The 121,156-nt window shown below is 43.0% G+C and overlaps 1 protein-coding gene across 2 annotated transcripts; it reads right to left on the minus strand.

Moving 5' to 3' along the window:
* Positions 1-6,738: 6,738 nt before the first annotated feature.
* On the minus strand, positions 6,739-72,949 carry CNKSR3 (CNKSR family member 3). Of its 2 annotated transcripts, none has more exons than XM_033144032.1 (13): positions 72,834-72,949; positions 39,426-39,589; positions 31,246-31,448; positions 29,062-29,149; positions 27,129-27,170; positions 24,999-25,118; positions 23,044-23,103; positions 17,649-17,717; positions 15,963-16,109; positions 13,822-13,946; positions 12,293-12,501; positions 11,102-11,191; positions 6,739-8,905 (listed from the first exon to the last, which is right to left on the minus strand). In XM_033144032.1, the coding sequence occupies exons 1-13, from the start codon at positions 72,883-72,885 to the stop codon at positions 8,607-8,609; spliced, it is 1,668 nt and encodes a 555-aa protein (XP_032999923.1). In that variant the 5' UTR covers positions 72,886-72,949; the 3' UTR covers positions 6,739-8,606. The 2 variants fall into 2 exon arrangements, with proteins under 2 accessions (XP_032999923.1, XP_032999924.1); XM_033144033.1 differs by lacking the exon at positions 72,834-72,949 and adding an exon at positions 69,605-69,624.
* Between the last annotated feature and the right edge of the window lie 48,207 nt (positions 72,950-121,156).

Consider the following 121,156-nt stretch of genomic DNA (forward strand, 5'->3'; position numbering starts at 1 on the left):
TATCACATCCAGAAACCTCTGAATTGCAGTTAATGGAAAAGTACATACAATCCTGCTCACAGGAGCTAAAAGCAGCTTTTCCTATGATGGTTTGTCAATTTAGATCTCATACCATTTATATCACTTACCCATGCAAAATGGAGTTCCTTTCCTCAAAAAAAAAAAAAAAAACAGAATGAGCAGGTTGCATCCTTAAACCCAAGAAGTCGGGGGTCGGGGAGAACTTAGATTGAGTTATATGTGTGGACTTGTGCTATACCCCAAGACAAGGGGAACCTTGATAAAAGGCTGTTCCCTCTTCCAGAAGCCCACATCTGACTTGGAGTCAAACCAGGTACTGGATGATGCAATATGACTTTCTTTCAGGCCTGCTGCTCCACAGGCCAGCTTCCACCACATCCCAGGTTACCCCCCACAAAATGTAGTCTTTCTGTAGATCTCCTCCTGTTGTGGCTTCTGTATGTTGGCTTTAACAGTCTTAATTCCAGGACTCCAGTGCTTCTTGGAAGATGACTAAACCTATAATACTGCTATTCCCTCCTTGGCCTCACTCAGTAGGGCTTCAGGGAGAACCTGAAAATGACCTCTGGCAGGGGAGTAAGGGCCAAGCCACCGTTCTTAGAGGCCTGACTAATCTCTGGATTTCCACTGCCCCTCCTCCTGCTCCTTCTCCCAGGTATTTTATAACCCTTCAAGTTTATCCACCTTTCATTCTGGCTGCAGGTCTGCGGCTGTGCTCCTTCTCGCCAACAGCCAGATGAATGAGAGGGCCCTGCCCTGCTCCTTCTAGCATAGGTGGAGCCTCCAGGCAGTGTCCAGGTACAGTCTTCTCAGGAGCCATTGCTTGGTTGGTGCTCGGTGGTGAGAACTGGGACCTATTTATAGCATAAAGACCACCCCTGCTGGTTTTTCAGAGAGGTTTTGTCTCATTTAAACACCTTCATTTCACAAGTTGGCTTTCAGGGAAGGAAAAACACACGCGTATTGGAAGAAAGTATTTGGTTTCCCTCTCGTCGAGTAAAGCTTTCCATTTCTGCCATCTGTTTCCTGATTTGGAAGAACTTTGGCTTCTTTTTTCCTACCTGAACCTGAACAGAATGCTGCTTTCAAATCATGGTTATGAAAGAGGAAACAGAATACTAATTCGTTTCCTAGATTCTGAGGAATACACTTGCATAAATTGCTGTTGGTGGCTAGGGTTGACACGGAAACCCATCCTTCCAAAACAAAATTCTTTTCTAGATCCATGGACATTTCATGCATCTTTTACCTGACAAGACAGAAGTACTGTTCTTGGGGGACAGGAGGAGGGCAGGTGTGGAGGATTCCCTGGTCCTGAATGGGGTAACTGTGCCCCTGAAGGACCAGGTGCGCAGCCTGGGAGTCATTTTGGACTCACAGCTGTCCATGGAAGCGCAGGTTAATTCTGTATCCAGGGCAGCTGTCTACCAGCTCCACCTGGTACGCAGGCTGAGACCCTACCTGCCCGCGGACTGTCTCACCAAAGTGGTGCATGCTCTGGTTATCTCCCGCTTGGACTACTGCAATGCGCTCTATGTGGGGCTGCCTTTGAAGGTGACCCGGAAACTGCAATTAATCCAAAATGCGGCAGCTAGACTGGTGACTGGGAGTGGCCGCCGAGACCACATAACACCGGTCCTGAGAGATCTGCATTGGCTCCCAGTACGTTTCCGAGCACAATTCAAAGTGTTGGTGCTGACCTTTAAAGCCCTAAACGGCCTCGGTCCTGTATACCTGAAGGAGCGTCTCCACCCCCATCATTCAGCCCGGACACTGAGATCCAGCGCCGAGGGCCTTCTGTCTGTTCCCTCACTGCGAGAAGCAAAACTACAGGGAACCAGGCAGAGGGCCTTCTCGGTAGTGGCGCCCGCCCTGTGGAACGCCCTCCCATCACAGGTCAGGGAAATAAACAACTACCTGACATTCAGAAAAAACCTGAAGGCAGCCCTTTTTAGGGAAGTTTTTAATGTTTGATATTGTTGTATTTGGTTTCTGTTGGAAGCCGCCCAGAGTGGCTGGGGAAATCCAGCCAGATGGGCGGGGTACAAATAATAAATATTATTATTATTATTATTATTACTTTACAAGGTGCAAGGATTAACAAAGTTCCTGGTTCCTTTTAGACGAGAGAGAGCCCACTATTGCCAGTATCCCCATTTACTTTTCTAGCTAATCAGAACAGCCTTATCTATAAGGCACATTCTGCAACTTGAAGGCTGCAATTATACGCACACTTACCGGTAACTTCCATAAGAATCCCAGTGAACTCAATGAAATATACTTTCAATGTATGTATATAATTGAGCTGAGCCCAACATAATACAGTATGTCTTCTTGCCAGGTTAGCTTCATGCCTTTGAGCAGCATGGACTCAGTGAAAGCAGGTTAGAGAAAAATGCTCTTTTACTTATTCCTTTTCAGATGAGTCTTGATCCACAAGAGACTTCCAGCAAAATACGCAATACTACATGTGATATACTCATGAGAAGATAAGACTCCCTAGAAAAGACCCTGATGTTGGGAAAGATGGAGGGCACAAGGAGAAGGGGACGACAGAGGATGAGATGGTTGGACAGTGTTCTCAAAGATACTAACCTGAGTTTGGCCAAACTGTGAGAGGCAGTGAAGGATAGGTGTGCCTGGCGTGCTCTGGTCCATGGGGTCACAAAGAGTCGGACACGACTGAACGACTGAACAACAACAACAACATGTGATATGCCAAAAAGATGAGGTTTGTTTTTTTAAAGGGTGGTGAAAGAACTTTCTCTTTAAGCAGAGGGAAAACGGAGCCTAAGGCAAATTCAAGACACTCATTTGAGATCATTTACTCCTCAAAAGGTTTGGCATAAAAACAAATCTTCCTAGGAACATAAATGAGATATGATTGTGCAATGAAGCTAATTATCTCTTAATATCTTTATTTTGGAAAGAGCTTTTCCACTAGAACTAACTCACCCAGTTTCCAATTTAAGCTTTGGGGAGTTTGTGGGGGGAGGGGGATACAGTGGTACCTCGGGTTACAGACGCTTCAGGTTACATACTCTGCTAACCCAGAAATAACGCTTCAGGTTAGGAACTTTGCTTCAGGGTAAGAACAGAAATCGTGCTCTGGCGGCGCAGCAGCAGCAGGAGGTCACATTAGCTAAAGTGGTGCTTCAGGTTAAGAACAGTTTCAGGTTAAGAACAGACCTCCGGAACTAATTAAGTACTTAACCAGAGGTACCACTGTATTTTGCTTTGGGAACTGTAAGAGTTGCTTGCTGCCAATTTGAGCTTTGTGGGGCATTTCAGTGCAAGTTTCCAGATTCGGTTTCTGTTAAACCAAATCCTCTTTTTTGTAGCTTTTCACGTGGTGCACTGAATGCCAAGTTTCCTTGTATTTATGTGTTAACCACCGAGGATGTAGGGCTGTGTTACAGATGTCCTCTATACCCAGGCTATGTGCATTCTGTCCTAAGAGCCAAAGAATTTAAAAAGTGATGTAAGTTATGTATTTTTTTTAACAGTAAAGGGTAACCAACATTTGGGGGGCAAATTTTGAGTGCCATACGCACCACGTTGCTTCTTTCCAGGTCCTCAGGACTACACTTCCCACCACATCCCCAACAGACAAAGAGAAAATGGTCCAAAAGTGGGCAGGGGGCACAGAGGCATTGGGCAGCCCCCTGGGAATTCCATAGTTATTTGTATTCTTTAATCAAATCAATGGAATGGGCAATAACACTGAAACTGCCCCTCCGGCCACTGGAAAGCAGCACTTATTCTGGTTTCTGAGATTTCAGTAGCCATGGACAACACTTCAAAAAATATTTTTGAAGGCATAAAAGGTAGAAACTGGGGGTTGTCAGTAAGTTAAAATTCTGCCCCTGGTCCCTCATTTAATCTACCAAAGTTCTGGATTTTAGGAGCTATATACTGGTGAATTAGAACAAGTCCCTTTAATTTATCCCTGTCTCCCTAAAAGGGTGATGAGACTGAGGGGAATAGTTTCAGAATCCTGCTTTCAGAGCCCCGGGCATTAGGGAGTCGCGAGATATGAAACTTTGAACTTTGCACCACACTTACCCAACCTGGTTCCCTCCATACGTTGTTGGTGGGATGATGGGAATTGTAGAGCAACACCTGGAGGTCACCTTGGCTACCCCCTGCCCTACACAGAAATTGTGCTACCAATGAGGTGTGGCATCACCACTTTTAATAATACTTCAAAATGCAAACAGCCCTCACCTAAATCCTTTTTTGTTGCCTTCAGTGATTTCTAGGAGTGGGACTTACGGAAACGCACACTTTTAGCTATACTCCACTACAGCTTCCATGCAGATTGATTTTGGTATGAATAGCTGGGTATGTGGAATAGCATGGGGGAGTGTGGATACTGGACACAACAATGTTTCTAAGCTTAAAAATTGTTAAGATATTTTTGTTCTGCTTGTCATTTGGCTGATAGTTTCATGCTGGTTTTCATGTTTTAATTGCTGCTCTTTTTACCTACTAGTAGTCATTTTAAACGCCTTGTTTGATGTATTTTACTGCCTTTTGCTAGCCACCTTAGAAGAATTTTACCCTAAAAGGACAGAATACAAATGTTATTTATTTTTTAAAGTGTTTTTGTTAATACAGAATTAGTTAACTTTCTGTGCAAGCAGGCTTCATGGTAGGAAACTTTTATTTTATATACTGATATACAAGGGAATTACTCTGAAGTCAATGGGAAATTGGGATGAAGTAGGGGCAGCTACTCCCGCTTCACATATGAGCATGCAATTCGTTACAAACAGTGGGTGAGAGGGTGTTAAATTTCTGCGGGTATGGGGTAGAATCATAGAGCTGGAAGGGAACACAAGGATCATCTAGTCCAACCCCCTGCAATGCAGAAATCTTCTGCCCAACGTGGAGCCTCGAACCCACGACCCCGAGATGAAGAGTCTCAACCCACTTGGTAGTAAAGCTGTGTGCTCCCTTCCTGCAGTGCAAGTGCCACTTCCAATATAGTTGGTGGGTATGTGCAAATTAAAGCCACCATGTGTACAGTGTATATCTGTCAATTGACTGGATCCCTACCAGCCACTCAACATCCCACTGCTGGTCAGATGAGAAACTACTATTTTATCGTTTTTCACGCAAAAAGTGTCCCGAAGCAACTTAAAGGATTGATGAAATGGAAACAAACCTGAAAGGCTCTAAAACCTCACATAGATAAATTCACCCACATGATTAGTCCCCAATCATTAATGTGGTTGCTGTATTCACGCACACTTCCATGGAGAGCTGACATCCTGCAGAAAGTTTCCACAATATGTGGGAGACAGTGAACAACACACACACACACACACAAATATATACACACACACCTACAGGGCCATGACTGTTAAGGCTAGCATATATGTGCACACACACACACACACACACACACACACAGGCAAGACTAAGCTGTGCTAGAACATACACCCAATTTGTAAACATGAGAAAATGCACTACAGTTTAGTGCTGTAATAAACTGCTTTATCGGGTCACTTTTCAGGTAGATACATTCCCTGCAAATGTTAACATGGTACCATACAACTTCTGCCCTTTGCTGGTTAGGAGAAATTATTTGACTGTGGGATTTGCCTCTGTAGAATGAGGCAAAAATTTCTCTTATTCTGTGTTTTCGTAAGTAGAGGAAGCAACAGTGAAATTTGTCAGAGGAGATACAACCATACCTTGTGTTGCGAACGCTCCGTGTTGAGTACGTTCGGGTTGCGTACTCCGCAAACCCGGAAGTGAAACACGGAGCGCAGACGCTTCTGCGCATGCCCATGCAGTCCGTGGATGTGCAGAAGTGTTCTGCGCAATTCGCGCATGCGCAGAAGTGCGATCTCGTGAGATCTTGTGTTTTCGCGCATGCACAGAGTGCTGCCCAGGTTGAGCACTGTTCAGGGTGAGAACGGCACCCCGGAATGAATTAAGTGCGCAACCACTGTACTAAGGTGTATTCATTCCAATTACAGATGTCAAAGCATCCTGCATTAGTGTTTTTGGTAAGGGTTATGCTGCGGGGGGGGGGGGGGTTATCTTCATGCCTCCTGCCTTCCTTAGCTGTTTTTCAAGGTCTCGTTAAAGGCCCTTGGAAACAGATCACAGAGAAGCAAAAGTACACCAGGAATCTAAATAAACCAATTAGAAGTTTGGCTCATCAATGACACCAAAGCAGCGACTTCTGTTTTGAGCATGTACTATCTCTATTGCCAGATCAAGGGAAAGAAGTTGTCACGGGTGGTGTCAAGGAGTCCTGCCTAATGCTTTTGAGAGCTCTTCTTCTAAAAACATTGCAAAACCAGGATCAGAGCCTGTCGTGGCACTTTAGATGGATTGCATATTAGGAGTGGCAAATATTACACATATCACGTGTTATTCTAACCTTGCAATCTAAGGGAGACAGCCTGAAAAATACGAGTTTACCTAATGTAAATCAGTGTATTGCTGGAAAGATTTAAACCTGGGACTTCTTGGTTCACAACTCAGTGTCACAGCCACCTTCTCTCATGTGAAACAGTTTCAAACAATTCATGTGGTGTTTCCATCTTGGATGACAAAAGAATTAAAGACAGGCATGAACATATTCATTCTTTCCTGAGAACAGAGGTTACTTCCTGAACTGGATGAGAAATTTCAGGCTCAATTAACTAGGTGCTTCAAAAGCAAGTTTGTTGAGAGAGAGAGAGACCGACCATTTTCTTAGTTACATCTTCCTTTATCATTATCTGAGGGAGATATTTAGCTTATATTTGAACTTCATACAATACACCTCACTTTATACTTTATACTTGCCTGGATCTTCAAAGAAAAAGTGAACTGCAATTTCAATTACATTTGGGTTTGTTTGTTTTACTCCCTCTTTTTAATTGAAACCACAGAGTTTTGAATACTATGAGAAAACATCACCAAGATGCAGAATGGCTGCACTAGCTTTGGTGAAGTTTGCTAGGCTGGTACCAATGGCCACTTTAGCTTGAAAGGTAACTCAAGTTATGTCACTGTTTTAGCTTGTTTGTGAAAAACAGGATCAAATTTAGTTATAACCATATGCATGCTTTTAATGGTAAAAATTTGTGCAAATCCATTCAACCTAGTATGGTTGAGACAGTTTCCTAGACAGTTAATTTAACATCTGTCTCCCCATGCTTGTTATAAACTGCTCAAGAAAGCTTGCCGAGATCACATTTATCATGTTAGACAGCAGTGTAAAATGTGATGAATTCCTTTCATCAGTGTAGATGGTGCTGTTTTCAGACCATTCAAATAACTAATTTAATGGGGAAAGAAACTTTTTTTTTTGCCTTGGCTAATTAGTAGCCAGTGATGTCAGAGAGAAATGTAAAAGCTGCATAAAAGGTTAAGTTTTTTTTAAGAAAAAGAAAAGAAAGAAAGCATAAGTTAAATACTTTTAAATTATTTTAAACAAGATGTTCTTTGTGGGTCTCTAACAAAAACAAACAAACCCCTCTTTCCTACATTTGCTTTGAAAACGAATTATTTGCATCCAAACACTTCTTGCAAGTTCTCCCTTCCACAGACCACCCCAACAATCACCCGATGCTACTAATTTAATGATGGCAAACAGTTCCTTCCCCAATGCTTTGAAAGAGCAAACTGCCTTACAAAAAATGTAACTCATCACAAGTCAGCCTTTAAAGCCCAAATAATATAAAAACCAGTTCAACCTTGAACCACAGTTGATGTTCCAGAAGCTTGCAGGGATTGCTTTCAGAAGAATACTTTGGTTAACAGCTATTCAGTCTTAATCATAAAAAAGCAATAAGATATATTCATTTTTACCATTGTCACTTGAGATGCATTTCCTTGGCATGTTGTAGCAATCCATGTCCTAATTGGATGAGTATTGCAGCAATTCAGGGAAGAATAGTTTAACTGTACTAAGATTTTAATAACTGGAGGATCAACCAAAATAGCCTCACGTTTGTAACTAATCAGAACAAAGGAAGAAACTGCATTTTATTCCTGACAACAGTTGAGTCGTCTCCAGTCACTTGCAGTGCAACCACGTTGCTTAAAAGGGACGAGGGAGGGGAAAACCTCCCCTTTTCTTCCTTCTTGGTCAGGATTGCAGCGTAGGAATCCATTTTTTGCTGAGTGCTACATAGTCTGCAGATCCAGTAGGTTGCACAGCATCAGAGTCTTGTAGCAAATGAAGTGCCACCAGGCCTCATTACAATGCAGAGATTGCTTCTGCGTGGGTCATGCGGATTTCAGGTCAGCAGTGACCTCTGATTCACTCGAGCCTGATCGGTTTTTCTCCAGAGGACTGAATCTCCCCCTCCACCCTTGGGCAGGTAGAAAAATGCTACATCTTGCGATCTTTCTCCTCCTGCTCCCCCTTAAACAGACGCCCTCTCTCCAACTCCAGTGAATCTCGAGACAGAAACATTGGGGAAAGGGCAAGCTTATCCAGGGGGACAAAATAAAATAGAATGCAAAAAACTGCTCAGTAACTCTGTGGGTACTGCAAAACCATTTGAAGGTGGAGGGGAAGAAAAGGCACTTAATATCAAATACCCTAGAAAGTCATAACGCAGCCAGTTAACTCAGTGAGTCAATAACTTGAGTCTCGTAATCCAGCTGACCAGCAGGGAGCGCTCTGTGGAGGAGGATTTCGTGGAGGAGGTCACCGGGGGCTTCTTGGCTCCATCCTCCTGGAAAGGGATCGTCGCACTGTTGTGAAGATCCACATTAACAAAACACCTGCTCCCCCTGATGTAGTCTGCTCCCCTCACTAGCTGCCTTTCCGCCACAGGCCTGGAAAACGGGTGCTGAAGCGGGGAACTTTCTTCAATGATGGGCGGGATTCTCTCATTGCTGAAGTACCGGCAGAGGGCATTTTCACCTGCAACGAACGAAGAAAATACACACTTATCAAACCTTGCAGAGCCAGCATAAGGAGATGCAGAAGAGAGAGTTTCAACACCTCCAGCCAGTCTGAAGTTTTGGTGAACTGCCCCACACAGATTCTCCCCCCCCCACCATCACCTCTCTCTAAGATTACTCAAACTTGCGTTCTGCTCTTCACCTCCATTTTACTTACTGAGGATTTGCGTTTTGCTTTAGGGCTAAATTATAAAGGTACATGCAAGTACTTGCATTAAAATCCTGGTGGAAACAAGAGCTTTGGGAAGAGGCAGTTTGGAGCAGAGAAGTGGGCAGAGTTGGGTGTTTAATCCTTCACCCACAACTTCTCCCCTGGAACTCCCCCAGCAGCTGTTTAGGCAAGAATTGTAGGGAGAAAAGTTGCGTGCCTTTCAGCCTTTTTAGAGAAACGGTAAGAGGGAATGTGACAGAGGTATAGAAAATTATACATGGCATGGAGAAGGTGAACAGAGAGCCGTCCCGTCCCATCCCATCTCCCTCTCTCATATGACTAGAACTCAGGGACGTCACATGAATCTGAATGTTGGAAGATTCAGAACAGACAAACGAAAGTGCTCCTTCACACAGCAAGTAATATCAAAGACTACCAACTCAGATGGCTTTCAAAGACGATTAGAGAAATTCAGGGAGGGTAAGGCTATCAATGGTTCCTAGCCGTAATAGCTATGTTCCGCCTTTAAATGCTGGGGATCACAAGGGGAGAGTGTGTAGCTGCCCTTAGGTCCTGCTTGCTGACTTCCCACAAGCATCTGGTTGGCTACTGCGAGATGCTGGACTAGACGGGCCCTTGGCTCAATACGGTATAGCTCATAGGTAGGTGGGTGTTTCCTCATACAACTTTCCAAAGTCCCATTCTCCTCACTCAAAATCACCACTATCCCTAAGATTTGCAGCCATTTTGCTTTCAGTGCACCATATTGTATGTAACATGGATTGTCTCTCACCTGCTTCAAAGCCCTAGAACACTGCTAAAATTATTTTTTTGTGTAAGCTGACTCTAGTGCTTTAGGGTACAGCGTTAAGGGGCAGGAGGAATAACCTCCCTCTCCATGAAATAAATCCCTGTATGTTGCGCTCCTCAACAATGTAGTGGTTTTCTCCCTACGCTAGTGTAGCTTAGTTTATGGTGACTGGCACTTACAGAAAGCGAAGCAGATTTGGCTCTCAGTATAAAGTAAATGAAGATGGACCTCTGTGCAGTAGAGAACAAACACGGTTTCACACTGGCTATATAACACTTACCTTTGTCTCAGATGTTGCAATACAAGGCAAACAAAAGCAGTAATGACTTTTGAAAGTCCCTCACCTGTCTGCGAAGGTGTGCATTGAGCAACATATATGAGTGGCTAATCACTACATCCATGATTTGTAGCAATACGGAAGTCGTTCAGAGGCTCTGTGTGTGTCACCTATTCTTACAACGCGCATGTGCGTTTTTGTCAAGTCAGATATTAGCTCATGTCTTTTAAGGACAGATAAGGAGGATTGTGGCGCAGAAGCATATAGGCTGAATTGCACTGCAAGGCAAGCTTATGCTGCAGGCAACCATCTCTTTCTATTCATTCCATGGGCACAAGCAAACCAGGTCCCAGCTCGCATTGTCTTAGATAGAGATCACCTGGCCAATTTTACAATGTGTAGGAATGGAGCAGAAGAAAACAGGAGAGAAAACCAGTACTCTGGTACTGTGCTTTAAAGTCAGATAATGAATCCTTGGCCCAGAAAAATTTGCCAGTGCCAGCCTAAGGTTTAGAGGAGTTTTCCATAATATACCTAGGAGCAACCAACCTACTTCAGAGCCTAACAAAGAGGTGTCACCCTACTGTCAAGGGATACAATGGAATTAAAAGCCTCTGAAGACTTATACTAGACCATCCTAATAGAAAATTGACCCAACTGAGATTTGTTAAAAACAGCAACATCTAACCTGTGGACCCAGGTGGGCCACCTCTTTACAGGAATAAAAAGGACCAAAGTTTTGTATTTCAACAACTAGGATCCCCACTTCTGATTTTACTCATGGCAAACACACAAGAGGATGTTCAGAATTTAGCAAGGTTTAACTGCACAGTGGACCCTTCGCTACAAGCCAGGGTAGTGAATGTACGGACAAGTGCATTTAAGAAAGCGGCTGTCCTAGAGCACAATTCTTTACCTTTTCTCCCCATTGCTCGGGGCCTAGAGAAAGGTTCTACACCTCCCAGCCAGTTTCCATCTGCAGGCATAGACAATGGGCGAGGTTTTCCTAAAGGCAACACAGAAGGGGTTTCAAGAAAACAGTGCTGAGTTAACTTCATATTAGCTGATCTCAATGACAAACACAATGCAAAGAGTTTACACAATCTATTCAAAATAGGAAGAAGCTAACTGAGGTGCAATACTAGCAAGTAACAGGATGTCTAATAAGTTTGGACTTGTAGCAGCTGCTCTGGCCTGTAGGGATGTGGGACCAGTTAAGATGGCCTGCCTCCAGAAACTAATGGAAGGTTTCCAACAGACAGAGCCAGCAATTCTGCTAGGGCTCTCAGCTCTGTGTGGAATGATGATATGAAAAGGGCCATCAACACAATCGCTTCTGGGGTTCCTCTTTGGAATGCAACTTGGTTTACTAAGGAACTGCAGGTGACAAAACAAATCCAGAGATGGCTAGAGCGCAAGTGGTGTAAAATTTGTTCTGAAGCCGACTTGGAAACTTGCTAGGGCACATAAACACACCTATCAAGTAGCAATGGAGGCAGCTAAGAAGCTTTTCCATGTGGTCCAGAGGCTTGTCAACCCAAACGTGGGGGTTGGATCTCTGGAGCCAACTATGAATGATTTGCCCAACACTTTGAGGATGAAGTCACTCAACTCCATAGCAATTTGGATGCCACAGCTGCGGTAGAGTGATGTGTCTTGTGGGATCATTTTTCAATTGATGTGGCCTGGTGATGGGACAGGATACGTGTGGCTATCTTGATCTCTGCCCATCCTGGCTGGTGCCTGTCATCCTAAAAGAAGTGGCAGTGTGTCCACTCCTTAACAAGCAGGTCCTTCCCTGCTATCTGCTCCCAGTGGCTGGTACTTAGCGACAGATTTGGGGACCTAATTTTCAAGCCTTTGCTTTACATTTGAGGTTTTGTCACATACACACTCCAACACCCTATACCAAGCATAAGCAAACTTGGCCCTCCAGATGTTTTAAGACTAAAACTCCCATCATCCCTAGCTAACAGGACCAGTGGTCAGGGATGATGGGAGTTGTAGTCCCAAAACATCTGGGGGGCCAAGTTTGCCTATGTCTGCCCTATACACTCTGATGCACACAGCTTTTCTCCTCAGCTGATCCATGTAACAATTTACTCACCATAGGACTGTGTTTTTTCCCTCATCTTTGCAGGAAAAATATTTGCTTCCATGGAATAGCCAGGCAATGGATCGGAATCGGTAAGTGTAAACCTTCTCCTCCTGCATTCCTGATCCAGGAAGGAATTGGGAGATTCCGCACCTTTGGAACCAGGTAGCGGTTGTTTAGGTTTGCTGCCTCCTGCATAAACAAAACTCCCCTTCTCATCCCTGCAAAGATATAGGAACTTGATTAGCAATGAAAATATAAGGCACTGTGATTCTGCACTCATGGAGGGTCCTTACTACTGTTGAGAAGAAGTGGGACTTTATAGCTGTTCAAGATTTGGCCAAAAAAAAGTAAAAGGAGTGAAGACATAATCAAGGGTGCATGAGCTGGGTCCTACAATTCTGCACAAGTGCAGAAAAAGCATAAACTGTACTACTAGACCAGGGGTCCCCAAACTAAGGCCCGGGGGCCAAATGCAGCCCAATCGCCTTCTAAAGGCAGCCCGCGGACAGACTGGGAATCAGCGTGTTTTTACATGAATAGAATGTGTGCTTTTATTTAAAATGCATCTCTGGGTTATTTGTGGGGCATAGGAATTCATGTTTTTTTTTTCAAAATATAGTCCGGCCCCCCACAAGGTCTGAGGGACAGTGGACCAGACCCCTGCTGAAAAAGTTTGCTGACCCCTGTACTAGGACAATGATTCTGCTAAGAATGTTGATTCTTCCCTGAAAGCAAGCTCCTAAACAGGACGCTTGAAGATATGTGGGCCATCAATAGACGCCAGAGAGGTGGTTAAACAAGGTTTCTGTGATCTGGAGTGAGTCCTAAGCACTCTGCAATTCAGATTGCAGGATTAACAGCACCTGAATACATCATGCAAAATAGTCAGAATTTTCAGATAATAGATTACTTCCACTTGTGGGGCTGACCTTAAGGCTGGTCCAGAAGCTGCAGCTGGTGCAGAATGCTGTGGCTAGCATGCAGTGAGGAGCGACCTGCTGCTAGTGTGCAATGCTGCTGTTAAGGGATCTGTACTGACAGCCAGCCCTGGTGCATAAAGCCCTAAGCAACCTAGAACCTGTTTGCCTAACAGACTGCCTTCTGCCATCCTGCTTGAATCCTTATGTTATCCAGCATGGCCCTAAGACACCCTAGAAATTTGTTTCATGTGTACCCGGGGCAGAGTTTTTAGGGCGACAGCATTCACACTTCAACATACACTCCCCATGGTAATTAGGTTGGCACCAACCATTTGTTCTTTTAGGTCATTTTCTTAAGACTTTTTATTCAATAGGGCATTTTCATAGTAGCATTGCTGAATATTGTTCTTGTTCGTTTTATATATGGATTCAATATATTTTATGGGTGTGAATTTTGCATTTGGTTTCTCTCTCTATCTCTCTCTCTCTCTCCTTTTTCTTACACCCTGCCATGATATTTTAGAATGGTGAGCAGTTTATAAATATTCTACATCAATAAACAATAAATCTAAAATAAAGGCATTAGGTAGGTTAAGCATTAGGTAGGTATTGGCATACCGAGGGGCATATGGAATAGATGGCGGTGGAGGTATGTAAAGGTCCAGAATGGCTGGTTTCTCTTTCTTCAGAGAAGCATCCATGGTGCTTTCAGGTGACTGGGTAGTAGTTGCAGGTGGGCTGGTCTGCAGTGAGAAAAACAACAGGTAGTTGCTTAAGTAAATTAGACATACACTGTGCAACTGGCCCTTTCCATCTACAATATTATAACATTCCTCCTCTCACCTGAGCCATTGGAAACAGACACATTACTTCTTGTTTTATGTTTACTGATTGTGCTTCGTTTTCCTTAGCTGCCTAGGGTTGTTAAAAATAAGGCTACATGTAACAATTTACGGTAAACGTGGCTGTGTAACTCCAGGCACCCTTGGAAGAAACCAATAACCTGTATCCAAACCAAAAATCTGCAGTTTGTTGTTTTGTTTACTGCATTTCCAAATTAATAATAGTAAGCTGCTATACCCTGGAACCGTAGAAATGACTTGCTGAAGAAAACGAGCCCCTTGAGGCTTTTGTGAGATATTAAATATATGTTAATAACTTCTCTTAATTTTCCTTCCATGTTTTCTTAATGATCTTCCACATACGTTCCAAGGCAATGCACAAAATCTAATAAAAACAGTTACAGAATAAGCACAAAACACAACAGGAGATGAGTTGAAAAACAATGCACAGCGGACACCTATGGCAGAGACCTGTTCATCAGCACGGAAAGCTAAGAAACAGCTACACAAGCACCTGTTTAGCACGTTCTTGCAGAGCAACAGCTTCAATAGTGCACAGACAAAAGTGGTGGGAACTGTAACTGCACCTATAAGCAATTCATTTATTAGCTTCCTGAAAGTGTCAAACTACTCCCTTAACATTACTTGCTCAGCCTCAAAATCATCATCCTCTTAAAGCTATTAATCCTCATTTCTTTTCCACACCCTTTCTTTCTCTCTCACACACAGATGCCACAACATCCCAATTCTGCTGATGTTGGCAACTGGCAAATGCAAACACCACCATGAAAACAAAAGGGGGGAAATCACACAACTCAGCTAGGCTACAAAAGAACACTGGATAAAACTGCTCTTTTAGAAAACATAATCTCCCATCATTAGTTTTCCAGCCCATCGGGAATTTACTGTTTACTTCTAGAATTCATCAGTCCAAAAGATTATAAGCAACTCAGCCCCAAATGGCCTCACTATAAGTTATCTGTCCTGGTAAACAGGATCCTTCAGGGATTAAAGAAAAACCATCCCTCTCCCCCTCTCTTCAAGCCCCGGCTGCCTTGTTTCTTTTGGTATATTAGAAAGCTAAGGTAATTTAATGGAAAAATGAGATTTCACAGATTCTTTTGTTATCAACTACCCTTTCTATCCTGGCTGCAAAACTAGTTAAATTAGTCAATGCAAAATTATGAAAATACATTACCATTGAGCTTCAGTGCTTTCACAAGGGCTATTTGTATATGCGCATTACAACAGAACTCTAGTGCAAGAATTGGCTTACTGTCATTTTCCAAGCTCAAATAGATAGGTGGTATGACCTAATAAAGGCCAAAGTTGGTTGGGCCCAAGAGACTATACCCATTTCACATCCCACTAAAATCTCTAAGATTTGAACATTCTATCCGGCTGTTCCTTACCAAAGCCTGAGCATCTTCAAGAATAAGCACAAAATTTGATTTAAATCATGCAGAAAATGCATGGCACAATACAGTCCTTCTTGGAGAAAACCACTTCAGACTGAAAGGGGAGGGAAGAAATCACTGGGAAGCATGACAGAGGGCAAGACAAGACTAAAACCTTGTTCCCCAACATGCTTATTTACCCTCTTTTAAACAGAAGACAATTAAAATGTGTAGCCCCATATTTGCAGTCTGAACAGGTACAGTCCAAGGAGGACTGTACCATGTACTTGTTTTGCATGCTCAATCAATTCAGACATTTGGGGTGCCTTTCTTATGGCTAGGAACAGGACAATACCAGTTCCTAAGTTTTAAGTGACTAAAATAATGATTATTTTTTTTAACATTCTGCTCCCCACCCTTAATCTTCAAGAAAGGAAAGAATATTCATCAATAAATGAGCAAACAAAATAGAATTAGTGTAAAGGAGCGGGGGAAAGAGCTCTGTATAACTGTATGTTACCTGAACAAGTGGTGGTTTCCACCTTAGGTTTTTGAGTGGCGCAGGAGTAAAATTAAAAGAGCCTGTATGGCGTTTCTTCACTAATAGAGTAACACCAGAAGGATTCTCACGGAGCTTCCTCACAAGGTTCTTCAGCTGCCATCCCACCTTCAAAACAAATCAGACAAACCAACACTTGTGTTTACTGCCCGACATCAGAGGCATGTAGATCAAATTATCTTCTATAATGCTGGTGTGGAAATCACTGTTCACTGCAGAATTATGAGCTCTAGGTTTGGCCATCATCCAGAAGCTTTTAAAGACTTCTCCGTTAGTGTGGGCTTTTGGAGGCTAGGGTAAAGGTGCTATAAAAATGCAGAGTTTCAGTGAACGCTGTCTTCTAGCCTGTAGCCTTTGAGATGAGAGAGATACATATAAATATGTAGGGTGTTTTTTGTTTTGTTTTTTGCCAATTGGGTATAAAAATGGGGTGGGGGTTGGCTAGGCACTAACACCATCGCCCCTGGAGCTACATTAGATATTGTTAACTGACCTATTGGTAAGCTTTTTTGCTCACTTACATCTTTTCACATATTACAAATTAATCGTTAATTGTTCACTTGTTAGTGATGTGACACTATGGTGGATTTTTAAAATAAATTATTACAATTTAAACAGTTTATTTTCTGTGAGCTGTTTTGGGCATAAATGCATCTATGGAATATGGGGCACATGTAAACAAGCTGCCAATTACTATGATAGTGAGTTGGCTCATTTAAGCAGGGAAGAGTTATTCCGGCCCCCAAATCAAAGCCCTAGCACTTAATTTTGGGATGAGGAGGGTAGACAGCACATGGCCCCCAAATCAGTAGCAGTGACTGCTGAGCAGTGGAAACCTTCAACTGGCAGCAAAGGAACAGTCTGCCATCTTCCCTACCTCACCCATTCTAGCCCCCCTCAAAGGCACAACTTTGTGCAAATGCCTAGAAAGGGTACTCACAGGAAATGGCTGTCATCAGCTCAACCAACCCAGGATAAACCTGACTAAACAAAGAAACAGTTCTAGATGCTGGTATTGCTTGACTGTTCAGCCCAAAATTTTCCAGAAGAGTCGTAACAGCAGACTCTTCTGAATCTACCTGCTTCCATGAAGGACGTTGCAAGCTTTGTGTGGAAGAAAGTATACAACAAGAAGGATGGAGTCTTCCTTACTTCTGTTTCTTGACCTGACTTCCACCCACTTTAAGTTGGTCCTACCTTCAGAAATCTATAGTTATGTTCCAGGCCCACACTTAGTAAACTTCTCATTTGGTGAGCCCTATAAAACATCTAATCATTCTTAAATAGCCTCAGTACTTGATGTTTTCAAACTGAATTGCATTTCTCAGGGGGGGGGGTTATTTAAAAAAACAAGCTTAAGGGAATAAACTGATGGAAAGCTCATTCTTTCCTTAATCAAAATGTTTTATGACCAACCTTTTATAAAAAGTTCTAGCTGAATTTGTAACATGAACTTGCTATTCTAGCGATTACTGCCTTAATGGGAAAAGCACCATTCCAGCATTACAACCCCACCCCCCACTCAAGAATTTAATTGAAAAGGTCAGTCACTGGTAAATGAAGATAAAATCTGTCTTGTGAGCTTGCTCACACTCTGAAAATTGCTTGGCTAAAAATAAAGGGAAACAAGAAATGCCCTTTACTCACCACAGTCTGGCTATTCACCTGGATCACTTCATCGCCTGCATGAATTTTCTGAGACCTATCAGCAGGAGACTGCAGAGGACAAAAAGAGGAGCGCCGAGATTTTCATTGCTTTGCCACTTGAAAACTTCTAAACAGCTGCTTAGTTGGTTTTTTTTAAAAAAAAATTAAAAACTTCAGGATGACCTTGACAGAAAAGCTATGCAGATAGACATGCCTGTGAGATTTCTATGCAAATTACAGCTGCCATCTCCATCACTAGACATCACAACTATCAATTAAATAACTAGCAAAAGGCTGGTTGATATGGCAGGTGAAGTGTGAGAGCAGGAAGGCCTTGCCTGAGAACATGGAACCCAGGTGGTGGTAGGTTCACATCATTAAGTGTGTGGCACTGAGGACCGGATCACTCAGCATTTTCAGATGGAGGGCAGGTTTTGCTATCAGCTCAACAATGCACCATAATGCCGCTCTTTGCCATTCGCTCCTATAGGGACAACTAGCCATTTCCTTATATTGGAGATCATCACTGGGAGCAGCCAGTGGTGACCACGCCACTAACTGAGAATAGCACCTGCTTCTATCTACATAGCCCCACCTTTATATTTGCATAGCCACGCCTTAGGTTCTATTTCAAGGGCTCCTCTATATAGTGCAAGTGAACGTTTGGGATTGGCGTATTGTTTCAATACGGAACAAAAGGAGCAGCAAGTGCCCTAAACTGTTGAAAACCACCCCATGATCTTAATCAATAAACCCTTAATCAGATTTTAGATGTTGAGCAAACAAAACAAAAGTTTGCATAAGGTCTCAAACTCTGCTGTGATTTTCTGCTGCCAAAAGCAAAAGCTCCTTTTGGCTAACCTGGCTTGTCCTGATGCAAGAGGTCAAGCAGAGCTTCAGCAGGAACAGGTTTTGTACCATCGAAAGGACGAGTAATGCAAAACTTAATCCTTGTCACACAGGTGTTAAAGGGACAGGAGTCGCAGGAAAGGAACTTCTTTGGCTATACCGTACTATCCGTGACTGTTTGTACAACTAGGCCTGCGCTGTCCATTCCAGTGGTGACTGGGGACCATTGGGACTGGCAGGGCAGAGTTCTGTAAGCCAGCTGAGTTCTACAAGCAGCAACACTGAGACCCAAGGAGGAGAAAGCTTGCAGGCAGTGCCGCCCCACAGACTGGTTGTAAGTAAGAAGGCAGGCAGACTGAGGTTGGTGAGGCAGCATCTCATTCACCATAACAGACCAGCCTCCACTGGTCCACTCTTACTGGCAGGAGCTGTCCAGGATTGCAAGTAAAGGTCATCCCCATCCTTTAGCTAAAGATACCAGGGATTGAACCTGGGGCTCTCTGTGTTTCCACTGAACAACAGCGCCTCCATGAAGTCTCTTTACACCAGGAACTGGCAAATATGCTCTGACTGCCAGAAAGGGAGGGGGGGGATAAAGACAAAACCAACCCACCCACCCCAAACTGGGAATAAACCTCTAGGAGTGCTACAAGCTTCCAACCCAACAAGCAAGACATAGAACACGTAGTAGAAAGCCTTTTCATTCACACAAACACACAGTAAGCCAGCTTCAGACACTCTGAAATCTGTAATTTTTTATGTACAGTGGTACCTCGGTTTAAGAACAATTCAGTTTACAAACTCCGCAAAACTGGAAATAGTGTCCCAGTTTGAAAACTTTACCTCGGTCTAAGAACAGAATCTGAACGGTGGAAGGGCACCGGCGGCAGGAGGCATCATTAGGGAAAGTGCACCTCGGTTTAAGAACGGTTTTGGTTTAAGAACAGACTTCCGGAACGGATTAAGTTTGTAAACTGAGGTACCACTGTACTGCTTAAGAACATACATTATTAAGCAGAATGTTTAATAAATAAAATATCCTGTTTGGGGTTGTTGTTTTTAAAGTAGTTACTGGCTGATGCAATCACATCACTTGTGTGTCTAAGGGAAATTCTAAGCTATATGAGTCACATGTTCACAGTCAGCAGTTGATGGTGCTACAATCAAGTGACAACATGCACAGATTTTACCAGAGTCAGAGAACCTCAGGCCTCCCAGATGTTGCTGGACTCCAAATCCCATCAACCCACATCCAAAGGTCAGGGATGATGGGAAGTTGTAGTCCAGCATTCACAAATTCCCCATCTCTATTTTAAACTGTTCTCACAGGTCCAACGGAGTCTTAGTATTACCCTGCATCACTTTCTCTAAATGCAAACTCGGGTGGCAAATGCCAACAGCTATTTGGCCAAAATGGGGCTACTGTGAAACAAGGAAGAGATATGAGCATGTTCAGGAGAACCCTGAGGTTTGCAAGGGACAGAAGAGAAGCCCAAGGGTGACCGAGCAGCCATGGAATACAGAGCTTTACTTGGAAAAGAAAATGGACTATCCTCAAGGGAGGCATGGCTGGCTGGCTCCCTAAGCAGAAGCATTCCTAACTGCAACATGTCGTCATGGGTCCCATTTGTCAACTCAGATTTTAAGGGAGACAGCTTACATATTTCTGTTGTGAGTCCTTGGATACAAATTCAAGCAATGGGAATGAGCCCCGGTCTGGGTTGCAAAAGAGTCACAAACCGAAATTCTTTTGACAGAATGAGAGAGAGAGAAGAACTGTTGCAAAAAAGGGGTGTTTTCATTACTTGTTGAGGCACAGCTAGGTAGCTACATGACACAGCCATGCTGAAAACCTATAAATCAGAGGAAGAGATTTAAGGCACAGCATGGACCAGGCAGGGACAGGGAGATTATCGCTTCCCCTACCTGAAACTGCTTAATCCAAGCACTTTTCTCCCAGCAGGGGTTACCTCCAAAACACAGGGCCAACCCAGGGGGAGGGGAGACAGAGAAGAGAAAAGTGGATGAAGCCATTTCAGAATGGGAAGTATGAAGGAAGGGAACAGCTTCCATATCTCACTTTAGAGCAGGCATCCCCAAACTGTGGCCCTCCAGATGTTTTGGCCTACAACTCCCATGATCCCTAGCTAACAGGACAAGTGGTCGGGGATGATGGGAATTGTAGTCCAAAACATCCGGAGGGCCGAAGTTTGGGGGTGCCTGCTTTAGAGCTACGTGCGCACACAACTTTCTATATAACAGTGACCCAGCTATATCGCATGATCTACCGCTGCCGTATACTTAGGCCCTGACAAAGCAAAAACACTAAGTGAGCCTTTCCCAACCTCGCTCTCTCCAGTTGTTTGCTGGACTCCAACTCCCATCAGCCCCATCACCATCACCTATGGCTGGGGATGCTGGGAGTTGCAGTCCAACATCTGGAAAGAACAAGGTTGGGGAAGGCTGAACTAAACCAACTGGAGGTTATAGCAGAAAACCCGCCGAAACTTTAAAAACCATTAAGAACAATAGATTCTAAGACCAACAGTTTTAGTTATTTCTGCTGCTATACTACTGAACACCATGTTTCTTTTGTTTTAAAACATGTCTCGAGCACACATGAAGCATTTTAGTTTGCATGTTCTGTACTGCTTACTCATCTAATAAAAAGCTTGCAAATTTAACTAGATTTCTCTTAATCGCAGGAAACATGCTGCAGGGTCAATTATGTGTACTGAAAGATAGAGGTGTTAAAAAAACAACTTTTATCACAAATATCCTAACTAAGCCTGTTGTCTGCCTTGTTAACTATCAGCAAGCAGTAGTTTTGGCACCTAAATATTACTCTGTTCTGTCCAGGACACAGCACTCTCCTGCAGCTGTTGCTATAAATGTCTCCAATGCCATTATGACCACTTCACATCCAGTGAAACTCCTGACATCCCACTCACAGAGAAAGGAAAAGGTACTAAGCTGATGCGTGACTCATACAACTGAAACAAATGTCTCATTTCCTCTGTTCCCTTATCAAGGGAAATGGAGGACAGGACAATCCCCTTGGGCTACCTGAGATGAGAACTGAAAACCTCATTAGGAAAGACTCCATCACCTTTCACCATCTGATCTGACGCATTTGGGGGAGGGGAGGGGGCAAAAACTACAGCAGCAGCACCTTCATGAAAGAAAGCTATTGGGAAAGTGAGGCAAGATGCCTGGGAAGACAGGGAACCTCCAGTGGACAACTCCCTTTTTCCTTGGAACGGAAACACCTATTTGGCAAAGAATCCAACAGACGATCTCTCAGAGTACGCAATCATAGACATCCAAAAATGTGCACTGCACATACCAAGGAATATCTGTCAGGATTACGAAAATCCGTTTGCAAAAGCTCTCAAAGAAACAAACAAGGCAGCCCTATAGGCTTGCATCATGAGAGTTTGCAAGATGACTGGAAAGCTCTGTTTGGGTCAGATCATTCCCACCAAAAGCAGGAAATCACAAGCCGTTAAAAACAACTGGGAAATCCTGTCACCTGACTGGAATCGGACACGTCTCACTCCTCTTGAACAACTCGAGAGCTTTAATATCTACCATCTCAGGCTCTACTTTATCTACACTATTGGATGGACAGTGAATGAGAAGCAGCAGCAACTGCAATGCCTAGTCTCCATGTCTGAAAGGAATCATTCTACTAATTGTAAATCACCGACTCCTGCAGTCCCCAAAGAAAGGAAGCTAGGATTTTTCAAGCAAGCTCTAAGAGAGATAAAGGAGATCCAAAGTTTTATGACTGCTAACCTGCTATCTTTCTTTCTGGGAAGGAGGGGATAAGTAACAATTTGCATGCTTATAAAATCCTGATATATATGTGCCAAGCAATCCAGGAACTTTATTCTAACTGTATCTCAGAAGTCATCAGATAATCCTTATTTTCATTCCCAACTCTGCCAAGCACTGCCTTTCAGTTCAGAAGAAATGTCATCCTCATTGTTGCTGCAATTATTTTCCACACCCCAATCAACACATTCAACCAGTCTTTCCCTTTTGACCCTTCAGAGGCTTTGCAATTAAAAAATATCTGTTTCTGTTATCTTGAAAATGTGTTTGTCCCAGGAAGCAAATGGAATCTTACATTCTACTACTAGTCTAAACATCCTGCTGCTGCTTTTATAAAGGACAGAGCACATTATGGAAGTACATATTTGCTCAGCCAGCATTTACTAGACCAAACACTATAAGCACTTTACTCAACAATAGTTCTGGTAATTCCAGTATTTCAAACCCCAGCGGCATTTTTAAACACTCTTTTCCATTTGCATACTGCAAACTGAACTAAGGGGTTGATATTAGACAAGCAGACACCATCAGACAAGCGCACACTTAATTACCACAGTCAATGATAAGTTAATGATAATGTTGCAAAACCCAAATAAATAAAAATATGACTTCAGAATCTGCTTTAATCAAGTTGGCTTCTTGGATCTCATCTTCATCTAAGATAGCTTTAATTAATTCTGTTTGGAGGAAAACGTTAAAAAATACTCACGTTTTCTGTTGTTCCAGTAACAACATGTAATCCATCGTAAGTAGATTTTATATACATTCCCTAAGATGGATAGTTAAAAAGATAAATTTAGCACAACAGTAATTATAGCACATCCACAATTATATTGAGGCTCTATAGAGACAACTATTTATGAAGAGCAACTTTCCCCATAATCCCACTCTGGCACCAGCCACAATGAAACACTGTTTAACTGTGTAAACCTGGTTACCAACTTTTTGGACTCACAGACACATTGAAGAAAATTGTCAGTGGCACCCAACACATACCGCAACCAAGCAGACACCACAAACTATTTACTGATATCAATAGAATGCTGCTTTCAGGTCTAATTTCAGCAAGGGGACATGCCAGGAGGCGGGGTGCTGTGGACACCAAGAAGTCCTCTGCGGGCACCATAACCGGCAACCCCTGGTATAAAAGGAGTGAGAGAATATCTCACTGCAGAGAGGGAAAAGTTCATCAATTCATACCCTCTTTTCTAATGGGAATTGCTTATTTTGAGTCTCATTCAACTCAATATAGAATAGCAAATTGACAAGCAGGATCTGATCTAGACAATTTTACTCCTAGGGTGACCTGGATAAAGAAAAAATATTGGATTTCAAGGCTGAGCCAAGGATTCCTTTTGGGTTTCCCCTTCAGCCCTTTAAAGAATTGCATGTGAAGGTAAAGAATTGTAGAGTTGGCAGGAACCATGATGACTGATAAGAATGCATCCTTTGGTGTAGTTAAAATAAAATATTTCCCCATCATCACACGCACACAGCTCCAAGTCATTGGGGAGGTGTAATATCCAATAGGTGTTCATGAGAGCAAAACCAAATATACACATTTGTTGCGGGAGCTATTTGCAGCTTTTCCCGTGAGCTACACAAAGTGCTACAAAACTGGCAAGAACAGTTTGACTCAGAGAATCTGATTGGCTGAGGGGCAAACTGACAGACAAAATGAAAACACAATATGGTAATTTCCCAAGGTATACAACAATGTCTCCTGAAAACCTGTTGTCTAGATACAACGTAAGCAACCCTTCTTGATAAATGCACAATACATGCAGAATTCAGCTCTTTTTTGGCGCAAAACATTTCCTGAGCATGGTATACACCACTGGAACAGCTCTGCTTACCTCGAACTTATTGCCACTGAAAGGGGAAGGTCTTTATTGTCTAGTTTTTACATTATTATACTAATAACTTGTTCCTTCTGTCAACATCTTGACATTTGCATTCTTAGTAAATGTTGCAGTTCGAAAGCAGCAGTAATGGCTTCTGTACAAAGGTATCAATGCTGGTATGGAGCTCTCTGTTGTAAGATCTTCTCTACCCCTCTAGGTACATAGGGATGCTGAATGGTAGGATCCCCTATTCTTTGTAGAAAAGATTGGAAGTTCCTGTGCACATGGAGCTCTGGATTGTGTACTTAAAACTCACACCCAGTTTCATCACATTAGCCTTCAAGGAGTAAGGTAAAGGTAAAGGGACCCCTGACCATCAGGTCCAGTCGAGTCCGACTCTAGGGTTGCGGCGCTCATCTCGCTCTATAGGCCAAGGGAGCCGGCGTTTGTCCACAGACAGCTTCTGGGTCATGTGGCCAGCATGACAAAGCCGCTTCTGGCCAGCATGACAAAGCCGCTTCTGGCGAACCAGAGCAGCGCATGGAAACGCCGTTTACCTTCCCGCTGGAGCGGTCCCTATTTATCTACTTGCACTTTACTGTGCTTTCGAACTGCTAGGTGGGCAGGAGCTGGGACCGAGCAACGGGAGCTCACCCCGTGCAGGGATTCGAACCGCCGACCTTCTGATCAGCAAGCCCTAGATTCTGTGGTTTAAACCACAGCGCCACCTGGGTCCACTTCAAGGAGTAGGCCACTATAAATGCACTTGAAAAATGATAGCGGGCAGCAAGTCAGGATTTGAGGAAGGAAAACATTCTACCAGGCCTTCCCCGGGTTTGATGTTAGTTAAATGAACCTCCTCGAGACACGCACCCTGGCTCATCAACGGATCAGTTGTAGATCGGATTGTCTTATCACAAATTCCATTTAGAACCTTGGACTAAAACAAAGGAAGAGCACCAGGATTACTTTTGCAATTGCTTTTTGTCTTACAACAAAATGCAGCCCTCTGTCCTCCCCGCAAGTAAAGGGGTCACCGCATCCAGATTTATAGGCTGCAGCAGCTGCCAGCACTACCTTTCATCAACTCCATCTGGTAAGAAAGCTGCTGGTCTTTTGTGACATATTCAAATCCTGCAGCCGTAATTCAGGCCTTTGTAACTTGAAGCAAGGCCACTAATGAGCTCCACAAAGGGCTGCTCTTGTTTACAGTTGGGAAGCTTAGGATACTGAAGAGTACAATGGCCTACTCCCCAAAGGAGAGGGTCAGAGCATCATATGCACTGAAGCCTGTTCAGAGTCCAATTGCATATGACCTTTAAAGCCTAAATAGCTCAGATTCTTGGAGACTCCCTCCTCTCTTAAATCCTAAGATTATCATCATCACTGATCAAGAACGTTGTCCAGTTTTATCACTTATGCACCAAATCAGAAAAAAGGGAATACAAATGTGTGTTTTCTTTGTGCTTCCCTCAACAACTATATCCTTTCCCCCTGGAATCTCACAAAAATCCACATGAATTAAGAATTCTGCCCCCCCCCCCAAAGCATTTAAAGACTTTTCTATTTGGGTACGGTTAATTAGATCCATGCAGGTGGAATTTTAATATATATTTTTTTAAATTTTTCCACTGTTAGGTAAGCTGCCCTTAATTCCAAATAATGATGTATGTTTTGGGTATTTTGTGGGGCGGGGAGAAATTAAATTATTATAAACAGCAATAAAAATTTAAAGATACACCAACAGCTAATACATACAGAATCATGCCTTGACATTCTGAGGAAAATGTAGGCAAAGTGAGAAGCAGCTGTTGTGATGTTTAGCAGTGCAGCAAACACTTTGCATACACAAGACCCCTAAGCAAGAGCTATGGTATCTCATTTTTAAATGTGAAAAAAGAGCCACTTTGTTCTGATTGACAAAAAAAATGGGTGGGATGTATGGAGTTAGCAATCTGACTCAGATGCCTATACGTAATATTTAACAAAATGACTAACCACACATGCAATTTCTGACAGTTAACTAAATAAATAAACGCCTCAATACTGCAGCAAAAACAAAGTATAGTAAACCACTGCAATGCATACATGGAAGGGAATATGGAAAATTGGGGAGCAGTGGATGGTAAAATACTTTTAATTGTTCTATGTCGATTGAAATGTGTGTGTGTTATTTTTAGCTATTGTGAATTCCTAAGCATCTATCAGCAGGCGGAAGGCCTTATCAAGAACACAGCCCCGCATTCATGCCAAAAGCAGGAAGAGATGATTAACCACTGCAAAAATATAACAAGCATGTCAATGCATCCCTCTTCCAGTCACAAGACCGCTGCAAAATATTTGGGAAACTCCCTTTCAGACCAAGTGCAATTAGAAACCATAAGCTGTGCAGGTCTTCTGTAAGAACAAGGTACATTTGCTGCCACATTGACAGCTTTACTGCTCCTGGGCTTTTGATTGTTTGGGTGTTGGGACTTTTTCATGTGTCAGAATGCTAACGTATGCCTATGCAATAATGTTTGAAGAATTAGCCGGCAACTCCTTAGGCAAGCAAAACAAAATAAGCCCACAGTTTGTTACAGTGCTTTAGTAATTCAGCAGTAAATTATAAAAAGCGGCGTGTTTCATCTATATACCTAGAAGCGTAGCAGCAGCAATTGGCTTCATTCCGCTTGCTCCATGTGTCACACTACAAGTGACTTCAGATCTCTTGCACTTCCTGATTCCCACTCTTCTCTATCATCCAATAAGGAACTTGTGCTTCTTCCCACGAGACACTGGGCAGAAGTTCCATCTCGGATGACAGAGAAGAACGCAATGCAAGCAGCACAAGGTACGTGAGCTCAAGGTAACACACAAATCTTCTTTTCAAATCAGTATTTTCTCTAAGAGCAGTTTTGAGCAGGAAGGCATTCAAAGATAGAGTTTAAACAGAAACTTTTGCACTTACTACACTGAGAACTTTATCTTCCATTTCAGACACAGGACAGTCCTTTTTTTAAAAAAGAGAGAAAGCAAATATTCTATTAGCGGAAGACCCTTATGCAGCAGTAAACTGACACTTTTGACACTGCTGACTTGTACAGTAAGTAAAAGATGTGTGGAATACAGATGACATTTAGATGCCTTTGGCAACGATCCAGAGAGGCTTGCTCTCCATGCAGAAACACAGTTACCCACATGCAGCAACTATTCCCTTCATGCAAGCAGATTCTGCATGCACCTTCTACAAGAAAAACCCAGTGGAACTCAAGGAATCCGTTTTACATTCACAAGAAAATTCACAGGTGATTTTGGCAATATATCTGCAGCTTCCATGATCTGATTCCGCTAACAAGAAATATAAGCAATATCACATCTAGCACACATGGTCCTCTCTATCACAACCTTTACTCACAAGAGGCAAATGATTTGTTAAAGAAACAGAGGGTCAAACAGAAGTCATTTAGCTCAGTATTGTCAACACTGGCTGGCAGCAGCTCTCCAGTGTTTCAGAGAAGAGGTAGATGTTTTGCCGGCCCTACCTGGAGACAGCAGGGATTGATTCTGGGACCTCTGGCATACAAAGTGTGCTCCGCCTACTGAGCTGCAAGCCTTCTCTTTCAACATGCATTGTGCCTTTCATGAAGCAGAAGGCATTTCTGCTCACACAAGGGGGGCAGGGAGCTCTGATTTATGCTGCTCGTCCCCCCCAACAGTAGACTCCAACATCGGATCCTACTCTGCTTGAAAGGTCTTCAAGTTGGGGGTGGGGCAATGTTGGGGGGTGGGGCAATGTGCACACATTTAAAGCCTTTGGTTTTGTGTGTGTGGTTTGTGTGTGTTTGTGTGTGTGCTTTTAACACAAAATAAAAGTACCCTCCAAATACGCCACTGAAAGAATTCAAGCCAAAGTATTATTTACTCAGCAAAAACTACAACGAGACTTTGAACTAAAAGAAGCTCGTTTAGAAGATTATAGTGTTTTCTCTACTTTTGAAAAAGCGCATAAGCAGAAATTTCAAGACAGACAGCCTAGCTTAAATCTAGGGGAGACTTTAAATATTTAGCATTCAATCCAAGATGGGAAAGGGCATGGCCATGTTGCTAAATTCTGGGCAGCAATACTACTTTTCGGGGAAGACTGCCTCTCAAAGCGGTTTACAATCAAATAAATATATAACAGTAAAATATTTAAAACTTAACATTATCTAATTGTATTTAAAATTATAAAGCTGAAGGAAGACAAAATAGGCCATTTTAAATGCATCTTAACATCCGCCATGTCCTAAATCAACCCCCAAAGGCCACAGTAAAGAAATGAGAATTTAAAGTATATTTAAAATAGAACCAGAGATGTGCCTCGTCCACTATAAAGTTTTATAACTGAAGGGGCTACTGGTTTATCACAAGACAGCCTTTATACCACATCGGTCGATAAAAAGAAAATTCAAATAAAGGAAGCATTACAATTATCTGGGGAAGATTAATGCTTGTACATGGCCCAGATTTTCATAAAATGTGGCCCACATACTCATGCAATAAAATGCTGCAGAGTAACTGGGTGACTTGTAGGTGTGGAGTTTTACAACAAGCTAAATTAATAGCCTTACCAAGTAAATAATTCCTAAAAACAACACTGGGAGGGTTTGGGTTTTCCCACCAGTGTCGACTGTGGGAGGCCAGAGCAACAAAACCTGGCAACGGTCTCCATACACCTGCTTCCTCTAATGATTTCTAAAAATCCCCAGGACTCCAATTTGTTTCTGTTATCAAGCTGCATGTAAAATCGTATTGCAGTTACTTCCACACCCAACGTTTTGCCCTTCTTTTTGTAAAATGTGGATGGAACAAGGTCAGATGCAGATCGGTTGGTGGGCTATATACACAGTGTATCAACTGACCTTCTGAACAGTGGTGGTAAGATCCAAGCAGAGCTGAATGATTTTGTTCTTTGTCACAGAAAAGTCAGCTATCCCTGTAAACGGCGTCCTGTGGTAAGAAAAGAATGCGCCTTTAAGAAAAAGAGAGGCCACACAACGGTAGTCATTACCACAAGCTTAGCATATTTAATAACAGGTCTGCTATAAACTCCCGTGCTTGTTGTTTTTAAAGAACACCCTTTTACTTAGGTCTTAATTCTTTTTATGGCTGCTTACAATGACCACACTTATGCCCTAATCCAGATATTAAAAACTCTGCTTGCAATGAGTTCTCATCTCATCCGGTTCCTCTGATCACAGGAAAGTCGAGGTTTGTCCCACTTTTATGGTGTGCTTTGCCAAACAGTGTGGGCGAAAGACAGAAAGGGGAAGCCAACCAGATAGCCACAACATATATTGGCCCTGAAATAAGTAACTGGTCCACAGTATTCAAAGAAAGATTTGTGATGAAGGTATGACATATTTACACACTACAGTCTCTAATCAGTTCACCAAAATCCATTCCAGCTTCTCAACAAGATCCTGTCATTTCCACAATCTCTCTCTCTCCTTCCTGTCACACTATCAGGGTTCTTTGGAGGGCTGGAAGGATGTGAGAGACTTTTGTGTTTATCTCGCGCCTCAAACTGGGGAAATATCTGCAACTGTCTCCACATATCAGCCTTCACCAACCTGCTACACTCCAGCTGTTTTTGGACTACAATTCGTATCTGCCCCAGGCAGTACAGTTGTGCTCGACGAGGCTGATGGGAATTGCAGTCCAAAACAGACTGCAGGCACAAACTTGATGAAAGCTACCTTAACTTATCAACAGTATTAGCCAGAAGATGAAAGGCACGCTTTCTGCCTCCCAGCCCTTCCTTTCTCTGGGGCTACTCCAAATTCCCTTTTATCACATAGTGGAGAAACAGAATTCAGGCTGCAATCCTAAACCACTTACCTGTGAGGAAACCCCACTAAATTCAATGGATTCTTTTGTATAGGATTTCACTGTAAGTCATAGACTGATTATATTTCATTGTTGTTTTAAGGAATTTGGGTCAAGAATGGCCCAATGCAAAGTGGCAAACTTCCATGTAATCTTTTTTTGCAGTAGCATATGGGAATACAGTACCACTTTGAGGTGCAATATTATTTACTGTACTTTTAAAAAAAATTAACAGGATTTATATACCATTTAATTGTCGAAAACTCTACACAGTTTATATGAAGATACATTAAAATTGCTGATAAAATCAGATGTTAAAAACAAGTTACGGTAGCCTAAAAATAAAATAAAAATCAGCAGTTTTAAAAATAGTATTATAAAAAAATTAGATATTAAATAAGTGTTTTTACATATTTGGATAGACTTGCTGAAACAAAGCATTTTTTAAATTAAAGAATTTCTTGATTTAATAGGTAGTGCATTGTCTCTCTCACATTTTTTTCATGTAACATTTTTACAAGTCAATTTTGTTTGTTGAGACATTAGGAGGAAAAGGGGGAGAGAGGTGGGTGGGATGGGGAGATGGGTGGGGTGGGGTGACGATGTTTCTATTTTACTTAATATATGTAGGGTTTGGTGTAACCTGAAACTGACACGGGGACAAACAGAAGAAACCCTTCACCCCGTATGGTTCCCCTTCATCACACACACAGCCCAACAAGACAATGACAAAATCTACCGACAGCATACAAATCAATATGGCTAACCTGACCAAAAACACTCACCCACCCCACTCACACAGGAAACCGAAGACCACCACAGCCAACCACAAATTAACAATCACATCCTACATCAGCCCCGACCTCTCTCACCACCAAAGAAACAAAGCATTTTTAATAGGCACCAAAATAGTACAGCGAAGGCACATGCCTAATATCAACAGACAGGGAGTTCCAAAGTGGAGGTGCTGTCATGCTGAAGGACACTTGGAAAAGTGCTACTTCCACACTTAAGATACTGCAAGATAAAGGTTACCGGTATTTGTAAACAAAGAATCCCAGGAAGGCAAGCAAGAAGAAATGTCTATGTCCCAGCTTCCCATTAAAGTCTGTCTTGGGGGGGGGCATTTTGGGGGATTTGGAGGAAGGGTACAGATTCTTAAAAGATATGGATTACCTTCTTATTGTTTGTGTTTAAAAGCATACAAGATATCCTACCTGTCCAGCCATGTCAGCAAAGCCTTAGCAGCACCAATAAGCTCCACCACTGAGGTAAGGAATTCATTAGGAGGCTTGCGTGAGGTATTTCCATCATAATTTGAACTTTTCCTCCGGCTGCCAATGTAGTTTTGCAGATTGTTGGAAGAAGCTCGTAGCTTAAGAAGCAAGTTCTTCATGTTGTCCGTTTCGAGACCATAATTCTGTGGAAGAGATTTGTTTATTTATTTAAGCGCCCATCGTGTCTTTTCAAAGTATTTTTGGAAGCATGAGGCAAGCCACCCTACAAAGGCTGTCAGGTGTCAGGTGTGCCCGTCCAGTATCCATCTCTCAGGCACATATGTATATATTCTTCAAAACATTAAACAAAAAACAAAAAACAGCAACCTTACACAGTTTGCTGAATTTGGTCCTGGTTTGCATTCCTGAATTTGCAAACCCTAGTTACTCGGGTTCAGATGAAATTGTAAAGTATGGTTTGCTGAGACAAGTGGTAAATTCACAAAAGTGTAGGGGGCAAAGGGAAAAGCAGTATACAAGCTAGGGTCTTGTGTGTGTGTAATGACCCCTGCCACCCCACCCCACCCCCTATTGCAAAAAACTGCTTTAACCATAATTTGAGGCTGGTTTCTGTTTTCCTATGATGCAGTTCAAGAGCTATGAAAACTTCAAAGCTGGATGCAGCCAAGACCACAGGCAACTACAATTCTAGTCCCTAAAAATTCTATCATCTGTACACAGCCAGCAATTGAGGATAAGTTTTTTTTTCTACATAAGGCAGCTCTCAGGCACTAAGAGATTTAATAAATAAATAAAGCAAGCATTTAAACACAGCAGTAATGTAAACCAACCACCTTTCAAAATTACTTATAACAAGCATGACAAGTTGTTCCAATGTGAGTTCTCCATCAGAGTTTTTTTCCCATTCCCTTTTATAGGACACCAAGAGATTTGTTTTTGTTATTATGCTGCTTTACCTCCCACACACTTTCAATCCGGTTACTGGCCAAGTTCTTCCAGCTATATATACAAGCCAACACAGGCACTTTTTTCTATTAACTTTCAAATGCTGCTAATTTGCAAGGAATCCCCTCTAAAGAAAGGGTAAAAGCGCTCAACAGTGAGCCACTGTTTGGTCAAGCAAGTTGCAACAATCATATGGCACGAAACAAAGAGTTTTCTGAGCTGCTGAATTCTCAGGGTCTATATTTCAAATAATTAGGCGTCATTATAAAATGAGGTGTAACTGCATGATTAACTCCTGCAAGCAATTATGCAATGAGGAACAACCCATTATTCCAATTTATGTCTGCATTTGATCGTCATGCGAAACTGTAGCCCAGCATGATGTGACTGAGCCACAGCAAGCCTTGGGCGTTTGTTTTTACCCTTCTCCACATGTGACTGGGAGGAGGAATTTCTGTTTCCGCTTACTTAACCACAGCTTGCCATGCCATCCAATCATGGGACTGTGGTTATGCTTTACTATGGTTAGTTTAAGCAAGCTCACTTTGAAGTTGGCATCAAGATTACATGTTTTAAACCACGTTAGCAGGCAGGATGGATAAAAATCAATAATTTTTTTAAAAAAGAAATATTCAAAAATCAGATTTTTTAAATTTAAATTGGATTTTTTGATTTAAATCAGATTTTTAAAATACAGTAAAATGCTTTTGGGAGGGAAAATGTTTCTAAGGATAGTTTTCTATTTAAGTTATATTATAGTCCAAAGGCTATTCATCAGGAAATAAGGATTTGTTTTAAGTTTTTCATGTGTGCTAAAACTTAAGTTTTTTTTTAATCGTTTAACCACATCAGTTAACAAACATGGATACATATGCTATGTTATTGTTTTGTTAAATAAATTGTTTACATTGTTATTAAGGAAGTGATTATTTTTCTCCTTCCAATGAAGTACAGCAGAAAAGTTGTCCAAATATAAACAATAATTTTATAATTACCTGTCTTTGTATTTCTAATATTATAACCAAATCAGTAAATTTTTGATATAACTGTAAAAAGTATATTGAAAATTTATTATTCCAAAAATGAAACCTTCATCTGGTTGTAAATATTAAGATTATACCAGCAAAAATGAGTCTTCCTGTAAAAAAATGATTTAAATCAAGCCTTACTGACTAGTGATTTAAATCAAATCCACCCTGGTAGCAGGCCGGGAGCTGGTCAGCAGCACAGATTGTTATCTCCCGCAACCTCAACGTGCCATTTTTGGCAAGTGGGCAGAGCCACTCTCCTGTCAATCACCTGATGTTACAATCAAACCATGTGACAATCAGCTGACTGTTGGGTCTTGTGGAGTGCTCTGCAAAGAGCTTTCCAGGCAGCTGCAAGCCTGCTTTCACTTGAACCTTCTTTACCTGCCCCACATGTGTATGGCAGGTGGGTGTGGCTTGATCAAAATATCCTCGCAAGCAAAACGTGAAGGGCCACACCTGTTTTAAGCTAACCTATAGTTAGCATTAACGACAATTTATTAGAACCTGATTGTCCAACAAGCAATGTAATAAAAAATTAAAAAATGAGGCAAAAGGTTTTAAACACCTACTCTCTGCCACACGAGGAGGGGAAGCCAGAAGCCTATGAAAGCCAGAAGTCATATGAAAATATGTTCCAAGAAGGGGGGGGGGACATGACAGGCATCAGGGCAGGCCAATGAAAGCTGCCCACAAGTGGCTTCTACTGCAACAGGTTTGCCCTGAGCTCAGTTATGAGAAGCAGATGGCACATGTGTCTAAAAAGGAATGAGAGATCTTATGTAGCATGTTCCCTGCTGAAAATGGGTAGAATCCAATGTGTTTCTCAGCTGATGGAAGGTGTCCATCAGTGGAACAGTGAGTGAGGCAGTATTCAGCAATTCCTCCTTCTTCCTGCAGCCCCCATCTCAACATGTGCTCCAGAGGTTTAGAAAACACCCTTTAACAGATTTTGCAGGGCATGAGGGGCTGCCTGCAGGGGAATTATTAATAAAACTTATTAAATTTGTTGGTCGCTTTTTCTGGCCAGAGCAACTCCACGCAACTTATAAAACAAAGCAAATCCACCAAACAAACAAACAGCAAAACCTGGGGGGGGGGGCACATTACAAACTTCTCAGCCTTCTCGGTAGTATAACACCCTCCCTTCAGATGTCAAGGAGATAAAGAACTACATAACTTTTAGAAGACACCTGAAGGCAGCCCTGTACTGGGAAGTTTTTAATGTTTGAAAGTTTACTTATGTTGGAAGCCGCCCAGAGTGGCTGGGGACCCAGCCAGATGGGCGTGGGAATAGTAATAGTAATAAAACAATAATAATAATCTTCCCACCCACTCGAAAAGGCCACCAATACATACTTAAAGGGGAGAAGGAATTGTCAAAAATTGTCCCTTTCACCATTCAGCTGACAGATGCCTTCCATCACCAGAGCAACACCCATGCATGCCATCCAGTGTGTATGTCTGCAGAGTGCGTGAGGGAGGAGTTGTGCATGTCCCAACAGATAGGATAAGATGGAAGTTGTCATGAGCATGACCACTCAGAACTGTGCATCTAAAATTTTGCTGGATTTCAGTTCAGGCTTGTGAGCGAGTGGTTACAAGACAGTTAACAGAATCTCATCCAAGTAACTCAGAGGAACATGCTATCAGAAATGCTTGTAACACCACCAAAGTCAGGGAGTTATTCCCTTCTTGTTAATGGTTTAGAGAGTGGCACTCAACTCTTAGAAAACTATTTCTATAAATAGGCTAATAATCATTTATTTTTCACAGCTCTACCTAGCAGAGAACATGTCCTCAGTACACAAATAAGGAAACCTGAGATGGTGCAAAATGGAAAGGCTTAGATGGAAAGTTGGTTCGTGGATACACCACCCATGTCGGTTTAAGCATAGAATATAGCATTATAAAGTACCCACCACTTTCCCCACCTACCCTATACAGTTTAGCAATCAATATTCCAAGGACCTATGACAACTAAGGTTAAAAACAAAATGTTTTTTTTAAAGTATTTTTTAATGTCGAAATGTGTGGTCCGTATTACTTTCTTTAGAAAAATATTTACATAGGCAATAACAAAACATATCAGAAGCCCCTTTTCAGCTCAACACACCCTTGCATCACACACGAGAAACAGCACACACATCCCTGGGAACACACTAAGGTCAAACATTCCTGCCTTGTTAATCATTAATCTGAGTAGCTGCGGATCAAGTTGTGCCTTTGACAAGGTTTTCCTAAAGGCTTATTTGTTTACACAGACAGAATTCCAAGCACGTAACCCATGCATCCTACAACACGAGTCGACAAGAGTCAGAAAAGCTAATATTGCCCCCCTATATTCAGATGTGCACTGGAATGGTAAATTTAAATAAAATAAAAACATACTTCACACAATCCAATTTTTTACTACCTGCAGAGAAGTTTAGAACAAACCAGCACCTAGGCATTTTATTGCATTCATCTTTACAAAAGTTGGTTGCTCACTAATATATTACTTGTTAGTCCCTGGAACTATAGAGTGAAACTGATTTGGCCTCTAGGGCTACCCAGCAAGTTCATGGGTAAATAGGGATTAACCAAGTTCAACAACTCTAATCCTCCTCTTCTCCTCTGCCAGCAGCTATTAAATTTCCTGGAATGACACTTTAAAATTGGATTCGGGGTGGAGGCCAACCCTGACATCCAGCTCCACACACCACACACACACACACACACAAAAGTGGCCTCTCTGCCAGCCCTGACTCAACTCATCCCTGGGCAATGGGTGAAGCTGTCACTTCAGTTTCTCTACGTGTTTCACTTCTTTTCCAATCTTAAATTCACTTCACTACATTCTGCAGCAATTTACTATTCTTCTTAACCCTCAAGAAAGCTTTTCAGCCCTTTTTGTACGACTTTCTTCTAGAAAGACCATTTCTATATGTTTTTTGACCTAATACCATTTTTGCAAGCACGTTCTGATATAATGATTTCTTACATGCTGCTTTTGCTAAGATATGGCACTTTATTATGCTCATTTCCCCTTAAAACTAAGTTAGTGAAAACAACAAGCCACTTCACACCACAGCTTGCGGGGTCACAGCTTGTCAAGTGGTTTGGAAGATACGTAACATGCCTTACCACTTTCTAGCAATTCCAAAAATTACAACATACTTCTCATTCTCCCCCTCACCCTGCTTCCAACATAGGGAGGGATGTCATTTCGCTGAGCCCAAGAACTTTCTTAACAAGGTCAAAACTTGCATTTATGAAGGAAATTAGGAGGAAATTGAAGAAGATAGAATACAGCTTTGAGTTCTGGCAGACATCCAGCTCTGTTCGTTTTATCCCCTTAAAAAAAAAAAAAGTAGAACAGGAGAATGCCCTCAGGTGCTGCCTTATCCATTATTCCAAGCAAGAGGCTGCCCAGCAATCTCACAATTTTACCAGATGTGTTCTGCCTGCATGGCACTAGAACCCTAACTCTAGCACAGGACTGTGCTGACAGTCGCCTAGTTAAAATACAGTGGTACCTCGGGTTACAAACACCTCAGGTTACAAACACTTCGGGTAACAGACTCCGCTAACCTGGAAGTAGTACCTCGAGTTAAGAACTTTACCTGAAGATGAGAACAGAAATCATGCGGCGGCGGCGCGGCGGCAGGCAGCGGGAGGCCCCATTAGCTAAAGTGGTACCCCAGGTTAAAAACAGTTTCAGGTTAAGAAAGGACCTCCAGAAAGAATTACTGTAAGTTTGTAACCAGAGGTACCACTGTATCCTTCCTTAGCACCCTCTTTAAAAGCTTATGATACTTGCAACTGTATAATTGAAGAGGTGGGTGGGGTATTTAGGTCAGTTGCTTCAAACATAACACAGCTGATTTGTTACAAGTCACCTAATCTCTCCCTCCCTCCCCCTCCCCCCCCAAGCACAAATTATTTCTGTTTTGCGCCCTTCCCACCCCCCTTTCTGAAACATGAGCTCATTTTATACAAGGAGTCAAAAAGCTCTGCCCATTTTAAGAAAAAAATACAAGAGTGTTACATAATGAACGGAATGTAGCCGAGTAAGGGCAAAAAGAGTGACAGAGAATTCTTTCCCACCATTCTTACGGATGAAACTCTATATACTTCTGGCACCAGTTCACAGCATTTGAACAAACACATAACCCAAGTGTCACTGCAATAAACTGTATCCAACACAATATCACTAATGCAAGAGGAATTAAAGAGGGAGCAGAGAAGGATAACTAGAGAGCCATGGATTCCCCCTATAGTATACCGTATGTACTGTACCCATAGTCTCCAAAGGCAGGGAGCAGCCATAGGCCTAACTGAATCCTGATCAAGCCCATGGGAGCCCTCCTGTTCTTCTCTATATCTATGCCATTGTCAAACAGTGTCTGGCCACCCACAACCTAAGTCACTTAAAACAGAGTGTTGAACATTGCCATATTGGCCCTATCATTTTTCTGCTGAGCATCAGCAATCACAGCCACTGCTCTACAGCCATACCTTGGTTCTCGAACATAATGCATTCCGGGAGTCCGTTTGACTCCCAAGCCGTTCAAAAACCAAGGTGCAGCTTCCGATTGGCTGCAGGAGCATCCTGCAGCCAATTGGAAGCCGCGCCAGATGTTCAGCTTCTGAAAATCGTTCGGAAACCAGAACACTCACTTCCGGTTTTCAATCATTCAGGAGCTGAAACGTACGAGTTCCAAGGTATTCGGCAACCAAGGTACGACTGTACTTGCATTATTATTATTTTTAAAAAAAAATACAGCAGATACATCATGACTACAATGGTGGGTTTATAAGTGTACAGGCAAGCTTGGTGTGCAGAGATGGGGCTAAAAGGACGCAGGGGATACCCCTACTACAAGCCATGCATTGTCCCTTGTTATTTCTCATAGCCAACAGAAACAGAATGAAATGAGACCAACAACCTTTCATCATCCATCCAGGTCAAAGAATGCACTTTTCTTAGCCCATATACTGGATTTCTGTTCTGATTTTTTTTTTTTTAAGGGAGGACGAATGGATACACCCCATCTGCTAAGGATACTGCTACAGAACTATGGACTACAGATTTGACCATTTCCATCCAGTCAGTACATGAACCATGATAACCAGCATTTCCAGTAGGTCTCATTTGCTTTAGTTTATTAAAATATTTCTGAAAAGCATTCTGTGCCAATAACCGCTTACATGGATGAGCTAAGGACAGGGGCTGTGTATAGGTGGGCAGCGTATGCGAGTGAGAATATGGGGTGGCCGCACTTAGCTTTGGCACGCAGCTCTTGAAGATTGGGCCAAGGGTGCTTGTGGTTCTCACCATGAAAGGTAAGTCATCCCTGCTTTAAGGCCCTAGAAAGTTTAGGCTAAAAATATAGTCGTCACCAGCAATTTCCTTGAGTGTAGAAGCATATAGGGAAGCAGCACAGGTGAGCTTACATTGGGATTACATGCTCTCTGCAATTCATCACTACCCCACCTATACAGGGATGAGTGACAGCATTCTGCACGATCTGCAGCTTCCAACAGTATTCATAGGCTCCTCCATAAAGTCCACATAAAAAGCTTGGCTGTAGACAAAAACAGAAGGCTGCCTAAGCATGGGCACCAGTGCTAAATATTGTCTGAGAAGCTATGCTACAGCAGCTCACCAGCCTAAGGACCAGCACCCCTGCCATTGGAGAATCGGCAGGAACACAGGATCCAGGAGCACCTCTGTGATGCAAAACCTCGTCCATAGAGAAGGGTGTGGCTGACTTCATTTAAGACAGGCAAACCTGTTTGGCTCATTTTCTCCACTTCTTGGTCTTGGCTCAATTTTCACTACTTTTTGGTTCAGTCTCAATTAAACATCAACATGTTAGCCTTCATTCAGTCTCAAATCATATTCAGGCATTCACTCCAGAAACCCACTGCAAAGGCTCCCCTAGTCTGAAATATTCACATCAACAGTACTAGTTCAGACTGGTGTCACCACTTAAAACAGCTGCCCCTTCACTTGCCTTCTGTTAAAAGAGATGTGAGGCCAGGATACAGGTCTGCCTTTTTACTCAACTTTACCTGGTTCACTCTTGATACAATCTGCTGTAGAGCTCAGGAGCTGCAGTTATCTCCCTTTTAACAAATAATCCCATTCGCCAGGGTGAGAAAAACGCAAGAGGATTTCAACACCGTATGTTTACTGACCAGTGCGCAGAGGAGATCCACGGCCTCTAAAACGAGCTCCTGGTGTCCAATCCGGGTGATACCCAACTCTTCAAGATCCTGGTGAGAAATCTGTAATAGCTGAGCACCATTTATCTTCTCACGTTCAAATTTTTGGACATACTGCTGCAGGCAATCATCCAACCCTAAATAAGAAAGAGATGTTGCAATTATATGCATTTATTTTTTATTTTAAAAACCCACCATTGTACTATGTACAATGACAATAAGTATCTATCTATCTATCTAAATATCCAACACGTCTATTCTCTAGCTTAGTTATGTTAATTGAAATGCTGGAAAAATACAGTCCCAGATCGCATGCCCTCTTCATCCATCATGATAAATGCTCTTTTGCCCTGGTCACAAGCCCAGTAGGGCTTCAGAAATAGCATTTCCTCTATTCCCCAACCCCAACAGCACTGCTCTGACTAGTAACAATCCCTTGCACATTTACATGAGAGCAATCACATTCACTGTAATGGGATTTGCTTCTGAGTAATTCTGCAAAGGGTAGCGCTACAGGTGCTATCCTGCATTACACCAAAAGGTAAAAAAGAGGTTTAGTCATGCGTTACGCCTAACTCTAACCCTAGCCTCCACAAATAATCCTGCAATCCTCTCTTCATCCTCCAACTTAATCACTCTTGCAATCCACCTCCAACCTCTCAGCTCACTTCTCACTAGGCCATTCTCCAGCATCACAACAGGACTTTGCAGACAAAAGGTACTGTGACCGTCCTGCTTGTCCTGTGCTGCAGTGCTATGATGCCATGGAGAATCTGCATAACCAAATGCTGAAGGAGACTGCAAAAATGACAGAACACCTGATTTTACAAAGCTCACAAGCAATACATGTTAACCACGTCATCACTGCCAGAACAGTGTACGCTTTCAAAATGTTACCTTGTGTGTCGATACATAGATCAGCAGATATCATCTATTTTTTAAAAAAAGAAAGCCTATTGCAGATTTGTGAACAGAAATACTTTGTAGAGACTTGCACCTCTTCCATTTCCTCAATATTTCCAAGCAGGGTTGGGAAAGGCCAGTATCTGAAACTCTGGAAAGCTGCAGACAGTATATACTATATAGTGCCCGAGAATGAACCAGCAGTCTGATCTGGCACCTCTTCTGGGCAAGTACCTTTTTGGCAATGAATCTCTAAAATTTCTTAGTTTCTCCTATCTAAAACAATCCTTCACTAGTTTATTACTTAATCCTGGCAATAGGAATCAGATCATAACAACATGGGAAGAAGCCTTATACCAGCAATGTCCAACCGGTCGACCACGATCAACAGGTATTGTTGGTTGTATTCCCTGTGTTTGGGACAGAGTGGGGGAAGGAGGGGGGGCTGCGGAGTATTGGGTGAGCGAACCCTTCCTAAAAAAGCTCAACAACTCTGGTCTGCCCACCCCCCGGGAGTAGATCACAGTCTCTAGAGAGTTGGACATGCCTGCCTTATTACCCCAGCTTTGACTAGTCTGTCTGAGATCCTGAGAGCAGAAGTCAGTCAGATGGTTTTACCAACCGCTGCTACTTGGTCATTTTGGACCTTTGGCATGTAAAGCATGTGTTCTACTACTGAGCTGCATTTACCCCCCCCCCATTCATGTCAATTTCCAGTCTCCGACATGAATGAGGCAATTCTGAACAACAAATTCAGAGCTCTATTTAGAAGAAATCACAAACTTGGGTCCAAGCCACAGCTATTGGCTCCAAGTAGAACTTAAGTATCTACTCATGCGGTTGTAAGAGATATCACTGTATCAGGAACACACCGAAATGCTAAGGGAAACAATGCAAGGCGTTATTAATCTGCTAGTCGAATGTGAAAAAGCTTCTTTGTTTGGGTAAATTCCTCTGTGGGACAACAATCAGATAATCAGAACTGGGGCACGTAACAAAGAAACTCACAACAGATCAGTTTAGCAGAAACAACTTAAATTCTTAGGCAAGTTGTGCAATATGCTGAAGGCATTACTACCAGGCAGATGGCAGACTTTCAGAACTAGGGGGTATCTCTTCCTTTACAACTTCACCAAGCAGATGCTTTACACTGAGGGTGGGGTGGAAAATGGGTGGAGTGTGAGACGTCATATCTCATGCCAATTTCATCCCCCCTTTACACTACGTTGTAAAAAGTCAGTTGTCCCTTTCTGTCAAAGACACCACAGAATGTTAACGTTCCTGATGAACAAGTAACATAACCATTTCTTGGCAGTGTTAGGGAAAATTACAAGCCTCCATCCAAAAAAGCCGACTTTCCTAGCCTCCCACAAGATTACATCCTTGCGCTGTAGATTAATTAAACTCAGATACTACTGCTTCCAGGCTTATACTTAAGTCACTAAACTGGATTAGAACCACCACTTTTCATATAAAAGCTACATCAAAAGAGTGGGGAGAGAAATGTCAGTTTTAAACCATTCATAATTACTGCTTTACATACATGGTCAAATTAAGTTAGGGGAACTCAATTATCCCCAATCCAGTTATGCTCTCTAAGGCAATTCCCTCCAGTTAAATGAATCGGGGCCAATGGGCAAGAAATCGACCTGCGCACCTGAAAATGCATCAAGTGATCTTGGCTTCCAAGGCTTTGGTTTAGCTACTCCTGCTTGCAGTTTCCCCCCTTCACTTCCACCGTATTCTGCGAACTCTAACATATCTGCAAACTGCTGAAAGGCATCCTGGTGCTCAGGCATGTAGTTCAACATACACATCCGTCTCCGATATCCAACTTGGACTGACACGATGAGGCAATCCGGTTTGAAATGAGCCCAAGAAACTTTGAAGGCTGTGTCCCGTTCTCGGATGAGGCATGACTATATGTGAACAGCCTTCTCCAATCTGGTACCCCTCCAGGTGTTTTTGACTGCAACTCCCTTCAAACCCCAGCATGGGCACCAGGTTGGGGAAGACTGCCTGAGAAGAACAAAGTTGGAAGAAAATGAGATAATGTTATCACTTTAGATTAGGGTTTCCGTATGTTATCTTCGGTTGGAGCCGCTGCATTGTTTCCATTCTTCTGGACAGAGCATGTCTTGTAAATTCTGACCTTTAGTTATACTTTTAAAATGTATGTTGTTGTTGTTGTTCAGTCGTTCAGTCGTGTCTGACTCTGCATGACCCATGGACCAGAGCACACCAGGCACGCCCATCTTTCACTGCCTCCCACAGTTTGACCAAACTCATGCTAGTCGCTTCGAGAACACTGTCCAACCATCTCATCCTCTGTCATCCCCTTCCCTTGTGCCCTCTATCTTTCCCAACATCAGGTCTTTTCTAGGGAGTCTTCTCTTCTCATGAGGTGGCCAAAGTACTGGAGCCTCAACTTCAGGATCTGTCCTTCCAGTGAGCACTCCAGGCTGATTTCTTTAAGGATGGATAAGTTTTCTTCTTGCAGTCCATGGGACTCTCAAGAATCTCCTCCAGCCCCATAATTCAAAAGCATCAATTCTTTGGCAGTCAGTCTTCTTTATGGTCCAGCTCTCACTTCCATACATTACTACTGGAAACCATAGCTTTTTAATTTTTTTAAAAATGTATGAGTACATGTAAATAAAATCTGGAAAGAACAATGGAAAGCTGCATTGCCATTGAGTTTCAACTACAGATTTGAACAGCAAGGGCTACGATGCAAAGGCCTGCCAAAGGGTTTGCCTGTCACAACAGAACCTTCGTAGAAAAGGCGCTTTCTAGATAGTATACACACTGGCTTGGAAACACCCCTGAGTTGTGAGCTGCTTAAATGCTGGTTTTGGGTGGTGGTGGTGCAGGAACCACCCACATAAATCCCAAGTAACTCTAACCACACAAGACTAAGTTGCACAACTGTGTGCATTGTGACTGTCCACCAGAAGTTCCCAAGGCAATTATTCAGATGAGACCAGTCATGAAATTTTTCATCCTGTGAAAAGGCTGAGCACCAGCAATAAATTACACTATCCTGAATACAATCCTGATAAGTCTGCAATGCTGCTTGTAAAATTTTCAAAGCAAATTGCTTATGCAATATTCAGGCTAATCCATGCTGCTATCCTAAGGTCGCAAAATATACTTCTTTCCTGTTCTCTTTCTTCTTTTTGCAGAAATCGTTAAACCATTGTTATCAGCTGTCTTTCCTAATGTTTTTACGCAAGTGGAAGATGGTTTGTAGCAAAGTGAGGGAGAAAAGTGAAACAGATTTTAAGCAAAGTCTTATTGTTTGTTTTAAAAATAAAAATCAAAGCTAACACAAAACGCGAAAACAATAAGCACAGCTACACAATTAGAAACCGATGAAACAAAAACAACCAAATTAAAATGGAAAACGATACCAACAGGAATTTAAAAAAGAAACAGTTTTGCAATAAATTCACAAAAACCTAGCAAATCAAAAGCTGACTTCTCAAAAAGTTTAATCTTGGCATCTGAAGCATTCTGTGTTAAAGTTTGTGGGGTTTCACTGGGGTGAACATTTCAGAATGATTTCACCACCACTGAGGAGGCCCCTCTCCTTGCTGGATGCAGTACCTCGGCTATTTAACAAGTAGGCCTCACAAGAGCAGGCAGGAGAAAGTCCTACATGCTACTTCTTTCTTCCTTGGTATCACAGAACTCATTTCAGCTCTGCACTTTGTCATCAGTTCAGTGATAACGTTATGAAGAAGCAGCAGAAAGAAAATACAACTGTAAAATGCCACACAATGGAGCTGAAGAATGTTGAACTGTGTCATCAACTGCACCCAAATACAACAAGTTAAAGTATATGCCCATCAGGATTGCCTACTGAGTTCAGTGACATTCTATTGGTACAGATGTGGTAGATCCAATTTTCAACATACAGTCAACCACAGCAAAGACAGTTCCTACTGGTACTTATAATCAGCTGGATAGCTCAGCTGGTTCGAGTGTGGTGTTGCTGATGCCATGGCTGCAAGTTTGATCCCCATATGGGGCAGCTGCATATTCCTGCATTGCAGGCAGTTGGACCTGATGATCCCCAGGGTCCCTTCCAACTCTACAATGCTATGATTCTATGCACAGGATCTGTGAAAGTACAGTGGTGACGGCTGCTTCTTTTCCCTGTAGGACCTAGCAGCGATAAATACTGTAATCAGCATGGTCCCTGCAAGGCTAGTGGATCTCAAGCACATATCCCTGTGTGCTTTGCTCTTCCAGAAAGGACCGTGCCCATCCAACCACTCTTGTCGCAAAAGAGCTAATAGAGAAATGGAGGTTACTGTGTTGCTGGTCCCATTTCAAGTTTAATACAAGCCCCGCAGCCATCAGAGTGGGACCAATAATTAGTTGGGGGGAGCGTCTGGGAACCAGGAACAGGCTCCCAACATGCTAACTATAAACATCTCCAAGCTTCAGTTCATATGATGAGCTTTCAGGAGTTCAAAATCAGCAGCACGTGTTTCAGGCCCATTTCGCCAGCCCACCGCATTTGTCTGAAATGTAATCTTTCCACACATTAGCCAGCGCTATTAAGCAGACTTGAACAAACAAACTGGAAGCAAAAGTGTGTTCACGGATTTGCTCCAGACACCTGGCATTTCAAGTTTCAACAAAAACCAGATACAAAGGCTGGCTTCGTTCAGCAATTGGACGCGGCATCAAATGGAACTAAAGAAACACCTGCACTATGGAGGCAAGTCTAGGCAGACCTTGTGCCACCACAAAACCACCTTGGTGGGTTTTATTGAGGGGTAATCTCTATTTAAGGCTGACGTGCAGCCTTGATTCGCCCCTGCAGCTGATGGCTGCAAATGTTAGAACTCAAACTGGAAGCCTGCATTTTTCACACTTCCTTTAAATCTGAAGATGTTATACATGATGGGGGACACGAGCAGAGTACCTGCCTGAAGACCCATAATGTATAAACAGCATATGCAACATCCTCTTCTGTTGGAACCCAGGTATAGTGAAGTGGACTCTAGTCCATGAAAGCTTATGCCAAAATAAATGTGCTAGTCTTTTAAGGTACCCCAAGACTCTTTATTGTTTGGTATTGTTGCTACTATAAATGATGTCTATCCAGTCAAACCTTCCTTGGAGGTTGTTAAGCAGAGGTTGATCTAGATCACGGGTAGGCAAACTAAGGCCCCGGGGGCCAGATCCAGCCCAATCGCGTTCTAAATCCGGCCCGAGGACGGTCCGGGAATCAGTGTGTTTTTACATGAGTAGAATGTGTCCTTTTATTTAAAATGCATCTCTGGGTTATTTGTGGGGCGTAGGAATTCGTTCATTTCCCCAAAAAAATAATAGTCCGGCCCCCACAAGGTCTGAGGGACAGTGGACCGGACCCCTGCTGAAAAAGTTTGCTGACCCCTGATCTAGATGTAGGGTCTAGCTGAGATTCCTGCATTGCAATGGGTTGGACTAGATGACCCTCAGGATCCCTCCCAACTCGACAGTTCTATGATTCTATGTAAACTCTATTGAGTTCCATGGGATTTACTCCCACAGGTAAGTATGCATTGGGAGTGCAGCCCAACACAGCTGAAAGCAATGGAAACATATGACACTTCAGAATCTGCTGTAGAATACTACATTTCAGGGGGGAATTCAAGCAAAATACACAAGCAGTTACAAAGCACGTTTTAGAACACAGTTGTGACAATCAACAACACTAAAAAAGGTACATGTAAAAACCAAAAGGATGCCGTCATCATCGCTTTTTTAAAACGCAGGATTTATTTCTTGGCAGCCCACAAATAATTTAACTTTTCACTCCTACCGCCCAAGAAAACCATGTTAACACATTTCCAGGAAGAGTTCTATTTATACACTTGAGCAAGTGAGTGCAAATAATACTTGTTTTCTGCGGTCAACAAATGCCCTAAGTTTAAAGTTGGTCAAGCCCAGGTTTATTTTACATTTTTAGAAGCAACACTGTTTATATTTCTCATGCATGAGGGCCTGTGCACCAGGAAAACTTGCCTGCTTCACATTGTACCGTCACACCCCAAATTCTGAGGCCTTCGTGTGCAGCCTGCAACTAAGACCCTTTGTTCCTCTGATGTTTATGGATTTGTGTAGTTCTGGGATTTGTTTGTGAGTCACAAGGGCTCATTGGGTTGAACTCTCTAATAATTAAGACTTTTGAGGTTTATTCCCACAGTGAAAACAGGAAGCCATGTTGCAATGGTGGCTTTTGGAAAATATGTGGCAACACCAAGGATGGGCAGGAATACCTCCTACTGCCATGTGGCATTGTTTGGAGGATTGCAACAAGGAGCATTGCTCACATCAGCATCATTTTGTCCTTCCCTATTTATATGCATAGCCCCATGGTGACTGCTAAACCACCCATAAGCATGTCGGAGCACAGTGTGTAGCAAGAGCACATTAGCATGCTGCCGACAAGCTTTGAGATAGCCAGCTACAGTCATGAAAGAGGCGCATCCTGGCATGCAATCGAGCTGCCATCAAGTAGTCTGCGAACATCCTGCCTGGGAAAAAAGATAGTATCACGTGTAATTACACAGAACAGCTTAGCTTTTTGGTGAGAAAATTACAACTAAACAAAGCCAACTTAAACCCTAATTAGGGATACATCCCAAGACAAAACCCACAATACACTGGTGAAGAAAGGCTACTTCGCTGCCACCCGATGCATCCTCAAGTAGCCATTCTGGAGAGCTTTTCCAGATAGTACGGTATGATCATCCAACAAGGGAGGGAGTCTTGAGTACTCGGAAGCCTGCTGTGACAAACTTGCAAGGCACTTTGAGGGCAACCGGGACCCTGCTGCTGATGCTGGGCAGATGGCGATACTTAGGCACTTTCATGTCTGGCTATTTGGGGTCAGTTGTCTGATGATGTGGACAAAATGCTTGCAAGGGTCCAGCCTTCCGCCTACAACCTGAACCCCTGCCCATCCTGGCTTGTAAAAGCTCACCAGAGGAGACGGACAGGGTGAGCCTAGGCAGTAGTGAATGCATTGTCGAGGGAGGGGATAGCACTGCCCAAGGTACACCCCCTCCTTAAGAAGGCATCCCTTTGGGGCACAGTTCCAAGGTGTGCTTGGAGGAAAGGTCTGCACTGGCTACCTGTTCACTGCCAAGCCTGATGCGGTCCAGAAAGCCCAATGCTCTGTAAGCAATTAACATCATTAGCAGGGTTATCTGAAGATTTGTAAGATGAAAATGCTACCTATCCAGGTTGAGTAATACAGTATTTTAGGTAATGTTATAACAAGGATAGGAAGAAGCAAAATGTAAAGATGCAAAGTTTAAATTTTTTAACCATCAGACGGGAGGGAGGGAAGCTGTTATGCTCAGTTGATCCAAAGAGATAAAATAAGAGAATATTATGTTACATAATTTGATTATATGTAAAACCAATAAAAATTATTTTTTTAAAAAACAGAAAGCCTAGTGCTGTGCTCTCCTGCATTCCAGAACTACCCTTCCCAATCACTTTCCATCAATTAGCTCAGAAAAGTAGTGAACAATTCTCAAATCTCTTTGATGTCCTTAGCTAGCCTATCCAGTAAGGACAGGAAGGTGGAGAGGCTACTTGCCAGTAACTGTTTGCTAATGTTGTTTCAAAAGTGTTGTCTTTTTATTGTTAAGGAAACCAGGGTGGGAAGATTCTTTCAAAGTTTTTTTAATAAGGTTAAAGGAAGGACCTCCGCAGCTTCCTGTGTTGAAATTAAAAGCTCAGGGGAAGACATGGCATTATCTTGGGGGAGGGTCATTGCTCAGTATCAGAGCATCCGCCTCGCAAACAAAAGATACCAAGTTCAATCCCTGGCATCTCCAGGTAGGGTTGAGAGAGACCATCACCTAAAACACTGGAGTCGCTGCCAGTCAGTGTAGACAATATGGAGCTAGATGGAGTAATTTTCTGACTTGGTAGTAAGCCACTTCCTGTGCTTGTTCCTATGTTCTCCCGTGGGGATTTTCAAAGCAGGAAACATAGGAAGCAGGGAAGACTGCAGAGTGCTGGATAAGTTTAGAGAAACATACACCACACACCACAACGATCAGGGAAGCGCAAGCCCACATCCTAATGCCTCAGGACATTCTCAAGCACCGCAAAAACAAGACAGGAAAATGGAAGCTCCTTTCGCAGGATGCCAAAAGCATCACCACGACCAAACGCCCTAAACTCAGGCCTATTTCATGGCTGAGGGACGTTTCTTCCTTTTCCGCCCATCATTTCTTGCCTAGAAAGAGGGTTTGGATCCAGGTCAGGCTTCAGTGAGACACAAGGAAGATCCCAACAGTCCAGACCAACATCCCCTAACCTGGAGGCCCAATGGATGTCACAACTACAACTCTCATCAGCTCTGACCATTAGCCATGCTGATCCAGATGAGGGGTTCCCAAACTTCCTTAGGCCACTGCCCCTTTGGTTCCATAAACTCATCCCCAGTGCAATTAATTTATTGAAAACATTTATTGAAAATCCAGTGGAAACTATTTTGTATAATTAACTCAACAAAATTGATGAAATTGATTCAGTGACACCAGCATTTTGAAGCCTGATAGTCAGTGACACCCCCAGAGCCCCTATGCTGCCCGCTTACCTCTTTGCGCACACACACACCCCTGCACAGGTAATCCTACTGCCCCCCAGGGGGCAATACCACCCACTCTGGGAACCACTGATCTAGACATTACATAAACAGACTGGCTTTTAAAAAAGGAGCCAAAAGACCATCTAATCTGCCTAACCTACCACAAATATGTAAGCATTGCTTAAACTGCATTTTCATTCCTTACAACCAGCCAGCTAGCTAGTTCTCGCTTGCATTTGAGAATATGCCCTCTTAGTTTCTCACTGTAGCTTTACTGCAGTGGCACAAGCTCAATTATCGCATGTATAAATCATGAGGTTCTCAGGAAAGTTCAGGACCTGGGAAGTGAATACTTCTGTGAATGAGCACTGGATAAAAGGCCCTGGCATGTTAGGCATGTGACTTGTCTACCGGGAGTTAAAATTCTTCTCCAATTAAACTGAGGATTTGTGCAAATACAATTCCTAACTGGCTAAAACCTTCAGAGAAATAAAGCCAGCCCACTACAATGCTCCCACTGTGGCTGCTTAGATGCCAAGTTGATAAGAAGCTTAGCAATATAAGATTTGCATCACTTTGGAAACAACTGAATTAAAAAAGGGGGAGGAGGGAAAGAGAGGCAAAAGAGCACTATATGGACCTTCTGCAAACTTGGGAGGGGAAGAGAGACAAGATGCTACACCCATCATGCATTTCAGCTTTACAAAGCAAGAGGTGGGGAGGAACTGGGCTGTCATGTTGCAGTCTTCCCACTTATCCTGCCACAGGTACAGCTGGCAGATTAGTTTTGAAGGTAAATTTACAAAGCAAACATTCAGAAAGTAAAAGTAATCCAGCATGCTGAAGAATTAAAGCAGGGCCGACTTCCCACCGCATTTCTGTGTGATACATCATCCTTGAATACTTCCAGCTGCTGTTTCCCCGACCCCCCACCCCAATGCTTATCACTCCAGCTGCACAAGGGCAATCCGTTTTTATTTAAGTTGTTAGCTGTGCTGAGGTTAAGGGAGCATCTTTTTCTACTCTTGATTTTATTATTTAAAACATAGGCTGCTGATCTCAGAAGGGTCAAGGTGGTTAACCTGCTTGCTCTCCTTCGCAAAGGATTACGCAGAGCCTGTCTTCAAGGGAAGAAGTCAATCATTCTTCGACTTCCCCTACAAAGCTTTTTATTTCTTTTAAGATGCTTCAAAGTTTGTCAAGAGCTCCTTAAGGCCTATTAACAGCTCTTTCCATTCAGAGATCTGAATTCAGTTTCCAAACAGCCAAGCCTGAGAATCTAGATATTGCCAGCTTCTCTAGAAAAAGAAGAGTTTGCCAAGATGGTGCATCTGGAAACCTCTGAGAGAGTGAGTGGCATATATAAAATGGGATGAACTTAACAAATTTGTGCTAGCAGGAGTCCCCAACCCACCTTTTTTTTTTTTTGCTGATTTTGATTAAGCCCACAGAAATACAGCGCCTCCCCACCGACCGACAGGAGATAGAGCATCTGTCTTATTATGCTAAGCCTACCGCCCTCCAGCTACTCCTTCATTCCATATGGTACAGCAGAAATCCATGGACGGCAGGGCCTGGAGAAGTGATATGGCTCTGTAATCTGCAGTTAATTCAAAAGGTATTCACAGGAGTGGAGGATATATGAAAATACCTTTATTTGTCAACATGCTCCCTTCAATCCCTCCAATCCTACTTTTGCAGTGATGCCTTTGATGAACAATCCCAGTCCTGCCCTACCTGGCCGCTACTAAGATTCAACTCTCCCCAAGCCAAGTCCCTGCCTGATCTAAGGGAGGCTGTTAGTCCCCAAAGAAGATTTGCATCACTGCTGTGTTCTGCATGGAACCTAGCACACTGCAGGCACCCAGCTCACCCAACACCATATGCTTAAATCATTATCATACCATTTTAACCATCATAGATAATCCTGGGAGCTGTGAAGGGTGTTTGTATGGAGAATTTTTGCGCTGTGAGGTCGGCAGCCTTAGCAAGCTACAGTTCCCAGGAGTCTGTGGGGGCAAGGAGCCATGCCTGCTAAAGTGGAACAAGGGTGCTTTCATCATCGTACAGCATTGATGTGACCTCATGCTCAGTAACAACAGTACGTAACAATGTGGTAAACAGCATGTCTTCAGATGTACACCTGTCACATTTCACACTTCATAGCATTTCAGCTTCCTTTCACTGTTCAAAAAGCTACTTCCATTCGTTGTTGTGATGGGGTCCTTGAGCGTGTCAGCAAAAAGAGTTGATGGCTCCAGATGGGATGTAAAAATACAAAATGTAATTTCTCACAAGGATTACACAGTGATCAACAGGCTGTTACTGACAGCTTTCCTAAAATTCTAATATTTTTCTTCCTTGTGGATTAAAGGAAAAGTGAACTTTAGGTTTATGAGGTAATGCAGGTCACATGTTATGCAGCAGGCTTAGAATGTCTAGCCGTGTGATCTGAAGGAAGCGTTTCACACATTTCGTTTTAAATATCTCTGATAAGGATAACCTAATATCAAAAATCAGGCTTTTCCCTAAGACCGTTGCTGGCTCTTGCCAGTTGACTGCCACTGTGTGACAAACGTTTTGATTCCATTCCCACATTCCTCAGGCATGTCTCAACTAGTTCCTCTGAACTCTCATTTTCTGGCAAAGACCTTAACACAGGACTTCAATGGCTTTCCATTTGCAGATAAAATACACAAATACATGGCAGCTGACTTTAAACAAGGGCATTGTGTTGAAATACCAACTGAATTCCATGCCCTTTCAATATTCACAGCCAACTGATTTAAAGATCTATTAAACTGTTAGTGTTACGAGTCCGGCACAGGTAGCTATAGTTGGGAGTTATACTAGAATTACGGCATCACCTACTTGTTTTACACAGAGGACATAAAGTTTCAAGGCTGGTTTTCCCGTGATCAATGCACTGGCAGCCAGGGTCGACTGCTTCCATGGTTAATCCGAAGTTCCCTGGGCAGTGGGAGTGTGGGAGAGTGGGAGATTCCAATCAAGCACAAAACCCATTTAGCTATTGCTAGCAAACAGGACAATAGTTGGCAGATTGCCTCTGACGCAGATGACCCTTAGAAGTGGTACCTAGCCCAATGGATTCAGTTGTCCGTATCTGTCCCGCTGTGTTGCCACTAGGATCAGATGCCTGCAAAACTTCACAGGAACAACCCTACTCAGGAAAGAAGCACAGTGCAACAACAGTCACCTGCCATCTATTTTCTGTCTGTGCTGATGGCAACAAATGATCCCCATTTGTGCATCTTGCTTAGTAGCAATTTATTTTTATTTTTATTTTGAATATATATCAATAGAAATCCGGCGCAAATACAGATAAAGGCTTTGTCAGAACTAGCATTAAAACAACCACAAGAAGAGCCTGCTGGATCAGGCCCATGGCCTGTTCTCAAAGTGACCAACCAGATGCTTGTGGGAAATACACAAGCAGGACCCAAGAACAAGAACTCTCTCCCCTTCTGTGGTTTCTAGCAGCAGGCATTTCAGAAAGCATTACTGTCTCTGACCATGGACGCAGAGCATAGCCACTGACAGCCTTGTCCTCCATGAATTTGTCTAATCCTCTATCGAAGCCATCCAAGTTGGTGATCATCACCGCATTTTGCACTGCATGAAGAACTGCTTCCTTTTATCTGTCCCTAATCTTCCAACACCACAGCTTCAAACACACCAATTAGCAGTGGGCACCTTGATCCTATGGATACGAGACACAGGAAAGTGGTGCATGCTAGCACAAGGACAGAGACATCCCAAGCCACGTCCACGCCACAGAGTGGTGAATGCTGCCACTGCTTAGCATTCTCTCTCAGCCATGTAAGGAGTGGTTCTCCTGTAGCTAAGCTTCCCCTGCAGCATGCTCATATTGCTCTGCACAAGACCACATATGTGAAAGGTAGCTGTTCTCCACGACAGATAGTTGATCCACACTGCAGTACCTGCACAACAGGCTGGCCACACACCAGCACCCAACCTACATCAACTTATGATCATGCACCACAGTTAAAAAGACTTTTGCCTGAAAGAAAAATTACCTGCCTACACAGCAGTGCACAAAGTTATGACATAAAAGTTACAGTCTATAATTACTTAACCACGCTATAAGTTACTCAACTGAAGTACCCTATGAGAGGATAAAGGGGGTAGAAACTGAGTACAGTACCATAGGGGGTGGCCAATATGGACCTATGGATACTGGTGGTCCACAATTCCCATAAGCCCCAGTCAGCATGGCCAAAGGCCAGGGATGATGGGAGCTGTAGTCCAGCAACATGTGCAGTCTAGGATAGCCACTTCAGGAGTATATTATCTATAAGGAATACAGTGGTACCTCGGGTTACGAACTTAATTCGTTCCGGAGGTCCATTCTTAATCTGAAAATGTTCTTAACCTGAGGTACCACTTTAGCTAATGGGGCCTCTCGCTGCAGTGCAATTTCTGTTTCTCATCCTGAGGTAAAGTTCTTAACCTGAGGTACTACTTCTGGGTTAGCGGAGTCTGTAACCTGAAGTGTTTGTAACCCAAGGTGTTTGTAACCCGAGGTACCACTGTATACTACAGAATAGGTTTCAAGAGAAAACCTGGGTCCTTTGCACAGCTGAACCAGAGCTTATGAATCTATAAAGTGCCCTTCTGTTTTTGAGGATCAAGTGAGTTTATTCTGGAATAAACTGTTTTGTGGACTGCAGCCAGTAGGCGTTGCTTAACTTCAGCAGTTCAAAGAGAAAGGTTGACTGTTCAATAGTTCAAAGGCAGGAACATCAGTAGAAAACAAAAGCAGCAAATCTAGCAACAGAAAAAGAGCCCAGAAGAACTGGGAAGAGAATAACTACTCTCAACTATAACAAGGCTCTGACACAGTGACATTTATTTGGCGGCAGCTGCAAAAGCAGTAATTACATATGCAGCTGAGCTGTCTGCACATTACATACATATGGTCCTTTACATGAAAATGATCTATCCTGAGAAGTGTCTCAACAGCATTAGTACCTAAAGCCAATCCATTAGCTTCCTAGAAGCTGATTAAAAAAAAAAAAACTAAGTTGACTGAATGGCTATGGCCTTCTCTCTCACGTCTCCAACTATCCTGTAGAAACGGGGGCTTGCAGATCAAACCCACAGCAAGATCCATGAGCTCCAGAAGTTATCAGAAGGTTCCAGTCCTCAGATGGAGGAGAGAGAGCGAAGAGGACGATCTGAAGTCTACTGGTGCAGCTATACAGGGCTGGCCCTCTAAGCTAACTGGACTGGATTCACCCATGAGCCATATGTACACCAGTTTGAGCTGCTTGGAGGAAGAATGGGGTACATGGATTTAATTTGGGGCCTGCCTGATCCAGTGCGCTGAAGCAGCCCAATGCAACCCAGGACAATCAGGGGTCAACCTGACCCAGATCCAAAGCCTGATCCAAATCCAGGGCCTTGCAATCTTTAATAAGGACTAAACGTGTACTTGGGGGAGGAGGAGGGCAGGAATTTCCTTTGTCCTGTGTTTAATCAGGGTTTTAAATTGTAATTAAATGTGTGGTTGAGTGGCAAGGGGGAGAAGGAGACAGTGAAGCTCTCGACACCTTGGCAGCTCTGCCCTGCTGACCCTTCACCTCGCAGATAGCAGAGCAAGGCCACCACATCACCACAGCAGCTCCCACAGGGCTGCAAAAACGGGGCAATCCTCGCTAAACCCCAGGCTGAGCACCTGTCCTTTCTGCTGGCCCACCAAGAAGCAGGTGGGGACAGAGCTCACTATGGAAAGAAGCTTCTTGCCGCAGCTTTTTAATATTGTGGATGAGCTTTGGTTTGTGCAGGTTCAAGATGTGTGTGTGTGTGTGTGTGTGTGTGAGAGAGAGAGAGAGAGAAAGTCTTCCTACGACTCCCTCACCAGCCTTCTTCAGGAATCCATTTCCTACTCCGGCCCCCACTCTTCCTCACAAAACACAGGGACACTAGTTTTCCTTCTGTGGCTCAGAAACAATTTTAAACAATTTTAAAACACCCCTTTCTCCCCCCCCTCCCACCCCTTTGCTTTTTACTCTCCTTGCCATCTGGCTGCCCAACCGCCCTTCAGAGCCCTAGACTGTTCCAGGTTGACCAAAGGCCATTTGGCGCTGCCTCAACCCACTTTGGTCAAATCCCAAGCCAACCTGAATTAGCGCAATTTGGTCTGAGATCCTGAGGGCACATGTTGCGGTGATCAGGGCCATTCTCTGTCTCACACAGATATATATATATATACATATTATATGTTATACACACACCATTTTGGCAGTTACAGGTGGGTAGCCGTGTTGGTCTGCCATAGTCGAAACAAAATAGGAAATTCTTTCCAGTAGCACCTTAGAGACCAACTGAGTTTGTTCTTGGTATGAGCTTTCGTGTGGTATCTTGTCGGAATACGTTTCACGGATCCGCCATGGATTCATAATTAATTGGTTATTTTATGGGTTTTTCAAGGTTTACTTTTGGTATAATTGCGCGCAAAAGTGAAAGTGAAAGCATGAATGAATAGTGTGATTCACTTACAAGATTAATCCGCCTTTATTTTGTAGATCCGGTCATGTTCAAAGTTGTTAATGAGCGGTTAAACTTGCTTCCCGCCCTTTTGGAGGGCAGCAACAGTGATTTTATTGGTTAAAGTACTAATGATGATGTCACGTTTGTTCCCTAATAAAGGCAGAGGCACCCCGCTTAGGAAGGAGGAGTAGCACGAGACCGCACGTTCTTCTTATGTTCTTTTAGTTGGGTTTTAGTTGAAGTCAAGTTTAGTTTAAGGGGCTAGGAGCGGGCTGGACGGGTTGGATGGGTTTTTCTTTAGTTAGAGTTAGATCGCGGAAGATCATTCGGTTTAGCCTTAGTTAGGTTTTCTTTAGGTTTAGCCTAGGGCTAGAATTGCGGAAGATATTTCGGTTTTAGTTTATTTAGTTAGCCTCGCGGAAGATTGGGCGCGCAGGGTCTTTAAGCTTAGGAGAACTTAGCTTAGGGGACGAGCCTATGCGGGTTCTGCCGAAGCCACTAAAGATACAACCGGTGTCTGTCTTCCTTTGGGGTTAAAGGGGGGAGTAAAGTAAAGTAAAATTTTATTTCTTTAAACTGGTCCGTCTATTCAGAGTCAGGGTATATATTTTATTTCACGAGGCAACTGTTCATTAAAGAAGGCAATTAGGAACTCACACTTCATCGGAGTCGTCAATTGGCTACTCATCATCCTTCAGACTGTGAGGCTTGGCCGGCGACCGTGCTCAAAAGCACGCGGAACGCTGGCCATTTTCCCCGCAACTGGTACCTCGTGCATAACCAATCCAAGGCCGTGCACGAGGAGCTCCAGCACCCAAACCCCGACAAGTGGTGCCCCTCTCTGAGGCAAAGCGTAGTCAAAAAATCGCTTCCACGAAGACTCCGGTTAAAGGCAACATATCGGAAGTGGCTCGGAAACAGACATTGAGAGGTGAGGTATAACGGCCCGGTTTATCCAGGATTTCGCTGCAGTAGCGCGAATCCACCGCTTGCCCAAAGTAGTGTAATAGAAGTCGCGCGCGTATATTTTGCCCCAAGGGGTCCCCGGGTAGAGCGGCAAGGAGTTTAGTGTAAGCCTACGGGCAGAGTAAGGTCTTCCCTAAAGCCTACGGGTGGGAAGGGTTCTGGCAAAAGCCTACGGGTGCCAGGGTCTGGCAAAAGCCTACGGGTGCCAGGGTTTTCGGTCAAAGCCTACGGGTAGGGCCGGTGTCTCCCGAAAAAGCCTACGGGTGGGAGGGAAAGGTTTTCTGGCTAAAGCCTACGGGTGCCAGGTTTTTCGGTCAAAGCCTACGGGTAGGGCCGGTAGCCCCTAGTAGAAGCCCACGGGTGGGGGTGGAGGTTTTCTGGCTAAAGCCTACGGGTGCCAGGTTTTTCGGTTAAAGCCTACGGGTAGAACCGGTGTCCCCTAGTAGAAGCCTACGGGTGGGGGAGGAAAAGTTTTGGAAAAGTGTTTAAAAAAATGGGCTCCTCACTCTCAACTGCTCAAGTAAAATTTTGTGAAGATTTATGTACCTTTTGAAAAGAAATGGTCACCCTGTCTCTGAATCAGAAGTAGAGCTTTTAGTTAAAACCATTGGGGAAATTTGTCCCTGGGTCCCTAAGGAGGGAACGAAAGATTTAGCTTCATGGGAAAGGATCGGGTTAGAATTTATGGCCAACCCAAAAATCGGAATTCCTGTACAATTAGTATGGAGCAAAGTAAGAAACTGCTTTCAACAAATCGCTCCAAGAAATGTTTTGCTTAATGGAACAGTGAATTTGGGAAATACTGCTTTTAATAGTGCCCCTGTGCTGCCGCTTGCGGTTGTGCCATTTTCGGCCCCCTCGCAGCAGCCAGTTCAGGCCCCGTTGTCGTACACGCACTCGCCCTTGTCCAATTTGTCATTGCCAGATTCATTGCCGCCTGTGCCGGTGCAGCAGACGCCGTCGGCCTTTCAAGCCCCGCCGCGGACTGCCCCACCGCCAGTCGCTCAGCAGTCATCGCAGGCCTTTTACCAGCCAGCGATTTCAAGTCAGCAGCAGCCGCGGACCTCGCTCCAAGCAACGGTCCCGCTTCCTCCATCGCAAGCCGCGCTTTTGCCAGCGATCCAGCAGCAGCAGCAGCAAGCAGCCTTTTTGCCAGCAAACCCTGCTGCCCTGCAGGCCGCGCTCAAGCCAGCAGCTCCAGTTTTGCAGCAAGCTGATTTCCAATCAACAGCAATCCAAGCTTCAATGCAAGCAGCACAACAGCAATTTACCAACCCTTCAGCACCTCCAATGCCAATGCAGATTCCAAGACAAGAGCAAAGCCAAACAATGATGATCCAGATGCCAGGACTTGCAGTACAGAGCCAACAACCTTATGCTCCAACTTCAAGTCAGCCATCTTGTCTTCATCCAACTTCAAGTCAGCCATCTTGTCTTCATCCAACTTCAAGTCAGCCATCTTGTCTTCATAGTCAGCCATCTTCAAGGCATCCAGATGTCAAAGACTCTTTAGCACCATCTAGTGGCTCATCATTTGGAAAGCATCAAGAAGATTTAAACTCACTGATGCCACCTACAGATCCAACAGCAATGCAGCCCATCTGCAGAACCCAAGCTTTGGAAGCAGCTTTGGGACAAATAGACTTTAGTGCTGATCCAATGCACATCTTTCCAGTGATTCGTGCTAATGGAGGACAACCTGCAAGATATCAAGCCATTCCTTTTGAAACACTACGTGAACTGCGAAAAGCCATACGCGAAAATGGACTTCAAGCTCCTTATACTAGAAGTTTACTTGAAGGACTGTCCACTAGTAGACTTCTGCCATCTGATTGGAAGTTGATTCTTCGCACCTTCCTGTCGCCTACAGATGCTCTTCTGTGCTGCAAGAGTGGAAAGAAGTAGCAGCCAGACGTGCAACGCCACTTACCACAGAAGATATGCTCACAGGATCAGGACATTACTCCAATCTCAATCAACAGCTAGCCATACCTGATGCTGCACTTGTCACCATAGCAGACATTGTAGTCAAAGCTTGGCGCAGACTACCCAATCGCACAGATGCTAGCTCAGTATCAGGATTCGCTGCAGTTAGGCAAGGTCCAAAAGAACCTTATGGGGATTTCGTGGATCGCCTGATTGTTGCAGTGGAACGCCAGATAGAAGATCGTCATGCCAGAAACATGCTGACAAAACAACTTGCCTTTGAAAATGCCAATGATGACTGCAAGAATGCCTAACAGCAGTTGCAGCTCGTCCAGATGCCACATTGACTGAGATGCTACGCGTCTGCCAGAATGTCGGTACCCACTCCTACAAAGCACAGCTCTTGGCAGCTGCAGTACAGATGCCACGTCAAGACAGCTCTACGCCAGTCAAGAAGTGCTATGGGTGTGGAGGCGATGGGCATTTCCGGTCGCAGTGCACAACAACGCCAAGGCCTTCTGCCAAGCCGCCAGAGAGATGTCCCATCTGTCAGAAAGGATTTCATTGGGCGAATGATTGTCGCTTGAATCCACAAAACACATCACCTACCTCATCTCCAGTTCAGGGAAACGGTTCTGCGGGCCGCGCCCCGGCCCCGGTAAAACAATAGGGTGCAAGTTCAAGAACATCATGAAGGTCAACCATCCCAGAAAGGTGAACAACACTACTCCTTATCCAGGTCATCAGGAAAAAAGAGTGATCCAGAGAGATATCTACTCTTCAGATGTCCAGAGAAAAGATGTGACCTCATCAAGCATTCAGGTTCCAGAGGTTTCATCATCTGCCTTACCTATTCAAAGGGTTCCAGTAGAGAACACAGCATTCAGTTCACCTTCTGCTGACCGCCCTTCAGTTCCTGCTGATGTTGATCCTGCTTCACAGCAAGCAATCACAGTCAAGCCTCTGATCGCAGAATTGCCTTCAACGTTGAGAAGACATCCTACTGAGATCAATCTCGCAACTCCTGAGCTTTATTCATCTTCAAATCAAGGTCAATCTGTCATTGAAGGACATTTGCCCTTGATGAAACAGCAGTGTTCAAGTTGCAACCCAGCTGATGATCACTTTCCATGTGGCCAAAGAATGCAAGTGAGTGAGCCAGCTCCCTCTTGTGGAAGCTTAAGCATCACTCCAGTTAACAATGTCCACACCTTTGTGTCACCTCCAGCTTTTAAGCTCAGCCTGCCACAACCAAACAACTATCAGGAACAACAACTTCTACTGCCTCGTGTCAAAGAAGAAGTTCCATCCTGCCAGTTTGATGCACAACTGACTGAATGCCAGCAGGTTCAACAGCTCTCAGCAACTTTACCAACAGAGGAACCTCAAGTTTGCCAACTCAACGCCAAGCAGCTTCAGAGTTGCCAACTTCAGCAATGCAAAAAACCCGAAGCCAAAAAGATGTCTTCAGACACTGCTGACGAAGAACAAGAAGCTTCTTCTGTCCCAGGTATACACTCGTCTTAACAGAGGGACTGTTACTTTTCAAATCCATGGTTTGCTCAGCAATTGCCAACATCCATTCGTGGTCCATTCCCAGACACCTCAATTTGCCTTATCCTGCCTAGGATGGATCGCCTCCCTGCCACAGTCACACTGACTGCAGGCCTAGTTCGAATCACAGATTCATCGCAGTTGCTGATTCCAGGATTTTCAACTGTTCCTTGTGTCCTAACAAAAGGTTTGGAAATTGCCAGACTCTATTTGCTTACTTCTACGCCTACAGCTCCTGTAGACTCTTTGCCTCCTCAGACAGCAATGGCGCTAATCAAGATTACAGAAGAACGCCCTCATCTCGTCTTAGAAATGGGTGGACGAAAGATCAAGGGTCTTCTTGATACAGGCGCAGATGTCACAGTGATCGCCAGAAAGGATTGGCCTGACCAGTGGGCAACGACTGTCACCCAGGAAGTCTTCGGAGTCGGAGGTTTTCGAACCCGCCCCACCAGAGCGTGCATCCGATTACCTTCCAGTCAGACTCAGGCTCCATGGTGCAGCTCCGTCCACTTGTTATGGATGTGCCTATCACCCTTTGGGGTAGAGACTTATTGTCTAAAGCAAGAACTGTTATCCACACTCATTTTTGATGTGGGCCTCTGCATCAGCGCCAGTTCATGCACTTCCACTCACATGGAAGGAAGGACCCCCTGTGTGGGTCGACCAATGGCCGCTGACATCCGAGAAGCTCGTCGCAGCAGAGGCCCTAATTAAAGAGCTCATTCTCTCTACAAGCCCCTGGCAAGCACTGTTACAAAAGTGCATTGTTCTTTTCTGCATTGTTCACATCTATTCACTTTTCCTTTATTCAATGATCCAATCGCCAGCCATGGACATTCCTTGTTATGTTCAGTGCTGACTTGGCAGTGGTTGATTGAAAAACTATAACTCCCGGCGGAACTTTAGGTTCTTTGGCTAGATTCCTGTTTCTTAATTATCCTCTATATACCCAGCATGCTGAGAATATCCAACTCGTTGTCTGAACACACCAGTTTCTCAAAGCAAAGGACTTGTTTCTGTTCCTTAAGAGGAAGTTTCTAAAATTTGGCCCAGCCATGGAGAACTACGGTTTCCAGCTGCCCGCCTTCGTTTGTGTGTTCAACCTCTACTCTTCAACAAGACGTTTCTACAGTTTTGTCCAGTTAGGGAGAACTACGGTTCCCGGCAATTTTTGCCCAACGTCCTGTCAAATGCAGCAATTCTTCAAAAGTGCTCAACTAACAGCACCAGTTGAGTTCTGGGCAGTTTGCCTTATCCTCCTACTACCTAGGCCTTTGTTTGCCTCTGGGCGGCCTCTGGTTCCTGGCTGCCTGGATTTGTTCCAGTTTCACTCTTTCTCACACTCACTAGCAGATCACCATGATTTGCTTGCTTAACCTTCTTTTCCTCTACAGATGTTCCTGTATCCCTCGTATGCAGAACTTCTTCAGAACCTTTTCCTGTGTTCCATTGAACTTTCCCTGAGTTCCAGGATCGTATAAACCTGAGTAGAAGACGACCGGTCAACTCATTCATCGTCTTCATCCTCCTCTCCAACACCATTTTGCAGTTCTAAACCTGTCTTGTACTTTATATTGTACTTGTAAAAATTGCACATTTACCTTTGTATGCTTCTTGAAATATCCGCCTCGCATGTTACATTGTGTTTTCCTTATAGCTTGATAATTAATGATATGGATGTTATATATGCAAAGCTTTTCTGAAATGGTTTCCATTTAGAGCGTCACAATTTTGATGATATGGAAATGTTTATGTAAGGTTAAAAACATTGTCTTTGTGCAGTTCTAGTCATAGACATATTCATACATATATGTTTTATTTCAATAATCCTAATCTCCACGTGTGCTTGCAAAAGTTGTAGTTCAAAATGGGAACACTTATATGCCTTATTTGAAATATTTCCTTTGGTCAAAGAATTGGTCATTCTCGGATTTGTTCAAGATATATGGTCAAGTCTGGTGGCGTCCTACCCTTTGGTACCCCTATTTCTTTGAAGAATACCCCCTCTATGCTACCTTTGGCAGTAAACCAGGTTCCCAGCTTTTCCCTTCACTCTGTTTCCTGCTGTTGATGGGAGCCCCTTATGTAGTTGGTTTAAATCCCATCTCGTTTCGCTGGAAACCCTTGCGTAGATGGTTTAAATCCTCATCCTGGCTGGGACACCTTTATGTAGGTAGCTTAATCCCCTCTTGTGGCGAAAACCACTTGTACATAGGTGGCTTAAATCCCCTCTCTGGAATCGGACCCTAGTTTCCCCGTTACCTGTGGTCGATGTGGTAAGGCCAGAATCTAATAGTTCCCTCGATTCTGTAGCCTCAGAGCCACAACCCTTTTATGTTTCCTTATCCATTTTCCTTAGTTCCAAATAAAAAATTAAAAAAATGGGGGAGGGGTCTGGGTAGGCCATGTACCCCAGCTCTAGTTATACTTTAATTTGGGTCCCGGATCGGGACTCTACTGTATGTTTGGGCAGTCGTTATCCGTTATTTTTAATTTTGGACCGTATCAGGTCCTCTCTGTGTTTGGGGAGTAATTTGTTGTTTTTACGCTGCACGCGAAAGTATACATGCTTATGAGGTGATTTGTTGTGTTATACTACCTATGAAGTATTTATATATGCCTAGAAGGTTTACAGTGTATCGGATCGATCATTTTTTATGTTCGGCTAGTGGTTTGTTATTTTCATGACTTTATTGCTACATTATTGTACAAGTATTTCCTCCTATGAAGGGGGTGGATGTTGATAGTTTTGCTGGTGTTTATATCACAGTCTTGATGTGGACACTGTCAGCACTGTTGACGCTTTGCCTTTTCATGTCGAGTTCTATATCGAAGCAAATGGTAATGTTTGTGTCAAGATAAATGCTTATGATATCTCTAATTTTTTTTTATATAACTAAATCAAAATTAATTTAATTTAAAACAAAAAAAGAAAGATGATATATCGGAATACGTTTCACGGATCCGCCATGGATTCATAATTAATTGGTTATTTTATGGGTTTTTCAAGGTTTACTTTGGTATAATTGCGCGCAAAAGTGAAAGTGAAAGCATGATGAATAGTGTGATTCACTTACAAGATTAATCCGCCTTTATTTTGTAGATCCGGTCATGTTCAAAGTTTGTTAATGAGCGTTTAAACTTGCTTCCCGCCCTTTTGGAGGGCAGCAACATGATTTTATTGGTAAGTACTAATGATGATGTCACGTTTGTTCCTAATAAAAGGCAGAGGCACCCCGCTTAGGAAGGAGGAGTAGCACGAGACCGCACGTTCTTCTTATGTTCTTTAGTTGGGTTTTAGTTGAAGTCAAGTTTAGTTTAAGGGGCTAGGAGCGGGCTGGACGGGTTGGGATGGGTTTTTCTTTAGTTAGAGTTAGATCGCGGAAGATCATTCGGTTTAGCCTTAGTTAGGTTTTCTTTAGGTTTAGCCTAGGGCTAGAATTGCGGAAGATATTTCGGGTTTTAGTTTATTTAGTTAGCCTCGCGGAAGATTTGGGCGCGCAGGGTCTTTAAGCTTAGGAGAACTTAGCTTAGGGGACGAGGCCTAATGCGGGGTTCTTGCCGAAGCCACTAAAGATACAACCGGTGTCTGTCTCCTTTGGGGTTAAAGGGGGGAGTAAAGTAAAGTAAAAATTTTATTTCTTTAAACTGGTCCGTCTATTCAGAGTCAGGGTATATATTTTATTTCACGAGGCAACTGTTCATTAAAGAAGGCAATTAGGACTCACACTTCATCGGAAGTCGTCAATTGGCTTACTCATCATCCTTCAGGACTGTTGAGGCTTGGCCGGCGACCTTGCTCAAAAGCACGCGGAACGCTGGCCATTTTCCCCGCAACTGGTAACTCGTGCATAACCAATCCAAGGCCGTGCACGAGGAGCTCCAGCACCCAAACCCCGACAGTATCTGAAGAAGTGTGCATGCACACGAAAGCTCATACCAAGAACAAACTCAGTTGGTCTCTAAGGTGCTACTGGAAAGAATTTCCTATTTTGTTTCGACCATTTTGGCAGGCTGGGAGGAGGACAACTGTGATGGGAAAGATGGCACTGCATTCAATTGTGGCCTTAATTATTTTCGTTTTCCTGGTTATAATGCCAGCGTTTCTATCCCAATTTCTAAATTCCTCTAACAATGTTGTACCTGTTGTAATGGAACTGGGGTGCTTTTTTATCAATATACCACCATGTCATGCTAACTTCTGAATGTTGGGAAAGATCTGTATGCCAGGATACCCCATCAAATTTTTGTCAATGCAAACCTTGCAATTTTCAGAGTTAATCCCTCAGTCTATCTTGGGTATTTCATAGAACCATTATTAAGCTAGAAGCAACCTAGGGAACCCCTAGGAGGTGACCATCCAGCTTGTTCTGTTTATTTCAAGTCTTTGTTCTCAAATACTAAAATATTCAGAGTTTCACATGGGTGTATGCTCTCTCAGAAAGTGAAAACCACTCTGCTTATTTACATTCATTTGTATTATTGAACCATTTCGTTCCTGCCCTAACTTCTCTTGCTCATGCAATTTAGCTCATTTGGATTGCACTAAAACTCAGGGTAAAAAAGAATCACCACTGAGCAGAACAGGCTATGTACACTTCCACAATGGAATGTTGTGGGGATTAAATAAGAATGCTTGTGCATCTCAGAACAGCTATGTGAAAAGCAAAACCCAAACTAACACTAAAATACCAACAGTTCTTCCTCTTCTACAACTGAAAAGAATTCATCTACTTCATCCTAATAAGTGGGGAAGCATCTATAAAAATGAAGCTAAGAAAAACTGGGAGGTGCGACTTCAGTTCAATAGTGTTCTATTTCAATTATTTAAAAATATTAAATCTGACAACATGGGTGGTTGCCTCTATTGGGAACTGAGATGGATAGCTTGAAAGAGAGTCCCTTCAAAAGCATTTCCTGGCCTATTATGCAAAAGCCCATTCAATATATTTTTAACCTCCACAAAACAAAGGAAATTCTTCTGCAGCAGAATTAAACAGGCCTCACTTTCAGTATTAAAGAACGGAAACAAAGCACTGGAGAAGTAGGAGTGTAAAGGCACCCACGCAATTGGACTTGCATTGTTTAGTACCTAGCAACACTACTTAAATACTCTTAAAGTAAGCATTAAGAAGAGCAGAATCTTCAACAACAACAACAACAGCAGCAGCAGCAACAACGTCTAGTGCCTCATGTGGCACTTAGTTCTCTTTCTGTGACCCATACAGTATATGTTTTGCAGTTTGACAATGAGCCATATGTACCACATGAGAGGCCTTTCACAGTTAAGAAAACATTTAATTTTAAAAAGCAGCATATTTTTTAAGGAAACAAAGGTTTTGTTTTGTTTTTTAAAAGTTGATTTTCAACACTATAACAGTAAAATTCCATCTAAGTAGAATGGTTTGCATTATCAATGACTATGCCCCTCCCTCCAGGTAATTCAAAGCATCCCTCCAAAATGACATTTGAGAATCAGGTGGCTGAACCTCATCTGCATTTATGTGCACAAAAGGGGAAGGACCGGGTCTCTAAAAATTAATCTTCTTTCGCTTGGAACCCTCGCCCTCTGAACCAGACAGAGCCACCTGCCAAATCCGCGTTAACCAGCCTTCCAGACTGCACAGCCTTCTGGCAATTTCCCATGTCGTGCCACCTCCAAATGTGCAGCTGCCAACAAGTGCAGAACTAGCTCTCCATAATCCAGCCAACCAGGCCCTTTACAGAGCCAGCAGGCTGCAGTGGTTTAAGTGTCAGACAAGAACTGGGCAGATTCCAGCTTTAAATCCCCCACTCAACCCTGAGATGCGCTGGGTCACTTTAGACCATGGGTTGGCAAGCTTACCGGCCAATGGGCCAGTCCACGCTCCGTCAGTCAGAGGATGGGCCGGAGTGTGTGCACACACACGCTCTTCTGGGTTGGAGGACCGCCCGTGCGCACACGCTATTTCCGGCGCTTCTCCGTCCCGCATGCATGTGCACACACTATTTCCGGCCCACATCCGCACCGCACTGTGCCAGTAATAGCGGGGGGCAGCAGGAGTCGCCATGTTGGGCCTGTTAGACGAGCCTCGCGCACCGCTACCGGCCCATGGGCCTTAGGTTGCCGACCCCTGCTTTAGACCAGTCATTCTTTCTTCTTCTAAGCTACTTCACAGAGTTGTTGTGAGGAGAAAAAGAACCGGGGTGCAGTGCAGAGAAGGTCCAGGTAATCCAGAGCAAAAGAGAGGTCTGCTCATGAAATAAAGGAACAGAACAGAGAAGAAAGATGATGACAGATTACCCTGCATCCAAGACAGGTCTTGAGTTACCTCCCTGACAGTTCAAAATGCATTGCAAGGTAAACCTCACTGAAATTGTAGCCTTTCACTCGTGCTATTCTCCCATCACACACATTGCGGGGGGTGGGGGTGGGACTGGGCGACTCCCATGGTCTTTTCCAACTCTACAATTCTATGATAAAGGCTTTATCATGATAAACAGTCAGGAAACAAAACAGAGATCCACCTTACATGCACTAACAGATGACAAAGCTCAACTAAAAACACCAGAATTAGAATAACAGAATTGTGGAACTGTAGAGTTGGAGGGGATCCCGGCTGAGGGTCATCTAGTCCAACCCCTGCAATGCAGGAATCTCCTTCAAAGCTTCACACCTTGAGAAGTACACACTCCAAGGCCCCCCTATTCACATCATGGGGTAGAAGGATGTACTCTGGCACCTCCCCACACTGTACAGAGAACATCGGACGCCCCATGTCACAATGGAGAGGAGACCCATTCTATGTCCCAATGCCAGAATTGCATATCTTAGGAACCTGGGCAAAGATCACAGCTCAGCATCATTAGGTACTGCATGGGGCCCACACCAGAGCACTGCTGACCTCCAGAATCCCCTGGCTCTACTCATTCTATTCTTGCTTTCAGTTGCTGCATGGTGACCTGCCCTCTTAAGCAAGCCAGAAGCAGCAAGTGGAGGGAGCAGGATTATGGGCAACATCAGAATGGGGAAGAGCTATAACAGGTGAATCTACCTGTGCTCCAGCCTTCTCTTTGTGTGCTGATCATGGAAATCATAGCCCAACAACATCTGGAAACAGGAGCTCTAAAGCCAATAAAAAATTGTGTAGCCAAGATAGGACTTCCTCTTACAGCCACAGCTAGCTGGACCTACCTCATGGATGCTTGAAGGTCACACTGAGAAAAGCCTTGCTCCCCTATCAGTCCCTAAACCCTTATTCCAACCTCTCTTCAGAAGACACTGAGTTCAAGACCAAAGGAGGCCCCTTTTTTTGCTCCTACAGGGGCCCATTTCAGTCTGGATGGGCATATCATACACAGCAAGAAGGCAATAATGACCATTTCAGCAATCATTTAGCACAGATAATGATTTTAAAATGCTTCAACTATGCAAGCTAAAGGATTTTAAAGAACATGCACACATCTTTTTAAATGAACATTTGGGGACGGAGATTTATGGTACTGTAGATAAAGCCATAGGGAAGCGGGTGGCGCTGTGGGTTAAACCACAGAGCCTAGGGCTTGCTGGTTGGAAGGTTGGCAGTTTGAATCCCTGCAACGGGGTGAGCTCCCGTTGCCCAGTCTCTGCTCCTGCCCACCTAGCAGTTCGAAAGCACGTCAAGTGCAAGTAGATAAATAGGTACCACTCCGGCAGGAAGGTAAACAGCGTTTCCGTGTGCTGCTCTGGTTTGCCAGAAGCGGCTTAGTCATGCTAGCCACATGACTCAGAAGCTGTATGCGGACAAACGCCGGCTCCCTCAGCCTATAGAGCGAGATGAGTGTTGCAACCCCAGAGTCGTCCGTGACTGGACCTAATGGTCAGGGGTACCTTTACCTTGATAAGGCCATATAATTGCACCAAAGTTTTTTCAAGCGGTTGTCAGTCTTAAGTGTGCATTTAGTTCAGGCACAAAATTTCCTTCAGTCAGCAAAAAGGTCTCCTTAATTTCCATGGTCTTCAGATGACTGCAAGCTAATTGTGCCTTGCTTTTTAAATGTGAAAAAAGCACACAGATTAACATCTTCACCCAGAAATACAGCTAAGCCCATATGGCGCAGATCAGGCAGCTGGGTTCACAGAAAAGTTTGGCGAGCTTTTGAAAAACATGGACACCAAAGCAACACATGCTCCAGATTAGCAATTGTGAATGCAAAACAAAAGGATGGTCCTTATTACAGAGTAATTATATTACAGAGTGCTCATTATCAGCATGCACCTTGACAGGAGATACTGAACATGCAAAAATGCAACTTGCAGTCTGCACACAGTAAGACTTAACTTTAGTATCAACCATAGGGTATTTTTCTGGAGCAGACCCTCAGTAAAACAAGCCAATATAAACTAATGCAAAAATTAAAATGAGGTATGCTTGTTTAGAAAGTAAACAGTGTCTTTTTCATGTTTGTGATTCAACTAGAGGCTATGTTTGTTGGAATACTTTTTAAAAGAACATGTTTCAAAGGGCAGCATATTTTGGCACATCTTGGGGGAAAGGGGGGAGCAGATGAACTTTGGCAAGATATGTCTTTAGTTTTTCCACAAAACAGCAAGAAAGATATAGCCACTCCCTACCATCAATCTCCCCTATTTCAACATTCTTTAAAACATTTTGATTGTCATACAGTGTTAATTAAACAACATGTGCATACCATTGCATTCCTAGAAACGCCCCCACAAATGTTTTTTTTTAAATAATAATAATAATAATAATCCTCAAAAGTGCGAAATGAGCCCGAGAACGTTCAGAAAATGCCTCCCTGTCATGCTCTCACTCCTATCAGATTGTGCATAAATGCACAAGTGGTTTAATGGGGGGGGGAATATGCCAATTTATCCCACCCTCCTCTGTCTTAGCACAATATAGGTGGATGTGGATCCTCCTTAACTTATTAAACAGTGCCTGCATTGTCTTTTGGAACCATTGATCACAGACATTTAGGATTCCTGGGTACAGCTGTGGGCTTTTGCTTTCATTCATCAGGACCTGGAATGAGACCAAACGGAACAGGCTGCCTTTAGAAGGTGGTGGATGTCAAAGGCTTTTTAAGCAGAGGCTAGTTGGCTATTTATCGAGGATGCTGCAGTAGTAGTGCATCTCCTACATTGGCAACCGACTGGACTAGATGGTCTTTGAGGTTGCTTTCAACTCTGTTTCAATGAAATGCCACCCTCTGATGTCTGACTTGGGTTTTCACTATCCATAGATGCAATCTTCTGAACGAAATACGTTTGATAACTACTAGCTCCTATTTGAGCTTCATTGCAGGAATTTCTACCTTCTTCAGAAGAGAATACCATAAAAAGAACAGCATACCACATCGATCAATAGAAGTTATATCATCCCATTCCCCCCACAAGCCAAAGTAGGGACTTTACAGCTCTCAAATAATATTTCAAGTTATTGTTCGACTAGGAGCAATAATGCCTAGAATGATAGATTTTGTCAAGCTCTTTTAAAATATATATATTCTTCCTCCTTGCCCTCCCTCTCCAGGGGAGCAGAAATAACATGATTAAAATGTAGAAATTTGGTTGGAAATAACAGCCTAGTACAGCACTGCCAAAAAAGGCAATTTTTCTTGGCTATGGATTAAAAATGAAACTTAACACCAAAGTGATTATTGAGCTACTTACATGCTTTTAAATGACATGTGTGCTGTCCAAAAGCAATGAAACAGATTAGCACGTGCCCATGAAGAGTTTCCTTCTTTACAGCCCACTGCCTTATTACAAACTCATCAGGCAGGAGGTAGCATTAGGGAACCTTCTGATGTTCAGCTGAGAGGTCAAATTTCACACTGAGAGCACAGGGGAAAAATGAATTCTCTAGGAAACAAATTCCTCCTGTTCAAAGCACCACACATCCAACAGAAAGTTAAAACCAGTAACTGTGGCAAGGCCAGGCCTTGATTAATTAGGGGAAGCTCAGCTAGAATAAATGGTGAAGCACTAAATCTGAAAGAACAGGCTTGTACATTTGTGAGATTTGAACTGGGAACTGTCATGGTTCCATTTTCAGGGACTACACAACACACTAGCTCTCAAAAGAAAGTATTCCATAGGTCCTTTCTACTAACGAACTCTCCAGGACAGCATCTCTCTTAACAAGTTTGGGCTCCCCTGCTTAAATAAGTCACCACTTCAGCCACGGCTGAATGCAGCAGCTCTTGTATAATAGCTCACCAATCTTAATGGATCAGTAACATTTGCATAATTCATGCCTACAGTTAACTTGCATATTCAGCCTTCTGAGTTGCAAAACAATGGCTTCTGAATTTAGAAAGCATGTACAACTATGCTTCAGTCTTCACAGCAACAGTACTCTCTAAGACAGAGGTGGCCAACATGGTGTCCTCCAGATGTGTCTGGACTACAACTCCCATCATCCCTGACCACTTGCCATGCTAGCTTGGGCTGGTGTTACCAGTAATTGTAGTCCATAACATCTGAAGGGCAACACTTCCCCATGAGCTGCATGGATAATTTCCAACCTGGACACCATTTTCATTGGTTCCATGAAATGTAATATGAATGCTGCCACTTTGAAATGTCAAGCTGGATTCAATCCAATCAGTATCAGGATACTGAACATGCAAATGTAGCTGCTTCCCTGAATAAAGCATTATCTCAGCCAAGGAGAAAATACCAATCTAAATGTGAGACTGTAGTAATTAGATCTTCATTGAGTGCCATACTTAGAGAGTATACTTCTAAGATTTGCTAAGAGATCTTTTTTCTTAATGTTTTCAGCAGCAAATTAGCCATTCAGAGAGAGAACAACCAAACCAATCAATCTGTTATTCACAGCTTGAAGTCAATGTAATTGAAATAGATATATTTAGGCTCCCACTCATGCCTTCTTTACTAGATGATGCAAAAAGCAGGAACGTGTATACTTTACTAGCAAAAGGATAGAACGAAGGGATAAAGTTCAGTTCAGTTCACACACAAGGTAAAAGCTCTCTGGGTCAAAAATCTTTCTGTGAATGAGGCTTAGCTGCCACTGATATCCAGGCACCTGAGTCAAGACAGGAAAATAAAACCATGAGAAACTAGTGGAAAGAATAACAGAGAAAGGCCCCTTCTCAGTAAGAGATCTCTAGACAGATTAACACCACACACCATCCCTACATTTTCCGCTTACAACCAGTCTTCATATTCTAACAATACTTCTTCAAGAGTATGTGATAATAATTATCATAGCATTTGGCTAGTGAAATAACTTATTAATACAAATCAACAAAAAACACAACCCTTCTAGACCAGATTATCAACAGCGGTGATTCTCGGAACCCATAACCGCAGTCTCCTATTACATATAATATATTTTGGGCAGGGGTGGGGGAAAGGGGGAAAACCCGCCATTTAAAACTGCCAAATGGGAAATCCAGTGAGTTGGGAGAACCTAATTTGCACTGAGTATATTTAAGAGCAGTATAAAAGGGAGGTGAAACACTTTGAATGACCGTGCCATACCATCACCCAACTAAATTATAGGAAGTAACTGAGCACTCTGAACAAAAACCAGAAGCCAAGCTGGCAGAGAAAAACTTATCCTGTGCACATTGTGTGCATCCAGTTGTATTCCCACCATTGGTTTGGGAAGCAATGTGCACATAGTAGCCACAAGCCTAATCTATCCTGTATCAATCTTGTGCTTTCATATCTAACACTGCATTTTGAGTTTTCCCTCAAGCCAGCTTGATCCAAATTGAGAAAAGAATGACCGAGTTGCCTTTTAAGCGGTAAGGTGGGCAGCCTATCACGAAAGCAGGAGAGACCTTTAAAAGCCTTCCTGCCAAATTGTAGCCCCTATAACCTAGCAGACTGTCTCATACTTCACATTACTGTACTGAAAAAGGTTTCGGCTGCTAGGAATTTTTGGAAGGAAAAGTGTGGGGTCATTCAGAGGGTTGCCAAGTAGATAGTGGACTCTTAGGTTGCACTCCTAGTCCCTGGTGAGAAAATAAGTGGAGCTGGATTGTTGTAGCACAGCCCTATCCGTGTTTGTTCACCGGCACATCCTACTGAGGCCTCACTCCCAAGGAAGTGTGTGTGCAGTCTTGCTGTATTAAGCGATAGCAATCCATATAATGCCTTGTATAAATAAAGTCAGCCACTAACGAGCCCATCTGTTCTTCTGAACAGAAACCTGTGAAGTGCCCGGATAGGCTTGATTTATTTACACCAATTATTGCACGTAGAAGACCTTAGCGCCTTTAACTCAGCTTGTGTTCAAGCAGAGATTCACACGACATTCACAAATCGGTCACAAGACCGTCTTCCTCTTTAAAGACCAGAATTTATCACTGCTCCTCTCTCCTGAGGTCACTTCTTGGCTCTTCAAGCAGCCTCGCCGGGAATACTTGAAAGAAGCTTGCTCTTTGTTTGTGTGAACGCAACACACCCCGTGTATGTCCGGCAGGAGGGGGAAGCGCCGAATGCGACGACCTCTCCCAGCGCAAGCTGCAAAAACATGCCCAGGGCCGCGGCAGAGGCTTGTTTGTTGACACGCGAGTGGCTGCGTTGGGCTCCTGAAAGCCGTGTGTGTGTGTTTGTTGTGCTAACAGCCGGGGAACTAGAGCCCGCCAAGCACTTTTCGGATTAAGAGCGGCAGCTAATTGCAGGTATGATCCCTCCTGAGGAGGCAGCTTGAAATAAAGGGGACAGGAGAGGAGTTTGAAGGCGGAGAACGAGGTGAAGAGGGGCAGGGATTCAGGAACCCCCCAAGTTAAGAGGGAAAGTTTGAGAGGAGGAGGAAGAGAAGCGAAGAAGAGCAAACACTGCGCAGGGGGGCGAAAGAGAGCAGCGTGCCTCTCCCGCAGATCCAGGCTGGAGGAGCAGCCGAAGCCCCGTTCCTTACCCTTCGTCCACTCCACTACTTGCTTAGGGCTCCACTTGGTTACAGGCTCCATCCTCCTCGATCCAGCGCTCTGAACCCCCCCTTGGCGAGGAGAATCTTGGCTTCTCTCTCTCCGCCCCCTGCCCCCCCCCCGCCCAGCCGGAGATCCCCAAATCCAGCAAGGCAAAGCGAGCGCCGCTCCTGCCTGCTCCGCTCTCGCTGCTGCCCCTGAGCGCGCGGGCTTCCCCCTTTCCAGGCTCCCATCGGGAGCAGGCAGCCCCAGCTCCGCCCCCTTTGGCCCGGGCCAGCCTCTCTCGCGCGCGCCGCCGGCTCCACCTCCACGTGCTCGGAGCAGCGCCCAAGCGGCGAAGCGGCCCGGGCGGCGCTCGGCTGGCAGCAGGCTGGTTGCGAGGCGCTTCTGGGCCGCCGCCGCCGCTGCTGTGCCCCCTGCAGGAGACGGAGAAGCGCGCGGCAAACTTCGCTTGGGTTATCCAAGGGCTGCTGGTGTTCTTTCTTTCTCCTCCCCTGTTTCTTCGCCCTCCCCCGCCGCCCTCTTTTCAATCCTGAACGCAGTGTGGGAGCTGGAGCGAAACTCCAGAAAAAAAGCAGCCCAACCCAGACCGGCCCGTCGCCCTCGCCCACGCAGGCTTAGTGATGCTCTCAGGCGGAGCTGTTTTGCGATAGAGCTGGAAGAAGTGGCCAAGTGCGCGCATCACAGCTGCCGACTTCAAAAGGAAGAAAAATAGATTTTGATTGTGGGACCCCCCCCCCCCGGTGTTGCTGGACCGCAACTCCCAGCATCTCTGACCACTGAGCATGCTGGCTGGGGCTAATGGTAGTTGGAGTATGATAACAATGTAAATTGCCGCAAGCCCTCCCCCCCCCCCCCAGGAGGAGAAGCGTCCTCTTCCTACTCATAATAAATGTGTTTTTTCCCCACAGAGGGATGGCATAGATGACCAAGAAATAAAAATAAATGAAGGTATATCTATACTGTAGTGTCAAACAGGCATTCTCCCACTCAGTCAGTCAGTCTCTCTCTCACACACACACACTCTTAACAGTGCCGGATTTAAGTATAAAGCTTATAGCTCAGGGCCCCACTCTTAGGGGTCCCCAAACTTTAAAGGAAACAAAACCTGGATGTACGTTTTCAAAATATAAGATAAAAAAACAAATAAAACCTACATACAGCAACAGTGTATGTAGGTCCATAAATTACCATACAGTATAGCACATATTCAGGGACGGGTGGCGCTGTGGTCTAAACCACAGAGCCTAGGGCTTGCTGATCAGAAGGTTGGCGGTTCGAATCCCCACAACGGGGTGAGCTCCCGTTGCTCGTTCCCAGCTCCTGCCCACCTAGCAGTTCGAAAGCACATCAAAGTGCAAGTAGATAAATAGTTACAGGTGGGTAGCCGTGTTGGTCTGCCATAGTCAAAACAAAATAAAATAAAAAATTCTTTCCAGTAGCACCTTAGAGCCCAACTAAGTTTGTTCTTGGTATGAGCTTTCGTGTGCATGCACACTTCTTCAGATAAATAGCTCCAGTGGGAAGGTAAACAGCGTTTCCGTGCACTGCTCTGGTTCGCCAGAAGCGGCTTTGTCATGCTGGCCACATGACCCGGAAGCTGTATGCCAGCTCCCTCGGCCAGTAACGCGAGATGAGCACCACAACCCCAGAGTCGGATACGACTGGACCTTAATGACCAGGGGTCCCTTTACCTTTACCTTTATAGCACATATTCAACACAAAATTTTTGTTGTTGACAAAGGACAGCTGGACATATAAAGGGCCCCATTACCTTCAGTAGCTTAGGGCCTCATCAAACCTAAATCCAGCCCTGTGCACATGCTATTATGATCAGACCACAATTAAAATGGGCTACTAGAGAAATATTACTGTCTTGGTCTCTTGCTTGACAGTGTTGGAGGGGAGAGGCATGGGAACCTGCAAAGCAGAAACTTGTTATGCTGACCTTGCTTTTAGGGGTCAGCAAATACAGCTTAGGACTTTAAAACACTAGGGCCTAGTTCTCACTGAAGGAGAGAAGGTGGGCTGTACCACGTTAAACTATAGGCAGAACTGGCCTGATCAGGAGTGCCCCCACGCCTACCTATAAAAAAGTGACATGATAAGAAGAACGCTATGCTAGAGCCTGCCTCAGGCCCATATAGTTTTCTATGCAAGAAATTGTATGGAGGACCATGCAGTCGGGCAAAACTCCCTGTAGTCTGAAGTTCTGCAGCCCAGGCACAAATGTACTACATCTGTGATAAATTTTTGTTTTATTTTAAATTATATATTGCTTGTATATGTTAGATAAACTGAGAGAAGCAGCAAAGCCACAAGATAACATAGCTGCAGAAGGTAGCAAAAAAAATAAAGTTACCAAAAGCAGCAATCGGTAGCAAAGCCAAAGTTGCTTGATTTCAAGCATTTTTAGCTTGTTTCGTTTAAGTCCTATAATTAGTCAAGGAGCACAGGGTACAATTCCAGCAGCTTGATAAAAAACAACACCTAAATATTAAACGTTGTTAACGAGGTCTATAAGCAAGTTTAAAATTTAAAAAAACCTAGGGATGACAATTTTGCATATCCGAAGAGCATTTTCACTGCATCATACAATACAGGAGACATGTTCTCTCCTCAGAAAATTTATTGTTTTTTACTAATCCTTGCTTCTGTGCTTTTAAGATAAGTTTGATTCAGACATTTGTTTAGGCCCAAATAACAGTAAAGTATTTACTGTACAGTAGTTAATCAATATATTGTATATATATATACAGTGTAATGTATCTCCTGTTGACCTCTTTTGTTTTGTTTTCTCATTCTGGTGAAAGAATAGCAATACTCTGAACATAATCAGTTATCCTCAAGCTATCATACATCTCATATATCCTCAGTCAAGGGAATAAACAACTACCTGACATTCAGAAAATTCCTGAAGGCAGCCCTGTTTAGGGAAGTTTTTAAACTGTGATATTTTAAATGTATTTTAATGTTTGGTGGAAGCCGCCCAGAGTGGCTGGGGAGACCCAGCCAGATGGGCGGGGTACAAATAATAAATTATTATTATTATTATTATTATTATTATTATCCCTGATGCAGGGAGGAATCCAATTGGTTCTGCTAGTAGGAAGAGAGGCATTTGCTGATTCCACCTGCAGCAACAGCACCCGTCAGTTTTTGGGGTGTTGGGAGCTGCAGAAAGGAGTGGAAATTGGTTTTTAAAAAATCATCATCATCATCTTCCACCTTAAGTGAATGCCTCTTGAAGCCCTTGTGCAAGAGCACCAGTTGAATAAAACTGGTATTTTTTCTTTTAGTTCATTGGCTAATAGCTAAGAGAGTTATGTTGTATATTTTATTGTCTTCTCTGGGGAATTTCCCTTGTTCTCTTAAGGGCAGCAAATTCCAAAGAGATAACGCACGTCACCCACTGTATTCACGTTCTGGTCATTTCTTTTTGTTCGTAACACCCACCGAGATCTGATGTAATCAAGAGACCAGGTAGCATGCTTCATTGTATTAAATTTCTTTGTTCAGGCAGGTGCTACTTTGTTTGCCTGCCCTGCCCCCCCCCCCCGGCACACCTTCATGGTTTGTGTATGGCATTATCATCTATTTATAAGTTGTGACATCTGTTTTCTTCGATCTGTTGTTTGCTCGTTTGAAATGTTAATTTTGATAAAACTGCCAGCAACACCCATTTGTGCGTCAGGAGGCTTATTTCAGTATAGATCCACACATGCTGCTTCTACCCACCCGCTTCCCATAAATTTCCTTTGCTAACAAAGGATAATTCCCAGGTCGTCCTGTGTCTGTTGCTACAAGCATGGTGGGGTTTTTGTGGAAGGGGGCAATCACTGAACAATAACAAATTTATTTTTGTATTAAATTTATATACCACCCTTAATCTGAAGATTTCAAAGCAGTGCACAAGATAAAAGCACAAAAGTTTAAAGGTCAAGTGTTTTGTCCCAGAAACAATACAATACGATATTCTTCAAATCACTGAAATTCACTTTTGCTAATTTGGGAATACTGCTTTAAAACTTCATAGGAAATCAGCAGCCAATGTGAAATACCCTTCACACAGAGTATTGAAGCATTAATAAATGCATCGTAATGCAAGGACAGATCCTGAAGTTGAGGCTCCAGTACTTTGGCCACCTCATGAGAAGAGAAGACTCCCTAGAAAAGACCCTGGTGTTGGGAAACATGGAGGGCACAAGAAGGGGATGACAGAGGATGAGATGGCTGGACAGTGTTCTCGAAGCTACTAACATGAGTTTGGCCAAACTGCGGGAGGCAGTGAAGGATAGGCGTGCCTGGCGTGCTCTGGTCCATGGGGTCACGAAGAGTCGGACACGACTGAACAACTGAACAACAACAACAATGCAAGTACCGTAGCTTGCAAGATCATCTCTTTCCATAAGGTTAAAAGAACATAATTCTAGAGTGGAAGCTACAGTGGATACTGCCTTGAAGAAAATGTGGAAGCTGGTGCTACAGAGAATTCAGTGGCCCATCTCTTGGCAGGACTAGGTTACGACAGACATACAAGCCCTTTATTGAAGCATCTGTACTTTGTTCATGTCATTATCTAATGTTAAAACTCTAAATAACCTAGGACATATATAAGAACGTAAAGAGAGCCAGTGTGATGTAGTGGTTAAGAGAGGTAGACTTGTAATCTGGGGAACCGGGTTCGCGTCTCCGCTCCTCCACATGCAGCTGCTGGGTGACCTTGAGCTAGTCACACTTATTTGAAGTCTCTCAGCCCCACTCACCTCACAGAGTGTTTGTTGTGGAGGAGGAAGGGAAAGGAGAATGTTAGCCACTTTGAAACTCCTTCGGGTAGCGATAAAGCGGGATATTGAATACAAACTCTTCTTCTTCTTCTTCTTCTTCTTCTTCTTCTTTCTTCTTCTTCTTCTTCTAGGGCAATGGCTCATCTAGTCCAGCATCTTGTTCTCACAGAGGCCAACCAGATGCCCATGGAAAGCCCACAACATTCATCCCAACTGCGATTCCCAGCAGCTGGTATTCAAAGCCAGGTTTTAACCTTTAAAGCCCTATACGGCCTAGGACCCTCGTACCTACAGGACCGCCTCTCCTGGTATGCCCCATGGAGGACCTTACAGTCTACAAATAACACCCTGAAGATCCCGGGCCCCAGGGAGATTAGACTGGCCTCGACCAGAGCCAGGGCCTTTTCAGCCCTGGCCCCAGTCTGGTGGAACACTCTCTCACAAGAGACCAGGGCCCTGCAAGATTTGTCACCCTTCCGCAGGGCCTGCGGCCTTTGGTCAGGGTTCAGTCTGGCTCATTTTCTCTTTATTTAAGAACAAGCATGAATGAGGTTTCCCAGCCCGGTCACAGGTCCTTATAATATCAGGTGGAAGCAGTTGGTCCTGGCAAGTATTAACCGCTTTCAGTTTTAACTTGAGGATTGTCATTTATTCAGTTTTAATTTTAATTTTAATTTATTAGAATTAACTTTGGGATGCATTTTAATTGATTGTTTTATGCATATTGTATTATTTATGAAGTTAGCTGGTCTGAGCCCGGCTCTGACCAGGGAGGGCAGGATACAAATTTTAATTTTTTAAATTTTATTTTATTCATTCATTCATTCTTCCTCCAATATATAATCTTAGGGAGTACTTTCTACAGAGGAATTTTGTCTCGTCTCTACCTGTTTCTGAGGCATTGAGTAGCATTTTAAATTTTGAGAAGCTCCTGGTGTTTCACTATTTCAGTCTCTTTTCTGAAAGTAAATGTACAGTGCAACCCTAGGTATATTTACTCAGAAACAAGTACCACTTTGAGTCAAAGGGATTTATTCCCATGCAATAGGACTTCAGCCCCAGAGACTGTTAAAGGCCCCTGCCCCAATTTAGATTATATCAACACACATTTGTTACTCTTAAAAGTACTTGCAAGTACTTACCAGCAAAAGTACTTACAGGTAAGATATTGTATACGAGTGAAGAATTCTCTGTGGCCCACTTTATTCAACAAAATCATATCCATCAATTGCTTACTCTAGTTTTAAAACAAAAAACCTGGCACAAGTTTCAAATACCTCAGGGCTCTCTTCTTGTTGACATATTTTACTGCCTACATGTAAACTCACATGACCAGGCCGTTGGCAAACATGACAGAACATTTCCCCACTCCAGCTTGGATCTACAATATTCTGGGATTTGTTTCTTAAGGTCTTCCTGTCCTCATTCACAAAACACTTCTGAAAAAGGAAGTGTATGTACTTCAGTGCTGTATTTTGCAAACTGGGTTTTAAGTTAGCTACAGGTGAAAAAGGTCTTCAAATCATAGGGGCAGTTAAATGTTACTTGTAAATGTGCATTAGGTGACTCCCCAAGTCTTCATCCAGTTTGAAATGCTTGAATTACAGTATTTGTTTAAAAAAAGGATGCTAGCAATTTCAAAGCAAATGGTTACATTAATAAACTTAGAGGCTGCTTCTGAAAATATATCTGTTGTTAGCAATTCACAAGCAATCAATTTGGGTTTCCAGATTAAAACCTCTGAGCTGAGCATGGGGCCAAGGCTTATTTATTTGCTGTTACATTTATTTCCTGCCCTTCCTTTGAGGAGCTCAGGATACCAAATCATAACAAAGCCAGCCAACTGTGCTGTATTCTGTAAAGGAAGCACAGTTGGAAAGTGAATAAAATAATGTAGATATGAGAGAAGTGTTTAAACAAACATACCCCAGTATCGTCCTCCATCCAGCTTCTACTGCTTTTTCTGCTCTGGGGCCCCCCTCCTGAGTCCTAGCTGGTGGTGTCAATATTTCATCCTCTGATCATTCAGCAACAGTGATTAAATATCCTTAGCAATTGTGCTGCCTGCCGAAGGCCAAAGCTGCCGCTGCATTTTCTGCTCTAACATAAGTCAACCATGTGATGCAGCAGCAAAAAAGCTAATGCTATTCTAGGCTGCATCAACAGAAGTATATAGTGTGCCAATCAATAGAAGTAAAAGGACCACTCTATTCTGCCTTGGTCAGACCACACCTGGAATACCATGTCCAGTTCTGGGTGCCACAATTTAAGAAGCATATGGACAAGCTGGAACATGCACAGAGGAGGGCAACCAAGATGATCAAAGGTCTGGAAATCAAGCCTTATGAGGAACAGTTGAAGTAGCTGGGTATGTTTTGCCTGAAAAAGAGCTGACAGAGGAAATATGACAGAAATTTTCAAATACCTAAAGGGCTGTCACATGGAGGATGGAGCAAGTTTGTTTTCTCCTGCTCTGGAGGGTAGGACCCGAACCAATCAAGTTACATGAAAGGAGATTCTGACTAAACACTAGGAAGAACTTTCTGATGGTAAGAGCTGTTAGATAGTGGAACAGACTCCCCAGGGACTCTCCTTCCTTGGAAGTTTGTAAGCAGAGGTTGGAAGGCCACCTGTCACAGATGCTTTAGTGGAGATTCCCCTCACTGCAGGAGGTTAGATTAGACGACCCTGTGGTCCCTTTCAACTTTACAATTCTATGATTCTCTGTGTAACTGGTTCATTCAATAACTCCTGTTGCAGAGTCATCTGTTCTCAGAGATTCTTTTCTGTCTGGCTGTGTCATCGCTTTGAGTTTGACCCCTTCCATTAGGAAAGCATGTCCAGTACAGCAGTGACTCATGCGAAGACAAGTTTTGTTTTTCTGAGGGTGAGTAATTCTTAGTCTTTTACACTCTGACAAAGAAAGTGGAAGGGAACACAGGTAGCTGCCTTATCCTGAGTGTTGTAGCGTGGGGATAGTGATTCAGCAAGTGACTTCAGCTCTCTGACATAGCAGGCAGGAGACAGCTTCTTCATGTAACACTCTTTACTCAAGTAAATAAGACTGGGGAACTGAGGAGAGGGGCGCTACATTTATAGGGACAGTAGAGGATACATTTTGGAGGGAACAATCTCAAGCAATCACAAAGCTGCCTTTTGGTGGGAACCAATAAGACTGAGGATCCAAATGCAGCAATTTGAATGAACCAATAGTAGCTGTTTCTTCTGGAACAGGAAGGCAGTTACTTTCCCTAATGTGAATACAGACAATAGTAATACAGATATGATAACCCTTGAATCAATACACAACACTGAGCCACACCATTAGTCCATTGAACTGCATTATCTGCATCACAGGCAGGGAACCTCAGGCCCAGGAGATGAAAGCAGTCCTCCAAGTACCTCCATTTGTCCCTTGGGACTCTTCCCAACCACACAACTCACTGGGCCTGCCCCCACACCCTCCTCCAGGGTTCTTGCCTGGTGGGAATGTGTCCCTGAGTTGCAACCAGAGTTCCTGTTTGCCTGGATCATGTGTTTGTGTGTGAGTGTGTAGAAACCTCTAGTTTTTGCATAGCTGAAATATGGCCTACTCTACAAAAGCTGAAATCACATCTGTTGCTCCACCAACTTTTTGCCTCTGGCCCTGCCCACCCGTAGCATGCAACTCCCTAAAGTTGTGCATGAGGCAATGTGTCCCTCAGACTGAGAAAGGTTCCACACCCTGGTCTCCATTGATGGGCAGCAGCTCCCTGCGGTTCCATGCAGCACTTTTTCACAATCCTACCTAGAGATACCAGGAATTTAACCTGGGATATTTTGCATGCAAATCGTGAGCTCTACTGCTGAGCTATGGCCCTTCCCCACAAAGGGTGGTATACTCCACCTTTAACAGCTTAGGAAACACCACACTGCATGATTATACATCTAACTACTACTGTATAACATCAGTGCAAATCTCAACTCAGGCAAGTTGAGTTCTTTTCCTTATTCTTCCAGGGATGTTTAATTTTAGGCCTATGTTATGCTATTGCATTCTTCTCTTGTGTCTGTTCTCTCACCAGGTATATTTCAGGCAAATACAACTATTTCTCTCTCTCTCCCCCCCTCCCTTTTTGTATGTTCTCTAGCTCACAATTACAAGGTTAACATGGCATTTAGATGAGGCCACACATGCTGGCAGATATGCATAAAATAATTCTTATATAAGTAATAATGCTATGCAAAAATAAGCAACACCTCTATTAGGTATTTTCTGTTTTAATATTGTCATTTTATGTTGTGAACCTCCCTGAGATCTGCAGGTATAGCATGGTATAAAATTTTAAAAATAATAATTAATATAATAATGGATATTACTTGGCTTGTTTTTGTGTGATTGGCAAGCTTTTGGAGGACGTTGGCAGTTCATTAGAAAATTCCCTCCCTGCCAGCCACACCAAAAGCCTCTAAGTAGTAAGTAGACAGACCACATTTGCAAAAGAGAAACTTCGTGTTCCTGCTAGAATTGTGCAGGCTTCGTGCAGCCATGTTCTACCAGATAAACCCAATTAGCTATTCAATTAGCTTAGAAGAACATTAGACACAAATAGAATTTAACCCTCATTAGATCATGTTCTGCACTAATAATTATTGTGTTAATTTGGCTGCGAAGTGATTTGCGAGACATTTTCTGCCTGATAAGCTGGATCAAAATACAGTTAAATAAATGTGTGATTAAATAAATCACAACCACTTGTAATAACTAGGTCACAAGTTTAGGACCACTGTGTGCTCTAGTTCCAATAGTAGCAGATGCCACTGGATAGCAGATAGTTGTCTCTCTGGCCTGGTACAAATGCACACAGTAGATATAGTACAGTATCAGTAGCTAGACTAGAGGAACAACAGTGATGTATCTGAGGTATCTGAAGAAGTGTGCATGCACACGAAAGCTCATACCAAGAACAAACTTAGTTGGTCTCTAAGGTGCTACTGGGAGGATATTTTTTTGACAGTGATGTCTGTCACCTCTAAGCTATCCTGCTTTTTGTTATATGCATGATTGGCAAATGCCTTTGCAGTCAGCCTTTGACTTAGTCTCAAATTGAAGTTAAAGACCCTTATAAAGCTTCAAAACAATTCTTTGGGGACACCAAAGGACATTACTGCAAGTAACTGTATACAGTTACAGGTAGGTAGCCATGTTGGTCTGCCATAGTCAAAACAAAATAAAAAATAAAATTCCTTCCAGTAGCACCTTAGAGACCAACTAAGTTTGTTCTTGGTATGAGCTTTCGTGTGCATGCACACTTCTTCAGATACACTGAAATAGTAGTCACCAGACCCTATATATAGTGAGAGTGAGGAGGAGTATTACTCAGAAGGGTGGTGGGAATGGGTGATTGGCTGATGGGTGAGATATCTGTCCAGTAAACTGGGTAGTCCACTTTAAACTGGCAAAAAGTCCAGCACGCTCCTGCTGTGCCACTTTGCTTTCCCCCAGTTCCCTGGGCTGTTAGCAGAGATTCTACTCACGCAGCAAGAAGCAGGTCTGTTGTGTAAGGCATCTTAATAAAGCTCTCTGCAGCCGTCTTCTTTCTTATCTCTGTTAAAGCGTTTATTTACAGAAAAATACAACTCCTGGGAAGGCATGCTTGCTCCCAGTACTGAAGAACATAACAGAAAGGAAAAAACCACGCCCCAAACTCCCCAAACTCCAGGAAGCAACAGAAACCCTTTATAGGCACACCCAGATTACAGCACGTCATGTGACCAGAGCAGTTTAACAGTTTAACCCTGTAGGTTCTGGAATATATCACACCCCTCTCGTGCTGTATTTCTGGGTTGAATGTAAATACAATCATTTATTCAAAACATAAACACAACCCCTTGCAGAACTCTTCATGCTTCTGAAAGCTTAAGGGTTTAGTAAATCCATCAGCTAGGTTTTCTGAACTAGGGCAATATTGTAATTTAATCAAACCTGTTTGGACACTTTGACAAACGTTTTGGAAACGGATGTCCAAATGTTTTGTTCTTGCTTTAAATTGTCCATTTTCCGCCAGTTTTAAACATGGTTGATTATCCTCCCAAACAGTGACAGGCAAATGACAATTCCCATATTTCTCGTACCAAACATTGGTAGTACTCTAGTTCCCTACACACGTCAGAAAGGGCACTGAACTCGGCTTCAGTGGATGAAAGTGCAATAAGCTCCTGTTTCCCGACCTCCAACCAACTAGAGACTTTCCAAATTTTACCACCAGTCCGGACACAGATTTTCTGTCCTTTAAGTTCGCCCAGTCACTATCAGCCCAGCAAGTGAGTTTTGTCTCACCCTCAGCTGGCAATTTTAAACAAACATTTTTAGTGGCCTGCAAATATTTGAGAATTCTTTTGATTCCTTTCCAGGCAGCCACGCTAGGCTTTGAAGCCTCTCTGCTGAGCAGATTTGTCGCGAACGCTATGTCCGGTCTGCTCCACTGGGAAATATATAGGAGACTTCCCAGACAGATTGAAAAACTTCGGGATTGTCAAAATTGGAACTTTCCCCGAATTGACTGTCTTTCACATAGTTTGTCTCCATGGGAGTTCTGCTGCCTTTGCATTCAGCCATTCCAAACCTTTCAAGTATTTGCTCAATTTTGGGCGTTTGACTGAGCATAAAGCTCCCATTGCAGTCCTATCTATCTGTACACCTAGATAGACCTTTACTGGCCCTAGACTTTTAAATTTGAAATACTTTTCAAGCCTCTTGGCAAATTGTTGCCCCTGTTTTTTGTAGTCTTTCCAGAATGGAGAAGGTCATCAACGAAGACCAACACCATTTCTTGTTGCTGTCCGGAACCTTTCAGATACAGACAGCTGTCAGCTTGGCTCTTTTTGTAACCCATGTCTTCCAGAGCATTATTCAGACACAAGTTCCAGTTTCGGGCAGACTGTCTTAGTCCATATGGACTTGTGCAGTCGCCACACTTGACCTGGCATACTGTCTTCAACCCTGGAGGTGGCAACATGTAGAGTTCCTCCTCCAGGTCTGAGTTTAGATAGGCTACATCTATGTCAAAGTGATTCACCTGAAAACCTTCCTGAGCAGCTACTGCTAAAAGCATTCTCAGGGTTTCACTCCTGGAGGTTGGTGCGTAAACCTCAGTGTAATGGAGCCCTTTTCTCTGCGAGAAGCCTCTCGCAACAAGCCTTGCCTTGTATTGTGGTTCTCCTGTGGTTGTTGGCTTATTCTGTACACCCAGCGACTGCTCACTGCCTGTTTTCCTTCCGGCAGTTTTGTGATGGAGTACACTCCTAACGATTTCATGGAGTTAAGCTCCTTCACCATTGCCTCGTGCCACTTAGCGGCCTCTTCCTCAGGCAATTGTAACACCTCTCTGAAGCTTTCTGGCTCACATTGAGCTAAGCAAGCCCAAACACTAGTTGCTGTGTACTTTTCCGGGGGTTTTCCTTTTGTGGTGCGTTCAGAACGCCTTACCACTTGGTCAGATGCCCCCTCTGACTCTGATGTGTTGGGACCAATCTGCACGTCCCTGTCATCAGGAGAGCCTCCTAGTGACTTACTTCGCTTTCTTTGTCTTTCTGGACTAACTACAGGAGATGTGGGCGTACTCCTGGGTTCTTTTTTACTGGCCTTGGAGATGTCCCTTGTCCTTGAGCTGGTGCTCCAGCAGGTGCTGGTGCTGGCTCCTGAACATCTTCATCAGCAGAGTCATCTAGACTCTCTGAGAGAACATCAGGATTGGCATGAACACGTGTCCAACCTTGCTCGCAAAACTCAGCACTTCTGCTTATCACAACTCTAGATTGATTGCCCTCAGGATAGACAAATCTCCACCCCTTCGTCTCTAGCTCATAGCCACAAAATCATTTTTCGGGATCGAGGATCACCTTTTCTGCGTTGAGCTCTAGGGATCAGAACCCAAGCTTCACACCCAAACACACGAAAGAAATCTACCTTTGGCTTCTTTCCATACAAGAGAAAATAGGGTGTGTCCCCACAGTAGAATTATATGTCCTGTTCAAAGTGAAATTGGCTGTTCTCCACGCCTCCCCCCAAAACCTTGGTGGAAGCTGTGCATCAAACAGCATGGCTTCCGCAGCCTCCTGAAGGGTGCGGTTTCGCCTTTCAGCCACCCCATTTTCTTGAGGAGAAAAAGCGCAAGTTAACCTGTGGCGTATGCCTTTCCTGCGGAAAAAATTCTTTAACACAGAACCCGTAAATTCCCCGCCACGATCGGATTGCAGACACTTTACTTTGTGCGGGAACTGCCGTTCCACAGCAGCAATCCACTCCTTAATTGTATTGGCAGCCTCACTCTTCTCTTTTAGAAGATAAATCCACCCCATCCGGGTATGGTCATCTGTAAGAGAAAGAGCATATCTGGCACCGCCCAAACTGGCAGTGGGCATAGGTCCACATAAATCTGTATGAATTAATTCGAAAGGTGCTGCAGTTACCCTGTCAGATCTAGGATAACTACAAGTCTTCACTTTAGCTCTCTTACATGCGCGACAATCTAAGAACTTTGAGCATGACTTCATGTTGCACCCATCAGCACACAAATGCAACTTTCTGACATAGCCCCAGTTGCAGTGTGCCATCCTCCTGTGCCAAAGATGCACACACATATTGTGCGTGGGTACATTCGCACACTTTACCTGTGCTCCCATAGACTCTTCCAGGGTAAACAACCCATCCTGACTCTGAACATTAACAAGCTGCTTACCTCCTTTGGAAATTGTACATACATCATTTTCAAAACAGACTTTAAACCCATCTTTAAGCAAAGCAGAAACAGATAATAACAGCTTTTCATGCCCTGCAAAACAAAACATTCAAGATTAGTATTCAAACAGCTTAAATACACAGAGCCAAATTTTTGTAACTGTCTTTGAGTGCCATCAGCCATAGAGACAAGTTTTCCTTCAGTAAGTTCCTTGCAGTTCCCCAGTTGGACACTAGGGGGCAGTAAATGGTGACTCGCCCCACTGTCTATAATCCAGCGTCGACTTGGCATTCCTTCACGGTTGCCATGGCAGCTAAGAAGTGAGAACTTTTATCAGCATAGCTGCCTCGTCCCCGGCCTCCACGAAAATCTCGGCCTTTCCTTCCACGCGTTGGTGCTTTGCTCCTTGTCTCTTCGTCTGGGCGACGCCCTTCCCAGTCTGGGGACAGTCTCTCTTTAAAGTTGGGTGGAGCCACACCTGTAACAGCGCCTGTTTGCAGCAAAAGCCTTTACAGAACCTTCTAGCCTCTCTGCTCCTCCGCTCCTTGCACAACTCCCTCTCTTGGGTGTCGGCTTCCCTGTCTCTGCCTTTTGGCTTCCTCATCTGCTAATCGACCAGAGACATAGTTGAGCGTCAAATCAGTAGCAGGCATGGACTCCAAAGTCAGGCACAGATTTGAATAGCTTGCATCTAATGAGCTCAACAAAATATAACTTTAACGTCTTCATCAAAATTTATACCCAACAACCTGAGCCTGTTAAATACAGCAAGCATCTGTGCTATATGGTCCTGGATATTATGTCCCGGTTTAAGTTTTAAATCAAACAAGTTCCTCATAGCATGAATTTTGGCCCCTGAAGTAACTCTGTGATGAACGCGTTGCAAAGCGTTCCACACATCGTGTGTGTGTGTCAGGCCCTGTATGTGAGGAAGTTGAGGCCCATCTATACTTAGAATCAATGCTGAAAAAGCCTTCTGTTCCTTACGCAAAACAGCCTCTGAAGCACCTGCAGTGGCCTGAACAGGTAAATTCAGCGTATAGTCCCAAAGCCCTTTGCCAATTAACCAAGCCTGGCAGCGTTGAGACCATTCCTCATAATTATGTCCATTTAAGCGTTCAAAAGGGACAGAGGAAAACTCATTCTGCTCGGCCATCTTCCCTGGGGGTGCAGCTCACTTACTTGCTTTCAGTAGCTTTCCTCCCTGTCCGAAGATGCCTCCAGTCTCCTCTTCAGCCAGCGAGTTCAAACTGCTATTTTTGCCTTAAGAAACAGCAAAAGCAGGCTTCTCAAGCTGACCCCTCTGCCTCCACAAACTTGGCAGAGTACACTGCATTCCACAGCTAGTTGCCGCGACGACAGAGCTCGGGCTTATCAGCAACTCCTCTCTGCATGCGAAGCCGAACGCCAGCCCTTACACAAACTCTGCTTTCAACTGCCTTCGAGACGTGACCAGACCAAGCAAAACTTCCATGGCCTGGGTTTATGACAAGCCATGACCTATAAAGTGTCCTTAATGGCTAGGCTGTCCATAATCTGCTGGGCCATAACCTGTCCAGTAAACTGGGTAGTCCACTTTAAACTGGCAAAAAGTCCAGCACGCTCCTGCTGTGCCACTTTGCTTTCCCCCAGTTCCCTGGGCTGTTAGCAGAGATTCTACTCACGCAGCAAGAAGCAGGTCTGTTGTGTAAGGCATCCTTAATAAAGCTCTCTGCAGCCGTCTTCTTCTTATCTCTGTTAAAGCGTTTATTTACAGAAATACAACTCCTGGGAAGGCATGCTTGCTCCCAGTACTGAAGAACATAACAGAAAGGAAAAAACCACGCCCCAAACTCCCCAAACTCCAGGAAGCAACAGAAACCCTTTATAGGCACACCCAGATTGCAGCACGTCATGTGACCAGAGCAGTTTAACAGTTTAACCCTGTAGGTTCTGGAATATATCACAATATCACCCCTTGCTTTTTCCTTTAGGACAAATTGCAGTCGTTAACAGTCATCAACAGGTTTTCCACACCCATCAGCCAATCACCCATTCCCACCACCCTTCTGAGTAATACCCCTCTTCACTCTCTCACTATATATAAAGGTCTGGTGACTACTATTTCAGTGTATCTGAATAAGTGTGCATGCACACGAAAGCTCATACCAAGAACAAACTTAGTTGGTCTCCAAGGTGCTACTGGAAGGATTTTATTTTTTATTTTGTTTTAACTGTATACAGTATTTCATAAATTTACAAGGGGAAACATTCATACTGCAGACTAATGAGTCTTAAGGACTGGCACCACTTCAGCTGCATAATTTTAACATGTTTGGGAATGGTCAATATTTATATTCATAATTCACTTTTTGCCTTTCACAACGTCACAAAATTCAGTGTGTAATATGTACATGATCCATTGTTTTTAAGCTGTTCAATCACAAACACATTTGACTACTAGTAGATGGTACTGGAAGCTGAGAATTCATGCCAACCCCTACTGAAACAATTAACAATGGATTTACAAACTGTAAGCTGCAGACTGAGTTCAAATAAAGAATTATTTCACAAATTGGGACTGTAAAAGCTACTGTCACAATGAACAGTCATTGTTCATTACAGTCAGTCTAATCAATTTGGCCACAGAGTGACCAGCCTTTCATTGTCGGCAAATATCTCCAGGCACTTCTGGATGAGATGGATTGGCTTGATTCATTTCATTCAGGCTTCAGTACTGAAACTGCTTTGGTCAACCTATGGGAAGGGTAGGGAAGGAAACATAACCCTTTCTATTTTCCTGGCTCTTTCAGTGGCCTTCAGCACCATCAACTAGGATACCTTTCTAGAATGAATGTAATATTTTCTAGGTGGGGTTGTGGGCACCACATATTTACTCCTAAAATGTGATGATGACCACCAACTCACACAAGGCTTTAAAAGAGGATTAGACAAATCCATGAAGGATACAAGCCATGATGGTTATATATTCAATCTCCACCGTCTTTTGTACTGCTGTACTCAGGTCCTGTTTGCAGGCTTCCCATAGGCATCTGGTTGGCCACTGTGAGGAGAAGATGCTGGAGTGGGTGGACCTTTGCTCTGATACAGCGCGGCTCTTCTGATGTCTTCTGATGTTCTGTGCCAGGGTGGTTTCTGCAGATGTTTTCCCCTAGAAGACGACTGCTGCAGCCGGAACACAAACTTTGATCTTTTGCCCTCCTGTTGTCACTGCGTTTTTAACCCCAAGGGACACAATCTTTGAAAGGAAATACTAAATATTAAAACAACTGGGCCTGTCAATGGTCTGGAAGAGAGAATAAAAGTGTATTGTCTGGTCTGCAGTATCATAATACATGCTAGTGGCGGATTACATCGCAAAAAGCCAACGACTTCAAACGGTATTGTCTCCTTATGGCCTCCAGCATAAACAAACACAGTTGATGTTGTTGCTCTAATTCCTGCTATTGGCTCTCCCATTATGAAGCCATATTTGTGTTTCTAGCACAGTGGAGTCTGTTAACTGAAGGGGAGGTCAGGAAAGCAGTTTCTGCATGAGCAAATTGCACAGCTCGTGGCACGCACTTGGTTCTTGCAGAAGTTTCCGATTTTTGCCAAGACTGGTGGACTCCTTTACATTGCTCAAGCTTTTAAATTATACTATCAAATATGAAACAGTTGTTCAGAATTGGAAAGGAAATAATCATCCTCTATTGGAGGCATTGGGGAAGGCAAGTTTACATGTATATAGTTTCTTCATTTTGAGAGGAGAAAGTTGCCAGACTTCTGCTAAGAAAATTACTTGTCCTACAGGGAATCACTACATCTATTTTTGAAGATCAGGCAGATTTTGAAAAGGATTACATCAGATAATTGCTTTACCCTTTTAATATGATTTACCAGTTCTCATTAAAAAAAATGTCCTTTTGTGGCTTTAGTTAACCTGAAGACATTACTTGACAACCAATGTCCTTTGCAAAAATCCAGACAGCCTTGTAAAGGTGCCAGTTCATATAACCGGCGGAAATGGTCATTCAATCCTGCTGTGTATTCTCCCATCCAGATTTACCATACTGAGTGTCTGGTTTGCCAAGAGTAAAATAAAATAAAATAAATTCTTATTCAAAAGTCAGGAAAAAAAAGATCAAGAAAGGCAGAAGAGTTGTGCGCCTGATAGATAATGAAAATTATTTTCATTTACAATAAACATCACACCAGCAGCAATTCATAAGTACAAGAAAATGACAACAGAGTACAACAGTTAATTATTTGAGGAGTCTATTATCAAACCTCATGTTGATGCTGCTTTGGGCTCCTGCCTTTTTCAAAATAGTGGGATGTTTCGGTGAAAGCCACAACCTCAAGTTTCTTTGTGAGCAAACAATAGTTCTGTGGGGACCCATTGCAGCCTCTCTCATCATTCCTCAATCAGAACAAGGGTCTAGGCTTTCAACCAAGAAAATGCAGTTGGAGCATTTGCTGCTCTACTAGAAGGATGTTACCCCTTTAATAGTGAACCCAAGGATAGGATGCGAAATGAGTGAACCACAGGGGGATAACAAATTCATATGGGCTAGTTACTCTTCAGCTGGCTTCCATCATGGTATATTTCCACTTGCACAATGACATTTCTTAGTCAAGAGTTACATAGACTTTGTCAGACAGTTGCTTAGTCATAGCTGATTTATGTTTCACTCTACACAGCCCACACATAACCAGGAGTGCCAGTCTGCTTTGGTAGTTTAAAAAACAGTTTTTAAAAAGGTTTCCAAAAATGTGAGTGGAGAGGAAATGTGTTCGTCAATGTGGAGTCTGTATTGATGGAAATGACAGCTACAGTATTCCATTTCTGGTGACTGATTAGTGAAACGTTCTGTGCAAGTCAGTTTTTAATTGATCCTTTAAAGAACAGCTATATAGCACAGCATATGTGCAAGAGGCTTGTGACCAACAGGACATCTCCTACACTACATGGAATAGCATATATACACACTGACTAGGGTTTGTCTCCAACATTAGTTAAAGCAGGTCTACTTAAAATAATGAGCATGTCTGACTTAGGCCCATTAATTTCAACGAGTCTTCTCTGAGTAAAACTTAGTTGGCTACAATGCTATGTAGATTTACTGACATCTCACAACTAGCTAAGACACGTGGAGCACTTTGAAAGCTTGAAAGTGCTGTAAAAATGTTGACTTATTAGTGTTGACTTTAGTTAGATTTAGTTGGTATCCTTTGTACTTAAAGAGAAATGCCTTGTGAATTGAAAGAATGATCATATCCTTCATGACTGCTATATCTCTCAATGTTGTTATCCTCTTAAAAGTAGGGGAAGCTCAAGGACCTATTGTGAATGCTATGTTTGATTTCTAAGGAAGAGAAAACCCCAAAGGAGGAAAACATATCCAAAGGCTTCACAACTGCCTCTTTCTTTCAAGGCCAGTGGACTGGAAAATCCTTTTTATAAAATCTTTTCAGGAAATTCTAAATTTCTTGTGCTCAATGTGTGTTTTGTGTTCATTTGTTTTACCTTCGTAGTATGTGCTTGGTGAAGAACGCTATATATCTTGAGGGTAGCATTACTTGTTTGTTGCAGGGGGAGATTAAAGATGGATTACATCCCTGCTGAGGCATAAGATGGTCTGACTTGTCATCATCAAATATTTCCATTTCTGTAACAATCATTGCTTGCTAAGAATGATCAGATCACTGAATGATGCCTTGCTCTTTGGAATTGCCATCAGGCTGACCTCCTAAATACAACCTTGTATTTAAAGCACACAAACTCAGTCCCCCAAGAGAATGTAGGTAACTATAGTTTAAGGGTGCTGGGTATTGTATCTCTATGAAGGGTAAACTACAGTTCCCAGGATCCAAAGGTGAGTGAGTGCTTTAAATGTATTTGTTGTTGTTCAGTCGTGTCCGACTCTTCGTGACCCCATTTAAATGTATAGTGTGCAACAAGCCTTGGTTTTTAAAAAAATCCCACTTACTTTCCTATGAGGATCAAGCTGGGTTGTATCTTTGATGCTTGGGTCACCCAATATTCAGCTTTTGTCACTCCTGTAGTCGTAGTGTTAAATGTGTGAATGCATTTAGCAGGTTTAGATTTGTTTCATTTAAGTAAGCACCACAGGGGGATCAGGACCATGTGGTGGGGCTTTCACAATGAAAGGATTAGTCAATCCTAATCATATCTCCACGCCCATGGCTGTTATTTAAATGACAAAAAACAAAAACAAAGTCTAGACAAACACATTGGTTGGTTGATTCATGCATTTGTACAACCCTACACAGTACTCACTTACCTGGGAGAGAGACCCCATTGAACTTAGTGGGACTTACTCTTGAGTGGCCAAGCCCTGTTAATATCAAATATAGTTTGGACGTTAATACTAACATAATTCAAAGTGCTGTATGATAAGGGTTAGCTCAACTGATCAAAAGTATATGGCCTGTGGCATTAAACCAAAGTAAGGAGGTTAGCCAGGAGCTCCAAATATACAGCCGCTTACATGTTTTTTCTTGCCAGCTGGGTTTCAGTGGGTGTGATGCTCTGCTTAAGCATTAAACAAATAAGAGCTTCACCAGCAGTTTAGCTGAAGGCAGTTTTACCAGATGGTGTTTAATTATGCTGTTTTCAGTTGCAGACTCCTCCCGCATTTGTCTGCTGCCTTAATGGGAACCAGGGCAAATTATTTAACCGTTGAGTAAAAGGGAACGTCTGCTTTAAAGAGTTGCTATTTTATGTCTTTATAACCAATACAGCTTCTTAATTTTAAAACTTAAAATAGTGCAAAAAGGAAGAAGCGGTTTAATACGTCATATACACTGCTAAATTGTAAATAAGCAAGTGCTGCAATTCTATATCAAGGGAACTGGGGTGCCTATTAGGGATCAAGGTGAAGCAGTCCTATCTAGGAGCCGTCTATTCGGTTTGTCTATCAGTCATGAATGCAATTAACTTCATGGCTTCAAGCCACAAACACTTGCCATATAGCAAGAGTGGGCAGAATGCAGAACTGGATCTATGGCTACATCTCATGGGTAATTTGAAGCACATCAATAAGCATTTCTGTCTTGCAGTTATTTAACAACAGCAGCAACAAAAAAGGTTGCTGCTGCCTTCCTATTCACCCACCACCCTAAATTGTACTGTTGAAATGAATAATGTTTGAGACGATGATGAATGGATTGTTGTGTGGAAAGACTGTTCCTGGGTTGAGAATTATTCACTTTTAAGTCTCTGGCACCATACTTCAGTAGGTGGATCTCAGAATTCTACCAAAAAGAGGAAGATCCTACAAACCTAAAGTCTACCCAGACTTGCCTTATAGCATAGCTTCTGAAATCTGGCGTTACTGGTTTTTTAACATTGACAACCAAGTGTGTTGCTGAGCTCACTGTGCTACAAGGGGGCAAATCTGCTATACTTGACCTAGACCTTTACAGCCCCCCCCCAGTGCCTTGGGTTTTCTTGCCAGAAACATATGCATGTCAGGTTTGAATATTCATAGGCCAGGACATGAGTGTAGCAACACTCTCCTCACTTGTGGTTCTCAGCAACTCATATTTAGGGGCATCCTGCCTTCCGTACTGCCCAGTTATTACTGCCCACTTACGTGAGTGGGCAACCGGGGGGGGGGAGAGAAATGGTCTATTTCCCTTCAGTAAAGTGTCACACACACAACTGGAGGAAGAAGGAAATTGACAAAGTCCAGGAGAGAATTAGAAAGTTTTGTTTCCATCAACATTTGGTAAGAAATTTGCCATCTTCTTCAGTGAGAGCAGATTTTGAAAACCCAAGTGCTTCTAGAAAACCCAAGGGACTGTGGGTAAACATCCTAACATTTTCAAGTTTATCAGAACTAATCCAGACGTATGCGCTATATGGGGGACACCCACCAGTGGTTGTCATCAGCTGCCCATGGTGTGCCTTCTTTTGTTACACAACCAGCTCTAAGTCTGAATGGCTTGGAAACATCCCAAATCCTTGATATTCTCAGGCTGCATACACATTAACCTCTTTGTAGCAGGGGCAATCCGAGGTGGGGGCGGGGGCAGCGGTCCGCCCTGGGTGTGATTCCAAGGGGTTTTTTTTTTGACAAAATGCTGGCCACATGACCCAGAAAGCTATCTGTCGACAAACGCTGGCTCCCTCGGCCTGAAAGCAGAGATGAGCGCCACAACCCCATAGTCGCCTTTGACTGGACTTAACCGTCCAGGGGTCCTTTGCCTTTTTACCTTCTATTAGAATCCAGGCTAATGCTGATATGGTATAAAGGAGACGTCGAGGCAATTGAAAGCACCAGGCAGGAGGCGAGGGCTGAACTCTTCCAACCTCTGCTTTCCTTCTGAAACTGCTTCCTCTCTCCTTCCTCCAGTTGGCCTCAAAGACGAAAACTAATCCCTGACATTAGAAAAACAGCTGGTAAGAGGAAGACACTTTTCAAAGGAAAGCACAGGCATTGGGAGCTCAGCATCTCCTCCCAGCTGCTGCTGCTGATTTTTCAATAACCCATGCTCTATTTTATATGAATTTCAGCACAACCTTGAAGCAGATGCCTTGTGAGTGCTCAGGAATTCAGCACAACCTGATTTCTAAGGCATGGGGTGTTGCCACCATCACTCTGAATGCCTTAAATCTTGACTGTTCGGGGAGGGGGGGCACTCCATACTGCAGCATCTGCCGGCACACTTACATGAGAATTCTGTCCTATCATCATGGTTCTCCTTGCAAGACTTGAGCCTGCTGTCCTGATATGAGGGCCTCTAACTGCGCAGGTGTTTTGGGTCTATGTAGTTCCCACCCCACCCCCCACCTGCCCAATTTATTTTCTGCTGTGTAAAACTTGTGCTTGGTGTTTAATTATATTCTACCACGTCCCTGGATGCAAGCAGAATAAGTCTGAATGCTATTCAGTGTTCTATGTCAATTAACATTGATCACGGCATGTGATTGATTCAGATGCCTTCCTCATCTATTTAAATAGTCAAGCTTCTGAAAACCTCTGGCAATTTTTCAGCATAATAGAATCAGGCAGACAATTGTCTGTTAATGGAGATCATCAGAGGGATAGCAGCTTCAAATGAAACTAACTTCATGGCAGTTCCTAAGTGAGGATTTTTAAGAACCTTACCAAAAATGCAAGCTTTTAAACATGTGCATGATACAGCTTTGCTACAGTTCTGATGTAACGAACAGGCTGCATTCACTACATACACTCAAATTACTGGAGACTGAGTACTTGTTTTTTATTTGTAGTCCACACACATTCAAGATCTGATTTTTTTTTTTTAAGCCCCTGAAAAACACTGAGAAACTGGTTTCATTCTGAAAAGAAAAGCTAATTGCAGGTTGATTCTGCACTACCATGTGACGGATCCATTTGAAAACAGATGTAGATGGTCCTCGCAATGGATGGTGGTGTCCTAGCCACACCTGCTCTAAGACCTTGTAGGTGGGTATTTACCAAGATCGCGATCAACACTTCCTTCTTCATTTTCCTGGGTCATGTAAACAGAGGAAAAGTCATGGCTAACCTAACCAAGGGGAGCATTTTCAAATGCCCAGGAAGTAGAGGCATCTGAAAGGAACAGGCAGGCGGGATCCAGAATCAATTCTAATTGAAAAAAGCATGTTGAAGACACATGCATGATTCCCGAATGAGAAAAAACTACCGGTACTTTTTTGTGCTACAAAGCAGAGGTGGAGCAACCTGCTCCAGTACCTGGAGCGGCACTCGTCTGAGGGGGCATGGCACGCGCCCGATTTTGTTTAAAGAATTGTTAGAAAAATGTGTTATTGTGAGACATATTTCGTCTAATATACACGTTTGTATATTGGGAATTGCAATTTTGACAAACGTGTACATTTTGGCACACTTTCCCCTTTATGCAGAACAGTTTAGAGAACTGCAACCCAAAATTCAGAAAAGTGTGAATTTTGAAGGATAGCTGCATTCAGAAAGAGCAAATTCTTTTCCTGGCTCTCCTTACACAGCCATTCTCAGCAATGAATAGTGGACTGCTTGGCACCCTGAAACAAATCCCCATTATTTTCTAAATGTATTTGCAGCTCTGCTATTGTAAGAGGTTGTCCTTTCCTATAATAATTTTCAGATAATGGTGTTCATTCCATACCTTCATATTTTATAATCTGTTTTTATTTTGAAATAAAGAATGCTGGTGTATCAGAATTATAGGTGACCTCCAGGGGCTAAAACATTTGCCCATTTTTTCCCCTAAATAACAGGGTTAGTAAGCCAACTCAATGATGGAAGCTTATTTTTCATTAATTCCAAACCCCTTTAGGAACACGATCAATTTCTATATCCTCCAGTGTTGACCACTGGGTTCTCTTATGTTCATCTCTGGGTAACAGCTATTCCACCACATGGCTAAGTTGGCTTGCTTCATAATAGCTACTTACATTTAGAATGCCCCAACCGCCAAACAATGGGTGGAGATAAAGATTTTTTAATATATGGCCGGTCCAATTGAATTATAAACTTAAGTTTTTCTGCGGTTTGCTCAGATGAGCTATTGCTGTCCAAACTGGCAACATCTGGAACAAAAATCAAGGTACAATCATCATTTTAGATGCAGCCAGCCTGTCCATAATAGAGAGTGGGTTTACTCTGAGTAGGCTAGAATTGGATGCAACCCAATATATATAAACAGGTCAGTTAAAAATAATTCATTTGAATGGTTTCTTGTTTGACACATGATATGACGTTACCTAAAAGTATGAGTGCAGTATTCATTCATTAAGTACATCACATGCAGTTCCAACATAATTTCACTAAATCATGTGACATACATAAGCACAAACACATCAAAGAGAGGGAGGCTTGAGAGAGGGTTAAAATCTATTGGCTTGTCACATGAAATTAGGTGGGGGAACAGCTCTGTGCATAGCAGTTTTTGAAAAAAAAGATAGCTAAGCTGACATGGTGGTTTAGTGGATTAAAGCATTAGACCATTCCACCACAGTGCCATAGGTCAGGTCAGTCCCATTTTTACTGTCAAGTTAAATCATATCGATGAGAGTTTTGTTTTGGGGGTAGGAGAAAAACACTCACTCTCTGCAAAAAAAAATCCCCACAAAAATCCATGACTGACTTCCTGATCAGGTTTGGAAGCAGGAATGCCAGGTTTATGATACAAAAATTCAGAAGCATTTCTGGCTAGGGTAATAACACATTTATCCTATGTTTATCAGAATATCATGGTCTGGGAGTCTCAGTTGGGTTTTAAAAGCAGCTGGAAATAATATAAGCATGGATTTGCAACATTAGGTGTGTGTGCCTACTTCATCAAAGGATACAGAGGGCAGCTTATATTTCAGAACATCATTTATCCTGGCACACCAGTATCTCAGTTGAAACGAGAGAATTCCCAATGGAAACTGTTGCTGCAGAGTGGGAACCAGTAAACATCAATGAGGGGTTCTGGTGGCACTTTTAATCTACCCAGCTGCTAACTAGGATAGTCCTTTTGAGGATTATACCCCTTACAGATAATTACAATAATATTGTGCCTCAAAATCCATGTGCTATAGATATGTGTCCATAAGAGAAAATGAACCCTCCTAGGTAATTTAATATTTACCCCTAGAGAAATGTCACTGTTCTACTTAAATGGATTCAGACTGGGAGTATAGAACATACCCCATTAATACAGGAATCAGATTTATACCAGGTTAGTCTATTGGCTCTTTCAGCACATTATGATCTGGTCTGATTAGCAGTTGATCACCAGAGAGTTAAGAAGCATGTTTTCTGCATCATCTGCTAACTCATCCTTTCACCTGGAGACAGATTCTCTCAGAGGTCCAGAGAGGTCCAGGCCGCTTCCAGCTTTTCAGGGCCCTAGCCATAATAAAAATTTAAAACGATGGGTCAACATACAAAAATAAAATAAAGCATAAAATTCAACAACCAGAAGCTGCTTCCTTGCTTGATTCATACTCAATGCAAGAAATAAAAATGATCTGTATGAGAGCACTGTCTGAGAACAAACGTACATAAGAACAGCCTGCTGGATCAGGCCAATGGCCCATCTAGTCCAGCATCCTGTTCTCACAGTGGCCAACCAGATGCCTGTGGGAAACTCACAAGCAGGATTTGAGCACAAGAGCCCTCTCCTCTCCTGTGGTTTCCAGCAACTGGTATTCAGAAGCATTACTGGCTCCAGCTGCCATGGCAGAGCATCACCCTCAAGGCTAGTATCCATTGAGAGCCCCCTCCTCCATTTGTCTAATCCAGAGCTTTCCAAACTTTTCATGTTGGCAACACACTTTTTAGACATGCATTATTTCATGACACAGTAATTCAGTTTTAGTAGCAAACTTGAGGTTATACTAACTCCTTTGCAGCCCCAGCAGGAGCATTCGTGCGACACACCTACACACACTGCAGCCGACACACTAACGTGTCACAACACACACTTTGGAAGGCTCTGGTCTAATCCTTTTTTAAAGCCATCCAGGTTGGTGGCATAGCTGCTGTCAACTTTTCCCTTTTCTTGCGAAGAATCCTATTCGGAACAAGGGCATTTCCCTTTAAAAAAGGGAAAAGTTGACAGCTATGGTTGATGGCCATCACTGCCTTAATTTAGGGTCTTATCCAATATCCAACTTCCCTTTTAAGAACAGAAGGTAGCTCATGAAACAATAGGATTAGCCAGAAAGTTTCAATGATAAAAACGTCTTGGACAAGGTACTCTTGGAAGAGAGACCTAGGGCTGACCCAAAACATTTTGTGACCCAAGTAACAGCAACACACGATTAGAGCGATGCATCCTGGGATCCCTCAAGATGACAGAGGATGCTGGTGTGCACTTCTCAGATTACATATCAGACTGCCCAGTCAAAGAATTAACAGGCATAATTCTCTACCATATGTGGTGGTTCTGTGACAAAGTAAAAGACTTCTGGGAGATGATTTATAATGAGTTAAAGAAAATGTTTAAGAATACATTTACCGGTATTAAAAAACCAGAAGCCTTTTTATTAGGTGTTATAGGTAAAGAGATACCGAGAGAAGACAAGTGACTATTTTTGTATGCAGCAGCAGCAAGAGTACCACTAGCCCAGAAATGGAAGCAAGATGAAGTGCCATTGAAAGAGGAGTGGCAAGCGAAACTGATGGACTATGCGGAGATGGCAAAATTGACGGGAAAGATCCAAAACCAGGAAGATCAGCATTGAAAAGGACTGGAACAAATCTGTACTTTATTTAAAAGATCACTGTAAAATTTAAGACACTGCAGGAATGTGAAGATACTTGTAATGCGAAATTCTACTATATTCTACTTATGATTTACATAATGATTTGGAAAACGTAAAAGATGCAGTTAATTATGAGATAAAGAAAGAAACCATGGAGGGGTGGGGGATTCAAAGGTTCAAAAGAACCTAATAGTAGAGATGAAAAATACTGTGAGATGTTTAAAATGGGAAATTATTTTAAAAAACCAGGCATAATTCTCTGTAATATGAGGAACACAGGAGGTTGCCTTCTGGTTGCTCCATCTAGCTCAGCATCATCTACAATGACGGCAGTAGACATTCCCAACCCTACCTGGCTGTTGAACCTGGGAGCTTCTACATGCAAAGCAGATGCTCTGCAGTTCAGAGATCCAGTGCTGCTCTATTAGTGACCTTCATACGTTGCTGCTTGCTTGAATGGGCCAGGGCTGTCATAGTCAAAACAACATGAACATGTGATAGAGATAGAATGGAGAGGTGGCAGGTGTGGCAGCAGGAGGGATTAACATTTTTTTTGGTATGCTGGGGGCTTTGTATTTATGTGGGACCACCCCCCAGAAATCCTTTGCATTCTTTGCAACAGCTGGATTTCTCCACAGTGACTCAACATAGTTGAGCTATTGTGCTGGGAAGAAAGAATTTCTTTTCATGACCCTCTGGTGTGCATGCATCCCTAATGAGGATTTTCACTGGGGTTTGCTGGACAGCTGTTGCAGTGATAATGGATTGTCTCCTCTTCTTTGTGGAAAGGATGCACTGACGTCTCCGTGGTCTGAGCTGGCATTGGGTGGAGGAAGAACCTGGCAAAAGTCCACCACCACGAGTGGATCAAATAGGTCCATTGATGTACAAATGAATCAAAGAAGTTAAGAAATAGATCAAAGAAGTTAAAGAAAACATGCCGATTTATAAATGGCAATAATATACAAACCAGGGCTGGGGTGGGGCTGGGGCAAGCAAACAATTCACTACCTGCCTCAATGAGAGACAAAGAAATTAGGCAAAATGACGCACGTTACCTGGCCTCTTGATGTTATGAACAGAAAGTAAATATGAGGGAGTGATTAGGTTGGAGAGGAAAGAACCATCTGTAGTCTTACTGGCATTACAGTAGGCCAGGCATCCCCAAACTGCGGCCCTCCAGATGTTTTGGCCTACAACTCCCATGATCCCTAGCTAACAGGACCAGTGGTCAGGTATGATGGGAATTGTAGTCCAAAACATCCGGAGGGCCGAAGTTTGGGGATGCCTGCAGTAGGCAGCTGGAAATGCCACTGAAATAGGAAAACAGAAGACCATAAGATCTATGAAGAGAATATTCAATGATTGGTCATTATGTGTTGTTGTTTATAATAAATAAATTTCTTCCTCGCTCTTACCATAAGGTCCCAGGGCAGGTTCAACAACATTAAAATACAATATTAAGATAGTTTCTCACAGGTGTCTTTCCCAGCCGTACCTGAAGCCACTGGGGATTGAAGATGCTTTACCACTGAGTTATGGCCTCCCACAAGGATAACACAAAGAGGCAGAAGGAACCCTACAAATAATGTAAAGAGATCACCAAACCCAATGATATCATCACAGAACATTCTGAACAATGGGGCCGTTGTCAATTTGCATCTCATTATAAAATTAGGTAATTGTTTAATTAATAGCACATGCCAGTTGGACATAAAGAGATCCAAGAGCATATTGTTATCTCTGTTACCAAAGCGAGTCTTTAAACACTCAGGTTCACATGAAAACAGTTGTGTAAATGGAAACTGGATGCATCCAAAGGACAAACACTGTGCAAGATCTTGCTACATGTGCAAGCTTTGTAAACAGTGTTTTAGATAGGTCTTCACCCAGTAATTCAAAATAAGGGAAATAATGTATGCCAGATTTGCAGTACCGATACTCAATATTTCAAACAATTTAATGCTATGCCTGTTAAGGTTGAGCTATATGTTTGTGCACTGCACTAGAATAAAGTAAAACAAGCCAAGGGTGTCACTAACCACTGAAAACTGACCAATTCAATCCCACATCTGTCAGCCTAAACCCCACATTCATACAAGTTCTTTTCCGGTAGGCTACCCACCAAAATTCCAATGAATTAATACCTTCTTTTTAACTTGGGTTGAATATATGTATTGCTTGGGATTGGCTGGATGTTAGGAGAGTATAATTAGATGACTTAGGCTTCCCACTGAGAATCTTGAAAACTGGTAATACAACCATCTTAGGACTCCAGTATCACAACCTGGGCAAGGCCCTTTGAAATTTAAAGTTTAGGTCTCCCACTCAGGCATGAGACAGGCTCCACCCACTCCTTTCATAGACCTGTCAGCAGCTAACTGATCAACAGATCTCCAGTCTAGCACATCAGGTAAAGGAGGAGATCAAATGACAGGTCCATGGAGGAAGAATAATAGAATTGAATAATTATTTATTAAATTTGTATGCCACCCTAAATCTGTAGATCTCAGGGTGGTTCACATTGTGGAGTTGGAAGAGTGTTAGTAGTCAAAGCTATCTGTGACTCCCAACACTCTTCCAACACTACAATGTGAACCATCCTGAGATCTACAGATGAAGAGCAGTATACCAATCTCACCTGTTTTAGTGGGGAATTTTATGGACTAGAATATCCATTTGGTGTAGATCAGCACTTTTAAAATCATTTTTAAGGGAGATATTACTGGTTAATATTTTAGTGGCACTTGTTGCTTGACTACAGCTGCCATCATCCCTGGCCATTGGCCATGTTGGCTGAGGCTGATGAGAGGCTATAGGCAATACAATACAAAGCAAACCAAGATGGACCCATGACCTGACTCAATATGCGGTTAAGCGCATGCACACACGTAGTGCCATTTGTAGAGATCAGGCTGCTCAGTCCTCATTCAAGTCACAAGCACTGCCCAAGCATTACAAATTAATTTGGTTGTCAAAACATAGTACTGTACCTGGGAGGGAAAAGGAGATTACAAGATCACGGAATTCCACAAAACATCAACAACAATGTGGCTCACATCATTGCTAGTAATTGCATTACTCATGCCCCATTTCATGTGATTCTGGGTGTGTAAGGAGAACATACCTGGGCAGCATTCCACATGTCCAACATTTCATTTAAACTGTGTAGGTGGCACATCTACATGTGGAAGCAGACCCGGAAGGTTATTTATTTAGGTATTTAAAAGATTGGTGCGTCACCTTTTCATTTACAGTGGTACCTCGGGTTAAGAACTTAATTCATTCTGGAGGTCCGTTCTTAACCTGAAACTGTTCTTAACCTGAGGTACCACTTTAGCTAATGGGGCCTCCCACCGCTGCCCCACCACCGCTGACCCCCCCCACCCGATTTCTGTTCTCATCCTGAAGTTCTTAACCCAAGGTACTATTTCTGGGTTAGTGGAGTCTGTAACCTGAAGCGTCTGTAACCTGAGGTAGCACTGTACCAGGATCCACAGGGCAGTAAGCAATGAAACAAGACATGCCAAAAAATTAGCATAAAAATAACCCTCGCAGCAGAATTGGCAATAAAATAACAATTAAATGGGGGGAAGTTAATGATCTGTTATCCCCAAGTCCCCTCACAAATGACAATCTTAATTTTATACCTTAAAACCACACAGTGAAAGATACAGGCAGACCACTTTCTGGATTAGAAGTAAATGAGCTCTCTTTGGACTAACGCAGAAATCACCCAAGTTTTTCTGATGGCTTCTTCATGAGGTTAAAAGCACAGCTGGACAGCTATGGCGCTGCTCCTTCCACCACCACCCAGTGCCCTGAAGCTCAGGGTGCCTGGCAGCAAGCCACTGGAGTACACGATTGCACAGCAGGCCAGCCCCACACCAGCAGTCCTGAAGAGCGTGCTGGAACATCCAAGCCACAGTCCAACCGAAGTTGAGCAGACACAGCAACTCAGCTCTGCTTCCCTTTTACTTTGCATGCTGACTGCAGCATCTGGGCTTGATGAGGCCTCACCTGTTCCAAGCCTACTTCAACTGAGGAATCACACACCTCCTCCCAGAGCTAGCAAGCTAGCTAGTGAGCTGGGGGTCCTTTCCACTTCTCCCTCCGCCTCAGAGCCTGCTGTGTTCGTAGGTAGAGGGGCAACTCTGGTTCTGGTGATGGGTCCTGCTGCTCTGGTTTTTGTGCAATGACCTCCATCCCCTTGCCATCTTCTGTCACCCTGTGACTACATCCTACACCAACCTCTCCTTCCCCATCCCCAGCTTGCTTCAGTGTGTCCCAGACCCTGCTACACTCCTTGCCAAGTTCCTCTTCCTCCTCCCCGTCATCCTGCCAGTTCATGACACCTACCAGTTCATGGCAATGATACTGATTTGAATGGTGCATTTATCCAGATGTCTCTCCAAGCCTGATCATCTATTTGCAACCAAGTACTCAGTGGCTTACAACAACCTTACAGCTAGCCCAGTATCAACTACACCAGGCAGCTTTCATCAATTTGGTTCTCTCTGGATGTTACTGGACTCCGTCATCCCTGACCCTTGGCCATATTGGTTGAGGTTGATGGGAGACCAAAACATGTGGAAAGCACCAGATTGAGGAAGGCTCGACTCTATTGATTGGTAGCAATTCTCCAGAATATCGGGAGGGTATCTAAGTGGGGAAGCCAGAATTGAATTATGATTTTCTGAATGTATTCTACCACTGACCCATGGACCTTCCCCTGATTGAGCAATAATTCCCTAGTGGCCCTATCAGGGAAAGAACTCTGGACAGCTACCATTCTATTTTTATTTTGTAGCCACTGTTGTAACAAGCCAGTTTGACCTGAAGCTGTAGTTAATGAAAAACAAATTCTTATCCATCAACCAAACTCTAAATTCAGCCAAGTAGGTTTTTGTTTTTGTTTTTTAATTGTTACCAGGAATGTATGTCAAAGGGGAATCATTCCAAAAAAAGAAAAGAATAAGCAATTAAAAAAGCATTGTATGTAAGAATAAATTAATAAATAAAAGACAAGTTTGAAATAGTTCCTGTTATAACTAAATACAGATGTTTAGTAATCTTGAGGCCTTGGCGGCATAAAGGAAATATATTTGAACTCCTTAAAAAAAAGTGGATGATAGTCAGCTAAGTTTTACTCAGAGTAGCCCGTCAAAATTAATGGACCCAGGTTAGTCCATTGATTTCAATGGTTCTACTCTGAGTAAAACTTAATTGAATACCACCCTGTGCATATGAGATGAGATTCTGATATAGCACAAGCCAGGAAGTTTGTTGATCTTCTTCCAGAACCCTGTATTAGTTTGATTCTCGTATTATTATTATGAATATGCCCCTTTGTGCCAGTTTTCTTTCATTCAACTAGATTTCACAATAACAAAATGAAGAGATTGCAGAAACTTGGCTGCTATCCAGTGCACACTTACTTGGCTTCCTTTGTACTTAGAATGTGTATATTTTACCTAGGCATGTGCGCTCACATGTTAATTCATTTGTAGAAATAATACCTTTAGCCTCCCTGGCAAGGTGAAAAGTTTTCATGCAAGTTAAACATGTATTCTTTTAGCCTTTTCCAAGCAGTGCCACGAGAGGCCATTTTGCATGCTTTTCTAAGCACTTAATAGTCCTAGTATGAACATTTCCACCTCTTACCATTCCCCAAAGGCGAATTTAATAGGAAGCAGTGGAATGCTGACAGCGTAATTCTGTGCAGTGGGTAAGTGTTGTTTTTCTTGCAGGTAAAGGAAAAGTCTGGTTGAAGTCATTGCAATAATAATAATAATAAATAATAATAATAATAATAATAATCTGATTTCAGATTTGCCGACCATAGGAACATCCAGTAAAACAGCCAGTACACCCCATCAAAGAAAGGTGTTGATGCCACACACCTGCAGCCAACACCCACCCCCGCCACCAATTGTGTGTATTGTCTTGGGCAAGACACCTCTAGCATCTGAAAATAGCAAGAATAATGGCCTACTACCAGACTCTGGTCCTTGCGGTGAGGACCAACACAGTAACGGCACCATCCCAAGCACATTTATTCAGAAGTTACATTGTGTGCTACTGAACCCATTGCTTGCTTTTATTCCCTTCTAAGCGTTTTTAGGATCGGGCTGTAAGGGCTATAACAAACCACTTTACATATTGAAAGTCATATTGAAATGGAATAGACTAGCAGACACTGAATGCAAGTTGTAATTGTTCATAGTCTGTGCAAATGAAGTTCAGCCTAACAGGGGGAAATTAAGTTTCCTTTCTGTCCGACCGGTACCTCAAGACAACTTGATCAGCAATATCAGAGCAATGATGATGCAATTATTTTTAAACATCCACTGAGTCCCTATGCTTATTCGGGATCCTTTCCAATTTTGTTTGTTTTTTGTTTTATTTGTATGTTTGGGTGGTCTCTTAAAAAAAAAATCTTATTGTGGATGTGTGGAAGACCCTTAAGCAATGGGAACATTTGCTCCAACAGCTGTCGCATCCACCCTCAGCCAGAAAACTGTTTGCTTTTGATGACTAGGGCACTTGCTACCATCCACAAAATGCACAGCCATTGTTTCCAAAAGGCCTCTATTTACCTTGTTCGCATGGACTTGGCAAGGGTGTGTGTTGTACATTAGAAAACATCTGCCTTCTGTTTTGCTGCCAAAAGCTCTTTACTATGAGGCATAATGATTATGGGAGGAGATAGCTTGCTTCAAAGCAATTTTCCATGGGAGGGGGCCAGCTGTGGTTGGTTAGAACAAAAGAGCATACAGTAGAGTGCGCACGAGAATTAGGAGCATTGTAAAACGTACACCCTGAGAGACCAGGAAATAAGAACTTAAATTACAGTATCCATTTCCCCGGTTATAGCTCATTGACACATTGCTTAAAGGCTGAGGGGTGCCAGCTCCTGTTCTAAAGAGGATCCCCTTTAACATCTACACACTAAATATTGATCATAGAATCAGAAAATTGTACAGTTGGAAGGGACTCTGAGAGTCATCGAGTCTAGCCCCCTGAAAAATCTCGGCTAAAGCATCCATGACAGATATCCACCCAAGCTCTGCTAATAAGCCTCCAAGGAAGGAAAGTTCCCCACCTCCCTAGGGAGTCTGTTCCACTGTTCCGTAGTTCTTTCTGATGTTTAGTTGGAACCTCTTTTCTTGTGACTGGAATCCATTGGTTTGGGTCCTAGCCTCTGGAGCAGGAGAAAACAAGTCCTTTAGATATTTAAGATACTCGTAGCTATCACATCTCCTCTGTCTCCACTTTAGCAGGCTAAACATACCAAATTCCCACAACTGTTCCTCATAAGGCTTGGTTTCCAGACCCTTGATCATCTTGGTTGCCCTCTTCTGCACATGTTCCAGCGGGACTATTACTTCCCTTGTTCTATACTTCTGTTGGTGCAGCCTAGAATAGCATTAGCTTTCTTTGCTGCCTCATCACACTGTCGACTCATGTTAAGCTTGTGGTCTACCAGCAGCCCTAGATGTACTACTGTCAAGCCAGGTGTCCCCCCCCCAAATCTTATATTTGTGCAGTTGGTTCTTCCTGCCTTAGTGTAAAACCTTGCATTAGTCCCTATTTGTCCCTATTGACATTCATTTTGTTAGTTTTGGCCCATGTCTCCAATCTGTTAAGCCAGGTCATCTGGAATGCCAATTCTGCCTCTTGATCCTCTCCATCTCTCCAACCCACCTTCTGCAAAGCAGGACTCACATTTCCTGTGGAAGTGATTGCACACTGTGCTTTGTATACTGTCGGTCCAGCTACTGGGGTGTATGAAACACGATGCTTGACATACAGCAGTGTGCCCAGCACAGTAGCATCATGATTTGCTGTGGGCTAGTATATGTATGGGGAAGAACTTGTATGTGGATCCCCCACTTGTTCACACATATGACTCTACATGTGCAAGAATGTTATGTTTTGCAAAGTGAAATACAGTGTTTGCTGCTCTGGAAGTATGCAGGGAGACAGAAGCTAAAGGGAAGAACGCATATATCTAAAACATTTTAAAGCTTGCTTCTATGGAGAGCCTGAACTCTCTTTCATATGTTTAATAGCTGTAGAGTACACAAATTTAACAACAACTGTTGTACAGAAGGAAAAGGAAGAAAGAGAATAGATATATCCAGTAAGATGGGTTTCTTGGTGATATAATTGCATCAGGATGTGGATTAATCAGTTTTGCCGAGACAGCAGAGGAAATTTCATTACTGTAAGAATAGCCTAACAAGATGTACCATGACTAAATAGTCCAGAACTAAATACAATAGTAAATTGTCTTGCCAAGAAGTGAGAGTAATGTTTTCCACCCACTTTTATTTCTTTTTATGCATTACTTAAGCAAAAACCTTTGACAAAATGATTAATTTAAACTTTCTGATTAGCCCACCTTTATTCATGATTTCCTGCCCTGGCTCAGGGGTGCACATATGTACCTAACAGAAAAATCATTTCATCTAACCAAGGCTAGATTCGTCGCCCCCCCCCCCCCATCCACAATGAATACGAAGTGTCTCTGCTAATAGGCTGCCACTGTAATGCAGGCCAAAAGCAAATTGCTTCATGATTATTGTTCAACAGCTAGTGATTCATTAAAAGCTCTCATCAAAGCCATTTATAATTTCCCATTCAGTTTGAGGGGCCTGTGCAGGAGCTTGCATGAGTGTCATTACTCATGGAGGGCAAACTATGGTGTAGCTCACTAGTCTTCATCTGGTGGATTGAGACCCACTATTAAAGTCACAGTACAGTGCTTCTCAAATTTGGGTTCACTGCTGTTGTTGGACTACGACGCCCATCATCCCTAGCTAACAGGACCAGTGGTAAAGGATGATGGGAGTTGTAGGCCAACAACAGCAGGGGACCCAAGCTTGAGAAACATCACACTAGTGGGCTGTGGGTTGCAACAGGAGCACTACTACCATGCAAACATATGGTAAAAGATTAAGAAATGGGTCCCCAAATGCATGTTTGGATTAAAAGTAGGTCTGGGTCTGAAAAGGTTGAAGATATGGTGCAGTTTAAGCTATACCTCAAAGCCAAAGTCCAGAGCCTCATAACTAGAGTTGCCAGACCTGAAGCCTCCAGATTTGCCTGCCACATGCCAGGTGGTAGGGGAACAGCTTGAGTCTCCAGGTAGGAGAGACCACCTACCTTACCTAGGTATCCTGAGATGAAAGGGAATTAACCCTCACTTCAGCTGGACCTGGGAACACCCCCTTTTAGCTAAGGATTCTGTCTTAATTTCCAACCACTGGCATATTTGCTTGTTTCCTAAACTTTGTGTTTCTTATTTGAATGACATGCTCTGAGTGACTGTGGTCAATGCTTAATGCGTCATGTTTAATGACATCAGTGGGGCCCATCCTCTGTGACGTTGCTAGGTCCCACACCCATGGCATCTCCCATGGTTTGAGCCCTGAAATATCAGGGTCCGGGATGCTCCTGACCAATCTAATAACAGCTTCAATCCCCACCAATCTAATAACAACTTGATTCAGGAAATGAATCAAGCTGGGGATCAACAAGCAGTACTTTAATTTCAGATATACGGGGCATTAATTGTATCTTCTGTTAATTGACCTGTACAACATCTGTGTAGGTGGAAGAAATGGCAAAATTAGAGCAAACATTTGCCTCAGTCCTGTTGCCTCCTCTTCTACTCCCACTTAGTAATATTAACCAATGAACTTCTCACATTATACAGGAATAACTGGGTTAGCAGGGCCTGGGCAGCAAGCAGAAGTAGCAATTTAAAATTACCACCTTATTTTTTTTTACTTCTACGGATAGTTTCAGTTAAACTGATTGCCAAGCTGTTTTCTTTATTTCAAGGCCAACCATTTGCATTTAACATTGTTGGAATCTGATTTTTTAAAATGTTGCATAATCCTATCTCCCATGCATCCTTTCTTGTGGTGGTGGAGAATGATAATGAGTAAGCTCAGTGAAAAATGGGGTATCCAGTCCTGTGCAACAAACCCAGAGCAGCCTATGAATCTACTCTCAGCATCTTAAATCATCACCATCACATCATCTCAGAGCATTACTGGAATGGAGGTGATATGCTTACAGCAGAGGCTTGAACTACTGATTATATTGATTAATTAATTTAGAAGCATTTCTAAGCTGCTTACTATTTAAAAGTCCATAAGCAGCATGCAAAATTCTACCTGGAACAGGAAAGTTGCCCATCTTTTTCTAACATGCAGGAGTTCCAGTTATAGGTGGGTAGCCGTGTTGGTCTGCCATAGTCGAAACAAAATAGAAAATTCTTTCCAGTAGCACCTTAGAGACCAACTGAGTTTGTTCTTGGTATGAGCTTTCATGTGCATGCACACTTCTTCATCTGAAGTGTGCATGCACACGGTATTAAGTTTATATTAGTTTGATTTTATGACATGTCCTTACTAGACTGCTAAACAACTCCAGAGAGGACAGCTTAGAATGCAAGGAATTCTCATGCAGACACTCGTGCAAATAAATTTAAACTAGAGATTCAATGTTTGTGTTCCAAGCAAGAAAAAATATCCAAATATGTGTGCTGGAGATGGACAATATGCAAAACTTCAAAATTTTGAGTGCTAGCATTTGTGATAGAAACGGTGTTGTCTTTTAGATTGCATCCTTACGTGTTGTGGCCAAGAGAGATGAAGAAGAATGGTTGTGGAGGTTTATTTAATACTCAAACGTGACACCTAGGACTGTGCATTGAAAAGTAGATGAAAAATGGGGGGGGAGCACTTGTGAATTGCAACAGCATTGTAACAACATTTTAATTTTAAAATCTGACACACAGAGAGGAAGCACAATAATTCTCTAGCCTCTGAGCTGGTATGCAGTACAAATCTGAAAGAGCTCTATAAATCACTACACTTCATGCTATGGAATGCAGAGCACAAATACAAATCTGGTAGCTGGTATGGAAATCCTGAAAACGTGTAGGCAGTATCTGCACAAGTATTTAGAAGAGGAAGGGCTATGAACACAAATCCAACTTCTGCAATACAAACATGGACGGGGGTGGCAACATCATGCCTTGCTAGCAACATGGTGTCCATCTACAGGGTCCTGCTCTATACCCTCCCTGAGTGCTTTTGCCTGGCTGGAAGTGTCCTTGAACTTTGATAATAGTGCTTCTTGCTTGACTGGATAGGGGACATGTATGTAGAAACCTGTGGCATTCATGTGGTGGAATGTACCCTATTGTGTAAAAGTAAGAGTTGCACCTGCTGCTCCAACCACTTTGCCTCTAGCCTTGCCTACCACTGGCATGTGGCCCCCAGAATGTTCCCATGAGCCAATGTGGCCCTCTGGCTGAAAAAGGTTCCCTGTCCCTGATCTGACAAATGGCAAACTCTACCTTTTTACTGTGTCTTTTAACCTGTGGATTCTTTCTAATACTTTCTAATACTAATTTCCCCAATTGTTTCTTTGACCACATGTTTGGCCCAATTTGGCCAGATGCCACTATGCTAATAACCCTATCACAAAGCCGACCCTCCCTTGCCACATTAGTGAAGCAAATTAAAATCTTGCACACTCTCAGAATGTTGCAAGAACATCATCCAGGCCCAGTATTGTACATATTCAAAAATGAAATGGTTCCAGTAGCTGAGATAAGATCAAATTCATTGCATGAATCAGTAGTTTAGCTGTGGGAATTTAGATCAGATGGGGAGTGGGATTTGGAAAGAGAGAGGATGAAGAAAGAAAGAAACAGTCTGGACAATGCATTATGACACCAATTTACTGTGACACAAACTTCCCACAGATTGGAACTGAGCTTGTCTGACATTGTATTGCCAAATGCAGCAAAGAAAATGCAGCTGATAATTATGTCAGCAGAAGAAAGGCTGGAGCTCAGTGCCTTGCGTGAAAAAGGTCTCATGTTCAATCCCTGGAATCCAAGGTATTGCTTGGAGAGACACTAGCTGCAATCCTGGGAAGCTGGCACCAGTAACTGCAGACAGAGAAGCCCACACTGAGCTAGTTAGGCATGGCCAAACTCGGCCCTCCAGATGTTTTGGGACTACAATTCCCATCATCCCTGACCACTGGTCCTGTTAGCTAGGGATGATGGGAGTTGTAGGCCAACAACAACTGAGGGCCAAGTTTGGCCATGCCTGAAGATGAACCAATGGCCTGACTGAATAAAAGGCAGCTTACATTTTACTATGAAAAAGAGAGCCAACATGCTGTCTTCCAGATGTTGTTGGACTACAACTCCCCAGCCAGCATGGCCCAATGGTCAAGGATGATGGGAGTTGTACCACAACAGTATTTTAATACTTCAATTAGTACCAACCTAAATGTCACAAAGTTGTGGACAAATGTTCATGTTTTCAGAACTCGTTATCAGGCTGCATATTCAGCAAAACAGAGGTGCAGGCAGGTGAGAATAGCGTGTGATGCAGTTCCCACAAAATCTGCACTTTGCAATAGTGTTAAAATGGAATCCAAGAGAAGTTATGCAGATATTTTTGTATTAGTCTCCCTGGATGCAGGGCAGGTTGCATATTGTGTGTGTGTGTGTGTGTGTGTGTGTGCATTTACAGATCCAATCTTTCTCCTGCTTGTGAAAAATAAAATCTAATTTTTACTCATTTTCTGGTTGTAAACAGGAAATACATCTTATCTTTTCAAATATAATCTTTCATTTAACTGGGGCATGTGCATTACATAATATACTTAAGCAGGTTATAAATGGGACATCTTTAGTATCTTTTATTAGTGTTCTTCTAATTCCTCCTTCTATTATATTCTAATAGGATTAAGACATGGGGACAAAACCCATCACTTTCATCCACCCATGCGCATGAAAGGTATAAATCAGAATAAATATGTTTTGTTTATATAAGAGAGAAACCCCATTCTGTTATTACATTATCCATGCCCTTTCACTGAACAAAAAAAGGGGGGGGGCACAGGAGCTTCTTTTCAACTTATTGAAATGATAAAACTGAATGATGTGCAGTTCCCACTGCCTTCATGGTACATGGCAAATGTTGCCTGATTTGGAAGGAAGAAGGGCTCAACTATGCTTCGAAGGCATCCCAAGCTCAGTCCTTGGCATCTCCAGGTACAGCTGTCAAACCCTCAATGGGAAAGGAGGGGAAGGGGAGTGGACTAGGAGAAAGTTTGACGGAGGATTTAAGCCGAGACTGGGGTGACTCCAGTTCAAATACTTGCTCAGCCATTAAGTTAACTGGGAATAAACCAACCATCTTTAGTCAGCCTAGCTTACTGCACATGATTGTGATGAGGATAAAAGGGGTTCACATGTAGAGAAAAGGCAGGGTATGATTGTTTATTACCTTTCTGTTATGTTTATAGTTTTATGCTGCAATTCACTGAGAATAAGACCCCCTCCTGCGTAATCCAGAAACAATTCCTTCTGTGTAACCATACATAGGACTGGAATTCTTAACTAAACATCTTACTTATCTGAATTCACAACACATCCCAATGATCTACCAACATAATTCTTTTTAACACAACAGCTTTAATTCAGGCTTGTAATCACCCAGCTGTTTGGGATGCACCTTTTTCTCTTTCCTGATCATCCCATAAAAGAAGTAGGATTGCATTTGGGGGGGAAATTTAATCGAAAGTAACTGCCTTTCTCCATTACAGTGTTGAATTGTAAGAAGAAACTGTAGCAAGCTGCATTTCCCCCCCAAAGCTTTGCCCACATAGTGAAGTTTAAAAGGACAACCTTCAAAGGAATGTGATATAAGATTAATCGACGGTTCCCCTTCCCATTTTATTTTATCCATGTGGACACATTCTTTCAGGACTGACCCAGACATTTTGGCACCTGAGGCAAACCACCAAATGGTCCCTTACTGCTAGGGAAAAGTGCGAAAGAAATCTACATTAGGACAAGAGAGGAATAAAGATCTACCGTTACACTGGGATCTGCTGCCCTGTGGATCTGGTGGTCGGCTCACCCGGCCTCATGGGTGGGCCAGCCCTGCATTTGTTTTTGGTAGTATAAAAATCCAGGTTCACAGATGTATTGGCTAATTACCTGTAGCAATTTTTTCAGAAGATTCCGACACCTGTGAGTAACTGACCACACTGATGCTCCACCCTCATGCTCTTTCTTTTCACACAAGGGCTGCCCAGAACCCACCTACTTACCACAGGGCTCTGTCCAATTAGTCAAGTGCTTCATAGCATTTTGGAAATACTTTAAAGGGGAAGCTCCTCCCTTAATTTATTCAGCCCCAGTTCAGCCCCTCCCTTAATTTATTCCTCTGTCAGAACCTGCCAACCCAATCCCGACAGCAATGCGGGGCTTATGACATCATCTCTCCCTCCCCCCTTGCTTAATGTATACAATTGTAGATACATTTGGTTCCCAGTGCCTAAATTGAAAATGTTGCCTAATTTGGAGAAAGGCCCATAACTCTGTGGTAGAGCACAGGCATTGCATGCAAAACGTCCCAGGTTCTTATGTGCAAATCTAGAGAGCTATTGTCAACTTAGTGTGGATCAGAAATGGGAGCCCCAGGTGGAGGTGGCCTCCAGCTCCCCCAGCCCCAGTCAGCATGGCCAATGGCCAGTTCTCCAACCAATATTTACAAAATAATAATAATAATAATACATATATTAATAGGGGGAGATGCGGATAAAATGAACACAGTGATGGAAATATCATACAAAAATGTATTGTTAGGAGAAATTGCTTGCAATAATGTGTGCATTAGTCAAAATTGCACACCAAAAGTTTTTGTTAGGAGAAACTCACACTAAAATGCTGAACAATTTCCATGACGATTAAAAATAATAATCGCAAATTGCTGCAAAAATTTGGAGAAATAAATTTAAGACAGGAAAAATGAGAAACGGAGAGAATCGAAGTTGACAGGTCCTGCCACCCCTACGACCGGCTGATGTAGACTGAGTACTAAGCTAGACTGAAAGGAAGAAGGCACCACTCTGAAGTCATCCTTCAGTTTGTGTCTGCCAATGACTTTAGTCTACACAGGGCCGACCTGCTCATGAAGTGAGCTGAGAGCAGGTAGCAGATTCAGCCTCTGGGGGACACACTGCTTGCTGCTGTCACCCACCACAGACTTCTGCTGCCACCACCTGTCACCTGCTCCACTCTGGCCTCCTTTTGCTCCCTGCGGAGGAGGAGGTGATACCGGTAGTGGCAGCAAGGGGGCTACAGAGGAGCAGGGAGTAGGAGGGGGGTTCTATGGAAGAAGACGTGGCAGCTGGGCAGCAGAGAAAGAGGTGGGGTGGCAGGAAGCACTTTCTCTTTTGCCTCAAGCAGCAAAATGTTCTGGCCCTACAGTCACTTCGCTGAGGAACACAACACCTTATTAGACACTGTCGAAACAAGGTTTGCTTTAAGAGAAACAGTACAAGCACTACACCAATTCAAAACAGGATCAATTTACATACCTGCCGCTTTGGGAATGTTTCCATTCATCACTCTTATTATTCATGTACATGTCGCCACATTAGATCAAGTACATTTTCCTTGCCCATCCCACCACTTTCTATTATGCATGAATCTGAAGTCAGCAGCATATCTCATCACAAGATCATCGAAAGGCTTGGGGACATCCTGGGTAGGCTACTTCATCTGCCCAGCCTACTTCCGAAATGCTTCCTGATACCATCTTAGCTGTAGCAATCAATGCACAGATTTCCCAGATAAGGCTTGTAGTGACACATCCAATTCTACTCTATAGCTTGCTGTGCCCTCGCCAGTTATGTCCTTACTTCATATACAAATGAAAACTTGTGGGAACTGAAAGCTGAAGCTGAGTGTGGGATTCCAAACCTGGCCATTGCCAAATTACACGGGGTTTGATGAATCAGGGGAGGAGGGGTTAGCCTATGTTCCTTTCTGGGGTCCCAATCTGGAAAAAGGGCATCCTGCACCTGCTCTTTGCTTGGGCAAAAGCTCCCATTAGAGCAGAGATCCATATTCACCTAAGAATGCAACCCAGTCATCTGTGGAATATAATTTTTTATTTCTGATAAAATTGTTTTTTTTAAAATTATATGGTTGATTTATTTTTTAGAACATATGTTTGTGTGTTTTATTCTGCTTTTTTATTGTGCACACCACTTCAATGGCTTCATGTGGTGAAGCGGTCTATAAAATTATTATTATCATTATTATCATCATCATCATTATATGTCCCTACTGACATAACAACACAATATATTATAACTCCCTCTAACCTCTGTTTGGTACATTCTTATTGTTCAATGGTATGGATGTGTTTTCTTTAATTTTCACTTATCGGAAGAGCCTTGTCCAACAGTGGGATGAAATTTTTATTACTAAATAACTAAAAATGCTCCCATAATTGAACTGGCAAAAAGCAGTTCAAAAAGCAGTATCTGAAGAAGTGTGCATGCACACAAAAGCTCACCAAGAACAAACTCAGTTGGTCTCTAAGGTGCTACTGGAAAGAATTTTCTATTTTGTTTTGGCAAAAAGCAGGTAGGTATATGAGTAAGCAGCACTGGACAAGTCCCAAAATACTATCAATAAGTTCTTCTTTTTTAAAAAAAAAATTCATCCAGAAATGTATTAATCATAAATCATTCCAGCCCATCTTTCCCAGTGACTATCTTCAAAGAATTTCATAAAACAGTGGATTGGTTTTAAAATTGTAATATAAAAAAACACCCTTCAAAACCCCAAATCAGAAATAGAACATCTTGAAAAAGGTTAAATTCTGACCAGCACATAGCACTTCAGATTCTGATGGTGAAAACTGAGCACAAATTTTGACATTTGCATTTCAAAATCAAACTTTGACATTAGTACAGTATGACTAATCTAATATTTTTCATTAGTTCCAAGGGACATTCCCTGATTTAAGTAACGATGAGAAGCTAACACAGCACTTCTGAAGTACTGTTGCAACTCAGTTGTCAGATTATCAAAAAGAAAAAAAGAACAAATGAATTGAAATGAAATGAAAGCAGGACTTGTCTGCTTGGTCACTGGTGATGTCATAGACAAGAAAAAAGGTCTTCATTAGATTCATGCAATCCAAGCTCTGATATAACCTATGCTCACAAAGGAAGTGCTAAAATAGGTATGTATTTGCATTTTGTTGTTGTTGTTCAGTCGTTCAGTCGTGTCCGAATCTTCGTGACCCCATGGACCAGAGCACGCCAGGCACGCCTATCCTTCACTGCCTCTCGCAGTTTGGCCAAACTCATGCCAGTCGCTTCGAGAACACTGTCCAACCATCTCATCCTCTGTCGTCCCCTTCTCCTTGTGCCCTCCATCTTTCCCAACATCAGGGTCTTTCTAGGGAGTCTTCTCTTCTCATGAGGTGGCCAAAGTACTGGAGCCTCAACTTCAGGATCTGTCCTTCTAGTGAGCACTCAGGGCTGATTTCTTTGAGAATGGATAGGTTTGATCTTCTTGCAGTCCATGGGACTCTCAAGAGTCTCCTCCAGCACCATAATTCAAAAGCATCAATTCTTCGGCGATGAGCCTTCTTGATGGTCCAGCTCTCACTTCCGTACATTACTACTGGGAAAACCATAGCTTTAACTATACGGACCTTGGTCGGCAAGGTGATGTCTTTGCTTTTTAAGATGCTGTCTAGGTTTGTCATTGCTTTCCTCCCAAGAAGCAGGCGTCTTCTAATTCGTGACTGCTGTCACCATCTGCAGTGATCATGGAACCCAAGAAAGTAAAATCCTCACTGCCTCCATTTCTTCCCCTTCTATTTGCCAGGAGGTGATGGGACCAGTGGCCATGATCTTAGTTTTTTTGATGTTGAGCTTCAGACCATATTTTGCGCTCTCTTCTTTCACCCTCATTAAAAGGTTCTTTAATTCTTCCTCATTTGCATTTTACCAGGAACAAAATATGACAGTTCCCTGATCTAGCAACTGTGCTCCCCTTCACAAAGGATGACTGGGCCTCAACCCTTCTGAGTTAACAGCTGCACAGTGTTTGCATTAAAACATGATTGCTTGCAAAGGCCCCCGTTCTTCATCCAGGAGGGAAAAGTATTTGAAGTCTTCAAAGCATCCTGGAAAATAGACAGATTCCCTCCAAATAAATGAGATTTTCACGTCTTGTTTGCTCTATGTCAGAGCAGATCGGAGATACAAATGTTCTGTTGCTGAGGTCATTGGTCATACTTTATGGGAAGAGTAAGCAGAGGTATTTCCTGTCTGAGAGAAGAAATGAGACTTACAAAATACAGTTATTGCCCATTGTGTAAATAATAATTGAGCGATTATGACATGAAGATATAAAATACTTTTCCCATGGAGCATCAGGAACTGGCACAATTAAGGCAGATGTTCCAAGTTTGAATGGTCATCATATTTGGAGCCAAGAGAACAGAACATAGCCTTTGAGTAACCAATGGGGCATATTGCTAACAAGTTTTTATTTGTGTTCATTATTACAAAGTATTTGGCTACTTGTTTCTTTTAGGGTAGAATGAACACCACCCATAACAAATGCTGTCCACTGAATCTTCATAATGAAGATTTTATTTATGTTATTAATTTATCTAACAAAATTTATATACTGCTTGATAGTAATAAAACATCAGAATGGTTTACAAAAAGAAATCAATAAAAGAAATTTAAAAGCAGGTATTTTAAAACCATCAACAACTACCGGTAATTAAAATCAGCAGTACAGTAGATTAAAGCACATGTAAAGTCTGCACGTCTGGAAAGGCTTGCTGAAACAAAAATGTTTTAAGGACGTACTGGAAAGAGTGTAAGTTAGGTGCAGCCACACTAAGAGATTAGTGTGAATTCTCTGAAATGCTCCAGAAAAGAGCCATGCCAAATTCACACAACTGGTCAGAATAGGCAAACTTCATCTCCTTCCATTTGCATCTCATTTCTCATCTTCAAACATAGCTTTCCCCATCAAATAACGGAGGTTAAGTCATTAACTTATTCTAGAACTTTTTAGCACCTCTATGCATGAGCTCCAGGGCCCTCCCACAGAAAACTTACTGGATCAAGAAGGCAACTGTTCTTATCCCAAACTGGCAACATAAGCCACTATTGGTTGAGATAATAGTGATAATAGTAACACACACATTACCTTACTAGGGCTGTTGTGGTGCTCATTGAAGCAATATATGTGAAGGAGCTGTTGTCCTTAGCCCATTTTCAAGGAAATAATTATCTGCATGGCAACGTTACATCAAAAGTTGGAGAAGGCTCCATAATTCAATGTGATGCCCTCTAGATATTTGTTGGACTACAATTCCCATCAGCCCCAGCCAGCATGGCCAATGGTCAGGAAGATGGAAGATGTAGTCCAACATCACCTGGAGGGTACCATATTGGCTACCCAGTCCTATTTCCAGTTTTGTAGAATAGTTCAGAGAAGACCAATTATGCTAGGGAAAAGACGCCTACAAAAGATGCTGAAGTGTTCCATTATCGCTCTCACTTCAAGGATTGTGGTACTGTGGATCAGGGAGGCAGTGAGTTATCTCTTTCTTGTTTCTCCTCATCTTTGAACAGTGACTTAGATAGTATCATAGAAGATCACTGGCTATTAGGCAGCACAGTTTGTAAAATCAAGATCTGAGTCACCCCGTTTTAGCCAATAGCCATTTAGTTGTTAGTTCTGCCACTCAGCCTGCTGTGTCATCAAGACAAGGATTGGTGGATGCTTCATATTAAAGAATCAGGCATTTCCTCTTCCCCATGTGCTCTACACCAGGGATGTCCAACTTCCAAGAGACTGAATCTCCCACTAAAAAGACCCGGCAGTGATCTACCCATTGTATTGACCAAAGTTGTTGAGCTTTTTGGTGGGAGGAAGACCCAAAGTTGTTGATCGACCTGTTGAACATTCCTGCTCTACACAATCACCCTCCTCAACCTTTACAGGTTTGGAGGCTTCACAAAACTGACCTCTCCTTCCTTCAGAGTGAATGTTTACTTTGAATCACAAACTTTGACCCACTTTGACCTTACTGGGTAGCTCAGAGCTTTCCGAACTTTTCATGTTGGTGACATACTTCTTAGACATGCATCATTTCGTGACACAGTAATTCGGTTTTACTAGGAAACTGGAGGTTAAATTCACCCCTTTCCAGGCCCAGGAGAGTGCGAGGAGAGTTCGCACAAAACACCTACGCACTGCAGCCAACACACTAAAGTGTCGCAACACACAATTTGGAAAGCGCTAGGGTAGCTGTTGGATGTATTCAGAGCAGGGATTAGTGGTACCTTTGCAGCTTTTGGACTTCATTTCTTCATGTGGAGGAGAAACCATGCAGGCTGTGGAATGTTTTCTTTGAACGATTGCAATGCTGTGTACTGTAATTAATGGAAAGCACTGCATTTTTACAAGCTTATCTATGCTTGTTCAAAATGTTTTACTGATTGTATCTGTGTTTTACTGATAATTATCTTACGTATTCTAGTTGGGTTTTTTTTAACAGTTTGCTGTGTTTTAACAATAATTTTATTTAGGGAGACTTGTGATTGAGTGGTTGATAAATATTTCTAAATAAAGTCATAAATTCTTTCTACTTGTGTATTGTATGGGCCCAGGCCAAACCCTTTGTGATCTGAGGGCTTTTAGGTTTTGGCCCATTTTTTATTTTACCATCTTTTTGAAGGTGCTCTGTATCCGGAAGGTATGGTTCTCTTACAGCCCCGTACAATGAACTAGCAAGGTACAGCATCCACCTTTTGCTCATAGGTTGGATGTGCTTCTGAAGTGAACTCTGTTCTGCCATTCAGAGACATAAAGAACTGCATGTTGTGTGTGTCGACCATAGAGCCCTATTTGCTCCAAAGGACTGCATTAGTGGGGCCAAAGTGGGCTCTGGGGTCTTTAGTCCATATGCACAGTTTCCATAGCTTTGCCTCAGGAGACTTGCTTTTGCCAAGGACAGTTCCTGCTTGGATGGCCAACCTGCCCTTAGTAATGATGCACTCAGGGCAGGAGTTCAGGGCGCCATTTAGTAGCATATGCAGGAGGAAACTACCTCCCCCCCCAGCAAATACAGGAAGGTTGCCTTACCACTGAAATAAGTGAATCAATATACATTACCATCTAAGGAGGCAGCCCCATAAGTCCATTAAGTCCAGGGAGGGCATAAAACCATTAAATCCAATGGCTAAAATAACCTAATGCACCAATGGACCCTGGTAAGGAATAATTCTGTAGTGGTTTAGGATTGAGCTCACTTTAGCTTTGAAATCATGGAATTGCCCCTATCCCTCTCAGCCTCATTGCCCACCAACCCACCCCAAGCAAGGGTGAAATGCTCGCCCGAGGCTCATATATCCAAAGAACATTTCCAACACCAACCACTTCCTTCAATACAGCCACATTATTTGTTGGGCAGATTAGAACTTCTCCCTCCAGATTCTGTAAACAGACAATAGTCAAAGTTTCAAACAAATCAGCTCATTAAATGAAGATTGCAAATGAGACAGAAATTGCCTGCAAACATATGTAACCTGGGCACAAACAGACCAAATGAAAAGCTAACAAAGCTACAATTAGTTGCTAGGTGTAAGCAAGCATATGGTGAAGTGGATGCATGTAAGGCATGGATAGGTCACAGACCCCA

Source organism: Lacerta agilis, chromosome 3 (genome assembly GCF_009819535.1).
Source record: "Lacerta agilis isolate rLacAgi1 chromosome 3, rLacAgi1.pri, whole genome shotgun sequence".
Classification (NCBI taxonomy): Eukaryota; Metazoa; Chordata; class Lepidosauria; order Squamata; family Lacertidae; genus Lacerta; species Lacerta agilis.

Coding starts and splice junctions, on each gene's coding strand:
- CNKSR3 (XM_033144032.1), bottom strand. CDS start 72,885: ATGGAGCCTGTAACCAAGTGGAGCCCTAAGCAAGTAGTGGAGTGGACG. Junction 23,104..24,998: donor TCAAACCCGGGGAAGGCCTG/GTAGAATGTTTT, acceptor TATCCATCTTAG/GGAATGTATATAAAATCTAC. Junction 8,906..11,101: donor CCGAGCAATGGGGAGAAAAG/GTAAAGAATTGT, acceptor CGTTCGTTGCAG/GTGAAAATGCCCTCTGCCGG.